Here is a 144,179-nt window from a genome sequence, read left to right on the forward strand (position 1 = left end):
GTGTGCGTGCGAGCCAGGAATGCACTCGCTGCACGTCTGGCAGACCACAGACCTTGTGCTGTCATCCTCTGTTGAGGAGGCGCGACTGAGGTGACATTCACGTCCCCGGTAATTATCAGGACTATGATGTGGGAACATTAATGATGTATGAGGGCCCAGTGAGGGGTGAGAGCCATGGCTTCACAGGGCCTCATTACTAAGAGATACCACCAGCGAGAGAGACTGCGCTGCCACGCCCAGCACAGACTCAACTGAGCATTGAGACTGCAACACTTCACTCTCAGTTTCGCTCTGTTATTTTCAGCTTTGTCACTGTTGTTGTCACACAATAAATCCGCTTCCAAACACTGACACCAACATGATGGTGTGAACACATCCCACTTGTTCCTTTCAAGGGGTAATGATGTAGAGTTCGTCGATGCTGACTTTACAGCTCAGCACAGGGGGAAAATCTTGGATTCGTCAAATTAATGAAATTGGAGTCAGAATGTCAAATTGAGAACTTTGATCCTTGCAGACCTCGATTTTGCCCTCTTGTAACTAGAATGGACAAGATGTCTGATTATCTCTAATTAAAAATGATTAAGCACCTACTTGCTGCAGTCAATGACCATCGATTGAGGGGAATGCTGATGCTGGAGAGTGTGGCCCTGTTTTGGACTTATTCCAACAGGCCTTCAAATTTCTCATTTCAAATCAGAGAAGGTGCTCATTGACAAGATTTAAATCATTTAAGCCATCCACTTCTCTCCTGTAGGGGGATTATGGATCTCTGGGCTCCCCTGTGCTGTCCACTTCATGCATGCTGAGCAGAGGGAATAGGGAATGGAGCTAGTGAATGTGAAAAGCGAATAAAGGATTTAAATAGGGAATAAAGACAGAGGGGGAAAAGTCGATTACATCTCTAGATTGTCAAACATTTGATGGTGAACCAAAGCGGGAGCCCAAAAAAGAGAGAAAGAAAGTCAACATCTCTGTGGATCACTGGGTGGCGGAGAGAATTAAAAGGGATAACAGGCGATTACATGTTACCGACGAGTTGCTTTTCTCCTTGCTGTTGTTGTTGTTGTTGTTGTTGCTTTCCGAGTAGTACAGGTTCTTGCGGAGATGTCATCCGGCTCATCTCGCTGTCACAATCCAGAGGGCACGTGCATGACTTCATGTCTAATCAGGTGGTAGTATCCATGGAAACTGAGGTAGCGGCATGTCATGTGCAGCATCTCGTCTCATAACACTCATGGCAAACAGAGAGGCTGCGGGGCGCGTGGCCCACATAGAGTGTGTTAGCTGTGCTCAGAACAACACATCCCATCATAAATACACCACCTCTGTCTGTCTGTCTGTCTGTCTATCTATCTATCTATCTATCTATCTATCTATCTATCTATCTATCCATCCATCCATCCATCCATCCATCTAATTTAAAGCTGCTGTATCTGTTATATTCAATGTTAAAAAGCTCTATGCTCCGACAGTAATCACTGTTATAGAGTGTTTGGTCAGTAGCCCATGTCTGTCCTCCCCCCCCGCTCATGCAGTAAAAGAGAAAATAAATTGTCTGGTATTCCCAACTACTTCGATCCTGTTTGCTCTTGATCTTGCAGAAAGCAGCATCCTCCTGTGCACCACCAACAACGGTGGAAGAGGCTAACCAACTCCAGTGCTCCTGGTGAAGGCTTATACTACCAAACACGCAAAGCGAAGAAAAATGCTTCAGGAAAAGTGAGAGGCAGAGAGAGCTGCCGCAAAATAAGACAGGAGTCGTGCAAGTGAGCTGACGTAGAGAAGAAGGAGGGGATCGCTAACTGCTTACGGGAAAATCAGACAAAATGACGACTTATAGCAGCTTTAATTTTTGACAAATTTCAAAAGCTATTGATAAAATAAAATATTCAGTAATCGTCCACTTGTTTTTTAAATGTTTTTGTATTCCTGGCAGTGTGAAGAATTAAATTAACCAGATGCACATAGCTGCTTTAAGCTAAATGCTAAAGTTGGCATGCTATCATGCTGATCACGCTGATGCTAATGTTAAGCAGGGATAACATTCAGCATGTTCAACATCTTAGTTTAGTATATTAGCATGCATACATTTGCTAATCAACACAAAAAAACTACAGCTGAAGCTGACGGGAATAACATTAGTTTTGCAGGTATTTGCTAAAGTATTGGGCAACTTGGAATTTTTAATTGATGGTGCCAGAGGAAAAGTCAGGGGATCACCAAAGCCAAATTTGTCCTAAAACAACCCGCATAGCAAAAGTGCTCACACAGCCCGCTCACATTTGGCTCAAATACAGCAATTAATTACGGTGCAGATGTGTTCATGATACCCAGAACACAGGTGCCCTTGACTTAGGCCTGGGTTCTCGGCTAAAATAAGGCCAGAGATAGTCATACAGTTGGCTGAGATATTAGTATGTCAGAGGCAAGCGTGTTCTAACTTCCAGATCTGAACCAGCTGTGGCCCATAATTCATCGCTGTAAGTATAAGTGGGCAGCGTGGTGTGTCTCTGTGCCAGACCAATTTTGCTATGCTGGAACGTTAAATACAATTTACCAGTTTACTGACGAATCAACAATGAAAAATCCAAACTTTTTCTCTTTCGTTTGGTCAAAAACTGGAAGTTGAGGGCAAATCAGGACCTCAGTATTCCTGAAATCCTGTCTTTGCTCACAACCCACTGTAAACAAAGCAGTGGTGTGTATGAAAATGATACGTAAATATGTCATCATCCTGCAAACTGAACCCATGCGATGGAGAATATGGATTAAAATATATTTTAGAGGATTTTTTTCAATCTCCAAATGACTGCTTTGGGTAGCTGGGTGAAGACTGAACTCTTTAAAAGCCTTATTTGTGTTCACAAATTTCACAGCGACAATAATGTAAGTATAGTGTGAGGAACTTGGCCAAGCTTTGTCAGCAAGATTGAAAACGTCGAATTTTCCTTCTTTTATCAAGTAGCCACATGCAAAACAGCTGTTCTTTGCATATGCATATTTGGCGAACACTTAAGAAGACATGGCCATTGTCCAAATACACACACTGTATAAGTGGTACCACTTTGGTGAAATAGCTTGAATCTGAATATGAACAATGGCCAAAACAAATTTATTCCCACAAAGGTCCAATTGTTTTGCCTCACAGCAGAGTACAATTGCTTTCTTGGTCGTATGTGCCCAAATGAGCCAAAATAAGGTGGAAACAACTGCAGGGTTTCTTCTGTATACAAAGTAATTCAGTCTAAACACACAGAACAACACTCCAGTTCCTCCGGATACAGTTTATAAACTACCACTACAACACTCTGTGGTACAAACAAAGAGGATGGTTGAAACTAACTTTTAAAACAAGATTATACATATTTTACTCTCAGACATGACCTAGAAGAACGGTAACTACCTTCACACTGAGGCCTGAGGACACACATTTCAGTGGCAGTTGAAGGATTTTGCAGCAAAGGAAATAATTTCATATCAGCTCGCAAGGTCACATAGGCCGGAAGAGGACACTAATTTGATCATGTTACTCTAATTTTAATTTTCATCAGAAATGGATCAATGATTTACTCAGCAAACACACAGAACACGTCTTCATCCTGTGACTTTGCCAAGAAAGATAAGAGGGAAAAGATTCTGGAGAGTTAATTCAAATGCACTGCATGCTGGGAAGTACGCCAGTGAGCATAATTAAGACGTTCTTTCAAGTTACAAGTTTAAACTCACAGGAGTTTTGAAGGCTGATAACCAGCAAGGTGAAACTGACAAAAGCACGAATAAGAACCGAGTCACTGATTAAAGATGAATCATTCCCGCTGTATTGTTTGAAGTGAACATAGTCAGTGTTGGGCAGTAACGTGTAGAGATGCATTAGCGTTATTATTTTTTTAACAAGTAGGGTCTGCTGTTATGTAAAAGTGGTGCTGATAGATGTACAGCTCAGACGTTACCTGTACTGACATCAACTTCTGGCTTCTATCCTAATGGCAACACTTTGTCGAGTTAAAACGACATGATCGTTCCAGACCTGTAAAATATCAGTAGGGACGATTCAGAAGTGCATTGACGATGGTGGGTGCATGTTTCGTCTTCTTAGGCTCGGTGTTTCTTAAATTGCAATGTCTTGTTCTCTATCTCTACACGTTGAAGGTCGTATGGATAACATTTTTACGGCGCTTGTAGAAAAGGCGCAGAATAAAAGTATCTCTTCTCCTTAAAAACATTACATAACACATGGTTCCAACTTCTAACAAGGTTTGTGAGTGTAACGCCGTTTGTATCACATATGGCATCTGTGTTGGTGGTCTGAAGAATGGCTGAGTTCTGCAAAATGCCCCCAGCATACTGTACTGCCCTGGCGAGCTAGCATTAGCAATGTTAGGTACTGTAGTGCCACAAACTGTGGGGCGGAGAAAGCAGTGGAAGGTGGGGGGATGCAATGCCACATTTAGTGGCTGAATCATTCATAACACCTTTAAATATAGAAGTGACATGTGGAGACTGGAGTTGTTTAAAGGCCCCTGTGATGGAGCTGGAATGAGCAAATAGTCAGTAGGCTAAAAATGTCTTAAGTTGACTGATCTTTTTGGACTCAGACGGCCGACATTTTGACTTGCCATAGGAGGGGTAGCGCAGGTGTTACTAACATTAACGATGACTCTGGTAAACCATGACAGCGTAACAGAGATTAAGCATGCACAATACCAGAACCCCCAAACTGAGGCCGCATAATGGGATTCAGCATTCATAATTTTATTATCCACACCGTGCTTGTCCAACCATGACATCTCAGAAGCTCAAGTTAAAGTATTTTACATGAGCCTGACAAGCTAATAATGAGAGAGCACGAATATAAACAGTAAAACAGGGTTCTGCCGGTGCACTTCTTTGTTAGCTCGTCTCAAGAAACAGAATACAACCTATTTTTTTTTCACATGTGCAGAGGTGTCTTCAGCTTCTGGTGTTAAACTCATGTAAAAAGCTAGTAAAAATCTAGCCTCTGTCCTTTTCACAGCACATATTTTGACTTGTCTACGCAGGAAAAGCACAGGTGGAATTTCTCACATTAATGATGGCTTCATTCCCTGGACACCTGAGGGACTGGAGCCATCATTAACGTTCTTGTTCACACCTTCACATCTTGTTCACACAAGCCAAAACTTTTCTACCTGGAGAGATTGTTTTAGATGTGCACAGACTGAGCAATGATTTCCACTTCAAATTATTATTTCCTTAATATATCATGCGTTTATAATTTGGAATAACGACACTCAAAGTCCATTTTACTTCGCAGGAATCTGTTTTTGTCTCTGCCCTGCTGGTTGAAGTGCTGCTCTCTACCCTGCTCAGGTCCTCCCTGTTGCCAGGCTAACAGCATCTCCTCGTCTCTCTGCAGGTAAAGATTTTGTGGCTAAGTGTCGTGCTCTCGAATATCAGAATATCAAATGTAAATCACCAAGACATAACCGTGGAGAGGAAGGAAGATTGAACTAAATGAGTCTCAGCCCACAGCTTCTCTTAGTTGTATCTGTGTGGACAGTATGTAAAGCCCAGGGCTGTTAATGTTCCCAGTGCTAATATCAATTAGCATGCAATATCAATTAGCTACCAATCTCACAGCACATTAGTAGGGATAATGGGTTGACCCCTAATACGACCCATCCACTTCACTTCAGTGGATCCTTCCAGACTACTCTCTATAAACACTGCATGCTGGGCAAAGAAAAATAAGACTGTTAGCAAAAAACAATGCAATAAGGACATAAATTATAAATCTTCTCCTTCTGAGGTGAGAATTTTAAAATTCAGGTATCACAGAGCAGCTCCTCAATGAGGAATATTGCTACTCTTTTATCCGCTGCTTACTGCAGGAGCAGGCCTCAGCCTTATAGGGACTGAAGTGTCTATAAATGTTCTATGCTCTGCGTCCTGTAAGTTACAATGCTCAGGGCAGGCAATAACTCACACCATTAAACATAACGAGGGCTTAGACAGGGCTTAGGCATCGGCAACAACGAAAAATAATGTCTAATCCTGCGATGATTTGGTATAATATTCCTTTCCTTAGTGTTGTCAACCAGCGACAATCCAGACAAACCTAGAAGATGGTTGCGTCGCACAGCGACTGACAGGTACCCTGCGAGGAAGATCCATCTTGCAAGGTCAATTAATCTGATCTGCATCGAAAACAAATGCAATTATCTTAAGTGGTGTGCATTAGCCGATCACCATATGGTACAAATTGTGTCATGGAGATGCTTAAAGCATGGGAAAATGCATCACCAATAAACAGTAAACAATAGAAAAGAGGGTTTTACATTTAAAAGTTGGATGATTTGGTGGTTAAGGCAGCAGCAACTCTTGGAAACTGGACAGTCTGCAACAGAATCAATTGTCGTGACGGCCGTAGCTGCAGTAAGAAATCAAGGCTGCACTTGAAACTCTTCTTAAAGCTGTAACAAAAATAGTCCTGATACTTTTAGAAGGAAAAACACTCAGTTAAATAGTGGGTAGCCATATAACAGAGGCACGTCTTCAATATTTCTTGGACCTTAAAAGTTCTGAAGGTCACAGTCTGTATGGCAACATACAGTGTGATATTGTCTTTCTTTTATTTTTTTCAAATCTGAGTCATATTTTGGAGTGGGCGCTTTAAATCCCACTAGCTCAGGGATATGGGAGCTGGTTTAAATTTAACATCATCAGACGAGGATGATGCAGTTCATTGACATATACAGTACATGCAGAGTATTTGTTCAGCTGGAGGGAGTTCATCTATTATTTTTACTCATCCATGATATGTAGATTTATGTCATTACATACCTCTGTGATTAAAATTTCTTCACTCTGACACCATTATGCCACAGCAGACTGCTGCGAGCAAGAGATGGCAATCTGTTATCTATCTGTTAACGCCATACTTTCTCCTCCACATTCATCTGTTACGGCGTGACAATCAAAATTCAGCAATTAACCTGCTCTGTCACCCCACACTGAGAGGGACTGCTGGACTGAAGCTGAACTTCAGAGGTGGCAAATGAATTTAAAAGGGACGAGGGGGTGGCGGGGAAGCTTGCAAATGAAAGCTGACATGCTGTGCTCACCAGAGACGGTACATATTTTATCAGTAAGTAAAAGATATTCAGAGATGCTTTCAGATGACAAACACAGCTTTTGTTTCTTATGCAAAACAACTGCAGAATGTGTCAACATTGAACAGAATATTAATCATCATGGTTAAAGAAGACACTTATTGATTACTAAATACTTATAATGGGATTTTAAGTAGTAGTAAAGTTGGTGTCAGTGCTTTTGTTTCTCTGATTCGTACCAACCAGCAGTAAGTTGGACAGCATTTTTTCAGATCTGGCACTTCCTGCTTTGAAAACAAGCCAGGTACTTAAGTGGTCTGAACAGTGTGGTTGTTTCGAGTACCTTCACCTTCATGCACATCTTCATTGACATCACTCTTTCACTATTACTATTCAACAAATCACTCAGGGCTAAGATACTTGTTTAAGTCATTAAAAAAAAAAGCATTTATATTTGTTGCTGCAAGCAGCTAAAAACACAGCACTGATGTTTTACTATAAAGTTGAAATGGCGAACATGTTGGCAAAGAAATGTCCATTTGAACATCCAGCAGGCACAGAGCAACATCAGGATTGATTTGTAGTTGCCTCGAGTCCAATATTCACTCGTCTTTAAGCTCTGATTTGTTCTCCACCAACTTCTGAGGGAATATCTGCCTCTTTAGCTGCCAAAAGCTACTCTGTGATCACCAGCTAGTCACTAACTGTGCCTGTCAGCTGCTGCTGGGTTTGTCAGAGCTGTTTGCCGTAAATGCAGAGGTGCAACGTGAGGACAGGCCAACCAGGCAAATGTTTGGGGCCATCCCAAAGACATTTGGGAAAGGGGGGCCCCGAGTGGCAACTATAAATCCAATCAAATCTTCCATAAAGGGTAAGATACTGTGCTACCTCAAAATCAGTGTTTTATGTGTTAATGTGTCAACGTCGACGTTGTTTAGTTAGTAATTTAGGTTTAAAGTTTTCGGTTTTTGTTACATACATTTTTCTTTGGTGTAAGATTATGTATAACATAGTGATGATGAACACTGGCTTCAATTAGGGATGGGCGGACTGATCCCAAAATATCGATACTAGCAATACTCCTTTTTGAAGATCGATCCAAGCGTCAGTTGGATCGATAGAAAGGGATCAGTTTCACTTTCACTTTTTCTACGTTGTGCTAATGTATTTATATTTCATCAACAAGTAGGGCTGTCCAAAAAGCTCCCCGCCCCGGTGACCACTAGTTTAATTTGCCATCCAGCAGTGATGGCTGAACGCAAGAGGAGCGTCGTTTGGAGCTACTTCACAGCTGTAAATGAAAACGTTGCCAACTGTGATGTGTGTAGGAAAGCTGTTCACTACTGTGGCAACTTATTTAAATACATTAAAACACGAGAAAGAGAACAAGGAGCTGCAGCAGAGAAGGAGGGAGGAGGAATGATGTGTTCAACCCATTGAAACTTGTTATGTAAATGAATTAAGTTAATGAAAATGACAAAAATAATGTACCTGAAACATTAAAATGGTTGAATATATTAACCTTTTAGTGTAACTGTGAAAGGTGTAGGATTCCTATATGGCTACATGTAGTGTCCTACCATAGGCTATAGACCTAATTATTTTGGTAGTTCAACTTGGTATCGAATTGACTCTAAATTTTGTAGCATTGCCCGCCCATAGTTTAAATGCACAATATGTAATTTCTGTTGCTCAGGATTTCTTAGTCAAAACCATGATTTCTATAGTATATATCTATATCTATCTATAGGATAGTATACATATTAAGGCTGTCAAAGTTGATGCGATAGTTACACGTTAACGCTAATTCCTCTTAATGCTGTAAATCTTTTTGACGCGCGATCAACGCACGCATGTTATGACCCTCATAACATTGTGGATGGCAAGCAGAAACAAACCTCCTTGAGCAGAAATAAATAAAGAAAAGGGTCTTTTGAATGGCAAGTTCAGCTTCAAAGCCCTGCCAGATGGTTCTCCCGACAAGAACAAAGTTATTTGCATTTACTGTCGATGTGAACTGAGTTACCACCAGAGTATGTTCAGTCTCAAATACCACTAGTTTGCAACAGAGACACCTGAACAACTCTACATGTGACAAACTTTCAACAGTGATAGCTAAATGTATGGCTACAGCCTGCAGGCTGATTAACATTATGTAGTTTACCTTTACAGGCGTAAAGTTGGACACTACATTGTGTTAGTATACATAAAGAATGTTACATTCAGGTCAGTATGCCCATCTGTTGTTGCTTGTCGGACTTGAGTTTGCCATGTTATGCTTTCGGCATACTTTTTGAGCATGCAGTACCTTTGAGGTTTTCCTGGAGAATATTCTGGACAGTATTTGTCATTATTTTGGATTGTTGCAATAATAATAAACATAAATGAGCATAAAGCACATTTGTCCACTCCCATGTTGATAAGGTACCCTTTAAGGTACATTTAGAACAGATGTATTTAATGTATTAAATATTTTAATTGACTGACAGCCCTAGTACGTACACACCTTAAGGGTGTTACTGATAACATTCAGACACTAAACGTGGCACTATATCTCCCCCCTATTACTGCGTTGACATTAAAACACCGTTGTTGTTTGAATCATCTGCCCTCTGAAGTGGCTGCCAGTTTGTTGCACGTATTCACACGTTGCTAACACTAGCTAGCAAATGTCAACATTGCCAATGTTATTCAGTAAAAGGGATACTTTACGACATTACATAATAGGCTATATGTTTAAATTAGCTGCATGTGGAAACAGCGTTGATGATAGCTGTAAGGCTGTCAAAACAAGGAGAGGTGCTGAGAGGAGCTGCACATTTGTGCTCTAATTCTTTGTTTGTTCATCACTACAAGAACAATTTAACATACATTTAGTTATATGATCTTTTGGTAATATGAAAATACTGATTAGATGCACCTTTAAGAATTTAGTCCATTTTTTAATGTCGTTGATGGTCGTTTTGTCACATTTCTTCATAGAGTACAGCAGATAAGTATTATAAACCGCTCGGCCGTAGCACACAGCTGTGGTGTTTGAGCAGTGTCTGTTTCTGTCACAGTAGGTTTCGGTTGTGGCCTCTTCATAACCCTGCTGGGTGGAGAGGAGTCAAGGAGGAACCTGAGACTCCAGCTTGTTCTCCAAGCAGCGTTTGAATTACATAATGTGGGTGAAATCCAATTGTCTCCAGTCATCTCAGGCTCCCATGTTATCCATCATTTTTATTAGTGCGGCAGTGAGATAAGACTTTGTTATGTTTCTTGGGGAATCCATTTTCACATGACAAAAAATGGCAATTAAATATGTTTTAACTGTGAAGTTACTTGAATCACAAAGCTGCAGGACATCTGTCCAGGTTAGTGCTTCTGAGATAGAGAAATAGATGAAACAGAGAGGAAGAGTGAGTCCACAAAGTTTGTGTTTTCAAGTAACAGATCTCCCTGCAAAAGAGGAATTGGGTTGATATAAAGTGTAGAGCCGGCCTGGCAAAGAGGCTGTTGTACAGCACAGGGATTTATGAAATTGAATTTCAATGGCACATTGAGCAGTTCATTGAGAGCGTGCCAAAAGTGAGAATCCTATGACGGATTGAGACAAATCACTGCCCAAATGAGCTGACAACAAGATGCCTGAGGCATTGCATTACTATTCAATTAGCATTTAAGAGGGCTTTGGGGAGAATTGTTTTGTTCTATTTTGCAGATAAAATATGAGCATCTCCCACAGATTTCTCATTAGGGCCACTTTGAGGGTAACTCTCACCCCATTTATCTTCTCCAATGTGGACCCCTGGTGAATTGAAAGCTTCACATCGAGAGGAGAGGAGACACTATTGAGTTATGCTCATTGAGCTGCAGTGTGATGAGTAGTTAACTACTTTCCTTTCAGTTCCTATCTGAATTTGTTGATGCTGAATGCATAGTGGACGCTTGTAAACATGATTGCAGTGATAACATCCTTCCATATTCAGTTTGTTTAGGTTTTGATGAGTCATCTCACTGGTGTCTTATGTCTCTTCATCTCCGCTGACTAAAACTCTGATTTTGACATCCCGTTCCACCTAACCACCCCCCTCAATTCAAAATACTGTCTATCATTTGTTATTTACCAACATAGTTTCTCCCAGTACTGCGTGGCCTCGTAAACAAGAGCTCAAACAGCAAACACAAACAATTTTACATTATAAATCCTGTCCTATCTTTGTCATCCGCCCATGCTACTTTCATTTTGCTTTTCATAAATCCATTATGAAGACTAATATGCGTGAGAAACCTTTCCTTCAGTCTCACGGTGCATTAATCACTAGGCCTGTAATATGCTTTTGTTCTGATTATGGCAGTGGCTAGCCCAGAGCTGATAAACACCTATGACGTCTGGTTAGTGTCCCTACTGGGCTTCTGTGTGTCCAAGAAGTCAAATTGCAAAAGAAAATCAACAGAGAAAAGGCCACAAACTACGGTACAAAGAGCACACAGCTCTATTCAATCTCTACCTGCATGCACCCTTTTTTTTTTTCCCACAATCAATTTGATTTTCTCTTTTTAATTATGGCAGGATGATGATGTATGCTCCACTAATAAGACATGAATGGGAAATGAAAGGTCGCTGAGACCTAGATAAATGACTCCCATTATTTCACCAATCGGATAGAAGCCCCTCTATATGTTCTAATTTGAATGATAATAAAATTCTGAATTGCTTTGTCCTAGCAGGCCACTTTCTCCATGATAAGCAGCCAGGCAAGGTAACCTTGTCCTGTAACCCAGACTCCCGCTGCCTTCGGAGAATGTAATTGCTTTAAATTAAGGCACAGAAAACACACACAGTTCTGATCCCAGAGATAATGCGACTAAACTCTTCTTTGATCTTGCTTTTTTTGTGCCAAACTGTGGGGAAAAAAGGCGGTTTTTCGCAAGAAATGTGCATTTTACCTCACGCAAGAAAATGAATAGAGTGCTGCAGGATGGGTCCTTTAAACCCAGAGATGAGTTGGCATTTTTACAAGTTTAAGAGATTTTCATGTTTTGTCCTGCACATAATTTGAAGCTTTATGAGTCCTCAAAAAGTGTCTAAATAAGACTACAGAGGTTGTCGGGGACATTAAACCACATCAGACACTCATTAGTCAGTGTTGGCATAAGGGAAATGGTGAACCATCATTCGTTCATCATAGCCTAAACCAGGCATGATTGGCTTCACAGAATTATTGTAGGGGCCTTATTTTGTGATACTGATCATGTCAGGAAATGAATTAAAGCGAGACAGTGTGGATTCAAACCAAATACTAATATAAGCATCATCTCGTGATCGTACAGATTGCCAAATTATCTTACAAATACGCGTACATCCAGCAACACTGTCACTTGTCCAGGCAGACTTTACTCGCAAGCTATTCTTACTCAAACTTTCAACCTGTATATCAATTTACAGTAAAGTGTGTATAGTGTAATGAGTACGAAGCTTAGTGGTGGTGACGTTGAAGTCATGCAACTGAGACTTAGTGTTTGTTGCCTGACGTTAACTTTTTACTTCTGGTGATTTCATTTATGTTCAAACATTACAAAAATGGAGTTCATTTGTGAAGGTCTGGCTGAACAAAACGTGAAAGTATCCTGTATTTATGTAAGCTTTTGTTTGCCAAAGTTTATTTCCTTCAATAATTCAAAATCCAATCAAAGAATCTCAACAGCGTTTTCTGTTGAGGGAACCTTGGTGGTACTAACTTCTAGTTAAGCTTAAAAAAAGTATAACCTCCCTGCAGCACTCAGTAGATCAATGGCTCTCAATCAATATGAATATGTAAGAGTTAGTTTTGTTTGTTACTGTACTTCAGAGCACTCATTATGTCTAGTGCATAATGCACAAAGCATCCATTATCTGTGCTTAGAAGTCCTAAATGAATTGTTTATTTTTAGCCGGACCATTGGCAGAGAAGGATAGGATGGCTTTGGGAGTATAAATAATAAATCACATTGTCCTTGTCTTGGAATCCGTTTTGAAAAGCAATGAAATGTGATAAAGTGTCTCATCCGGATCGTCTGATATTTGTGGCAGTCACTCGTGAGTTGACATGCTGCACTGTATAGGTTACTTATGGCACAAGTCTCAGCGGGTCTATTGCACAGGAAAGGAAAGGAGATGGCAAAACAAGTCGATGTCTGTCTGTAACTGTGCGTGGAGCAGGGCTGCAGGAGCTGCTGCTGTCTGGATTCAACACATCAGGCACCAACACACACTTCATATTACTAATGATAATGATAATATACTATAACTGTATGATGCATCATCACTTAGAATAAAAACACAATAAAACCAAAGCAATCTCTCTCTGACTTGGACTGCTCAACATATTTCTTTTTAATTTAGCTAAGTGCAAGTACAAGTTTGAGGTACACATGTACTTTACTTAATTAGTATCTCCGTTTAATGCTGCAATTATACTTAACTACATTTAAGATGGAAATGTTGGACAACATTTATTTGACAGCTGTAGTTACCAGTAAGAATTTTTGGAGTTACTGAGGTTTTTGTTTTTAAGCACAGTCCTCCAGAGCATTAGTAGTGTTTTCTTTTGACCCTTCACTTGACCTAAAACAAAATGCAAAACCATCTGCAGACAGACTTGAGACAGAGTATAGAGTACTAGAGTTTTTACAGCGTTGGTGTGTAAAAAGTGCATAAAATGTTAGTTTTGTACCCAGGTTTAATCATACTCTTACATTGTTTTAATAAAATATTTACATCAGATCAAAAATAATATGTAATATATATAATATGAGTGATTTCAGATAACGGTTTGTCATAAATAAACTCATCATGTGATGAGTCTTACAACATTTCTTAAACCAAGGCTGACATCGAAAATAGTGAGAGAAAAATAAAAGACTTTCCTCGACTCTTTAATCTCTCAGTCCCTCAAGTCTGAGTCAAGCTCAAACTTCTTTTTTTCTATGACCAGCCCCCTAATAATTTTAGTACAGCCCCTGACTTTGCAGATTAAAATGTGCAAAACCTTCGACACATGATTCGTTGTTAAATAGAGTTATTAACATCAACTCCACTTCGACTGTCCACAACATAATTGTAAACAGCTGCTTGCGCATTAATGCATCTTAATGAGTACTTTTTCTTTTTCCACTACGTCTGTACTTTTACTTCAGTTTTATTTCGATTGCAGGACTTTTTGAAATGTAGATTTTTCTTTTTAAATTGTGTTATTTCTACTTGTAAGTAAACGATCTCAATGGTCTAACAACTTCCGCTGTGAATTTACATTTCCAAAGTAGCAAGGACATCACTTTGTGCTGAAAAGTGGTGGGGACATTAAATCTCACATGAAAAAACTTTTTTTTTTTTTTTTTAATGGTGTTCCACATTTTAGATCAATGTAACAGGGTGAGCATATGAAAAAAGGTAGTCGATGTTCTTTAGCAAGCAGCATTGTGCTTTTATCTCATTATGTACCATACAATCAGGCAAATAAGATCCAGTGATCTATGTTTGCAGACCTTAGGCTACTCTAGCTAGCTCACTAAACAATCCACCTAATGTATTACATTGTGAATTTACAGTATATGCTGAGCACGTCTATTTTCTAATGAGCAAAAGCAGGTCTCCTGCATATGTTGTGGGGTGTTGCTGTGCGTAAATTTACAGTGCACTGTGCATATCAGGTCATGGAGAGAAAAAGATATATTTAACATTTTTTCGTGCATACTACTACAAAACTGTTGACTGTGGAGACATGTCAATACAATTTTTTGAATAAATAAGTATAGTACAGTAAAATGTAATTAAAGTTGGCTTACCATACGTTACCGTAGCAACATTACAGTTAGTTACTATAATCACTGTATGACTATCACATAAGTCACTCATAATGCTAAACGACGTCTGTTAAAATGTTGTGCAGTATATTGCTGGGAATTTTTTCTGTATCATGGCAGCGTTATTCCTTCACTGATTTTCTCCTCCTCTGGTTTTCTTGAGGGCGTTCTTGAAGTTGTGTTATAATTACGATAACTGTAGCATATTTCTGTCTCTTCATGCCTTGTCGCTGTTTCTTCATTAGTCTGTTTTCTCTCCTGGTGTTTTTATGTCTTTTTGAAGTCCTTTTCACATCTGCTTTTGATAAAGACTTAAACAGCTTAATGAACCTGAACATAACTTGTCAGCATGACTCTCCACTGTAAGGCATCTGAGGTAAGGCGTATAGGTGCCGCCAGACAGGCGTCATGCCTGTTTAACTTGCTGTAAGAGGAGCTCTGGGTGCGAGATGTCTGAGCCAAGTGAAGGGCTAAGTTGAGCATAACTGGGTATGTCTTTTAATTAACTGGGAATAACAGGTCAGCCCATGGATATTGGAAAGCATCATACCAAATTGGAGAAATGTGTTTTTGTAATAAATAGCAATGATGTGGTTTTGTGGATTCATTTATTTTGATTAGGCCCATTATTGTTCCACTTTATGAAATTAATTGAATTCCTCATGCGTTTGAGTAAACGGACAAACGAATTAATCAAAAATTGGCAAATGGGTCTCCATTCAGCTGTGCTCGGAGATTTGCCATTATTTGTGTGTATGTGTACATAATGCATCCTGCATGTGTGTGTGTGTGTGTGTTGTGGGTGGCCAGAGCATGTATGGTTTTATAATGATGTGCCCGCCTGTCTGAAAAGTGGAAGAGCTGAAATGAGTTCACTGACGGTAAAATAGGAAAGATTAACACGCAGCAAAATGTCATTGTTTTGTTTCACACGTAGGATCCGCTCAGAAGCTTTCCATCAGATCACAAACAGTGTTTGACACATTTTATATAACCTCCCATCTCTTCCATTTTCACCTCAGTGAGAGTCAGCGGCTGCTGCTATTATTGGATAACATTTGCCATCTTGTTTACAATTACAAATGAATCATATTAAACATGTTGAACATTTTTTTCTTTAGGGTGCAGCACGGTGGCCCTGACAGTCCAGCGCACTTAAATAAAGAAAACAAAGATAATAAACTCATAATAAAAAATAGGCGAACCACGAGCAAATGAAGAAAACATTTTTTAATTGACAAAAGAAACAAAAAGAAGCTCTGCAGCTATAGAAAACATAATAAGGAAACATTGCCTAAATGCAAACAATACAACCAAATACAGAAATTTGCTGCAAACACAGATGACTCAACCAATTACAAAAAACACAATTAGTACAGACTAAACAACCAAATTTAGACATTAAGCAGTTTTTTCTTAGGTAAGATATGCAGAAACCTAGAGCTTATATTTTCATTAACTGTATTTCTGTGTTTCAAGACATTATAATCTCAATTAAATCATTATATTTAAATTAACTCCTGAATCTGATAGAAGCCACAGATTGTGATCTACACCTACTCTACTTTAACATTCACAGCGCATCACACACTGTCATTACGGGGTGAGAAAAGCGCCGTCAGACACATCAGTGGATATTTTAGAACATATCAAAGCGCAGTTGCTCTGAGGACATGATAGGGTGGTATACCTGTTTTTATCTCCAAATGCTGCCCTGATGTTTTCTGAAGCCTGCCTACCACTGACACAGCCTTCAAACTATTATCTCTCGGCTTCCTTCCTCGTCCTCGTCCTCCCCCTCAGCCTCCCCCACTCCCCAGAACATAAAAACACTCTCTGCAAGTTCCTGTCTCAGCAGAAAATATTGTGAGATATAATGATGATGCGACACGGGGAGCAGAAAGTGGTGAGGGAAAAAAAGCAGACTTTGTACTCTACTGTGCGCAATTTGTTTTTTTTCCTCTTTTTAGAAGTCTGTTTATAACTCTTTTCAAAATACAAACGTCCATATGAGACAATATTAGTACACTCTCGGCTAAAGTGAAGAGAGGTATGTTTTTTAATGGAGGGAAATTTAATCTAAGTAAAGTAGCGATTATGTAAATTCCTCCGCACAACAATGGGATCATCAATAAGAGCGGGATGTTCATTAGGCTCAGCAAGCTTTAATATATGGATGTTTCGGCTAATACACAGAGCAGATTGGTAAGCAAGCCCACTCATGCATGATTTCTCTGTTAATCGCTTGACTGTATTCAAATGTGTCAGCCGCAATGGGATGTTACATCTCATGCTCTTCTTACAAATCATATTAGCAGTCAGAGCCACGCGGCACCCGCAAATGCAAAATACATATGGAACTTCTTTTTGCTGCTTTAAGACGAGTTTTAGTTTTTATGGATCGTTGCGTGGAAAAAAAAGGCGATTTATCTGTGGAGGAGACAAAGCACCATGACATTCAAGGAGTAATTGGACTAAAATGATGTCTCAGTTTGTCTTAGTTGATGAGACCGTCTTTATTAAGAGATCAATGAACATTCAAATTGCAGAAGTTTGTTTGAACATTGTGTTTGGTTCAGGTTTTCTGCCCCGAGAGAAATGAGACATTTTTTGTCTGCTTCCTTCCAGCTCAGTTGATTCTTGCACAAACTCACACAAACACGCTGACATTCTGTTTAGATAGATGTGATAATATAACAATAAATCAGGGCAATGGTGAAGGTTATTATGATGGTATTGGATAGTGTGCTTTATATAACAAATACGATACAAAAGATTTGCTGCACTCCTGAAGGACTAACTTTTAACACATTTACTCCACACATGTTTAGTTTTCAACAGAGACGTGACGCTTTATGAGACACATTTCTGTCCTTACTGCACCTTTAACTCCATACGTAGGCGTCATTTACACTGGGGATGCTGAGGACAGTACTTTTTAAACAGACCAATTTTGTCCCCATCACTTTTTATAAACATAATTAGTTATAAATGTGCTAAAAAAAAATAGCTCGCACCAAGAAATACTAAATACCTTTGATTGATTTTCAGTTCTTTAAAGGGTGCACTACACACTTTTTTTTACAGGTCCATAAACAAACAAAGACAAAGCTCTTGATACAGTTTAGATGCACTTTAAAGTGTTTGCATCTGTATTTATTAACATCAGAGCACAACATTCTTGGATTCTGAGTTATGAGACTAAAACAGCACATTGCCCATAGAAGTCCAATAATAGGAGATTATATAGCTGTGAGTGTCACTTTAAAAGCTACAAAGTGCACCTTTAAGGGGAATTTTAATTCTAAATGAAAACATTTGAGATCTTTTTTTAACCAAAACTTACAGAAAAGGCTCAATTCTGTGCTTTTTCTTTGCCCTGAATAATCTTTTCAGTCTTCCTCTCAAGCTCTCAGATGGCTCCAACAACCACTTCCAATAAGTTACAGTTGACTGCATTTAGCCTGAGAGGTGAAATCCAGGGCTTTAGTTCACACTGCTCCTCTCTCCTGTAAAGGGTGATGTCTTTGAGTCAAAATAGGTGAAACTGTAAAAGTGGTGTGGAAATCAGCATGAAAAAAAAAATTGAATTTAACTTCAATGTGATAATATTGTGCATTTAATTCATATAAGAATATTTTACAGCTTGCAGCCAAGTCATTTTCAAGCTTGTATAAAGATACAGTGTCAACACTTAATTTCAACAACAAATCCGTCCTGTAAAACTCAATACTGGTCAAACAAACAAGAACTATTGACAGTGTTTGTTAAATATCTGAGTGTTAAAATAAAAATTATTCTATATATAAAGCACAAACTGCTGCACAAAGCCAAAATCGCAGAGAATCAAAGATCAATAGAAGAGATATTAAAAGCATAGAGAAACACAGTAAACAAGCAGCCGAGTTTGGATCAGTAGGGCTGAAACACAAATACGTCAAAGTAAGTTTTGAGCCGGAGCCTTGAATGAGTCGATAGTTGATAGTTATTTCATTCCTCACCAGCTCATGGTGGAAAACAAATTACCTTATTCTGGATTTAGTGTCAGAGGTCACTGTAGAAGCAGAAGTAAATGAGGAGAGCTCAATAGAAGTGGGTTCGCTACTACAGTAAACTACAACTCTTTAGATATGCAGCACTGAAAGTATCTGAGGTGATTTTTTTCACTCCCAATTATATTGACTTTATACTCACCAAGTCAATAACTATCTATGCTTTTCAGCAGTAGATGAGCTTTGGACACGTACATTAAACTAAGACATGTTGATACAGCATACTTTCACTGTTCCACTGTTGAACTTCTTCAGTTAAAGGTCTCAGCAGTAAACTCTGAATGACCACTGTCACCAGCAGAAGCCATCCATACTCATCCTGCCTTAACGCTTCAGCCCGGTCTCACTAACTACTGGATAATGAGACAGCTGACCCCGCTGGCTGAGGCAGCCCACTCAGCAGCGCAGTAATTCAGAATTGAGACAGTAATCAGTTAATGGGAGAAAAAATCAATGCGGACGATTTAAAAGGCTTTAAGACCCACGAGTATGAAACAAACATATTTTTCCTTCTAGAGCTTGATTGCTGTGGCTTTTGTTTTTTTTCACATGATCAGCAGCGTCATTATAAAAACGACCCCTCTGCATTGTCCCACACCCTGCAGCGCCTGACCCCTCTTTCTATTCTCGACGCTCGCCCCCAAAGGCAGCCCGTCGTCTGTGTATTTAGTGTCACAAACTGCGAGAGATGCCTCTCTCCTGAAGCATTTTAGATGCATCTCTTCAGGGAAAAAAGACACGGAACAGACTTCGACCAAAGGCCTGCAGCGTCGGGCAGCGTCCCTGCTGCTGTCTCACTTCTGACCGGCGTCTGACGGGCCGTGTGTGCAAATAGGCGGTGAGAAAAGAGAAGTACAGCGTGAGGTTGTGAACTTTCACTTTCTGTTTTTGAGTGGCAGAATGTTCCCCCTCCCATGAATACCAAGGGCAACCTGCTTCCATTATTCATAACCCAGCTGTTCTAAGGTGCCCATATTTACACTTATATTGCAGAACCAGCAAGTGGCTTTCCCTTTTTAATATTGTGGCTGCAAGCCCTCTCTGACTGCTGCAGCTGAAGGACCAGTCAGAGTTCCTTTGGGGCAAAAAGTGTGCACTGATGGGTGGCAGGCTGGCGAATTTATAAACAAGTCCTGGTAATATCATATTTGCTTTTTGAATTATTGAGTAGAGTTTTATGATGCTTTTTAAACTCCACGCGAATTTGATTATAATTTGATTATAAGCCAGCTATAGTTCCTGAGGATGTCTACTTGATTAGGTTATTCATATGGTTTAAACTGCGGCTCTAGTGCCTCGCTTAGGGATGTCTGAGGAATAATGAACAGCAGAATTTACCAGGGCAAAAATCTCAATCCAGCATACAACTGCAGTGATCAACATTCATTACATGGCCACCGGCCAGCAGCCCAGGCGAATGAATAACACATGAATCCCTGTTGATGAAACATTGGAGAGTAGTTACCAGTACCCAGCTGTCTCATTGAGAGAGTATTCGTCGCCAAGTGGAGCAGATCTGGTCAGAATACAAGCCAAGCAGGTGGTATGTGAGCCTCACGACACCGTAGGGGCGACCGCTAACAGGTTTGAAAATGACCTGGTCCGGCAACCACAGGCAGATTGTTTCAGTGTCTCCGTTTCCCTAATAATCCCTCACAAGGACAGAGGCAGTTTGCTGGTGTCCCTTACACAGACCGAGCCAGCCGATCACAGATATGAGTCAGATATGTTCTCACTAGCTCTTGTAGACACTGCTGCAGAGGTGTCCCTGATGACCAAAAGAAAATAAAAAATCTATGTCCAGCTACTGCAGTTTGATCTAGTTTATCGTGTGCACCGGTCAGCCTGCCACTGACTTGGGTTATATTTCCAAATCCTGTTCAACCCCCCCTGGGATTCAGGATGAGAACGTGTTGCAGAGCGGTGACAGGATAGAGTTACAGAACGAGACACATATCTTATTTATTGTATGTGGTCTGACTGCGCAGGAGGTTCGGGCTTAGTTGGAAATAGCCATTTGTTGCTATTGTTTTTCATCATTTTCCACCAGGGACTCCTTCAGCTGACACCATCTGAGACACTGTAAACACATTTTGATGTGAATTATACACCTATAACACATGGGAGGGTGAACATCCTGTACTCCTTATTACAGTCGCTCGACATGGAAATGTTATCTGCAGAACATTTCACGCGTTTGATGAATAAATGAGTAGCATGCAGATACTAATTTCTAATAAGACACCTTTAATAAACAGTTTATAAGTTGTAATTAATAGGTGTATTAAAGTTAATGAATCGTTTACTTACAGTATGATTTGTTTGCTGTTAATAAGAGAAACATTTGGCTTGTGAAAGCTTCCTTTGACTAGACAGGAACTACTGATGCAAAATTGATTATTGTCACACTGAAGCATAGAAGGTGGACCCAAATGCACGAGACGGCAGGCAGGGAGTGCAATGGATGAGGTTTTATCCTTGGTCATGGCAACACAAGGAACAGGCAAACATCAGAAGAAACATCAGGGAAACACAAAGACAGGCTCAGGGCTAATCAACAGCAGGGTCACGGAAAACTCGCAACGCAGATGAATCGACAATGACCAAACAAAAGACTGGACTTAAATACACCAGGGGATGAGATGCAGGTGGAGGGAGGCGGAGAAACACAGGTGAGGGTAATGATTGGAACCAAGGAGGCATTTCTTCATCAGAAGTCCTGAGACGTATTTCTCCCTGCATCTCCCATTGACTTCAATACAGCTGCCACCACAACCGGGCCCCAAAGCAAGATTCTGTGATTTAATGACCCTTCCTTTTTTTTTAGGTTCAATGGGAGGAACACAGGTAGCAGGGCTGGGCTAATTAAACTGATCCAAGACAGCTGTGGAGGTAAAATCAGGCTGCTGATGAGCACGAGAAAACAGGAGGGAAAACAGAACACAGGAGAAAAGGGCAAAAGAAACCACAAAAAACTACTACTACCCACTGGAAAAACGCACAGAACACTAATAAAGTGAAACTGAAATGACATGGCCATGACAGATTATTAAAAAACCTGCAGTAATGAAAAGGGCAAATGCCAAATTGGCTTTGGAGTGCTCCCTCGTGAATGCAGGTATCAAAGAACAGGTGTTCCTTGGATCCACTGGCATTGCATAAAACCAGAGACCGGAGGTTAGACTTGTACTTTGCTTTGTGATCAATAAGTCATAAACCAGAATATCCAAGGCACACTAGGTAAACAAAGAATTGTATGTATCTTTAATAAATAGGTTTAGCGCTCAGTCTTCATCAGGCCTTTCATTAATGACTTATTAGCATGTATAACTGCAGACTTGATGTATTATTAGTAAGTGGGAAGTATTTACTACTCTGCAGTGCATTGTGGGGAAATTCCTAGCTATTTATAATGCAGTCATAACGCTTTCTGATCCACTGTATCAACAGTTATAAAACATTGATGAAAATGCATTACTCTTTACTCTAAAAATGCGACTTAGTGATGAAGCATCCATTATGACTGATGCATAAATATACTTAACATGCTGCAACACACAGTGGTGGATAGGGTTACTTGCAATCTGTACTCAAGTGTGAGTACAGTTACATTACTGAAATATTACTCAGTTACAAGTAAAATTACTGGTATTAAAATGATACTGAAGTAAAAGTACAAAGTATTCAGAGTATTAGTTACTTTTTAACCGTCGATGTTTAATACATTATCAGTAGCAGGCGTTCAATCAAAAGGGTTTCTCCAAAACTAATCTGAGTAGTTGTAATTAGTTCCTTCCATCCCTGATGATACACATAGTATATACAATGATAACTAATGATGCTGCATGTACTGTTATAGCACACCATGAGACCTTACTGCAAGATATGTTGAGGAGGTGTATAGGTCAATGTTTCCCAAAGTGGGAACCCCTGGGTGACCCCTGGGGGGCCCTGGAGTCACAACGGGGGGGGCATGGTGGGGCTAAATCAATGACACATGGTCCTGCACTGCTAACAAAGCATGGACAAGTGTGTGACAAGACTCCAGACAATGAATCCACATGACAAGTGACAACTACCAAAAGGCGAGAAAATATGACCAGGAATATCTCGCCCTCAGCTCCACCGGTACAACGTTGTACTGTATTTCTTGCGAAGAAAATGTTACAGCATTTTGTTTGTTTACGGGGAGTAGCCATTTTTCTGCAGGGAGGAGAAAGTCTGTTGAAAGCGATGAGCGACGGTAAAGATTCAGAGAGGACGCTTACTGCACTGTCCATGCTTTCACTGTAAAGATGACACGTTTCTTGTTTTTGTTTTCCTTCAGTAGCATGTTGGTAAAAGTTTGGGAACCACTGCTAGGGCATCCATAAGGCACTTGAAGTTATAAGTCATCTTCAGTCACATCAATATGTATTTATTAATGGGTGAACAATACCTTCACAACAATACTTATTTTGGCCGTGTCTCTCCACTTTTTATTCGTTTTCAAATTGGTTTTAAATCATTTATCAACTAGAATTATTTATTTATGTATTTGTTAACGTATTAGGGGAATGTTCTCAGCCCTTAAAGGAAAACTTAACTCTTGAGTTGATCTGAATAAATTTGAATCGCCAAAATTGCAGATTCAGTTCATAGCTACACCTGCCAATGTGATGTTTTCACTTTTGACGTCAACAGTCCCTTTTTTCAGAGAAGCTGCTGCAGCGCTAATGGAGCTCCTGTGTGAGCCTCTGAGGAGAAGATGGCAGTGCATCAACATGTCTGCACAAGACGAACCAAGATGCTGATACATGAGAGATAAATGGGTCACGGCCGCTCACGGGGACACGAAGAGGCACACGAAGATGCAGAGGTGGGGAACGGCGGGGGGGTGTGGGGGGGTGTGGGGGGGCGTTAGACAGGTGCAGTGCATCATTTGCACTGCTGCGGCTTAAGTTTCGTGGTTGTAATTGTTGTCAGTGTCGTTGAGTCACAGGAGAGAGGCGGAGGTGATGATGTCACGGAGACTGCCTGGCATGTAGGGCAGCAGCTGCCTCATTTCCGAACCGTTCCACATTTTTGCGCATCGTTGTGAAGGAGATGTCATCTGAGCAGAAACCTATCTGACAGCTGAGAGTGAAATGAGGTGAGAAATCAAAGTCATATTCTATTTGGGAACGTCTCCGCGGTGGTGCCTATCCTGCCGGCTGCGGGCTCTCTCTCCGCCTCTTTCCCTGTGGCCCCATGCAGGATGGGACCCGGTCCCGGCTCTCTGAAATAAAATGTTATTATTGAGTGCAAAGGAGCACACATAAACATCCAACACCCACATACATGTAGGCGCTTACACGGACATATGTATGGAAATACATTTTCCAATTCCTGGCGAAATTGTTTTTCTGGTTTCCCCGCTGAGGATGCATGAAAAACAATGACATCTGTATTTAATAAGACTGCAGCGTGCTCGACAGTTAAACAGCATCATTTCCTTCTCCTCAGGCTGTCCAATATGTTCAATAGATAGTAAATCCCACATTTAACACAAGCTGTGATCTATGTCTACAATTAGGTGATGTTAATAGTTAAAGAAGCCTTGTTTTGAGATTGTTTACTTCTAACATGACTTCTCCCCCTGCGAGAGAAACTCGCATGTAAACACTTTAAAGCTTCACCTCTACACCAACGGTAACCCAAAGAGTAACCCGTTATTGGGCGGAGGAAACTAGCAGGATGGATGGCTCCTTTCACACTCTGTCTATTAGTTTTCATTAGGCGGGCCAGGGAAACCTGGAGATTTATAGGGCACATTTGCTTTAAATTCAGCCCTGCAGGGTTTCACCTGATTGCTGCATGGGACAGACAATGATCATCTCCCATCCGTCTCAACACTCTGCTTCCATTTCCATAAATTCTCCCCTGTCTGTGGAAGAACAGGAGCCTGTCATAGTCTACAATGTCACAGCGAAGACATCCAACCCGGCTGGACTTCTAGTTGCTGCAATTCCCATCTTATTCTGCCAGGGCTTAGCGTGGATCAGTGCTGACAGATCCGCACCTCGAGTTGTTCGCGTCTGAAGACGTGTCAATCACGACGGTTCAGGGACACTTCCTCATGAAACAAAAATTACTTTTCTTTTTCTTTTAGTGGAGGCAATATGCTGGAAAAATTTCAGGCATGAGTGTCGCAAGCCGTTGATTTACTGGATGACCCAGGTCGTGCAAAGATGTTTGTCGCCTAGAGAGAAAAAAAAAAGGGTAATTTTCTCAGAATGAAAATAATCAGGCTACTCCCTGCATCCGCTGGAACATATTATTCCAGCCACCATTGACACAGATTTGGCTATTATTCACCAGACAAAAAGTGAGATGAAATAGAGGCGAGAAACTTTAGAGATCATTTGATTAGATTTCTCTACTTCGGAGTGACCGGTTAACACGTTTCCATTTATATGTGTTGCGCTTGTTTCCTGACTTTGAGTAATCCTTCGCTGATTGTTATTCCAAACTTCTCCCTGAGAGGGTGCGATCGCTTCCATTATGCAAAGCAATGTCATACCAGCGCTTCCGATGATTAATCTGAACTGGCAATGTGATATAGGATTTCCTCCCCACAGCGGGATCAATAGCCTCTTCCTCAGCGGGGTAAAGTCTGAGATTTCATTAACCCATTTAGAAAGACTTGACCATCTTTTGTGAGTTATTATGAAAGGGCGTGAAGGCCAAACACATTCTTTTGCCAAGATGACGTCCTCGGGGGTTGGCGTTTTTCCCCTCATTGGCTGTGAGTGTACAGAATAGAAATGATGATGATGATTTATATGCATTTCAGTCAATGGCAGATAAATCCCTGTGTTTAAGCAATCAATACTGCTGTGATCCATCAATTGTATTTCACTATTCCTGTCAGAGCCACTCTCCTCCTTTAAACAATATTTTGTATTCACCGGGCTGATCATGAATAAATGTTTTGCTTAGAAATTCCAAACCTCCCATTTGGTTGGCAGCCATGTTACTTCAGACGTCCCCCATGTTTTATTCATATTTCCTCCGTCCAGGCGGCCGAACTTAAAAGCAGCCGATCTGATGTATTTGATCCCTCTGATGTTCTGATGAGATCACTCACACTCCGGAGCATGTTTTCCACCTCTCTGTCTACTGTTTCATTCAACCTCGATGACTGAGCTCCATCTGTTTCCACAACATTAGGCTACAACACATTAGCATCGGAGGAGTCTATCCATTCGAGCCCAGCAGCCTGGTGCGGTTGTGAAAGAGGCAGGCGGCAGCCATCATCGTGTGCGTCTGAATGGCCCTGTCTGTGAGTCATTCCGCCCAGTGAGCTGCTTCTTACTGCCTGTTCTTCTTCTCTGTCTGATTGTTGCTCCTGTGGAGCTGAACCGCCTGCTGTTACCAGGCCTGAGGGACAGCCTGCCTCGTTCCCCCTGGAAAAAAAAAAAAAAGGGAGGAGAGGAGAGGAGTGAAAATCAATTCCTCATTAAACAAATTTGTAAAGGCTGCATCAAAAGGTGTTCAACATTTGCTTTGGCACAGCTGTCAGCTTGATGCGACCTTGAGGATGCGATGCGGCGCCAGACAAATAGCGTGCATGCCTGTTGAGGAAGAAGGTGTTGCTTTTTGTCTTACTCTTGATTGATAGTTGGGTCATCGCTCCCTTCACTTTCCAACACGGAGAAACAATGCCTCGGCGGCACTCACATCAGAATGCAAATCAATAGGAGCGTGTGTGTGTGTGTGTGTGTGTGTGTGTGTGTGTGCATCCGTCTGACTGTCTAGGGATAAAGTCTGGCTATTTGCTAGTGTGAATTAAAATTGAGGGAGCAAATAAGAACAAGGAAGTGGGAGAAAAGAAGACCAGAAGAAAGTCAGAAGTCCCGTCACAGGCCAGAGGAGGGAATGTCATCTTCTCCGTGTCCTCTCGCAGCAGAGGAGTGGAATTACCCACCCTTATGTGCTCATACATCTTTTCTTTTACAGATGACCAGCTTTCCCCTTTGGAATTGACACCCACAATTTATACTCATTTCACTTCTCTCCACAGGCCGCACAAGGGCTCCTTGCTGAGGTGTACCTGCCACAGCTATCAATAGAGTGAGTCGTCATGGGCTAGCTAATGCAGCCCACTCCCACTGAGGTAATCCTTCAGAGGCGTCCCGTCGGCCTGAGAGAAATGTCAGAGCGCTGCTGCGAGGATCAGTCTATCCTCGCATACAGAGATGGAGATATATCTTATTTAAGCCTGATTTAATTTGGGCTGCTTGGCACCGCTGACGGGAAGTGTTGTGTGTAGAACAGAGGGTGGGAGCTGGGGAGGCAAAAAGTCTGTCTTTATTCCAGAAGCTGGCTTCGGTACAATACGGGCCAGATGCACCGCAAACTGAACTGACAGATGTAGTGGTCACAGATATTCCTCTGCTCAGATTACCACCTGTACGGCCATATGAATATTTACTGGATGCAGCCAGCCAGAGTGTCTGCCGTAGTGCGGCTTCCACAATCGAACGTCTTCTGCCATATTGAATATAGGGAAAGCTGGCAGTGCCTGAGAGTGTAGCATTGATAATTCATTACGCTCAGTGGGGGATTGGCTCCAAACTTATGAATAAAAACTTCATGAAACATCTAGTTTCACCAGGTTCTCACCTGTGTTTCTTGGTTGGTTCCCCGCAGTGAGGCGGTTCCACTGGGATCGATGCTGGTTCACACTGGAGTCTGCTCTTGGTTGCACAAGCTAACAAAAAATATTATATATAAAGGGTACGCCATGTTTTATATTTCTGTTCAGTTCTGTTTACTTAACCTTTTATTAACCAGCAGATACTTGATGCTACTTGTACCCTAACATACTCAACAATCTCTCACTTTAACATTTCTGTCAAAGTTGTGTTTTCTTCACTCGGCACTGAAGTTGTGAGCTGGCACCATTTTTGACAACTCTCCTTGGTGGTGAACTCAAAGAAGAAAAATCAATCGTCACCTGGCTGCCAAACGCTACTGAGTTACTACTGCGTGTTGTCTTTAAATCAAATCATGCAAGCAGACAAGAAAACATTATGACAGAGGATCATGTAAATTATGTTGTTTCCACCGAGGAGGTTTCTGCTCAGCAGCTGACTCACTAATCTCAGATGATGCAGCATCTTTACAGTAAAACAGGGGGATTAGCAACTGAAGTGTCTGCTCACAGTGACATTACACACACTGCCAGGGATTTCATTTTTTTTTTTTTATTTTAGTATGCAAATTATTTAAACACTAAAAAGAACCAAAACCAGTGGGTCTCTTGAAGGTGTTTAATTTAAAAACTTGACTCAGGCTTTTGAAAATCTTGTCACATGAAAATATACTGATTTGAAGTTAACTTTCACACTGTGCTGTCACCCGTTGTTTTGTGGTATACCGTTTTGAGCCTCAAAGTTTGTAATTACAGCAGTCGCCATCTTGGTTTTTGGACGAGAGCGTGACGCTTAGGACAATATCCTAATCACACCTGGAAACTGTTTATTGAAGTAAGAAATCAACTGAGAAGTAGAGTCATTTTCTCATGAGCTTATATTCAATCAGACTTCTTTTTGAAACCAGTGGAGTTGCCCCCTTCTGGCCATTAGAAAGAATGCAGGTTTAAGGTAACGCATTGGTTTCACTTTTCAGACCCGGCGCAGTCAGTGCTGCAATTCTGGCACTTCACTCAAGTATTTCTACCAGCTGTGACAGTGTTGGCTGGTAATGTTTTCACCTTGTGAGTGTCACTCTGGCAAAATGTGCTTCTTGAGACACCTTTTCCAGCAGGAACTAACACAGAAGCAGATTTAAGGTATCTTGCCAGATGTTTATATGTCCGACTGTCCGAGCAAGAGTGCCAGAACTAGCGAGGAAGGAAGTAGTGAAGAGGCCATTGGCCCACATTTGTTTTAAGTAGCACATCACTGTAACCCAGTTCTAATAATTCTTGTTCACTCTAGTGCAGCTTGTGTCGTTTTCACCTTGTCTGTTTGTCTGTTTGACTGTCTGTCTGTTTAACATAATTACAATAGAAAACTTAATGGGAACGTCGATGAATAGTTAAATCAATACAAAGATAAATAAATACAGAGGCAGAAATATCAATTTATGTCACTTTTTATAAATTAATTAACACCTACATTTATTTTCAGTGTTTTGGTGAATTTAATGGCATATTCATTTGTTCATTGAGCCTCTGATTTGTTTAATTCAGGGATGTAGCAGTAGCAGTTTTGAGTACTTTGCCAGGTGTAAATATGTCTGTCTGTGTGTCTGCGATAGCGTCACAACAGTGTAAGACACCGTGACACCAGGTGTGTGGTTGAGATTAAACTGAAGGCCGAGCACAAATATGGGAGTGGTCTCATGTGAGGGTGTAGTAGGCTAATCACTAGTGAGTAGCCATGGGTCAGAACGTGGACATGTTGACAGGCTGACGTGATCCCACTGCCAGATGGTCTCTAGTTACGAGATTATTTTTTCAAAAATATTTCTGAATGCAGTACTTTTTTCTCCACTAATCTGGGACTTTTACTTTTAAAAAGCATGTTATTATGACATAGCTACTTCTACCTTTCATTACTTTCACCAATCTGTAAGATTCATCTCATGAACCTACGCGAAAGGTCAATAAATGCGGCTGAAGTAATGCCTACTCAGTTCACTCATATCATCGCACACCTCGGCTGTCATTAAATATGTATTACTGATATCGAAAATAACTTTCAGGCGATCTGTTATATGCATGGCTGCAGAGTTGGGAGGTGTTGCTCTGTTTTTCTGAAGTTTTCCAGCTCACTACTCTCTAATCCATACTGACAGAGGAAACTCTACAGGAAGGCAGAGTGACAGAGGCTCAGCTTCCTCTAGTCTGTACTCTGCCGGGAGTGCAAGGATCCTCGTTTGTTCCTGGGATGTATTTATTGTGCCTCAATAAAGAATACAGTTATTTCCTGCTGAATGAATAAATCAATAAAATGACTTCTGTTGGCAAAGGAAACGCTTTCCGCAATGATGTGAAAATCCCCGTGCCCCTGTTTGATTATCTCCATCCATACCTTATGTTGTTGTTTTTTTTAATGCTTCAGGAAATGAAGCGTTAATGCTCAGAGGCCACCAAGAGCTTGATCCATCTACGTCTCCTATCCTTTAAATGAACGTGCAAAAGCATTCACCCTCCGTATTGACCTCTCTGTCTGGCAGATGGCTTCATAGCCTCACACACGAGTCTGCCAAGAGGAATGATGATGCCTCAATGCAAACAACGCTCACAATCGGGCCTTTAATAGCTTTTCTTTCCCACTGAGTCAGCCATAGTAACACTCCTTTGTAATAACTACTAATACAGTCGAGAGGGCAGGGGGGAGACGAGGGGAAATTTGCTGCAAAACAAAGAGACCCGGTCGGCTGATGCAGTCATCTGTAGGAGCAGGGATGGGTCAATAACAGACGAGGGGATGAATTGCTGGCCCTGTGAGCCCGGGAGCGGATCTGAGATGTGGACAAGGATTCTCAGCGAGGGTAGCATATTCCAGTCCAACCCTAGCAGGAAATACTATTTGTTTCACACAGAGAGTATTGTTTTGGTGATGAAAAGGATCCAGCTGGCATGCTCTGGCATTCCTCGTGGAAGCGAGCGGAGCCTTGACAAAACAGGGAATCTTATTATCCTATTGCATCTCCGCTGACTGTATGTGTAATATACCGTGCAGTCAATAGATCAATCAACATGTACAGGGAAAAAATGCCATGCACATGACAAGCTCACCCTCTTTCTCTCTCACCTCTTCGCTCGCACACACTCTGAGATATTTGTGGTACTTTCAGAGCTGTTGTCTGGGAGACCATTCCTTGTTTAGATGCGTTGTCAAGGAAACAAAGATGGTCTGTTTGCTGAAATTTTTAGAAAATCCATCTGCTTGGTTGGAACTAGGAAAAGGTAATGCTGGAGCCTAGTTGGATGAGTGCTTCCAATAAAATATATCTTCCAAAGGAAAAGAGCTTCTATTGATTTTGCTATTGTGTTATTAATATAAAAATGGAGCCCGGTTGCTGTAAATAAGCCCGCTGATTTCTTTTTATTGCGGTCCAGCTGAACCCTTTTACCTATTGAGCGGGACAAAAATTCTGCCATATAAGTCAGGTAACCATCTGCAGAGTAATTACCACCCAGCCGGCCACCCCCTCTCTGTAATTCTAAATAACAGGATGTCCAAGTGCTTATAATCACCTATGATTACTGGTGAGAGGTTAAGCTGATTCAATCCCTCAGCCCAATTTGCAGCAAAATCCAGGAAAATACTACAAAGACTGGGGGATTTGTGAGGCTGCTCGTTAGGGAGGCTGAATGATCAGATTGTTGCTTTGGGAGAATAATAGCATGTTCTGCATAAGGAGTCGCAGCATAATTTCATTGTAGTCGCGCTACCCTGGAGAACGGCAGCAGCTGGACATCCAAGGTAGCAGACACGCTGCATATTGTGCAAGCGATTAAAAAAAAAAACCCCAGCGTGGCCTAAATATCTTCTTCGCAGCCTGGTTTCCTCCCTTTTCACACATCCCCTGATTCTGTCACATCTCCCCTGTTCTACTCCGCCGCCTCCCCTCCCTCGCTCCATATCTCCCTGTTTCACATTGTATGTTCAGAAATGTATGATGCAGTCATTCAATAATCATATCCTCCTGTTGGCCGCATGCTGATAAACCTCGCAAACACAATTTCCCATCTTCCTCCGACAATCACAGTTTGTTTTTTTTCCTTACAGAGGATGAATCATTTATGCAGCAGGAGGGTTGCCTTTGAATTTGCCCTGGCTGCAAAGGTTCAGGTGCTTGCATGTTTGGGACTCGGGCTCTGCCACGTTCCCCTGGCGTCACTCGGTGCCGATCTGTGGCAATCAGGACTGACAGCGGCAATCAGGAGCGGGACCACCGACACACTAAGGACTTTCGTCCTCTCCCCAGTGCTGTGACACAAACACATCACGACTCATCAGCACTGCAGCAATAATTGTTCAGGAATTCTTTGAGGAGCCTCCTCGCTCTTCTTTATTTCCTTTCCACTTCAGGCACTCCTGTGGATTCTGCTAAGAGCAGCGGCTGAGGTGCCATCACATGCCGTGATGCTTCTGCGCGGCCAGGGACACATCAGCTTTCCTCTGGTTGCACCGGTGTGAAAAAGCCCTGTCAACGCGCCCTGCGAGAGGGGCTTGTCTTAAGGAGTAGAGGGAGACGGAGGAGAGAGGTGGAGGGTGACAGAGGGAAGAAGGGAGGAGGTGGGTGAGGAGAGGTAGGAAGCAGGAGAAGTAGAGGTCATTGTGGGATCTGACAGCGGAGGCCAATGCCAGGCCTCATTTAGAATTCACTCCCTGAGAAGCAGCTGTTACATCTTTTATTGCGGGAACAAAAGAATGGCGTGCTATTTTCACATGTGAGCAATTTTCTTAAGAGTAGCATCTGAAGAGACAAGAGGGGAAACAGCGCCGTGTGTGGAAAAGACAAATTCCAGGGCTACAAAGACGTCCAACATGCAGCTCCGTGTTGTTTGCAGCGCAGGTTCTCACCTTGTCATCGCCGGGGTCAGAAGCCACCTCAGATGGATAACCAGGAGAGTCGTCTCCAGCACTCCCAGACGAATCAATACCTATTTTATTCCTGCAGTAATCCTCATCCCTTAAAAATGCACTTGTGGCACACTTGCCCAGTTTGAGTTGCATTTAATTAAAACAGGGAATCGTTCAAGCGTAAAGTCTAATTACTGTAAAACAATATCATAGATGAACAGACAAGAAAAGGAGACATTGCATATTAGCATCGAGCAGAGGAGGCATTTCTCTGAGTGTCTGAAAATGAAAATGGAAATTGCAGTTGCAGCCTCCCACTTTTGGTCAGGAAGCCGTGATTCAAAAACTCATTATGATTTCCTTGCTCGGCATTTTAATACACTGTGGGGGTAAATAGCAGGACGGTCCACCACTGTTTGGAAGGCTAGTGGGCAAATCCGTGTCGTTAGAAGTTGGACAGCCGCACAGAGAATTAAGTTTTCGACCAAAAAAGCAGAAGAAAGCAAATAAAGGGGCTGCCTGTTTCTATATCTAGCAACGAGCTGTAATAAATGACTATGTTGATGTCAGTAATAACACCACAGTTACCAATTTTAAAAAGGCACTACATTTAGACTTGAGCTGAATTAACCAACACTGTCCAGGCTGGTGGCCTAGTTCTTTGGCTGGATGAAGGCCAGCCGCTCAAACATGTTGGTTAGATGTTTGAATGAGCCATTTAATAGAGGCTTTTTAATCTCGTCGCTGTGTCTTGGCAAGATGCTTCCCTTGGCTCACGTCTCCCGGTTAACAGTGAATGTTTCATCCCCTCACCAAAGAGCACTTGTGTGATTACACAGTGCAACGCTTGCCACATATGTTTCAATTATTTAAGAACTGTATTTCGCACCTGTTTTCATCATTATCCACACAGGAAGTCACCCAAAATGAGGGGATATATTTCAAACTTTTTGAGTTAATGAAGGGAATGGATGGGAAGCATATTAAGAGTAGGACGAATAACAAGTTTTAGCACACATGCAAGCACTGGTGGACTCCGATGTTTGAGGGGCAGGGGCAAAAAAAAAAAAATCAAAAGGGCACCATCTGTAAGCAGTGGGCACCAGTGCACAGAAAGTTGCTAGTGCTTACATTAAACCACACTGCAACGTGTCCACCGACAGTTATGTTGGCAATTCAGGCTTGTAATGCTATTTTGCGGCTAATGTATCGTTGAGTCACCCAGAGCAGAAATGACAATTGTGCCATAGATGTCCGGTAATCTCACCTTTTTCATTTTCAGACTTGAGAGCTTTGAGCCTCATCTGACAGGGACTCCAAGGACATCACTTCAAGACATTTATCAGACTCCATCTGGAGCAACAAAAGGCTTTATACAACCTTTTTCACAGTGCTACCTGCCCTGTAAACACACTTTGATGTGTAAAATCGACTGAGATCCCTTTAAGGGCAACTTGATTGTTTTAAAGGAGCACTCCACTGACTTTACACAAAAAATTGAATAGATAGCACAGTTTGTGTCAAAAAAATTGCCGAGGATGGCCACGTCTTGTCTTGTAGATGAATGATTGCTGTCACCATGGTGACAAATATGTTATATTTCCATTGACAGCTTCCTAATAAAAAAAACCCTTGTGGTACCACATTAATGCTTTTAATGTGAACTGGCAGCAGTAGGAAATGTTTTAAATTAACATATAAAAGCAGGATCGTGCCATGAAATGATAGTTGTGGTCCTTTTACTGTACTCACAAAAACAAATATAAATACTGACGAATAATAAATCATCAACAGGTGGAGTGTGGAGGATGAATTCAGGATCCTCACAGCCTGAGGAAAGCAGCAGGGTGAACAGGCTGTGGCTTGGGTGGGTGTTGTCTCTTAGTGTCCTTCTTTGCTCCGTGGAGACATCTCACCCCAACCTACTTGGGCTGTCAGGGTATCAGATTTTCACAACATTTTGTTTATTACGTGTCTCGTTTTTATGTTTTTTGGCAACTGAGTTACGCTTAAAATACAAGTGCAAGGAGGCAGAGAGAGAGTCTGTAACCATAACTGTACAAAAGCGTACACAAAGAAAAATTACACTTCAATTTTATGGCGGGGGGCAACCGGCATTCAGGTGCATCACCACCATCTTCAATGACAAAGCAACAGCAAAGGGAAAGAAATGGAAATTATATGAGAGACGATGTATTATTTTCACAATATTATCACATGTATTATGAACATCATATCAATATTTCATTTTTTTTAATCATGGTTATTGTCAATATCAGTATATCCCGTCACCCCGAGTATCAACGATGTACCAGGCGGTTTGAATCACCCGCTGCAGAGCACACCATGCTCTGCTAGAAAAGTGACGAGTGAGGCTGATATCACTGACAGAAAATAAAACAGGATTACATATAACTGCATTACATACATGCATCACTTCTCGTGAATCCCTCGTGGTACTTTAAAGCCTGGAAAAGACGACCCCGCCACTAACAATGATGCTAAATATGAATGCCATAATGAATACCATATAGAGAGTAAGTTAAAATGCAGACCAGAATCAACAATGGGCTTTGATTTTAATGTAAATCATATGGATTATACTTTCCAAGTCAGGATAGTTTGGCCCTTTTTCTGCATTGATTTAAACAATTGTTTTTTCTAAACTGTTTCTTAACAAGTTCCTCAATTTTATGGAAGCGCAAACCAAATCACTCCAAGAGTGCTCCTTCACTGCCAATTTTGTGAGGGTAACAGGAGAGTAGTTACTGCGCTGAGGGAGCAATACATTAAACTGAAACAAGCAATAAGTGTTTCACAACTATTTTTGTGACAAGAACAAGCCTAACAGTAACTATGTCTGGCATGCTCCGTGGCCGAGAACACACACATTTAATGAGATGTTTTCTTGCCGGCTCGCTCTTTCCTGAATGGCAAAGCCTGTGGACGTCCACAGGTTCAAAGACAAAGCTAGTTAGCCTTTCTCGTTTGGTGCTCACAGTAGGATGGGCAAGATCAATCGCAAGTAATCTGAGAAATGTCAACCTTTCATTTTGTTTCGCCCCAACAAAGGCTAAGCAGAGGGGAGAGGAGTCATCACTATTAATTATGAAGCCCATTAAGTTTTGATCTGTGTGGAAGCTCCGTCAATAGAAAGGTGCCATTATCGCCCACCCATCGGCTGTTTTTTTTTTTTTTTTTTTCAAGGAATTAATTCTTTTCTTAATAATTTCTTGGACTCTGTTGTCAAACGGCACATCATAACACCCTGTGAATAACAAGTACAATGATTTTCACATGGCAGGGTTGTCTCCGCACATATGGCAGAAGAATAAACAAATATTAAGGCTCATCCTGCAGACACTTTGGAGGGCTGTGTTGTGGCTGATAATAGAATGGAAATAGCTGCTTGTCAGGCTGTGTGATTACAGTGGACTGCTGTAAGAACATTTCCAAAGGGCATGTCTCAGGCATGTTTCATGTTTCATCTCAACAGTAAATCATAATTTAGTGTAAAGCAGCATCACTGATATGATATAGTTTTTTCCCAGTTGTGCTGAAGGATGAAGTATGCTCCCGAAAATGGAACAGAAAAGAAATTATTCATGGAAAATGGAAATCAAGTGTTAATGTGATAATATTTCTCTGCCTCTCACAACTAAAAGACATAACGATACATCATCCTCATCTGCGCAGCACCTTGGATCTTCTGCTAGGTCAGAAGAATAGAGAGGAGAGTGATGGTTTTCCTTGTTTGTGAGGCACATTAGAAGGATTTACATTTGTCACCTACCACCATAACAAGATTATGTTTTGTGATTAGATTCCACTCAAGTGGTGTCAAATGCTCCCAGGATCATGATGAGGAATAAGTGGATTAGTGCATTTGGACTCTGGAGAAGCGGTGAGTTGGCCAAGAGGTAAAGAGGCCACCCAATTACCAGTGTTGTCAGTTTGATCCCTGCCACTCGGAGCTGGGTGCGCTCCAGCTGCCAGCTTGTTACCGAAGGTTAGCCGGAGTCACATCTGTTGCGACAGTGCGCTCATCCCGTCATGGCGGCTCCAAGGTCCCCGGCTCCAGAGTCGTCAGTGCCCCCTAAAGCAGAGTAAACGTTGCTTGGTAACTATACAGTTAATGTATGTGAGAGAGGTAAACAAAACAGAACCTGACATGACTTATGGGAAATGTGCAGTAAAGTGGCGAAACTCTTTCCTCATAAAGAACCGTACCAAGGCAACATGTCTGAGCTGTTACCTAGCTACCAAGAAAACTTCAGTAAAGTACACCTCTTTCATATCTGTGTAACAATGTGAAAACACGGGAAAAATACTTTCACCCTGAAAGAAAACTCTAGAAGCAGATCTCATGCTAGCTACGTAGCTCAAGGATGTCGTGTCGCTTTTGTTTAGACTGAAATATCTCAGGTATTAGATTTATTACCATGACATTTTGACCACACATATGTCCTCTTTGTGATATTTCCTTCTGAGGACAGTGAAAGCATGACCTGCCCTTCACTGCCTCAATTGAGGCACTGCCTCTAAAGCGTAGTTTATGCTTGTCATAATGTCATCGACCCTAACATGTCGAGCGTGTAGGCCCTGTCACGGCGCTTTGTTAGGCACCTTTGAGTTTTTGTAACGAGGTGAGCGCTGTGCTTTTCATTTCAACGTGGTGAGAACACCGACCCTAATCGAGCTGGGTGTTCCAGTTCATCAAACATGATGGACAACAATTTACAGCTGGCGTGAGTAAGCGAATGCCTTGTTTGTTGGTATTCCCTTTACCTCCACTCTCTCTGTCGTAGTTCATTGTTTTGATGTCTTTATATCACGTCTTCTCTTTTACTTCTTGTTAGAAAGTAAGCAGGCAATAGAAGAGGAACATTTTTAAAAATCACTTTCTCCATCTCTGGACAAAAAAGGGTAGATACAGGGTTTTGTATTTACAGTGCCTGCATGCGTATGACTCATTTCACAAACAAAATAAACATCGCAAGGTCACTTGTCTTTTTAAAATAATATAATACAAAATAATAGTCAAATAATACATCAGATTTCCATCATATTAAGAGATATAGCAACGACAAGCTCCAGAGCAGCAGGTGTAGCCCTGTAAAATAATAAAGTCCGTTAACACTAACTGACTCCGGTTTGTATGCCCTTAGTACCGAATGCCGCTTTGGGCATATACTGTACGTGCAACATTGTACGTGCAACACTACGGAGGCCTCGGACAGGGCATCTTGTGTGACCATAAATAAAGCTTTACCTTGATATTCTTACCCTAATCCAACCAATTATCGATCCTCACGCCTCTATCCTCAGAGTAGGGCAGATCATTCATCAGGGCGTATTGTTTTCACTTCAGTGTTACCTGCAATATCTGAATAACATCAGCATGTTGACATTGTCATCGTGAGTATGTTAGCAGGCTGCCATTTGCATTTAATTCAAAGCAGCACTGTGCCAAAGTGCAGCGTCACTGAGGCCTAGTCGACACAGATGTTTTTGTAAAATCAGCATCTTCTGCTGCGTTTTGGCCTCTCGTCCACATGTTATGAAATTAAAATAAAGTGCCAATTTTTCACTCATTGACAGACACTTTATCGCCACCTGCATGTTCGACTGTTTTTAAATCGTTTTTGTGTTTTCTTTAAACCAGTGGGAAATTTTCTGTTTAGAAAAATATTTGTATACATGTGGACACGGCCTTAGTCTCGTTTATCAGAAGTCACTTTTCCTATCTGAATCTATTTCTTGCTACGTTCTTCTCATGTGTATTGGCCAACCTGTGATTTACAACTATAAACTAAAAGGCCATCCTCCAACTACTTTTTTTATTTAGTTTTATTGATTTCTTTTAGTTAAAAGTCAGTCGGCAAGTTTTTGCTGAGAGAGGACACTGCAATTTCCTGAATGGAAATTACCCTAAATCAGTTTTTTTTTACAGCTCCTGACAACCTCCGTGTGCACTTTAGTGTTTCAAATGATTTTAATGGTAGCCACTGGCCAGCAAACAATATTTAAAACTGTATTCAACATGTCACTATAAGTCACACTTAAGCTCCTGCAGCTTGTCAGGCAGCAGAGGCTGATTGTACAAAGCCTACGCACAACTTTGCTGATAACTCCCTAAAAGGCTGTAAACGCATGAGCATGTAACAACACATGGCGGAGCTTTGCTTTTATTCAAATCCTGTTGTTGTGCGTCTCTCTCACACCTGAACGCTCAGTCTACTCCCAAATGACTGGACGACAACATCTGGAGTCTTACGGAGAGGGAAAGCTCTGAGGACAAAGAGAGAGGCTGAGCAAACCCTCCCTCCTTCGCACATGTGCGCTCACCTCTGCTCATACGTGAGTAAAGCACTTCTGAGGTCATTAAAAGGTAAAGCGCTCTCCGTATGAAATGATGTACTGATCACAACACATCACTGTCACTGTCTGGTAACGGGGCTTTTTTTTCTGCCGCTCCCGTATTAAAGTGATGATCAGTGCTCGGAACAAAAGTGAAATCCTTTAAAAAGAATCACTTTTCAGACAGACGGATATTATGCTGCATGACTACTCAGACAGTATTATGCAAAGGCAGAGGGTCGGAATGACACTTCATTATTCTTTCAGTCTGAGCAAACTGTTGAGACGCACAAATGTTGTTTATGGTTCAAAGCACAGGCAAATAGGAGGGGAGACGGAGCTCTTTGTTTTTTTAAGTGCCGTACAATTGCAATGCAAAGCTGTTCAAATGAAAGGGTCTTTAAAAGGTTATCTATTGTGCTGTATGCAAAGAGGCTATACTGAAAATGTTTATCGTATCATCTATATATTTCTAGACCACGTTCCCTTTATGAGTAAACCGAGTAAAACGTGTTTAATATTCAAGTTGTGGCATGGTGACGTCTCATATCAGAGTATACACATGCAGGAATGTTTAAGATATTTAAACATTTTGGGAGTTGTGACTTAAGAGTCTAAGAAATTGGAAATTTCACCTCCGATTTCATATCTTCCATTTCAAGTCTCAGGCTGCTGGAAAACACGGTAGATACACGACACATGTTAATGAATCGGCACAAATACAAAATAAAACAATGGTAGCTTATTTAAGCTTGTTAATGCTGCGACTGCAAGGCCAGCAGTGGAGCTGACGATCGTGGACCAGTGTGCTAGTCCCTCCTCTCTACGTCACCACACTTGCACGACTCCTTTCTTTTATTCGAGGCAGCTCTCTTTGCCTTTTTCTTTTTTCTTCAAGTGTTTTTCATCGCTTGGCCTGCTTGGATGTACACGCCGTCACTGGGAGCGCTTGACCTGGTAGCGTTCCCTGCTCCAGCATTGCCAGTATACAGGAGGATCCTGCTCTCTGCGGCTTCCCCGAGCAGACAGGACCACCTCTTTATGGCATTCGCTGTCCTGATTGGATAAAGTGGGCAGGGATACCAGAAGATGTACTGACCAAATGCTCTTTAACAGTGATTAATGTCAGAAAACAAAGCTATTTAACACTTTAACACTTAAGTATTTAACATTTATTCTAGAGAAAATAATGCTTACAGCAGCTTTAGATGAATGATTTTCATGAACACTCACAACAAACGACTCTGTTACAGTAACAGGAGAAAATGTAAGTTGTTACATCCAGCGCTGTGTACAAGCACTTCAACCCAACTGCCAGAATAAATGTACGTTCCAGCAATCCACAGATACGTTGAACCTTTTTTTTATGTTACAATCTCACTTATCTAAAAAACACTTGTTTAGGTTTAGGAAAATATTGTGTTTCGTCTTAAAATACCTGCTTTGGTCACCACAAACATGGCTGGAGATGGAGACGTCGCCTTAAAAATATTTAGTGGTGCCCAGCTTACTCACTGGCTTGGCAGCCTTCTCGCGTTATACCACCACCATCCCCTCCACCTCTCAATAGGAACGTCAGCTCTTGGTTGAATATTGAAATAGTCAAAAGACAAGAAAGGACATGTTGAGTGTACTTTATTAACATTTAACCACAACAAACATCTTCTCGAAAGGCGTCTGCTTCCTAGACCTGAGTGCAACTCACATGCATTATAAAAAAAGCCCCTGAACATGATCCCAGCAGCAACAAGACTGCGCTCCCTTCAATTTGAGGAATATTGTGGGGTAAGATGAATTAACAGTGCAAACTATTTCATGTAAACATATCCATCGAGTGACATTACCTTGATAGTTGTTATGTGCATGTCAGGGAGGTGATCCCCAAAGTAAGAGTCCTCCATTGAACGTTGCACAAAGTGTTTATGGGTGCCTGTCACTTAAATGCCATGTTGTCTCGGTTTATTTATATCTTGATCATTCCGTGCATGTGTGTGTGCGTACATATGTGCGCGAGAATGAGAGCTACCATGATGACAGCCAATTAATTCAGCTCTTGGGGACTCGGCGAGGAGAAACAGTGACTCGCGGGCTGCATTAGTCATGCAGTATGGCAGCACTGGCATCAGGGAGCTCTCATACACTTTAAAGGTGACTCTGTATGTGTGTGTGTGTGTGTGCCCACATTTGTTGTTTGCCTCTTCTGCTATCCTGTCATCCTTCCCTCACCCATGGGGGCCCAGCATGAAACAGCCTCATGACTTAAGGATACCGTCGGCAGCGTTGAGTGCAGCCCGAGAAGCTGAGTGTCAAACTTCCAACAAAGCATTTAACAAGCACAACAGTGCACGGTGCTAACAGCTCGTTCAAAGACTATTGCAGAGTTTACCCCCTACAAGCACACAAACAAACAACTTTATTATGGTTGATGTAATGCTGAGTCCAAAGGGATGTGAGGGAAGTTTTTTTTAGTTTTTTTTTTAAAGGTGCTCTGCAGAAAGTGATATAATGATCACCATGAAGTGGGTCACAGGGCTGTGTTCAAGTAATTAAAGCCTCAACTGTATGCTCGCTGTTATTGAATCTGACTGCCGTTGGCCTGAATGGAATAGCAAGGATGCTCAGAGAGGTGCATTAATGTGAAGGACACACACACACACACACACACACACGTTACTCTGCTCATTGAATATATTTCATACTCATTATCCGTCAGTGCTGACCATGAACAGCCTGTGGAACAGCTTGAGATGTTCTATTTTAATGCAACAACCAATCAGAGGTTACGTATTAGCGGTTCTGTTAATTCTGCACACCTCAGTGTGCGATAGTCACCAAACTGCGTGGAGTCGGAGCCGCCGCTTTATCGATCGTCGTGTTTCATGTCATCCAGATAGATGCAGATGAACTGTTGCACAAAATGAGCGAGTCGTATGCGTTTGTCTGCTTTATCTTCAGCGGTCAAGAGTGGCGTCACACATCCTGTCACCCAAATGTTGCACAAAATGAGTGAGTCACATACATTGGTTTGTGTGTCTGCTTATACTCAACATGCAGATATGAATGCAAAAGCACAGGGACAACTTATGTGTAACTGTCAGTTTAATGTCCTCTTCTTCAGTAGGACATCCAAACACAGGTGATACGTCACAATCTTTCATATCACTCCACCGATCTTAACCATCCCTAACGATACAGGCAAGGTGCATGACATTAAGTAGTTCCTGAAAGTTACTTAATCTACAAAATAAAAGTAATCTTCACAGAAATAAATCTAATTTTACAGTAGTGGATTATAGGTTATTTGGATTGCGTAGATTACATTTGAAAACATGTGTAAATACATTATAGTTACCTTGTCAAGGATTCCTTGATTACATTTCTGAGGTTTTTAGAAAGATGTCTTTTGTATTCAATTACTGACCACATTGGAAAGTAATTGGACCTTGAGATAAGGAAATTAAATTGTTTTGTTTTGAATCACTGGCTAAAGGACTTTATAGGACTCATAATGATGGAAAGTGCAGCCTCAGCCCTGCAGGGGCTTTAGAGACACTCATCACAGAATACGTAAACAAGAGGCATTTCATTTAGTTTAAAAAGGACTTTAAATGTTCAAGGTAAGCAAATGAACAGGAGTCTGAACCTTGTCAAGAGATGACAGAAGCCCTCTCCACTCCCTGGTGACACATGATCTCCTAATTAAGTATTTATAACTTTTTATCTGTAATCTCAGGCAAATTGTCCTCGGTTTGTGTACTTGAGTTGTGTTTGGTTTTGTTTTTTGAGGTGGCTTGCATATATCAATGTATTTATTTATGAAATGGGGTGAAGGGAAAAAAAGACTGTTTTGTATTTTATTATTCATCTGTTTTGTTGTTGTTCTTCACTTTTCTTGCTGTATACTGCAATTTAGCTTTAGGGACTTAGTACACATAACTAGATACATTCTTGTGTACTATGTTGTGTACATTGTTGCCACAATGTGCAGTGTTTTGCTTCTCTGGTTTCATGTAATTTTTTGCGATGGTTACTCTCAGTTAGGAAAATGATGTTTGTTATTTATCTGGATTTAATGTGGGGATTTTGCGGCCACTTCCTGTTTAAGATGGCTTCTCGTTTTAACAAAAGTTTTGCCTGATGAAGGTCTAGTATCAAAATGTCTCAATTAAATGTATTTTTGCAAGTCCGACAGTGTGCAGGAGTTTGCTTGCGACTGTAACCTGACACAACCCTGGCTAACACATACAATAATAATGGTCTAAGGTTAGCTTTAGTTGGAGATGGTATTATTATAATTTTTTTTTTTTTAAGAGGAATAATTCCACTATCTTTGTGTTTTGTCTGTTTTGGGGTGTTCCAGAGTTGAGTTTTATCAACATCACTCCATGAATTATTATTTACGCATTGCTTACAATGGTTTTTATATTATTGTTGAAGTTTATAAGTTGTGACTAATTGCTTTATCGTTGGTTATTACCTTTTTTGTTTGTGGTTTTTATGTATTTAATTAGCCACATATAAGAGAAGAAATTATGATTTTCTCATTTTATATTGAGCCATTAGGTCAGAAAATGTTACTGAGTGTAAACCTCTATAAGCCATTAATGAATTATCCATTCTTAAAGCCAACATTTAAACATCTTATAATGTATGCCGCACTAACATGATACAGAGCAGCAGTAAGTGTAAGGTCAGGAAGTGGGTTTTGAGGTGGATAATTTTGGTGGTCTAAAACTGCTGTCTTCGTGCCTGCGGCTTGATTGTCCCTCATTTCTGCGGGTTGAAGGCGGGAAGACTCTGTGAGAAACAAATGATGAGCAGCACCAGTAGGTGGCTAGTGTGCTGCCTCAGCTAGTGCTCTGCTTACAAAGGGCCATTAGCCAAGGTCTGTAGCTGACAGATGAAGGCCCCCTAATGGTGCAGGATCATGCTGTGATTTACAATCTTTATATTTAACCAGAGAGAGATTAATTATCGTTGGCAAATTGACAGGTCCAAGGGGGTGAGGGAGGTTTCTGACTGACATTGCCATTCCTCACAGCACTTCCAGCCAGAGGGCATTGCTCCTGACCTTGCGATGCCAGGCATGTTGGGCACCCCGCCTCCTTTCGGCAACACCTCCCTGGTCTTTTTCTTTAATAACCATCCTTTATTCTTTGCAGGGATGCCCCTCACCCCTGGATGAGCTTAAAGCCCTACAATGGCTGTCAAAGTGAAGCCAAAATTTACTGTCAGGCAGAATTCACTTGTTTTTGATCATAGAGGCTTCATTGTAGATGTGTTGGAGCATGTGTGGGAGATGAGGAGTATGTGAGAATGAGTGAGTGAGTGTGAGGGAAAACAAGCCTTGCCCAAAGCAACAAAAGAGCCATGATGTCAGTCTGTGTTTCTACCCTCCTGGTTTACTGGTGCCCTGAAGATATCCTCAGCCACTTTTTACATCAGCAGTATTGTTTCTTGTTTGAGGTTTTTTGTCATGTTCTGCACTTTGTTGTTTGTGTGTCTGCGTAGCGTGTGATCCTTAATGTGGGCGACAGGCTTGGCCCGGTCCTTTTTTTGTGCTGAACATTAAACGATAGGATGCAAAATCTATTTTCCCACTGTGGGGACAATAAAAAGTCATAATATGATGTGTTTAGGCTGTAAAGTAATAAAAAGCCGTAACAGTCTGCCTCATGGGATCGCAGTCAAACCCAACAACAAACGGAAAAGTGAGACTGTAAAAGCCTTCATGTTTGCATTTGCACTGCTACAGTTGAACTGATTTTTTTATCTAAAATTCTGATTTCATTTCAAAATGTCTGCCGGGAAGTTCGAACTAGAGACTATCTTGAGATGGGAACACCGCCTGCAACATTTTGACGTTCAGACCAATGCTCAGTACTTATGGGTTGGACGATGCCCATCATCATCCAACATCACTAGCCTGATTTCAACGTAGACGGTTATGTAGGTGGAAACAGACAGAGAGGGAGAGTCAAATGGGGAGAACAGGCGTTTAGTAAGAGTCTTATTTACACAAGTATCTATGCTTCTGCTCGAGTAAAGAATGTGTGTATCGCTCACTTTTGCCATTTCTGTGATACACACACACACACAATATCGGTGAAAGCTACATCGGCGCTGGAACAGTCCGACATTTGGGGGAAAGCGCTCTTGTTTGCTTCCCTCAGTGGATCAATACAACTATTGCATCTGTGTGCTAAATATGAAGCTACAGCCAGCAGCCAGTTAGCTTAGCATAAAGACTGGAAACAGGGGGAAACAGCTAGCATGGCTCTATCACAAGGCTAATAAAGCTCAATAATTAACACACATATATCTCCGACTGATTTGTTTATTCCCAATTGTGGTTTTAAGGTTTAACCTTCAGACAAAGTCAAACTGTTTCCTGTGTTTCCAGGTTTTCCCTGCTGCCTCCAGGGTTAAGGGTTTTTCTTCCCTTCGGTCTGTTTGGTAGCATAAGCTGTCACCAGGAGGAATTGGTAGCTTACCCTTTGCTGGTCCACCATTGCTGGTAAACAGGAGGATCCTGATCTCTGCATGTTCATCAGCGGAGAGGAACACATCTTTATGGAGTTCTCTGTCCTGATTGGATAAATTGTGCAGAGATACCAGAAAAAATATTATTTAATGTGATTTTCTGTTTTAGTGCATGAGCAGGAGCAGGAGGAGTATGGGTTGCTGACCAAACACTCTATAACAGTGATTGCTGTTGGAATATAGAGCTATTTAACACCTATTTTAATAGGAAAATAATGCGTACAGCAGCTTTAACTGGACTAGTCAATGCAGTATTTGCACAAAATATAAAGCATGTGCATGCAGCGTGCACTGATTCTGCTAAATTATCAACATCTGATTAGTTTTCGACCATGGAGAGCAGAGAGCATATAAAAAGATCCAGTTTGTTTTCCGTCAGCAGGCTCAGGCATGTTGGTCAGCACTTAACACCAGTGTTGCCCGTCTGTCAGTTTAGCGTCTATCTCCAACTGAATAAATCATACAAACACGATTTGCTGTGTTATCTACCACGGATGTGAACGCAGCGGGACTCTGACATAGAAAGTCTCTTTTGAGGATGAATAAAAAAAATAACTTTGTGGTTAGAGCGGAGTGAAAGCACAGTGTGTACCGCGCAGGAAAATGATTTGATTCACAACTGCTATCGGGCTGCGATTCAAACTATTGGGAGAGCTGTTCGTGTGTGCAAATGATGGAGTTATCACAGGCATAACACATCCTTTACACCTCTCATCCAATACAACAGCCTCCACCTCCCTTTGACTACACAATCCAGCTCCCACCAGTCTCCCCCCTCTTTCTCACCTCTCACCTTTGCCTCGCTGGTCTCATCCATCTCTGTTCACTTCTTCAAACTCACCGACTGCACCCTCGCTTGCACTTTGCAGACTTAAGATCACAATGAAGGACAAATTGTTAATGATTTCCATTCAGTTTAGCCTCCAGGCTCGCGACTATACGTCCCGGATAAATCCTAAGATTTATGACATCAACATTTCATCTTCTTCAAAGTGCGGGATGACCAGGAAGAGGGCAGCGGGGATGGACAGGAAGTGCCATGAAGGGGCCGCGACTACCTTTACTAATCCTTTGGCACCCCTACCAGCCCACATTACAGATGGAAATCACACTGAAGGGATTATAACAGCGAATCAGCTCCGCTCAGTTTAAGATGCCGTTCGCCATCAGCCGTCTCACCCCTCCCTCCATTTCTCTCTCCTTATATCACACCCACCTTCATCTGAAGTTAGTGCTTTAAAAAGGAGAGATCTCACCAATCCAAAACGGCAGCATGGGAATAATTAGCAGGCAGGTGCAGAAAATTGCTCTTTTCACGATGAAGGTTATTTATACATGGCCCCTCGTAGAGCTGGACATGCTGCCTCATTGTCACCTCCGAAAAACGCTCAAGGCTCTTTCTCGATCGCTTTGCTCGAATTCGAATACAAACGCTCGAATCCATCTCAGGCGGCCATGAAACAGAGCCGCGAAATCTGAAGGATAAAGCCTGTTGCTGGGAAAATCTGACATCAGCTCATGTGTCAGATCAGACTGAGACATCAGCCATTCTCAATCCAATTACATTAATCGACCATAGAAAATCCATACTGAAGGTTGATGAACAATCTTTACTGCCAAATTACAGGGATCGCACGATTATAATTGAAGTTGGTTGTGGCTGTCACTATTGGTCTAATGAAATAATCTTGTTGAGCTAACCCTCTGACCGTGATCATGACAGACATGATTATCAATCTTTTCTTTTTTCTTAAATATTACGCTTTCCTCCCTCCGTCATCCCACTGCCTTGTCAGGCTGTTAAATGTGGGAAAAGTTTTCTCTGCGTATAAAAGACAGGGGGCAGAGATCAAGTCAGAGAGGATGACACGACAAAGACGTGATGAGTCCACCATCGTTTCCAAGGCAGTTCACTGACTTCACAGGCACTTAAGACATTGAAGGTCACGCACTTCTCAAAGGATCACTTATTGAAAGCAGCCTGGCGTGATTCGCCGATGTCCACCACATAACTTCATAACAGCTCTGGCTTTGTGCAGCACGTTTAATTCAGTCCGCAAGGTCAAAGAGGTCAGTGGACAAAGTGTTGCTCATCTTAACTGACTAACAGCCACATGCTGCTCTGAACGCAGCTCGGCCACAAACAGAGCACTACTGCTCTCTACTGACAGCTGTGGGACACTGAAGGCTGAAGTAGTGCTTTCTTATCAAGGTTTACTTCATCAGTGAAAATTAAAATGACTGGTGTGACATTTGTGCGTTACACCCAAAAAGGAGTTTTTTGGACTATCTTCTCTTTTTTTTGCAGGAGTATCAGCGGCCGTGCTGAGGATACGATCACATCTTGTCGCGGCCCATATCATGAGGGATGTAATCCCCAGTGAACTGAGCAAGGCCTTATTATGATAAGATACACATCTTTATCCTCACAGTAAATAGCTTTCTGATTGTTGACCATCGCCGAAGCCTCGAGAGAGATCCCCTTCTCAGACAACCGTCTATCTCCTGCAGGATTTATGTCTGGCAGACAGGTGGTAAATAACCCCAACAGCCCTTAAATGATCATTAAGATGGTTGGACTGTGCGCCAGCATTTATATATGTGTCATTTTCTGTTTGATTACAAAATAAAATAAGTCTTAATATTTGATTTTGTTAACACTGTCATGACTGTGGCAAGTGTGTTGTGTTGTCTCCATCTGCTGGTATCTGGTGAAATGACATGATATTTTAATTTAAGTGCCTTAAATTCTTAATATTCATATTATATTTAAAGGTTAATGGTTCAAGGTTGATTTGTTGAGTGACTGAGTTTAAGTCCCTTTATGCTACATGAGAGAAACAAAAACAACTATGTTATATGGTGGAGTATGGAGGATGAGTTCAGGAGTCTCACAGCTTAAGGACAGAAACTCCTCTGTAGCCTGGCTGTACGGCAGCAGATACCCGTGTATCTTTTTTTTATTGCAGCAGGGTGAAGAGATAATAATAGTGATATTCACTAAATTCACTAATATCACTGGTGCTCTGTACCAAAGATGCTCTTTTGTGTCTGATTGAAACTGCTGTTTATGTTGTATTGAACACTCTAAATGTGTTTAAAATATATTGTGTACCTAGTTTGCTTATACAAAGGTGCAAAAACATTAGAAATACCTCAAGATTTCATCCAGTCCGACGCAGCTTTAATAACCAGACACAGTGTGAACAACAAATAGAAAGGCGTTTCACAAAGGTTTATTACAGGACTGTCTTATTTAGTTGCAACAAAGCATATCAAGGTTTCTATTTTCTGGTTCCGAGGTGTATATGATTTTATCTTGATGATTATCTTTTTCACACGTATGAAGCAAATCAGCCCTTCCCATAAGGGCTGCAGCGCTGTGCGTTTTGGTAACTACAGTCCCTCATGATAAAAATGGATCTGCACTGTAGATATTTTTAGTAATGTGCTCATCTGTGCATCAAAACACGTAAAGACGTTATTACAAGCACAAAAGCCTGAGCATCCGTGACACATTGCAAGTGTTTATCCACCGCTGACAGCTCTCAGAGTCCCTGATGCTCACGTGTCTGGAGGCCTTTCTTCTTCTTTTGATGGACGGAGTCTATACAGCCCACTCCACGTTCTCCTATCTGCCATATGGTGTGCTGGTACAAAGAAAAGTGCTCACTTGAAACTGCATTTCTAGCCTGTCATACATGAAGGAAAAGCCACACATGGCCCATTACTACAACCCTCTTTTACGATTGATTAAGCACTTAAACAGGCACAACGTTTGCTGTATGACTACTGCACTGATGAGTAAACTCATTTTATCCTGAGAAGAATAGGAAAAAAAGCATGTGCAAAGGGACTCTACTGTGCCCTGTAACCAGTGCGGGAAGAGTTAGTCATTTTTTTTAAGTTAAAGTAACAATATCACAGTTTACATTCCCTCTGTTACAAGTAAAAGTCCTCAGTAGAAGTGTCATCAGCATAATTAATCCTAAGTATTGTAAGTAAAAGTACTCATTAGGCAGCAGAATGGCCCCATTCAGAGGTAATACTATCGTACATTAGAGCTGCAAGGATTAATCAAATACTTTGTCGACTATTAAAAATGTTGTCTATTATTGTGACACTCCATTAAGTGGTTTTAAGTAATTTTGAGGATAAAAGTCAATATTGTCTGATTCCAGCTTCTTAAATGTGAATATGAACAGTTTCTTCGCTCCTGTACGAAACTGAGCCGGATTTAATTTTCAGTTGTAGACAAAACAAAACATTTGAGGACATCACCTTCAGCTTTGGGACACACTGATCAACATTTGTCACCTCATTTTCATTTTATACCAAACAACTAATCAATTAACAGAGACAACTATCGACAGAATTAAGCGACAATGAAACGGTCAGGGCAGTTTAATCTGCGACACATAATTAGGCTTTATTTTAGAAGCAGATAATATACTTTGATAATAAAAAATGTTGTTCTGCAAATTAACAGGAAGTTGTGGCTGTCAGGGAAATACAGAAATGTAGTGAGTTAGAGGTATAAGTACCTCAAAGTTGTACGTAAGGACAGTACTTAAGTAAATAGTTTCCTAACCACTGCTTAAATCTACCTCAGAAGATCTAGTCGCAGCAGGCCCAGTGTGCTACAGACTGTATAAGTATTGGGAAGTCACACTTCAAGTTCTCCCAGGTGAAAAAAAGATTTGTTCATCAAGAAAAGCTATTGGATAGTGTTGTAAAAAGTACCTTAAAGTCATACTTCAGTAAAAGAAAAGATATCGTGTTAAATTTTACCTTGGTAAAAGTGAAAGTCACTTTTACGAATACTGCTCCAGTAAAAGTCATCAAGTATCTGATACTTAATGTGCTCGAGTATCAAAAGTAATTTTCTGGCAACAAATGCACTTAAAGGTTCATTTAAGGGTCATTTTACAACACCAAGACCGCAAATAAAAAATAGAAAAATAAAACTGAGTATCCTTAAATATTAAGTATTTTATACCAGTAAAAGTAAATTATACATATATTTACATGTATGTATATTGTATACTGTGGGTCGTATTCAGCAGGTTTCTGATTACAAGAATCAGTGTTTTGTTCTGTTTTTTTAAAATCTGATTTCCAACAAATTATATTGAATTAAAATGTGCCACTTTTGCTCTGATGCAGCTTGTAATCAGCAAAGTAACTAGTAACTAAAGTTATCAAATAAATGTAGTGGAGTAAAAAGCAGAATAGTTGCCTAAATAATGTGGCAGGAAATGGAAATACTCCAGTCAAGTACAAGGATCTCAAAAGTGTAACTACTTACGTTCAGTACTTGAGTAAATGTACTTAGTTACATTCCGTCACTGGATAGTTTGTAAAGCAGTAAAAGTTTAATCCAAGGCCGTGTTACCATGTGGGCTATTTTAAAGTCTTAACAGACTAACTATGTGAGTAATCAGATTACATTATCTGGTAGCGTGCTTAACAAAGCAGCTGTTTCTGTCCGACACGTGTCCCGCTGAAGGTACGGGTGCCGCCTGTGATCAGTGGTGCGGCTCTGACTTTGAAGAGCTGCTCTGTGACCCCCGTCATGCTGAGCACACTGCGGACCCCTGCGGGTCCATAGAAACGGCACCCTGCAGAGACGAGATTTCTAAGGCATCGCGAGACTCCCTTGCAGCGTAGAGAGAGGGTGTGTTTGTGAATGACCGTGTCCGACGCTGAAGTCAGCACAGTCCCACCAAGAAGCCATCTCCTCGTACTCTCGCGCTCCTCTCAGAGTTCATCAATTACCCCTCTACCACAGATAACATTGACTTAATGAACCGTTACTTTAACTACAATATTACTTCCCTTTTCCCAAATTAATGAGGCCGCTAATTGTCCTAATTTGCGTCTGAATTTGCGTCTCTCTTCGCTCAGTAGAAGCACCTCCGGTATCTTCGGGTGAGTGACGATAATTACAGAGGAGACCGCTCCCGACATCAAGAGCTTCACTGTTCTCTGTGAATGATTGTGTGGAAGTGAAGACAAAAAATGGAGACGCTCTATTGTTACGAAATTAAGGAGTCTTTAATTAAAAACACAAGAGAGACAGGAGGGGCTCACTGTATCTGCGAGAGGACGGTGAGGCAGGAAACCGTGGAGTTTAGCTCATGTAGCCTACACCTGTTGGTGTACTAATTATACGTGATAAAAGTATTGTAATAACCACATATCACCAATATTATAGGTGATAAAAGCAAATTATAGTAAGTAAAGTTAAACAATTAAATGGAAATGATTGTGTAATATTAATATTCACACTAAAAGCCACATTGTTTTTGTGATTATTACAGTTTTACTCATTCATGTATTTATTTATGGAGCTGTGACTGTATAATAAAAATCTATTACCATTTTAGTAACGCTTTATGGGTCCATAACTTCCAAATGATTCCAGGAAGTGTTCCTGTAAATAATAATAATCCTGATTGATGAATGTTTTAATGATTATGAGCTCGATCAGTCCAATCAATTCATCCTAGTTAACCCCTAGAGTTAATGAATTAGCGTGTTAGCATGTTAGGTGAGCTTTTACAGGTGCAGTATGTAGTTTTGGGGAAGAAAGATGATTTTGTTTATGCCTAAACAAACTAAATAAACAAACTCTTTGTTTTCAAGGACAACACAGCTTCACACTGTTTTACTTTGTTTATATGTGGCGGACCCTGCCACCCTTCTAGCTTCAAACAGTGTTCCTGGGACATTATTTTCCTCTGAGAACAGCTTGTTTATTCAGTTATGGAAGAAATACATGTTTCTGAGTTTGTATTATGACCTCATTAATATTGTAACTATTAAAATTCTGAGTTTCTTCTACAAAACCACACAGTGCCCCTTTAAACAAGTCAGGCTATAACTCACGAAGAATAAATTAATAATAAATGAGAAGTTACTTGGGTTTAATTTGAGCAGTTCTTTTGAGAAACGTCCAATTTCCCCTTTAATTAGTGACAAAATTATCATTTATTCCCCAGAGAGCTAATTAGATAATTATAACAAAATTACATCCTTGCAAAATGACTAACTTCTCAAGCCTGCGTGGGTGTTTTTTTTTTTATGTAACGCAGCTCTTATAAGGTGTTCTCATGTCTTGAACAGGTGGACAATGAAACAGAGACACAATGCTTCAAAGTTAAAAGCCTCAGAAATAGCATTGAATTAATTATAGATTGCTCGGGGCCACAGTTCCTCACTGGTTCCCCAGGGATAATTGAGGAGGTTTTAAAGCGTCCCCAGTGAAATGAGGACTGCTTTAATTTCACTATTAGGTCTGCTTCATTTACTAGAAATTAGAACGATGAGACAATGTATTGTTATCCGAAGGGCTCTCACTCTCTCCATTATCAGTCCAGGAGTAAAGGAAAAACACAACCAATCCCTGATTAAAAATAAGACGCTACCTGGAGTAAATAGCATCCTTGATAGAGCACGTGTTGACACAAGTGGGTGCTGCCGTGGTCGACTGGTTCAGGGTTTGAATAGTTGGGATAAAGTGTTGGGACTGTTGCCAGGTTCCATCACCAGCGTCATCTGGCAGCTGTGGTTGCCAAGTTGCTAACAAATTGTGAAACCATTATAGGCTATAAACTGAGTGGTGATGTTGTTCAGGCATTTTGTGCCATCTACCATCCAGATAGTTTGTTGTTTTTGCATTAAGTGCCGTTGTATTCGACAGTATGGCCTGGCTGTCAGTCTCCATTACTGAAGCATATAAATATCTGTGTGACAACTACAAAAGCTACTGCACCGTGTTTATTCCTGACTTACGTGTACTTTGAACAGCCGTAAATAGGAGTTTACGAGTCGCACTTAAAGGCAAAGAACAAACGGGTCCTCGCTGTGAACAAATTGGGTCAAATTTTTACATTCTGCTACAGTCAGCCGTGTTTACTGTCTACCTGTACCTGAGAGAGAGGCCAGGAGCCCGGGCAGAGAGTGAATAGTACTTAAACAGAGAGCCCAGGACATATCTGGGTAGGTAAAACCCAGAAATCTGTCCATGTTCAATTTTTGCTGGGTTCTGGGTTTGACCACAAATACTCCCAAGCACCTAAAAGACGAGTAGCAACAAGAAATAAAAGCTAATAGAGGAGCTGGTTGTTATTTTGGCCGTGGCGGGTGGTGATGTCACTGCCACACGTTCTGTTGAAATAAGAGGGGGACTACATTTGAAACAAATACATTTGGTTACATGTTAATGAAACAGCTGGTATTTTGCTGATGACTTCATGTTTACAGGTGTCTGTTTCTATGAAAACACAATCTGAACAGGTCACCAGACACACAGTGCATTTTCTGTACGTGATCTACCTGCAGTTGATCATTGCTTTGAATCTTTTCACTTGGAGCGTTTCCATTTTCTGCTACTTTTTACTTCCATCCCACTGCATTTAGCTGATAACTTTAGTTACTAGTTTCTTTGCTGATTGCATGAGCCAAAGAAACACATTTCAATATAACTTTATTGGCAATCAGATTTAAAAATAAATAAATAAATAAACCCATAGTTTACCGTATATACATGCATGTAAATATATGTATAATTTAGTTTTATTTGTACTTTTGAAACTTCAGTAAATTTAATATCAGATACTTTACAATAAGTACTATTCATATGGGGCACTTTCACTTTTACCTAAGTAATATTTTACCATGATTACTTTTACTCAAGCACTTTGCCCCTGTGGTAGATAAACATGATAAAGTGCCCTCTGGTGCCCTTCCAGTGGACAATAGATGGTGTAGTTCCCTCTCTTAACTATAAATGCATCACAACTTTCTGCACGCTGGTGCCCTTTTTATTTTTTTCAAACATCTTGAGTCTGCCTCTGTACTCGAGTATGATTATGGGAACTTTTTACAACACTGGTACAATCACGCATGTAAATGTACGTAATGTGCTTTTACCTTTTGATACTTAAGCAAATTTAATGCCAGAAAAATACTTTTTATACATTTTTACTCAAACTTCATGGGTGACTTTCACTTAAGTAATACTTTAACAGGATCTCTTTACTTTTGCTCAAGTACATTTCTGAGGGAAACACTTGTTATTCTTCTAAATTTATTTGAGAACTAAAAGATACTTTACTTTTAGTGACTTTGCAGATTCAGACTTTTGCATTGTGGTATTCTACTTCCACTGAAGTCAACAATGAAAGCAGCCTGTTACAGCTAACAATTTAACTTGTGGGCAAAGTAGGAGGAGACTTTTACATCTAAGGGCCCCACTGAAGCTCAGACCTGCTCTGAAAGTTGCCATAACTCGCCTCGTTGACAGCCACGTTGTCTCCCCCTCCCTGCCTGCCTGGTGGGACACATCAGTCTCCCTCTTGTCTCTCTGTCTGTCTCTTGCAGAAGGTCACTAAGACTGACCTCAGAAATGTTCCTCACACCTCCTCGGCCTCCGCTGTCACTCCCCCCGCACCCGCCCCGCACCAGATGGGAAGTGTGGCCTGCGTTTTTGAAAGGCTGTGCGCAGGTTTACAGGCTGTTGCTCTGGCGGTGGAGCTAAAGGAATGAAATATTCATGTAGTCCAAAAAAAGTGAATGGACACCCCGGGACGGAGAGCGTGCCGATTTATTCAACTAAAGACCGGGCCTCATTAGACTGCTGGCGGAGAGGCAGGTCACGGTGATTTTCTCTACCAGAGCCCGACCCCGACTGTCTCAGAGCGAGAGAGGGAGGGAGGGAGAGAGGGAGGGGGACGCTGAATGCCAAATCTATCCAAGTCCCCATCATCACAACATCTCTGATCTCCCACCGGACAGGTCTGCCGCCGCTGCTCGAGTGGTTCCTCTGCTGTAATGGATGACCTGATGAGTGATTAGCTCTTGTGTTGTGTCGGAGCAGTGAGTGTCAGAGGGGGTGGGGGAGGGGGAGGAGGGGGAGCTGAGTTGTCGCTGCGCGCAGCATATGGGAGACGTGGGTGACACTGGGTTTGTGACACACAGAGGTGTGTAGCTCGTGTGAGGTGCCAGGGGACAACAGCTGATAGGCACAGGGGCCACGTGACCAATCCAAATGAATTTATCGGGCTTGATTTGGCGTCACCTAGGAGACAAAATCTTATTATGATGCTTATATAATGATGATGAAGAAGAAGAAGAAGATGATGATGATGATGAAGAAGGCAAATTCTGCATAATAAATGATTCATAAATCGCCCTCAGACAACTTATCGGTTATCATGGCCCTGCTATAGACAGGTGTGTCTCCGCCTGGCCTTCCACCTGTTCGTTTTATTATTCTTCTGCAAATACTCCGCGAAAGATTGTCCACATTTTACTGTTTGTTTGGGAACAGATCCCTCAAGGGTCAGAGCCAATTAAGGAGCCAGTTCCTTTGCTCATGAGAAAGGTGTCCAAAATCATTTTCCATGGAACAAAACCACGGGTGGTGATGATGATGATGATGATGATGATGATCTGTGAAAGTCTGTTTTTAACTGCACAACAAACCAAACTGTCACACTATCTGATGAGCTTAACTTTTAGAATACCTATAAAATCATAAATCAGGGGGGAAACAACAGAAAACTCTCTGAAAAGTCCAGACTGCAGTCATATTTGAACAGTTTAAGCATGCACACTTGTTACTTTATTTACTTCTGGACATTTTTAAAGGGGAACTATGTAGTTTTGGAGAAGAAATTCAATCTTGACAATATTAATGAGGTAATAATACAAAAATGTTTTTCCACAAACAAAGCTGTTCTCAGAGGAAAATAAGGTCCCCTATAACGCTGGTTAAAGAGGTGGCAGGGTCCGCCACATATAAACAAAGTAAAACAGTATGAAATTGAGCTGAATAATAAATAAACAAACTGACTTGAAATGATTCAGGTCAGTTTGTTTAAGAAGTCCAGACTGCAATCACACCTTGTCCAACAGTTTTGGCATGCGCACTTGTTACTTTATTTATTTCTGGAAAACTTTAATGGTTTGAACTGAATCGCTAAACAAGTTCATCAGATCAAATCTCCCCAAAGCCACGCTCCTTAATGATTAATACCGTGCGCTCCCCTCTGTGTGGGGATAATAACAGTGTCGTGATTGAGTTACAATGCACAATGGGAGGAAAAAAGTCGAGCTTTGTCTAATTGTTCCTTGACAGGGTCAGAGGGGACGGTGCGATTGGCTGCTGCCTCCTGAGGCTGCAGGGCTGTCAGAGCTGCTGGGAGTGACACCAAGGTGACTGTATAAAGTGCTGGCGCAGCGCAAACCGCTCCAGAGACGAGGGCATCAGCCAGAGTCTTCCCTGTGACCTCTCCCTGCCGTGCACCACCACCACATCGGGACATTACAGTGATGACTGCAAAAGCAGAGCTTTCAAGCTGGCCGGAGTACCCGGAGGACTTCAGCCTTCTGCAGCATCAGCGCAACCTGGCCCACATCAACTCCAAGGCATGGATTTCTTCTAACTCTCTCCACGCCTTCTCCAGGAGGGACGCAGACATCTCTCTGGAGAAACTTGTGCCCATGAGTGAACTTCCTGACTGCGTGTCCGCTTCCACAGAGACGGACTCTGACAAGGCATCGGAGGGAGGCACGGCGAGCCACTTCGGGCCCCAGAGGCACAGGCGCGTCGCAGCCAACGCCAGGGAGAGGAGGAGGATGCACGGCCTGAACAAAGCGTTTGACGAGCTGAGGAGCGTCATCCCCTCCCTGGAAAACGAGAGGAAGCTGTCCAAGTACGACACCCTCCAAATGGCGCAGATTTACATCACTGAGCTGTCGGAGCTGCTGTCAGGTGTGGTGCGCCCGGAGTGCAGGAGTCCAAGCGCGGCTGACAAGAGCGCCCGGAGGAATCTGATTCACTCCCTGCAGCCCCCGAACCAGCTGACCGGGGACCAATGCGCCTCCGTGGGCCACCTCATAATACTCGGCTCTGCATCTGACCTGGGGTCAAATAAGTCGACTTCTTCCAGCAGCAGTGATGGAGAGTCATCGCACTACAGTGACTTAGAGGAAAGTCAGAGTGGGAGACAGTAACAGAGACACTGACCTCTCCTCCCTGTAGATCTGTTAGAGTCCTACATGCTGTCCTGTCATTTAGCTTAGAAGATGCACTGCCAAATGGAAAAAAAGCAGGTAATTCTCACAAGTCTGAGATGTTGAACTTTTTGTCTTCCTCGAGGCCATGATGAACTCCCAGAGGCCTTTTCTTAATGCACTTTACGGCCTGAACCATCACTAAAGACATTTTCAGTGTCATTAGTGACATTTGTCTAAATTAAAAACAATTATTTTGATATTTATGTATAGCTATTTTATGAGGATTGTTTTACAATAAAAAATACTTGAAACATGAGTGTGCGGTAGAAATGTTTTTGTTGCTATATTTCATTTGTTTGGTGATATTTCCATCATGTGAAGCGGACTGAAGCATCCATTTCCAAAATGCAGTACTCAGACCAAAAAACAACACTGGTTCCTGGTGTTTACACGCAGTAAACATTTGATTTACATGTGACAAAACCCTCTTTATTCACTTAATAATTCACACAATAATTTAGAAGCAAAAACATAAACTGGAAGAAGCAACTCCAAATATGTGTGTATCTCACTGAATGTAACAGAGATATTTATAATGAAGCAGCCAGGTGTGCTTTCAGCTTACTGCAGGACATATTCTCCAACAGTGAGGGACATCCAGATACATAGACACACATACAATATACAGATACCACAGACAGTAGTGGAATAAGTACTTTTAAAAACTTTAAAGAAAAAGCGCATTTAGTTAAGTGAAAGTAGTAATAAAAATGTAAAGAAATACTCTGTTACAAGTAAAATTGCTGCATTCAGACTTTTTCTTAAAGATCCAATTTGTAAGAATTCCCAACTCGTCAAATACTGACGCTTTTGGATGGCGGCCGACCTGACCTACAACCCAAAAGTATCAGTATTTGATCATTTTTCTTACAAATTGGACCTTTAAAGGATAAGTTCAGCAAAAAAGGAAAATTCAGCCATTATCTTCTCTTGCTCATGCCAATAGAAAGTCAGTAGAAGTTTCATAGTCCACAAAAAATGTCTGGAGCTTCACAGCAAAACAGCGTAGCAGCATTCTCCTAAACTCCAACTCCTAAAATGCACAAAATCAACTGAAAATAAACATAAAATGGCTCCAAACAGGTCATCAAGCATAAACCAAGTCTCCAGAAGTCCAAATATTACGACTTTGTTTTGAAAAGAAGTTATTTATACAAGTTTGAAATTGAAATCATCACTGTAGCTGCGAAAGCTTCGGAAGTCGGTGCATGAGCTCAACCACATGTCAAGGGTGTAGATATTGTCTTTTCAAATCAATAAGGGATCTCCAGAGACTTCAGCTGTTTAGCAGAAAGCTGCAACTCTCCAGAAATGATTTGTGAACTATGACACTTCACCCAACTTTCCATCAGCATGAGGCTGAGTAGATTATGACAAAACAAATGTTAAGTAAAAGGACAACATTATTAGCATCAAAATATACTGAAAGTACCAAAAGTAAAAGTGAAAAAAGAATGGCCCAGTTCAGAATATATTACATTATTGGATTTCAATCACTGATGCACTCATGTGGAAGCATCACTAAAGTTACAGCTGGTAGACGCGGGCTAATTTTAACTACTCTTGCGACTACTGGGAAGCTTAATCCATTAAAATACATCATCATATATTCGTTGATTGTATTTTGTTTTAATAATCTGACTCTGCAAAGTAGTTAAAACTGTCAAAATAACTGTTGTACACCAAAAAGTATATTATTTGCCTCTGGGATGTGCCGGAGTACATGTATAAAGTGAGACAAAATGGAAATACTGATGTAAAGTACCTCAAAATCGCACTTTAGTAAATTTACTTAGTTACATTCCACCACTGCAGATAAGCATACAAACATCTGCAAGCCAAGATCTGATGCCTAATGTTCCCTGCTGAGGGATTTCAAAGAAATAAAGAAACTAATTAAGCTTTATGACAGTCTATCACGGTTAAAATCGCTCCTTCTAGTCTGTCTGTTAACTAATAGCCTACTGAGAAAATGTGAGGCTGCCCGCTCCGGGGGGAGAAGGTGGCTGGAACTTTGCCAGGTCCTTGGAAATGATTTCTGCCAGCCTGTGTTTAAAACTGCCAGGAGCCTCGGAGGGGGGAGTATGGCATGAGGAGCTGATGGCCTCCTCCATCTCTTTCATGTCATCCACTGCCTGTGCCTGTGCATTGTACCCTGGCTGGATGTAGTTAATCGCAGGGGGCTGACGCTGGTACCGGGCCCTGGGTGGGGTGAGGGGAACAGATTGAGGAAATGGGCAGGGAGGAGGCAGGGGAACAACACAACTATACAGGATGGGCGATGATAAAGAGTGCTGCAAATGGGGATTTAAGGTAGAATCACGTATTTTCACATCAGCATAGATGCACTCTGTGTCTGCGTTAGGTTTGAACTGATCTTTTCTAGTAATAGGAGGTGTGGCTCTCTGTACATTGGAATAAAGGCTCTCCAGGGAGTGATACCTCTCATCCTCTTCTTCCTCTCCCACAGCCTCCTTGCTGTTAGAGAGATATGGTTTTACAAGAGATGGTTGCTTTAGGTTTAGTGGAGAGATGTCATTAATAGTAGAGTAGTCAGACTCGTGGTCTGTGTTCACAGAAACATATGCAGGATTACAGACAGGAGGAACGGTGGGCTGGTTGCTTGTGGTTGGGAGGTTAACAGGCGGCAGGGCAATGACTGATCTCTGGACGCTGAGGGGCTGGACGGATGAACTTTTCTTCACAGAGCACTGATTTAATATTGTCTGGAAGATCTGCGGACCATGCCTGGACAGGAAGACGAACACTCCTTCTCCTGAGTCACAGCGTCGGCCTGCTTCGATGCTGAATCCACCCTGCAATCACATCCACATCTTTGAGGGAAATTAACTTTCTTGCTAAGAAGCAGATGAGAAGATAGATACCACTTTCATGTCTGTGTTTCTTGGCGCAGAATTAAGAATAGTGTAGCATGGCCACACTGCGGTGCCAGCACCTGCTCTAGGGGGAACAGCGCTTTTGTTTGTATTTCTTTAAAGGAGACATATTATGCTCATTTTCAGGTTCAAAATTGTATTTTGGTTTAGGTTTACATGCTTCAGTGCAAAAAAACCTCAAAAAACTCATCAGTTTCTTCATACTGTCCAGTGCTGCAGCTCTGTATTCCCCTTCTGTCAGAAACGCTCTGTTTTAGCTCCCGTATCTTTAAGCCCCCCCCCCTCCTGAATGCCTCCTCTGATTGGTCAGCCCACACATGCCAGAGCCAGCACCACAACAACAACAGAGCAGCTGTGCTAAATCAATCCTCATGTGCCAAACTAGCCGCTGGGCATAAGTTTGGCAAATGTGTGACATGGTGATGTAGTGTAATGGAAGGAAAGGAAATGAAAGTAAAAGTATAACAGGTCTCCTTTCAAACCAATCACAATTGTTTGGCTGTGCCTAAAAGTAACAAAATTCAACGAGCCAGCACTGCTAAAGCTTGCTAATATAGCATGCTATATCTTTTTTTGTTTCATCTGTACAAAAACCAAAGAAACACAGCACTTTTATGTCTGTATTGTATGTAGTTGGAGCCACCTGCCCATTAGCTTAGCTTACCACAAGACTGTAAAACAGGGGACAATAGCTAGCATTGTTCTGTTGGACATAAAACTGTAAAAAAAGAAAAAAAAACATGTCGCTTTTACAGTTTGGTTCTGATGTGCCATAAACAAACAAGATGTAACGTGTTAACTGTAGAGGTGCTGGTGGGCAGATTTAGTTGCCTTTGGACAGAGTCAGGCTAGCTGTTTCCCTGTTTTCTGTCTTTATGCTAGGCTAAGCTAACCAGCTTAGGTATCAAGTGTGGTATCAATATTCTCATGTAAGTCTCAGCAAGAAAGCCAATAAACTTATTTTCCAAAAGCCAAACCTATTCCTTTATCGTTTATCACGACTATGGTGATACACTTTTGCGTCCGATTTGGGGGGAATATAAGAACCTATAAGAACCTGAGCACTTACCTCAACCTGTCCAAATTTGCGTAAGAGTATGTATGGCCATCGATAGATGGTGTAGCCAGTCTTGATGGCCAGCAGTGTCAGAGCCTCTTTTTCCGGCCAGACCAGATACTCTCCATACAGCTGGCACCTCCTGGATGCCTCAGTGCTCTGGATAGTCACTTGGTACTGGTTCGGAGGAGGGGTCGGATCTAAAGATGAGCAGGCATGAAAATATTTGCCTTTAAAAATCACAGCACGCTGCGGTTAGTGCAGCGTCACTACACATGAAAGTATTCATTTTTCCCGGTCTGAGCAGCAATGCATCAGCAAAGGGAATAACTGTACACCAAATACATTCTCACACAGAAAAATGCTGATTTAAAAGTCGCTTGCACTCTACTAATCTCCCCGTGTGACTGGGCTGCCTGGATTTTTCAGGAAAAGTGTAATCCATTAGGAAATAAAAAGAAATAAATTTGTTTAAGCCAGAGCTTGCTGACACTAATACATTCTGGCGTTCATGTTTGAATAAATTAGTGGCTATAGCTACTGCTCACACATATTCTAGCTTTCTGCTGAAGTCTTGAATTTCTGATGACATCCGAACCTCACGGCTTGCTTTTTCTTGGTCTGTTTCCTTTTATTGTAATGCATTCTCCAAATTAGTCTTACAACCTCATTAAATGATAATTCGAGTTTCTTACAACCTGAGTCTAATTCGAGTATTTTCAGTTATGACAACACTCAGCTCAACAGGTTATTTGCTGATATGAGAGCGCTGCAGCGTTACTACAATTTACTTTGATGGGGCAAAACCCAGACAATCTAACAACTTATGAAAAAGCCAACAGGCCAGATTATCCACATCACTTTAAAAGGCAAAAGTAAATGCACATGTAATGTAAGTAAAAATCGCTCATCGCTGTATTAAACCCTGCTCCAGCACAAAACACATCAGATGCTTCCCCTTTTTTCTCAACCCTTCTCATCCACTAATAATTTGTGTACTGTCCTTTAGCAATAGCATCATTTTCTACGGATTTGTTTAAAACGTGTGATTGTCTGACCTCTCATTTTTACTACCCAGTCTTACTTTTCTTTCAAGTACTGTATGAACATTATTGTTTGAGGGGGGAATAAGCATCATTTTTGGCCGGACCACAGTGAGGCAAGAGGCAGCTGTGTAAATATCAATGTCTGACTCACTAAGGGAGTGATGAAGTCACACCATCGGTGGGTCAAGTGCTGTTGCTCTTAAGATGTAACAAACGTTAGTTACGCACCATAACTCCAGATGCTATGAGTATAGGCAAAGCCCTCTGAGGCTATCGCTGGTGAGTTCATCACTCACTCGCGCAGCATTAAAGACTATTAGTCTAGGGAGGCCTCACCTTGGTCTCACTTTGTGAATAAGATGAGCTGAGACTGGTCAAATGCTCCCTTTCCTCAGCTAGTGTACACTGGCGATAGACAACTTTTTTTGCTTTAACTGATCATTCTGAAGTAAATACTGATTGCACAATGTAATGACTGTGAAAGAAATGACACGACACACATCTGCAGACAGGTGTTTTACTTTGCCAGAGAGTCAGTTAACAGTAGCCATGATGTAAAGGTAATCCCACAGGGAAACGCTTCGACAGGGGAATTTGAAAAGTTGCCTGTTTGCGCTTTAAGGAAGAAGCCTGGCCGACTGCTCAGAGTGCTCATATCATCTGGAGTTATACTACATAACTAATGCTCTACTTGGTGCACACTTTGCCCTATAAGACTATCGCTTATGGGCTAAGGGTGAAACAGGATGCAGTCCATGCTGCCCTGGGTCTGTACACAAGCACAGATACACCAGCTTCATGAGAAATCAATAACCAGTCAAAACTCAAATGCCCTTGGTTGCCACAGAGACAAGAACAATATCTGATATTCACTGTGAGGGAATGGAACTGAAAAATCAACATTAAACCTACTGGTGTGAGGAGCAGAGACGATGGTTGTGCTCTGTAACAGCACAGAGAGAAAACGGCTCTATGTGCAGACAGACAGGAGGCAGTGAACGCATCCCAGATAACAATCACTGACAAAACACTCATTAGAGAGTGAGTCAGAAAAGCAAGAGAAATCCTGCAGATAGAAGTGAATGAAGAGCACGGGGAGTTAATTAGAAGAGCTATATTTAGAATTAGTACTTCTAATCAAACATCTTAAGATATCAGTGGAAAATATCGCTTGTGCAACCACATTTATAACTTTTGTTTTAACTCAAATGTAGCCGAACCATGTCATGTCACTTCATATTATTGACGCAACTAACCACTGACCCTACATGGTCCAGACATATACTAGGTTTTGACTCAATATGTAAGAATTGGCCACCTGTCAACACATAAACAAAAGGTGGGAAGAATATCACCAGAGTAACTGCTGCTAACTGTAGCCGCCATTAGCTAGTTAGCTCAGTTAGCCATGCAGCTAGAAGTCCAGACAGTGAGTTTGGAGTACCGGGGGAGTGTTGGTGCTTACACTGCTAGCACACTTTTGACCGGGAAAGGCCAGAGCTAGCTGGTTAGCATGCTAACTTCAGTGGATATCTCTTCAACAAAAAACATAAACAACATAACACCATAACTGTTATTTTTTCACATTCTGTTGATCATTTTAGTTTATTTTTGAATGTTTTTGACCAAAATTCGTACATATTGCACTCTTGACTTGCAAAATAATCCTGCCAAACAAAGTGCACATGCCATTTATGTTACTATAAACTATGTTGCAAAGGAAGTCTGAATATAAATGAGGGGCAAGAATTAAACAATCTGGGCCAAAAATATCAGACCATCCTCCCTCCCACTTACCTTTGTAAGATAGTTAAACGTGAGTCTCATTCCCAACTTATACCGATGCTTTGCGTTGGTAGGTCGGGCTGACCACCAACCTAAAGCGTCGGTATTTGACACGTTGTGAATGAGACTCGATTATCAACTATCTTACAAATTTGACCTTTAAGTTAACCACCGTGTAGGGGCGAAGACTTTTTTTTTTTATTGATCAGCTGTGGTCTGCAGACTGACAAACATTACCTGTTTTCCAAGACGAGTAAAGTTCATTGTCCTCCATTGTCAAGTCATTTCCTCTCTCGAAACCCCCTTTGTCTGATTCTCCAGGATCCTTCTGTAAACACAGTGGCAAGGTAAACATCACAAGGACTGTACACTGAGCTCTTATCGCTGTTTTATAACCTTTAAGAGGTAAGATGCAAGAAAGTACACAGCTTGTGCAAGCACAAGAATTAGAGAAGTAAGGTGACAGAAGTTACAGATACTGTATTAACTTCCTCATTGTGCTATCTATCTCTGATTGTGGGTAAGGTTTACCCACACCTTTCCCAAATGATAACAGTAAAACAGAAAAGGGGACAGTTAACTGGTCAAAAGGAGAGATGTGTGATACCTGGAAGGCTAGAGCACAGAGGGCACTCAGCCAGTCCTGGCTGGCTGTGGAGGCCAGGGTGTAGTTGCACTGGATGCTGTTCAGGTAGAAAGCTGTGCACCCAGGAGGGCAGGACTCCTTAGGAGCAGGAACGGCACTGAGGCAGTCAGTCAGACGCACCACTTTCCTCTCTGGTGTTTTCTGCCGACCCAACTTCTTCTGGTCTGTGACGGAATTGTTGTCAAGTACGGTGCAGAGCTCCAAACGCCCAACTCCTTTGTAGCTGGGTTTAAAAAGCACTGCCCACATTTTCCGCCATGATCTCTGTTGTAGACGACAGCAGGGGCAAATGGAAGAAGTGACCGTTATTAAGTAGGCTCTCTGGCACTGTTCTTGACTGGTTTAGATCTTCCATTACGTTATGACATTAGCAAGCGTGGCATCTGTTTCTATTGTTATACAGATGACTCACCGCTCTACGTTTCTGCTTCACATGAAGAGCTGAGTCTTGCCAACAATGTTGAATTTTAACAATCAGTGATCGGATGGCCTAAACCGTCTATCTGTTTGAATGCCTTCTCTCCTAACACTACATCTCTGGTTAACAACCAAGGGGTCATTTTAGGTCACAACATTTCTCTCACAGGAAATATTCACACTTTTGTTTATGCACATCTTGATGATCACAAAGATTATTCACCCTCCGGCTTGAAAACAGCCTCCCTGTAGATTTAAGTGTGTACCCAACTGTTTTATAAACACACAATGAATAAATATTCTCGTCTAGCTTCCCTTTACCTACAGGATCATTTGCTTTATGCTTCATCGGCTCGTTGTTTCTTCTTTACTATTATTTCAGTTTATAATCACCACCCCTTTTTTTTTTCCTCGTCTGTTGTTTGTAACATTTCAACTTGTTTTCTGTTTATTTCACGTCTGTTCTGAAGCATGTGTTTCATATCTTTGTTTAAAATGTACCAAATACAAAGTTTATTAATCTGATTAAGATTTTAAACTGTTGTTTTGTGTTTTTTTTGAGTAACTATGGTCTCCTGTGCATTACGGTCATACTGCTACTGCTTGAATTTTGCTGATGTCCCATTGAGGGCCAGAATGATGCAGAAACTGTCCCTCTGCCCATTTGCAGCTACTTTTACAGTTTGTGAGGGGGCAGTAAAAACCACACTGGAGGCATTTTCACAAACTAATATTGATCCAAAATATAATTTATCACACCTCAGTCGTCCTCTAAAATCTTCACGGAGCAAAATAGCATCGTGGGTGAAATTTATAACACTTTACTAGTTAACATATTGCTAAACTTAGGCCCAGATAAAATCTAATTAATGACTTGTCACTGTGAAACCAAATTAAAACATATGCAACCAGCCTCAGTTATTACAGATATCAGATTTTCACCATTGCAGTCATGATTCAGTCTGAATTTACAGACATGGTGGGGTTTACATTGAGATTATCAAGTGGAAAAAGCAGCACTGCATTTCTGGAAGCTGAAAGTAAATGTGGTAATGTTAATGAGACCATTTCTGGCTAAATCCACATGTGGTCAAACTGAATCATCTCCACATTAACCCGAACTATAGTGTCACTCTATTTTGCAGAAGTGTCATTTTTCTCTGAAATTTAAAGCAAGCCAGGAAACCTATACATGTCTTCATGCAGTGTATGGCCAATTAAAATCCAAGAAACTTTAGGGTTTGCTTACTTACATTATTTTGCATATTTACCAACTGCTCTTAATATCTTAAGGAACATTTTAAAAAAGGATTGATGGCTCAAACCACAAGAGTTCTTGAATTATGTGGTTTCTTAAATTCTGCAAAAACAGAGAGAGGGCAGCTGTGACAGCTGTCACGAATACTGAGAAAAACACTTTCTGACAACACAAGTATCAGCGGACTAAACATTCGCATTAGCTTTTACTCAAAGGTTTTAGTCGTGTCTTTGCATTAAATTACTTTGGATCTTAAATGCTTCGTATCAAGATTTAGATTCTCTGGAAAACATTTCTATTGCCAAGCATTTGCTCATCCGAGGAGTTGAAGAGCAAAACACTGTAATCTTTCTGACAAACAAGCTGTTCAGTTACCACATTGACTCCAAAAACATAAAACCAGCCACATTATTTCTTTTTTAAAGTATGTACGATTTATTTCTATAAAACTTACTATTCCAAACTTGACCCCCTGAAGGTACAGCATCCCTTCCTTGAAGACGACATCCATGCTTGTGAGCTCGGTCTGTAAATCCTTCACTGTAGCACACCCTGTGTCACTGTGGTCAAGATATACCTACCCAGGAGGCTAAAATAAGGTTTACTATCTCACTAAAGTTTCCTGTCACCAGCAGCTATCATTCTGATGTGAACTTGTGCAAGTCTGACGGGGCTCAAAGTCAGGATATCTCTGATCAACTGTTGCAAAAGACGACTAGGTTGTGAGTTGCTGTTTTTTTGGAGTAAAACTTCCCTTTGCATTCTTCTGCTTGTTTTAGCAACTTCCCCCAACACACGTAACCAGCATCACACCTTTAAACTTTGCAAGGAAGAGAATAGGAGATCACAGCAGGTATAGAGGTTTTATTTACAATTAGAGTATCAAAAATGTATGTTACAAAGGCTACACATACAGAGGTATGACAGAGCTGGGCCAGAAAAGGTAAAAAAAAGCAATCAATTTCCTCTGACAGACCTCAAGACTATTTTAGCTGATGATAAAAATACGCTTCCTTCGGTCAGTGACACGACACATGTACATGTTTAGAAGTCCATTGAACTATGAGCCAGGTAGTCTTTCCGCCCGATGTTGGTGACCTGCTTCGTCTGCATGGCCTCCAACTTGGGACAGTCTGTGATACGATGACCCAGACCACCACAAAATGTACAGCCCCTCTCTCCTGTGAAAACACAAGAATCACGTATGTTAGAAACAATTTACAAACACTCCACACTCGGCTCTGTTAATCTCAGATAAGATGATTATGTTAGAAGAACATTTGTAAAGGAAACACAAAGTTATCACAGAGTAACCTGTAAGTGTGAACTCACCTCCGATGTCCAGCATTGTCTCGTCTCCCGTCTGGAGCACCTGGAGGACCGGAGGAACCTTCTGTTTGGCTTCAACTAGCAGGGCTTTGAGATCCATCAGTACTGACTCATCTACGGGAAAAGACAGACGCTCACCGTTAACTTATATACCTGCAAGTATTCTGAAAACCACTATTATCGAGAAAGTGTATTCGATTTTTGTCTCTGTTAGTATTTTTCCTTACCACAGCCTTTATTGATGAACGTAGTGGCAATACCAGTCTTGCCTGATCGACCAGTTCTTCCAATTCTGTGGACTGAAATACGACAATTTTAAGAACCAAACTTTTGAGCAATTTGAGGAGATTTGATGATAAACTTTAAGAAGGCCAGGCTGTTTTTAACAGTGCTGCTAGAGAGTTTTTAAACCCTTCAGAACTTTCTGTACTTCTGCAGAAATGTGACCGTAAATTAACATTCATTATATAATATTTATTAACATTTAGGAATCAAGTTCCTTCCAGACCTTTATAGAAATGGGAAGACCTGAAACCCACAGATCATGAAAGGGAGCTCACCAACATCAAGTGGAAGCATTTTTATATTCAGGAATGGGCCAAAATTCCTCCAAGGCGATGTGTGGGACTTATCAACAGTAACAGAAAACCTTTGGTTGAAGTTATTGCTCAAGATGGTCACACCAGGTACTGAAACCTAAGCTGCTGAACTAACTAAATTTGAAAACACATTTAGACAAAAAAAAAACGTGTTAAAAGATGTTCTAGCAGTACTGGATACATGTTATACCCTCTTACCATAGTTCTCTATCTCCTCAGGCATGTCATAATTCACTACATGCTGTATAGCTGGGAAATCCAGACCCTTGGAGGCAACGTCTGTGGCTACTAAGACATCTTTCTTTCCTTCTTTGAACGCCTCGATGGCTTTTGTTCTTTCTTCCTGGTCTGAAAAATACACAACAAATGTTGTTACAAAAACAATCTTTTGCAAGACAATGAGGAATGGAAACATGACGAAAGTGTCTGTGGTGTCTTCCATGGAAATGTGGTGCAACTATGAAGCAGAAGTGGTGACATTTGCAGCCAGGGTGACATCTGGTGGCAATGATGAGCAACTACAGGGATGCTGAACAATAAGGCTGTGGACGTAAAGGGGCTTTGAGCACTGGGTTTGACATTCCTCTATACAAACTTAAGCTCTTCATGCACTATAACTAAACGCTGATTGCTGTGTTGTAATGATTACAAGAGAGGTTTTGCAAACCTTTTCCTCCATGGATTGCCACTGCCTCGACTCCTTTAAGCAGCAGATACTCATGAATGGCATCTACGTCAGCCTTCTTTTCAGCAAATATGAGCACCTGTCAATATGAAAATATAATATTTTGTAACATCTGACATGTCTGAGTTATGGGTGTTTGGAATATGTCAATGTCATAACATGTGAAGGTACTGACAGGAGGTGGTGTTTTCTGGAGGCACTCGAGCAGGTACACCATCTTGGCCTCTTCTTTGACGTATTCCACTTCCTGCACACACGCACACACACGCAAGATACTTATTATCATTTTCATTTCACATAATTTTTCGCATCAGTGGCTTTGTAAATTGTATGCTATGAATTTCACTGAGTGAGACAAAAACCTTTCATTCAGTGAAAAAATGAACATACCTGGATGACATCCAAGCTGGCAGCGCCGGCCCTGCCCACGTTGATAGTGATGGGTTTGACCAGAGCACTCTTGGCAAAGTTCTGGATCTTCTTTGGCATAGTGGCACTGAAAAGCAGGGTTTGCCTTTGTCCCTGGACACAGAAACAACAAATTATTGAACTGAAAAAAAAAGTCCACCAGCTGGAAGATGGACTTCGCCCAACTATGTTTGGGAGTACTTAGATGATGGTGATGAAATATGCTGCCTCTTAAAGCATCAGGACTGTATAAAAAACAACTTTTAGTAGTGCTACAGATACACAAGTAAGAGTTTGTCTGCATCTGCATGGCCTAGTTCTGCTCGAAATGTACTGACCAGCAGATTTTAAGGACAAATTTAGTAGAAATGCCACAATAGCTTTCAAGTTTGTAAATTAAAATGAAGTGGTGATTGTGTTCAACCAGCTAAAAATAAGAAATTTATGTCCATCTTTAAGTGTATCATCTAGTGTGCGGCTTATTTGAAATTGTGTTAATGACAAATATTATGCAGAGGACGATCTCACCTTGAAATAGGAGAAGATGGTTCTGATGTCTTCTTCAAAGCCCATGTCAATCATCCTATCAGCCTCATCCAGGGCCAAGTAGCGGCAGATGTCCAGACTCACCATCTTCTTCTGCAGCAAGTCCATCAGTCTGCCGGGGGTTGCGACCATCATGTGGACGCCACTGTAACCAAGAGGAGACACAGATTCAGATGGAAAATGACCCTAAAAAAACATTTACTGCTTATATTTTCAAAATACTATATTAATGTTCGTAATGCATTTTGTCGTAAGCTTTTCATGCTGGTCTATTTCCTTGCCCTCTGAACGATTTATTGTGGCTGAATTGTGCATTTTTGCTCATCACTTGTTCATACTGAAATTCTGGATAATAGACAGAAGCAGATTGTTTTTCACTCAACTCTTCACTCATACTTACTGTTTTACTACCTCCATCTGCTCCTTGACAGACATTCCTCCGATGCAGAGGGCAGAGCGCAGCTGAGGCGCTCCCTCCTCCTCCAGCAGCTTGCAGTAGTACTCGATGATGCCGTGAGTCTGCCTCGCCAACTCTCGCTGGAGCAAAGGAGAGAGTATTAAAAATCAGATATGCTTAGTTGCGAAAAGGCAAGCTTGCTCAGAGTCGACGCCATCTGTTTAGAGTGGAAACAGTATAGTTGTTTGTGCCTTCGGTGGTCATGCACAGTTCTAAAACTTATTCAAAAGTTTGGAGGGAGACTCCTAAAGTCCCCCATTACAATGCAAGCTGTCTCATCGATTAAATAGTTTGTCTTGTATGTCTTACCGAGGGACAGATGATGAGTCCATACGGTCCCTCCCTCTTAAAGAAAGGCAGCCTCTTCTCCTGCTCCAGGGAGAACATGATGATGGGCAAAGTGAAGACCAATGTCTTTCCAGAACCGGTGAAGGCTATTCCAATCATGTCTCGACCTGACAGACTACAAACAAACACTGTCAATTCATAAACGGTTTATATTTACTTAACATACGTGATACATTCTACAATCCATTTTAAAAGTGTATACCCATTTACTGTACTTACACTGTAGGGATTCCTTGAATTTGAATCGGTGTGGGATGCACAATGCCCTTCTTCTTCAAACCTTTTAGAATTGCTGCAAAAACAAACAGATTATTTGCCAGTTGTTAATCACGTTGCACTACCAAATTCTCCGTACAGGCGGACAGTGTATTGTTCATGTGCTGGAGACGGAGTGCGTTGCAACCTGGTGGAAACTTCATCTCCCTGAAGCTTTTGATCGGAGGAGGGATGCCGTCTCCATCAACCAGGATGTGAAACTTTTTCCTGACGCGCTCATGTCGGGTGTCCGGCATGTTCAAGATGTAGCGTGGAGCTTTCCAGCTATAAAAAACATTCAGGTTAAATCAAACGTTTAAAAAAAATGAAGTTGCTTTGGTTTTTCACTGATGCCGGACTTACCTTGTTTTTATGGGATCGTCATATATGATACCTTTGGCCATTTCCTTCACAGACATCAGAGCTGACAGACGAGAGAGAGAATTAGTTATGCAAACGTTTAAACATCTAGATGTTTATCAGAACAAATCTGATTGAGAATTCAACATGGCTTCACAGGAATTTGAATTTTACCTCTGCCCTCGGCAACGCTCTCAAGAATCTTCTCTTCCTCCTTCAGCTGTTTCTCCTTAGCGGACTCCTTACGGGCTGTAAATACAAAAACACAACACACGTGAGACATCAGAGAACCATTATGTTTAGTGAGTAGCGTGATAACTATATGTCAAGTGAGTTGCAGGGTGAAAAGAAAAGGGGCAACAATCATAATCCAGAGTAGGTTGTGTATGAACTCGATACCTTCTGCTTTTTCCTTAAGGTGCTGATGCTGGTCGAGGAGACTGACATTGGATCGTGGACCAAGACCTTCATCTTCATCCCTCTGCTCCTCCCCACTGTCTTTCTGATCCTCGTCGACCGCCTTTCCTCGCAGACGTAACATCTTTTGTAGCTGCGAGGTACACGTTCAAAAAATGCATTAAAATTTAATATGTGGTTATATTTTGGGAAACCAAAATAAAATTTTCAAAACTTCTACAATGTTAGATCACTCTATACCCTACCAGCGCCATTTTGTTCCAAATTTTAAAATCTACATATCTAACCGCGTTGAACTTACTGAGATTATTTGTATGCAAGGTAACATGATGAGGGCAGGCTTTGCTGTGACACTGACGAAGAAAGTATACAATGGAGAAAGGTCCCGTCTGGCCATCATCTCTGATCTGCTTATAACGTCTTGACCCCTATACCAAACCACTGGATCTGAATGGTGCATCCTTTCTAATTTCTGAAGTGTCAAAGATGCCAGCGGACAGTAACTTACCATTTGCTGTTTTCTTATTTTGACTGGAACATACGGAACATAATCATCATCCTCCGATCCCTCTGAGCCAGATCTGTCATCCTCCCCATGGGATCTCTGTACAAGCACATTGCATCTTTATCAGTAGTGTTACCTTTTTCGTTCCCTTCTACAGAGGTTACACCCACATTCAGCCAGAATGGCCTTCAAACACATCCACTGCAAGTCCTCAAGAGAAATGTATGCATATCATACCATGCAGGAAAAAAACATCAGGTACAAAAACAGATTCTGACACATTTTAGCTTATATCAACATCATATGTAGGATATACACTCCTATAAAAGGGCTGTTTCAGTGTAAACTTTGCAGTTTTTTTTGCAGTGACAGTTGTTTAAGCCTCGCTGCTTTACACTAGCGTCAATTAGAAACATCATTCTAGCTGATATTGATGGAGCACAGCAATTGTGCCTTTTTAGCTGTTGTTTTCAACTTAAGAATGTTATTAATGAACTAAAAACTGTCTCAAGTGTTATTCTAAGTCTGACACAACTGCAGGTCAATATTTCTGAGATCACTTGCAACTTTTGTGCTGTGAAAAACGTCACAAATACGTATTGACCGTGGATGTCGTAGCATTTTGGCTAGTCGTTTGTGTAGCTTTCGCAGTTTACATATTCATATAAATGTAATTACAATTCGCATATTATTAAAACGTTTAAGTTTCACGTTATCTATATATCTGTGTCCACGCTTACAATAATGTTAATGAACGACATAAGAGTGATGAAGGACACTTAAAAGCTTAGCTAGCTAGCTAAGTTTAGCTAGTGTTAGCTTGTGCAACCTCCTCATAATGTGAACGACAGAATACGCTTAACTTACCTTTTTGGGTCGATTTTCGGTCTCCATTTTATTTTTTTAATAAAGTGACGTTCTCGACGTACTAAAGCCACAGAATTACCGACCAAATACCCGACAAACAACTCAATAAATATAGCTAATCCACATGTTTACACCACACAACACAGGGAACTGTGATACTGTACGGGCCGCTGGAAGGGTCAAACCTCATCGAGGCGCAGCGTCCAATCATTGCAAAGCGACTCAGTCAGACCGTGCAAAGGATGTTTCATGGGAACCAAACTAAAAAGATAAACGTAGAAAGCAAACACCACACTTTATTTTTGTCAAAACTGTATTGTTTTAATCTTTCTGAACGAAAGATTTTTCACAGTATCAAAAGTGAATTTTAAAAAAAGAAAAGCCAACATACACTTGGCTATTATTGATATAGTATAAATCTACATTCGAAACATTAAGATAATCTTCTCTAATTGTATATAACCTGGAAAGCATCAGAGATGTTATATGAAAACAAAATCTCAGCACAGATTCAAGAAAGAAATTATCCATCTCAATGAAAGCCATCAGCTAAAAACATGGTTACTGGTGTCAATCTCAAGCTCTCGTCCCATAGGTATCAGCTCTTCAGTGATATTTCTCATTGAAAGATTATCAAGACTTGGACTTCAGACAGGCTAGCTGAGGCACAAGGTGCCACCAAGATCACAGTACAGGGAAAAGAGTAGTATGGATGAAAATATATCTCACACACACAAAACCCCCAGAAACGCATGACAAAGGCTCAAAAGGGCCCAAAATAATCACTCAGTATGTACAAGCATTGAAATTAAATGCGTCAAACAATGTGTGATGGTTCCAACATTAAAATGAACAATGCACACTGGTGTGACCGTCACTGCTGGGATATAGGACTTAAAATAACAGTTCAGGAGTGAGAAAACTGTGGTAAAAAGACTTTCTACTACAGATGGCAGAGTGTATATTGGATATCACTATAAAAGAGAGAATTGTTTAAGATTAACACCAAGGGAGGATTGACATTGAAGCAACTGACACATTTAACTTTGCCCGACACAGGACTGGGGAACAGTATTTAGATTTTTCTGTTCTACACGTCATGCATGGGAACGTATCTGCATGGTACTTAATTGGATTTGTATATTTTTTAAAAGCATTCTGTGAGCCAAGTGTTAAACACGGTAAATCGATATTTTCCTACAAGGATCTATTAGCGTCGTCGGTGCACTGAAAACTGTCAAACATTCATGTGTTTTTTAACATAATTTCATGATCTCATACAAAAAGGCAACAGTGTAGCAGGTAGCTCAAGTGTTTTCAGTTTTTTCTCATCGACTGCTAAATAATTTGGTGATCAAAAATAAATAAAAGTATTCCAATGGAGAAGATTCACAATCACCAAATGCACTGCAGTCTGCTCGTGAGTAAAAATCAATGCAATTGTTGCCACCATTGCTCCGTGCACAAGAGGAGGGTACAAGTGTTTTTCTGTAAAATCAGGTCAAAATGTCATCTTGTGGTCCTTGTTGAAGGTTGTACAGCAGAAGACAAACGGTCTCTAGTGTCTACTAGTGAGATTGGTGTCGTGGGTGAGAAACTAGCAATGCAAAATGTCATGTACGATGAGCACCAAATTGAACCGATTGGAATTCAGAAGTTTAACAACGTTAAAATGTCTCAGATTTGTGATAAAAAACATTTATTTCATGTAAGGTAATTGTTTACATACTACATACGTAAGCACATGGATGCAGTGGATTCAACAGACTTTTTTTTTCCATTTTTGCACCTCTCATTTAGTGAACATTGCAATAATAGCAAAGGGTAGAGCTGGCCTTGAGAATGATCCCTGGCCTGTCAGCCACAAGTTATGTTTCAGTCTTTTGAATGGAGAGTATGAATTTGAACCAGGGTCCCTTGGCTTAGTAAGGAAGAGAAGAAAACAGGGAATGAGAGAAGGCCTCAGGCCAAATAGGGCTCTACTGAAAGAGTTTGTGGTGTGGAGTTTTTTCGCTGGCACTCATCCAAGTTATTGAGCTGCATTGGAAGGAACCTTTTTGAGGCTGAAGTTGGACCAATTCACTGCTACCTTCTGGCGCGTTTGTTTTGCAGAATCCAGACAAAACCTGGAGAACAAAGACAAACAAGAGGAGGAGGAGAGAAGGAATGCCAAGTATTAGTGATGCCATTAGTCAATGGGACAGTTTAGTTTATCTTCATACAGGCTTTTTTAAAACTACCTTTTAAAGTATTCCACTTCCCGATCAATCTCATCCATTTCTGTTGGATCCACGTCTTTAGGGAGAAAAACGTCATCTGGGGAAAAACAATAAAGATGAAAACATTAGCTAAAAACATTACAGACTAAGAAAAACAGAATTTGGCATATACATCGCTAATGATAGTTTATTGTACCGATAGCACTGCTGGATTTTTCACCCTTGTTCTTGTTCTTCTTATTTTTCCCCTTGGATTGCTGGTGTTGTTGCCCATTTGCTGAGATGGCGGGGTGAGCTCTGCTTTCCGAATCCTGCTCAGTCCGACCTCCCCGTGTCTCCGTGTCACCTTTCCCCCTTTGTGCATTCGAGAGGCCACCGTTTGCTCCATTTGTTGAATGTTTGGATGCTCTACCCTCCTCCGCTTTCTTAGGCCCATTTCTCTGGTTTTCCGCACAGTGCTGGGGCTGCTTGTTCCCAGCCTTTGAGCCATTAGAAGCCATTTCTTTAGACTCATTGGTTTTCTGTATTTCATTCCCGGAGGCAGCTTTGGTTGATTTGTTGGAGTTTTGCTCCGACACAGATTGCTCCTGTCTTTGCTGCTGCTTTTTATTCTTCTTTGACTTTGCACCACCGTTCCCAACTGTTGTGTTCTTGGGATCGGGGACGTCCTCCTTCGATTTAGCAGTAGCTTGCGCTGGCACCTGTGGCAAACTGTCAGATCCAGTGGAAGTGCATCTTTCTGGGGACCGAACCCTTATGAGCTTCGAGAGACTGGGGGTAGTGTGCAACCGCTGGATGTCCTTGGACCCAGCAGGGACCCCTGATGCTGTGGTGGTATTAGGGGACGACACAGTGGTTGTGTCCTCCCATCCGTTAACCAGGTCAAGGTGGTTTTTAAAGGATCCCAGTGAAAGGGGGGCCAGGTCAAGGTCTATCTGCTGCAGGTCAGAGGAACCATTGAGATGAGACAGTAAGTGGTTGCCCTCCAACGTGGCTGCCTTCTTTGGGAAGTCATTGACATCCAGATTGAGGTCGTACATGCTAAATGAGGCCCGGATTGAGTCTTTGATGGTGTTCTTTATCTCTTCGAGCCGACTGGTGAGGAAACTGTTGACGCGCTCAAGCTCCAGCTGAGGCCAGTCAAGCAACCGACTGGCTTCTGAACCATCAGGGATGGGCTCGTCGACAGGCTCAGATGGATCGGAGTGGGGGTCACTGCCTGCAGCACCCATGTTGCCCTGCTGAGCTTTTTCCTGAAACAGAAATGGTACAGGCTTGACAGTGTGAACAGCTACCGAGAGAGTTATTGAGATAACTTTTCGGATATTGACCAAACTGTATCTGTAGCATTGAATATCAAAATTACTCAAATATCTGGTCAGATTCATAATCTTGTTTATGTATTCTTCAATTAGTTAGCTCCTGATTTCAAGCTATGCTCTTTAAGATTTTCATGATATCAAACCCCTTTTTTGATAATTACAGTCTGTATTTTCAGCAAAGCCATTCAATGGGTTTATATTATGCAATTACCTCTCTATAAAGTAGTTTTCATTAGTGGCAGAAACCACTCATTTGTAACAAAACACAAGTATTGCATTGGTACATGTGTCTACAGATAAGGGCTCGCCAAACCTTTTCAATTCTAGGGCCACGAGCCAAAAGCAAATGCCTATTGTATTGTATTGTTAAGATGCAAAATAGTACTGGGATCCAGAGTTCCCTTAATTGACTGACTTCCAATTTTGGCCAGCAGGCGCAGCCCTGCAGTATTCAATGGAAATGGATGGAGAACAAAAAAGCCCACCTTCTTCTTTTGTTTGTGTCGTGCCCTTTTGGCAGCCTTGGCACTGTTGACAGGTTTTGGCTCAGAACTGTTTATGAAGTCTAGCAGCTCATCTACATCCCGGTTGTCGATTGCACCAGCCACCGTCAGTTCTGAATCCTGACGCTGAGGCAGCTCCTCTTTACGCCGGGTCAGACGTGAGCGGAGCTTCTCTCGGATCTCAGCGTAGTTTCTGCTTGTTGGTGCAGCTGGAGGCTGTAACCACACAATATTTTACAATATCTTTATTATGTCACCTGTTTATAAATGTTAAACAAGTACATCATAGCAAAAGGGAACACCTAATTACTCTTTATAACGATGACAGCAACAAAAAGTTTCAAGTACCGCATTGTGTCCAAAGAACTCGCAGTAGCAGCAGTCGCAGTACTTCCCGTCCTTCTGGTTGGTGGACGAGGAGGCACAGGAGCTCCTCTCAGAGCTGCTGTCTTCGTCCTCCCCCTCCTCCAGCTCAGACGAAGGGTGGCACAACGTTCCATTCGTCATTTTGTGCCCCTTACATGCCTGGTCCCTACAAACAAGAAAGACTTTACTTTAGCCCATCAGATTACTTTGTAGCTAGAAAGCAGTTTCTCCATTCAAAATATTCAACAAAAGCAACGTTGAGATGTTAACACTAACCTGCAGGCCCCCGCTGTCAGATGGCCTACATTTGAAGTAGCCACCGTTCCGGCACTGTGTCCATTACAAGGGTGGTTGCAGCCCATGATAGATGTGCCCAGTTTGCTGTGTTGTGTGTTCACAGCAGGAATGTGGGAGTTTTTGCACGGGCTGGGCTTGTGGACAGATGTTGGGCTGTCTGGACTGGGAGAGTTGAGTTTGGCTGTAGGACCGTGGAGGTTTGGTACCAGCGGGGAGAAGGGAGCGTGGGCTGCCACACCTGTGCCAGACGAGGAGGTTACATGACTGTGCTGCCCAGAGTTCGGCTTTGGGGGCAGGAGTGAGGAATGCTGGGAAGAAAGGCCAGTGGGACTGTTGGGGGGTACTGACAAATCTGTGTGTTGATGGTGGTCACTGGGGTGGAAGGCTTCACCTGGAAAACAAAAAACATGAATGCAAATGACTTGTGGATCACAAACCATGAGTCATCTCTTTACATGGTGCATTGGTTTGTGTTCTGGCTCGCAGTTCACTTCAGAGCTGGAACAGTTAATCGTTAAACATTACCTGGTGGCGTTGGTCGACGGCACATGGTCTTGAAGTGCTTGGGAGTGGTCTTACAAAGGTCTGCTGAGGTAGACAGGGGGTTCCCAGCAGAAGATCCACTGGAGTTCTGGGATGACGGGTGACTGTAGGGACAGACTTTGGTCCCCGACGTTTTAGCAGATTTCCCAGGCGCTTCATGAAGACCTCTTTTCTCATGACAGGCTGACCCTGCTGGTATACCTGGACATGGAAAATAGGTTTGATGAATTTGAAAGGAGCTGATGGATGACAACTGTTACGATGGAGGGAAATACCACATTTGATTAGAGTCATGCTGTCCAACACTAAAGCTTGGTTCTTGAGCAGAACTACACAAAGTAATACCATTTTGTTATGCTATTTGGAGGCGTGTTTAGGCATGTGTAACTGTCCAATGTCTCATTGCTATGAGAAAGAAACCAGCATTGCAAAACATTGTAGCCCTGAAGGATAAAGTCATTCTTTGATCACCAAAATAAAAATGAGAAAGTTGTACCACGACATTTTAAATCTTTTAACGTACTCATTTCTGTTGTTTAAAAAATGTGATCATATCTCTTACTGGCAATCATCCATCCAACTCACTGCGACTTCATGCCAACATTTGCTATGACTGATAATAAAGTACATGAAGCTCAGCTCAGTTCTCACCCAACCTGAAAAATGTACATTTGTTTGATATTTCACCAGCAAACATCCAAATAATTGATAATTGTTCACCAGCAAACATCCAAAAACCTTACAAATGTATTAAAGTACAAAAGGGCACATACAGGCACAGCTGCACTCACTGAGCAGACATGCCACTACTTTCACTTACCCTACTTTAAATGCAATCTGGCAACATCAGCCATTTGCTAAACTAGAAATACTACCACAGCTATGCACCAGGTGAACTCTGCAAAGGGGTTTGATGAGAGCCGAGAAACAGGAAGAAAACAGACAAAAGCAAAGGGCATAGGAGTCTGAAACGCTGTGCTTCCTATTTTATATACAACTGTCCGCCTCAGTTTGAGTGTGTGTTTCCATTTTCTTTATTAATTGTTGGGTATGGGTAATGTTTTTGTATCTTGGTTCAATTATTTGCAAATTTGAGCAAATCTTTGAGCATCCTTTGTGATAAAACTTGCAACGAACACCAATGTTTTTTTCAATACATCAATTAACATTAAATTCTAAAGGACATTGAGCGTCTTTTCTGCATTAAAGTGAAGTTTTACATGAAGCACTTTGTAGCGGCTTCTTGTTTCTTGTTATTGTCAAGTATTATTCACATTTTAAAGTATTAAAACACAATGTACTGTACAATTAAGTGCGTAATATTTTCATTCTCCATGAAATGCTAAGGAGATGTGTATTAATTCTAAATAATTCAAGAAAGAATCCCAATGCATGATAGATTATTACTTTTCACCACCCCTACGACACGCTTATGATGGCCAATGTTTGAATCTTCATTATATTGAAAAGCTGCAAGTCCATGCATGCTACACAGTGCATACTTACAAGTTTCATGAATCAGTCTGTAGTCGCCCATTATTTGATCAGTATGATGCACTTACTGAACCTAGTCCATGTACATTTTGCCAGAATATTTCTCGATGTTTAGGCAGACAACTGCGACCACAGGGCTTGATATTTTATAAATGATGCCCAAGTCATATTCTCTGATTTACTTAAATCCTTTTCATTTGAAATTCTGTTATTTTTACACTTATCTCCACCATCTGAGAGCACCTGGTAGTTTTGACAACAAGCTTATCTTAAAACATGATTCCACCTTTAATAATGCCGAGCTCTGAGGACCTCAAAAAGTAGAGCATTGTAAGCTTTCACAAGATGACTCTTTGTTCTTCTAAACCATCGCAGAATAACGCCTGAACAAAGCAGCTAAAAATGTATCACACTTTTATTGCTAAGTTAGTAAGCTCTCAAGCCAGCCGTCAAGCTCGGATTCAAACCCAATTTGTGCCCATTTCACACAACTTAAACTCACAACACAGCCTGAAATGTAGGTTTGTGATGTTTTAAGTGATTACTGTCAGTGCCATTAAATGTTTTCTGCAGCTCTCTTTTACCCTCTGACGACAGACCTTGTTGCGAGTGTGAAGAAGTGTTGTGGTTGCAGTGTTCCCCTCCGTTGGTGTGGGCAGAGTTCCAGAGACCTGACAGTTTGTGGGCTGACAGGAAGGAACTCGGGTCCCAATCCACAGTACTTTGCTCCGGGTAACCGTTCCCACAGCTCTGGGACTTACAGGAGGAAGAGTGTGACAATGGTACCTGAATTAAAAAACACAAAACAAAAACAACAGGTTACTCACAGGACTGTCTACATAGACCTACGTATCAAGTATCTACCAATATCAGCTTGAGTGTGCGTGACCCGACGAGCAAAAACATCTAAAAATGATCAATCAATCTCAAGTAAACAGAGACCGTAAGCTAAAAATAAATCACTGCTACTCTGTTGCTTTTTTACTATTTTTAACATCTGCAAGCTAAAGCCAAATATCAACACTTTGTACAGACCATGTTCGTCTACAGTCAGGTCTCCAGGCTGATTATACAGAAAGTCTTAGAAATTTGCATTCCATGTAAAGCATTTCAACCAAGAAAGCAAAGGTAACAGCTGCTGTAGCCTTACATTTGCCAGAGTCACAATAACAAACCAAGTTACTTCTAAAGAGAACAGAACTTGCGAAATCCAGGGTGACAGTAAGATTTATTTAGTAGGTACGCCCATGCTAATGCAATGCCTTGTATGATGAATAGTGATGAGATTACCTCAGTCAGCACAAACCAACACAGTTTAACCAAGAAGTAGTAAAAAGATGTGGTGAAAAGGATCCAGACATATGACCCAAATCAGTCCACTTTTATTTACCGGCGTCGGCTGCTCCTGGGTGCTCCGCCTCTCCTCCTCTTCCACACTCTTGCAGCAGCTCTGACAGATCCACAGAGGCACCTCTCCCAGCAGGGACTGAGACAGCGAGGGCACCGCGTCAGCAAGCTTACGCCCCGGCGCCTCCCGCAATAAGGCCTGGGAGAGTGCAGGGACGGCATCAGCCAGCTTGGTCCCGTGGCCCCCAGGGAGTCCGTTTACGGAGCTCGCTCCCCAGTCTTTAAATTCACGGTGGCACAGGAGGCAGCAGGTGTGCATAGGCTAGGTAGAGAAGGAGAGGACACGTATTAGGCTCTGATTAAAACTGTGATCTGTGACAAATCATTATGTTAAAACGCTAGGAGAAAATTGGATTAAATCGCATCAGATGAACTACACACATACTGATAAACATGTGTGTGCTTAATACACCTGGGCGACAGTTTATTAGGTAGACCAAACAAATGCAGACTAATGCAAAAGTGATGCAAAACATCTTCCAGTTAAGTCTGTAACTCTCTACAAAAGAAAGAAAGATAGATAGATAGTATTTTGTGCAGCTGTCAGTATTTTCTGAATACTGCATCAGTCTATGACACAGTGATAGACATTACATTTTAGAGATAACCATGTTTGCACAATTACACAAGCACAACACAATTATTCCCCCCCCCCAAAAACATAAATATTAAATAACTACTATATCTCTAGTTGTGAGACGGGCATTTGCACATGTGGTATAAAATGTAATAACTCAATCCAAGCGGCAGTCAGGTTGGTAGTAAGGCTCAGAGGTCAGATGTAAGGTTAGCTGGCTATAATGCTACAGTGCAGCTGTACAGCGGTTACCCTCGACTTGTAACGACACTAACTCCGAGTTAGCTAACGTTAGGCATCATTGGATGAAAACTACATGCATTCAAACTTTTTTCCTTTGGCTCCTGTCACACTCCGATAGAAGAGTGTGGTACGGCAAAAAAAATATAAGTAGCGTGATAAGTCAAATAAACAACTCGAACCATGTTTGGGAGTCAGCTACCCTAATTATGAACCCGTTCTCTATTTCAGCTAACTAGCTAGCTAATTAGCTAGTAGCTGGTTAGCCGCTGCTGGCTGAGTGGTTCCTGTAGCTGGGTTCAAGTGTAGGCAGTAAGCACGTTTGCAGCACGCTAGCAGGAGATGATAGCCCGGCTAGCCTCGCTGGCTAAGGTTAGCTAGCTGGGCGGATGAAGAGTTGTAAACGCTGGAAATGGGACGACCTGTCCGAGGCACAATGTCACCTGTCCGGCAGGGGAGGTGGGCTGCAATGCTAGTAGCCACACTGTCTAAAAGCCGCCTCTGCTGCTCGCGAAGTTGAGCGCATTATTTATTTATTTACATATCAAACGACGTGAGAGCTCTGCATTTACGAGTACTACATAAAGATAAATATAGCCTCCAATCAGTCGGCGGATGCATACAACTTCACCCTCTGCAGGATCCAGCCACAAAAAAAAATAAAAGCACAATGGAGGATGCTTGGATTAGCAGAGAGGTGCTAGCTCGGAGGCTAGCTAGCCTATTTTAAAAACAGCGATTGGCTCGCTGCTAGCTAACCTACCTGGTTCGCCCTGGTAGTGGCCAGCCTATCCAGCCCAGCATCTCCGCCGCCACCGCCAGCTGCATCGCCGGGAGAGCCTGGGCTCTTCGGTACGGTCTGCTGTCCAGGCACAAGCTCCTTCTGGGCGACTCCTTGCTGCTTGCTTTTCTTCCTTGCCATCACAGCGGTGTTTATAATACGCTTTGGCCAAGTTTGCACCAGTTTCGATTATTTTGAGAGCACACTTTCGTTTCTTGTCGGACCTCAAAATGTTCTCTATCTCCTCCAGTCAAGACAACAGTCAATATGGCGGAGGACTGGCACACTCAGGAGTTCATAGGTTAAAGATACTGCTGGCAGAGCGACTTCACTCCCGCATGGAGAGTACAACTGAAACCAGATACAGACAGTGAAGCAAGGCGGCGCCATATTGAGTAAGGGCAGACATCTCCTCCCACTTTCTTCTCCGTATGAAAAGACAATTAAACAGGCTTCACTCCGGCCATTCAAACGACTGTTTCAGAGAGGATATTTACTGAGTGAGCACTATTATGTTATGCTCGCGAGATTGCGTTTATATCTGTAATGCGGCCATATTATGCTTTCTGTATGCAGTCTACTGAAACTACAGTCTATAATGTATATATATAAAAAAGACATTGCTAGAAGTGGGCTGGAAATTAGGTAAAGATGTGTGTTTTTTTCCGACGGGAGAGTAAAATAAAAGATAAGTGTAATAATAACAAATATGTAACAATACAACTTTCCATAATTAGCTGACACATTACTGTTTTATACAACGTGTGTTGTTTTAGGTTTTCATAAAACAAGGGGAAAATATACATAATGCCAATGTGAATGTTAAGAAATATTCGCAGCTGTTTGAAAAATAAAGGTGCTGTGAGAGGAGAGGGGATGGGGGCTTGACCATGGTTTGACAATGACGTTTTACGTAGGGTGCTGATGCCTTCACTGCTATCGGAAGTATAGGAATCTTAGCGAAGTGCACACTCTTCCCTTGACATAATGTTTACATCAAAAATGTGTATGACGCTATGTTTATTTAAAACGTGTAATTTAACTTCATCATTGTCATAGTTTTACACAAATAGTTAGCTATCCAACAAACCAAGTGCGAGTCGGATCGTACTAATGACATAACCTTCAAATGTCCGAGCTTACGTGGATCCCTTGAAGGCAGCGCCAGTGTTTCGGGTCCTGTGGACTGGGGACGTAGCACAGACAGCCTCATCTACTTTAGGCTAACGTTACTGACGCTTGCACCGCAGTAGGTTTGTTTACCCGTGGTTGTTGTTATTTATTTGTTTAACAAACAAAAAACAATAATGGAAGGACACGTTTGCAACATCCAGGTGCTGCTCCGGGCCGCCGAGTTTCTGGAGAGAAGAGAGCGAGGTGAGTGTTTTGTGACAACTGTCAGTGTTCAGGGGAGGAAGTTGGTTATTGTTAAAACAACAAAATGCACAATGAAGCGACAGTCAGTTTGCGTGCGGGACACCGCACAGGGGCACGATACGCTGCAAACGCTCGAGAAACCTTCGAGATCCTCGCTGGAAGGTTTGTTTCGGGCGAGCTTTCGGATTTGACTCAGTGACCTACATATCGGTCTCATCTTTGTACTCGATGGCGCCAATCTGCTCCAGTTTGAAAATGAAGCCGTGCGACGCAGAGCGCTCAGCGCTGCGACTGAGAGGGAGGCAGAGAAAAGCAACGCTACGAGTTACATTCACCTTTTTTGCACACTGTTTTGTGCGTTTCTGTCCGAGAGGCTGCAGAGTCGTGTTTTATAATGGTGAACAGGGAGTGTGTGATGGCGCCAAAACCCAAACACAGGAGCGTCCAGCTGATGATGCCGGTGACAGCAGCGGGGTTATTTTTGTCCTCCTCCTCTTACAGCTTAGGGGGATATGGCAGCAGATCTGTAGCACAGGTGCTCACTTATGTCAACAATAAGAAAACCTTTATATATACCATTTTATATACCTTTACATTGAATTTCAAACTGTTTTGTAACACAGCTGTGGTGTGTTTCCCCTGCACAGAGGCAGAACATGGATATGCTTCAGTCCAACCCCTCAGCCCAGATCACTCTGACAAGAGGAGCAAACAGAAGAACAAGAAGATATCTGCAGGGGGCAATAGGTGAGTACATTACATAACCGCTAACTGACAGGAGGGTGTGGTTGTGTGGAGACTTTCAGTTCTGATAAAGCACCTCACAGGCTGCCATTGTTAAGAGCATTTATTGTCCTGCATACATCAGAGCTAAACAAGCTGTCTCTTTCTCTTAACTGCAGGTCGGTTCACAACGAGCTGGAGAAAAACAGGTACTTCATATTTCGTTATAGGGGTGTGCATCATAGAAAAATACACTTTCTATGGTGGATCATAGTGATCGAGTTAACGCCCTGTGTCCCCTGCATGTATTAAACGGTGTTGCTTGTGCTTTGCAGACGAGCTCAGCTGAGACACTGCCTGGAGCAGCTCAAGAAGCAAGTCCCCCTGTCATCTGACTCGATGAGGAACACCACCCTCAACCTGCTGAGACGGGCCCAGCTCCACATAAAGGTACACACAACACTCTCATATCATTGGGCTGCTACAAGCTCTGGGTGAGGACACAGTGTTCAGGAGCATCTTCTTCTCCTCAATAAGATGCCGTGTTCCTGTCCTTTTTTAATGGTGCGTTTGCTGGCAGTTGCTCGGCTGCGTCTCAGGCTAAGTTTCTGTGCTTTCACCTTCCAGAAGCTGCAGGAGCAGGACGAGCGTGCAGAGCAGATGAAGGGCCGCCTGCGCTGGGAGCAGAGAGAGCTGAGGGTTCGGCTGGAGCAGCTGCAGAGGGGCTCGGAGAGGATGAGGAACGACAGCCAGGGCTCGACCATGTCCTCCGAGAGGTCCGACTCCGACAGAGGTACGTCTCCGTGCTTCGATGCTAAAAGCGTGTTCACAGCTTTTGTTTCAATATTTTAGATTCAGGCACATTGAAAACATCCTAATTCTGGTCTTAATGGGAACTGGAACCAAAACAAGGTTTTGCAATGTTTGCAGATATTTACTGAGTAGAACGATTCGTAGCTCGCTAATGAGTCGATATTACAGTGAATCAGTCTTTAAAGGAATCTCATTGTGACAATATGATATTTTGTTATTATCTTACAAAACTTTGCCGTCCAAATGAGTGATTTTCAGCACGATCACATCAAAAGTGAAAATGAGCTGTTTCACACTTCTGAAGAGTTACGCAAAATTGTTTGGCCTGTCACAATAACAGCTTTTTGTGGACAGAACGTTCCTAACAATATTATTGTCATTTTGAAATATTTTTATGTACTGAGTAATTAATAATATATGTTTGTGTTTAATTAAGGATCTCCATTAGAAGCACATGCATGCAAGAGAGCATACAAACTATTTAAAATGTGAAAACAATCCAGCAAGCAGAGGAAAGGGGTAAAAAAACAAACAAAAAAGAAAGAAACACTTGACATATGTAACATATTGATAACACTAACGCAAACTAACTAAACAGACAAAAAAACACTTAATTGAGCATATCAAGATAAAGTAACACATGTGGGGGTATGTGCTGATTTAATGACAACAGCTTAACATTGCAAGTACACCCCTTCAAAGAGCAGTGAACTTTTAAAACTTAATAATATTAAGACATCGGAACATGAGGAAAATGTTCAGTATAAAAAACAAAACAAAACAAAAAGCAATGAATGAAATGGACTGATGGTCAAGGGTATACTCATTCAATCCTTAAGTTGAGTAATTAAGTTTGTAAGTTCAGCGTGCCTGTCGTCATATTTCCCTCTGCTAATGGATGGATCTGTGCTGTGTCCCCTTACAGAGGACGTGGAGGTCGACGTGGAGAGCATCGTGTTTGACTGTCTGGACTCTGACGGACTGAGCATTACACACACTGGTGCAGACCACTGTTACTCCAGCATGGACAAAGCGTGGCTATGACGGGAGTCAAACCGACGGTCACTCGTTCAATGTCACCAGGTGCAGGAGGAGGAGGAGGAGGAGGAGGAAGGGGAGCAAACATTCCAAAAGACAAGCGAATGGAGGACGATGTTACTGTACAACTGAACACATTTCTGTATACAGGAGGAGTAACTTCTGACATTCTCTTTTCAAAACACGTCAGACTACAAGCTAAACGATTATATGAATGAGCTGTGTTCATTTGCACTGAATAGCAGTTAAAATCACTGGGCTGGGATGGATGTAACGTTACGCATACATGTTTTTCTTGCATCAATCGTAAATGATGTTTTTTTTTTTGTTTTTTTTTTCAAAGCCATGAGGAGTCTGTAATTTCCACTGATTCAAACTGTGCTAATCGTTCTTTTAAAATCCAAATAAGGGCTTTTTGTTCAAAACTCTTAACTTATTCTTTACTACAGTATGTCTGTACTGAATTCTGCCTTAAATCAGATTTGGTTTAGTTTTCCATACAGCTTTTCTTTAGCACTAAGTTCATACTCCAATTATGTCATGTGTAGCATGCACTTAAACATTAATCCGTGCTATCTTTTTGTATTATTGTTCCATTATTATGTTCAAGTTCAGTCATGTATTGTTATCTTTTCCTTCTGTTGCACAAAACATCCACACGTTGCACTTCTTGTTTTGTCTCAAAAAGATTGTGGGTATATCAGATTGAAAACAGACATTAACTAGTCATTTTTGCACATTTCTATCCGGCAGTTAAGTTCACTGTGCCAAATGTTTGTTTGGTCTGTTGGTGCACAATTCAGTCTGCAATCAGGTGCAACAGTTTTGATACCTGTATTAGCGAGAGCGTATGGAGAGAGGTCTAATGACAGTTACAGTTCAAGTCACTGCTAATGTTTCTTAGAAGTGTTCTTTACCACGACTGTACACTTCATTGCTTCAGCATTCGTCAGTATAAATGTTAAATATGCATGCGGCAAATTCACCAATCAGGCAGGTAATGTCCACTTGTAATGATACTTATGCTGTATTACAAGTATGTATCATATTCATTGCTATATATTTAATAACTGAAGGTGCTTTTTTTTTTTCTCCTTCACTTTTGTATATGCAAGATGCCTTATTATCTTTTAATGTTATGTATGCATTCATCTGTCTCTCTGCCCAGTAATATTATGTAGCATTTTTTTTTTTTTTTTTTACTGGTGTAAGCTTTTTTTTTTAATTAAATAAATATTTTCTATATTTATGTGCCGTCTCCGATTGTTTTACTAATGAATTATAATGATGAAACCAACCTTTTATGACTGTGAGTAACGCCTGCGTCTGACCCATCTTCACCAGTCACCGTCGGTGGTAAGTACTTTTACTCAAATACTGTACTTATGAACAAATATGAGGCACATTTGTGTGAGTATTCTCTTCTCATGCCACTTTATATATTGTGTTATTTACTCAATTACATTATCTTACAGCTTTGATTTCTATTTACTTAAGATTTTTGCTCACATAACACACAAAGCACTTTTGTTATTGACTGAACTACCCTGAAGTACTGCTGAAAACATTAGTTGATTAATACATTGACAAAAAATTAAGTCATTTGTCATGTAAAAATATTTCACGGTTCAAGCATCACAAACTTAAAGATTTGGCACTTTTCTATTTGAGTTTATTTTTAATAACATTTGAAGTATTACTTGGACAAAGACTCTATTTGAGCATTTCTCACTTTTTTCACAATTTTTTACAAAATAAACAATTAAGAAAATAATCAGTAGATTAATCCATAATAAAATAATAATTAGTTACTGTTGTATATAAAATAGTTCAATATTAGCGTCACCTCAACAAACTTCAACAGCAAGTCTTACTTTTATATTAAAGGGGCATTATGTAAGTTTTTTAGTTATATAATCCTTTATATTAAAAAAATCAAGTGCTAATGTCAAGACTTTAGAAGTACTGTGTATCTAAAACTCATGTTAGTTCCTCCAAACTGCTACTCTGTTTATCAGGAGCTCTGTCTGTTTATGGGCCTGTAAAACTGTTACTCAGTGCACCTTCAGTGCAGGAGTAATAATCTGATGATGCAATATTGTGCTGTCTTATTATATATTGTAGTAAAGGGCACCACATTTTCATTTTAAGTGCATTTTCTTGATTATACTTATAAACTTTACTGAAGTACCATGTTCAATACAAGACTTGTACTTTTAACAGTATTCCGATAGTGTGGTGTTACTTTTACTTAAAAATAAAATATGTTTTCTTTTAGTTTTTAGAGGTTGTCGTAATTGACAAGAATAAAAGGAGTCTTAAAATTAAACATAATTTCATGTTGCAGAAATGTCTTTTTAAATCATCAAACAACCCCTCAGATTTGTCCTGTAACTCCTTATGTGGGAGAGAAACCCCTTATTGTTCACATATGATCACAGCATGACGGTTACAAACAAACTGTCCATTTATTGACAAGTTGATTTTTGATTGATACAGTAAGAGCACATAGATGCTGGGGTTGTTTAAGCTGAATGTACAAGACAAGGCATCACTTTTGCCTTTGTACACACATTTTAAATCTAGGTGGAGACACTGATAACAATTGCAACCAGATCTTACCACAATATCAAGAGTGCTACGTTTCTTATCAAGCTATGACTGTCAACAATATGGACCCTTCTTCTTCAGTCAATGAACTTCAACTTGAAGCAATCAGTCTTGGTAGGATGATTAAGGTGTGGTCGGGTGAATTAAACTAAGAGACAACGTGATAGCGACAAAACATACAACTTAAGTAAATCATATACATGGATTTGCATTAATCAGATATTCTGCGCTATGCTTATCTTAGCTCTTGGACAAGAAGCTGTTAATAATACAAAGCAATTACAAAACAACATGACATACTCAAAAGGAACAGAGTAAAAAGCAAACATTGTTGATGGGCACAGAGGTTGAGCAAAGGTCTGAGTAACAGTGTCAGGGTTGACAAAGTGCTATTATCACTTTATGGCACCTGGAGCCATATTCAGCCATATTATTTTATAAGGTCTCTATATGTGGTAAAAAGTGCCGAGATGATCTGGTGTCAAAGGTACAATATATTCAGCATGACACACACAGGGAGGCTGAAACAGGCTCATGAACCCAGCTCAGGCCCTTTATGGTCCACCCACCATTTCAGTTGGATGCTTCCTCACAGAGGTGTCTACCCATTACCGGGATCAGCTCGTCTTACCCCAGCTGAACCATGGGGGGCAGGGGGACAGTTAAATCTGTCCCAGTGTCACTGGCAAAAGAACCAATGATCTATAATATGTGCTTCACACATATTGTTTCTTTTGGGCTTGTGAGGCGAGGTCTTTAGCCTTCTCCTTAGCTGCCAGTGCCGTCTCTCTCGCTCGCTCTGTAGCAGTTTCTGCTAAGGTTCTTGATGGAGTTTCACCTACAAGAAGTCAGAGAAGTAGAAGTGTTTGTATAACAGGGTTCATACAGCTTAAGAGTAAAATTCAAGCACTTTCAAGGTACCTAAACACAAAAATGTCCAGACGTTGAAGCTTTTATGATCACATCTAAATTTACTATAAAGTTTACAGAATCCATTTGTCCAATAATCAATGTCATTGTCACTTTATTTTACCAGCTGTTCAAATTACCATTGACTGTATGTTTTGATCATGATTATTTAGTTACAGCTAATTTTATCTGCAGCAGACAACAAGTATGATGATGGAATAGTTTCATTTTGAATAATCAAAGATTTTAGGTTGATCTATGATCTATTGCTGAGATAAAACACCAGATTATGTTGAAAATCCTGCATTTTTCAACCTTGAATCCTTAACGGTACATATTCAGCCTTTAAATACTTTGTATGACCCTAATATATTCAATTAGTTCCAGCATTTAATGTATTACAAATTACTGATGTTATCATTATGACTGGCCTTCGCCCTGTGAGCTGGATTTGGCCCCAGTAGCCCCGCAACCCCCCGAAAAGCGGCAACACCCCGCGACCCCAATAGGGAAAAAGCGGAAAGAAAATGAGATGAGATGAGATGAGATGAGATCATTATTGACAGTTTACCTTGCATTTTGGCCAGCACATATTCAAAGCCTTTCATGGTCTTTGTAACACTGGTCTTGAACCTTGCAAGACCAAATTCCTGGAAAGAGCAGACATAAAGTCAACCAATATATAATAAAACACTTCGAGAACAATGTGTCAACAACCTATAAAACACATCATCACATCTTTACCGACATTCAAGACACCTCAGGTTCTGTCATAAATCATTCAGCAGCTGAAGTTTTGGCAGACAGCATCTTAACACTGCGTTTTATGTTTCCAATTACAGAATGACAGATAGGTGGGTGAGTCTCCCTCTCAGACGCCACACACCACTTTCCCCGTTATGTACTGTGGTGCTCCACTTTACTCTACTGACCTGAATAGCTCGAGTGAGTCCGTAGACATTGGAAGAAATCCAAGCTTCTCTCTTTATCTCCGTCCAGCTGCTATTCTCGGGGTTAATTTGGTACTCGCACCGCTCTTCCACAGACTGCGGCCGAGAGAAGACAACAAACAAAAGCATAGTGAGGCCCTGTCAATACTTTGAAACACTGAGAGCCTGTGGAAACAAACGCTGCTGTACCATGAGGCGAGCGTGGCTGATGTTCCATGTGAGTGTGGTCATGGTCCTTTTCTGAGGGTCCACTATGGAGTCCTCGATGATGTATGCTGAGCTGGCCATGTGCTTTGGAAGGTACCGCTCCATCCAGCGAGGCGATCGGCTAGTTTTGGTCAACAGACGTCTGGAAATGAGGCAGTTTGTTGGAGTAACCTCCCGGAAAATGATGTCCTCAGTCAAAACGTGGTTACTGTGGGAAAAGAATAAAAAAGCTTTGGAAAAACTGTGTAGGGCTACAACTAATGATTATGTTCAGAAGTACTCCTGTACAGGGTTGCAACTGTTTATCAATTCTAGGGTTTCCAATGTTATCAAAATTGACACCCTGAACATTTGTTTATCTACGGTATTCAATTTTACTATGAAAGTGCGATTCAAAAATTCATATATTTCAAGTTTAATTAAGGTTCATGTCTGCCAGGACATAATATTTTGTGATACTATAATACAGCACTTGTTCTACCAAAATAAACCCATCATTGTATTACTTTAGAGGTCATTGTATGCAACTATAATAATAACAATTGTGTAAACTACCGTACATGAGAAAGAGAAAATCTCATACGTTTGCAACCATACTTCTGTCAATTATTTTCTTCGATCAAATAACACTGATTAGTCAACAAAATGTCAGAACATAGGAAGAAATGCCTGTGACACATTCCCAAAACTCAAAGTGACATTGTCACACTGATTGTTTTAATTTCCAATTGAACAAAACGAATATACAAGAAACTTAATAAGTCACTTCTTGCTTGATAACAAACCACTTAATCAATTATCAAAATTGATGAGAGGTACAACTAATTATTATTTTCACTATTGATTAAACAGACAATTACTTTCTTCATTAATCAATTAACCATTTGGTCTAAAAATTGAAAACTCTCCATCCAAAATGTACTTATTCAAATGTCTTCAAAAGTTTTTTGTCCGGCAAAACTTAAAGATAATAAAATAATTATTATATATCTGCCTGACTATTTCAGTACATCAATAAGAAAACGATCATATATTATCCACTGAGAAGCTCGGACGTGAATATTTTCTGCACTTTTGCTTACAAAATGACAAAAGATTGATAGTTCATTAAAACTTTGCCTGTAGATTTATATTATGTAACACATGACAACACATGTTGTCTGGAGGAACAGTGCACCCGACCTCTGGGTGAAGATGTACCGACATCTTGTACTCGAGTAAAAGCAGCAAAATCATACAACCTTGATTCAAACAAAGTTGGGACGCTGTGTAAAATGTAGATAAAAACAAAATGCAATCATTTGTAAACAAACTACGTTTACCGAGAATGGTTTTGCAAAGTGTTACTTTGCTTGTGAACGACCAAATGTTTGTTAGTTTCAGCTCTGGCTGAATTAATCACATTAACAGAAAGCAAATCTCAACAATTTTGATAATCAATTAATTAGAATAAACATATATTTACAAAAGTCAATGAAGTCAATGACGTAAAACATTAAAGTATACTGTTTCTGTCGTGTTTTCAATTGACTACTTGTGAAGAATTAGCAAATTATCACATTGTGATGTATTTATGTGCTACACAAAGTGCTAACTTGTTCAGCATCAAGGTTGTTTTATGTAAGTGCTCCATCACAGGTGAATATCCTAGAAAAACCATGTATCAGTAACAAAAGTAATTAAGTATCAGCAACAAAATGTACTAGCTGCTAAACAGTAGAAGTAAAACAATTGTGTAATATGCCAATACTGCCACCACTGTTTAACCCTCTCAGTATACAAATGATGAGACTATTTATGCAATCTCATTTGGATAAAGTTCATGCAGGGTCACAGATGAAGCTGTATCCAGACTTCCTCCACTCTGGCCTCACCTGTAGGGGTTGGGATATCGTTGCCAGAAAGCAATACAGACTTGGTCCCAGCTGCTTTTCAGCAAACCTGCGCAGCAGAAATACTTCACCATTGTTCCGAGCGTTTACTCCGACAACAGCCTGCGGAGACAGAACAAACAAAACGTGTTTGATTTGCTGTGGTTATGTAACTAGCCTCAAGTGATACTACACGACCCGAGTGTGACAGTGTGCTATGGTAGGTTTGTGACAATATCGTTCACGGAGACACACATTTCCTGAACTTTCCAGCTAGCATAACGGCTACGTGACAGCTGTCAATCAGATAAAAACATAAAGGCGTATAGTTACCTCAAAGGTACCACGCTGACTGTTCAAGTATGGCTAATAACAGGCTGTTTAGCTAACATTATGACACACACACGCAGTAATATTCAAACACTGAGGGGCTAACATGAGAAATAACGCTCCTGTCACATTTGTCACGTCCGCACTCCCTAGTTAGCTTCCTCGATAGCATGAGCTAGCCTAGCATGAGCCGAACCCTGTGAATGAACGGCAGCGTGTGACCCAGTTATCTTTGACCGACATTCAATACGCGAGATGATGAGCTCATTTCAGGCGCGCGGACACTTACCTGTACAGCGAAAACATTCAACAGATGAGTATTTGCATTGTATAGTCCTGTCGGGATGAACTTCTCCGGGCGGACACCTATGAAACATGTCAAACGTGACTCGGACTGAGAGAAGGTCAAACAGCGACGTCATATCCGGTAGGTAGGTGGCGCAAGTGCGATGTCCACTCTGAACACTAGAGGGCAGCAGGTGACTGCAAAATGCGACATAGTGATTTTTGTTTAACTCATTTTTGTTTAACTACTACTACTACTACTTATTATTATTATTATTATTATTATTATTATAATGATTAGAATTATTATCATTATTAAAACATCATTTATTGTCCTAAACCATCCTTTTTTTGTGCACTCCAGGTGAATACCAATCACACTGGGGTTGTTGTGTTAAGATAGCTCAAATTCTTTTGTCATTTTCCTTAATCGTGTTTATATTATTGTGCACTCAAGCAGACTGCCATTGCTTTATCATTTTAAGAATGCTATCTATCTGTTTTTGCCCTTGAATTCTTAGCTGAGTGAATTTTGATAAGAAATGTATGGGTCAAATGTTGCAACATGTTGTCAAAACACCTAAAAGTGGCATCTGTATGGCTCACAGAGGAGCTAAGCCAAGTAAACGTACAATCCGTCTTCACCTCCATGGTAAAAAAAAAAAAGAAAGAAAGAAAGGAAAACATTTGTATTGTAAAGCTGACCTTGAGGTACCGTATATATCCCCTTTAGCATCACTATAGTGGAGTACAGATGAATAATCGTTTGAGCATACTGAAATCATCCCATGCATACAACTCTAGTCTGCAGCAAAATCTTCACACATTACGTCCAATGGGTCTTATGCCATGGGGCTAAGCTCAGCATTAGCCTGCTGTAGCCCTGATAACAGCTTAGAGCTCCTAAAATAATCTACAGTACATAAAGGAATATAGGCATTTGCCAGGAAATCGGTTATGTGGGTGTCAAGAGGCAGTAACACAAACCTAATACGTATTTCCTCCTGCTGTAAAATAAATGAATCACACTGCGTAGGCCATTTGCTCATTAAATGCTTTATTGGATGGTATTTGGACCCACAGGTTTTGTTTTTTTTGTTCAAAATGAAGTCTGAAAGCCTTCATGTAGGACTTTGATTAACCCCGGTTTAATACAAACAAGTAAATGCATTGCTTTTATTTCCCTTTTTGTCCACCATCTCCCCATATATAGATGGATTTTCCAGCTGTCAGGTTCTGGGAGTCAAAGTTCATCCTTTCCTGCATTATGCATGTGGAGAGTACACAGCGCACGGCATGGACTGCTACTCCCAAATGTTTTGAATAGTCTACATATATTGTCAGTGCTGAATATATTTTGTAACATGCCACTATTTTCAGTTTTTCACCCAGACAGGCTCTGATATATGTTTGCTTCCTCCTACCTCACTTCAACCCACTTACCTGAGCTTTATCCAAGCCAAGGGTCAGTTTGTCTGACACCGAGGGACAAAACATAACTTCTCCCGATGGTCTAATCAACTGGGGGCTCAATATATGTCCCTGTGAGGGCCTGTGGTTGATTAATGATCCTCAAACAAAGGACACTTTAGCAGCTCAGTGAAGAATTGCATGTTTCGCCTTCTTCCAAATCCCCCCTTTTTTTTCTCTCTTTTTTTTTTTACATGTCCTCAAAGTAGCTGCACACATTCTGTAATGAAGACTTGTTGCTCTCTATTCACACAGTTCAGTGATTTCCAATCCAGTTCCATTAGACACAGAGGCCTGCTGGTCCGTCTAATCTGGACCAGCTGGTTGCCAGGTGAACACAATTAACTTCCTGGTTGGACGGAAAATCGGCGATAGCCTCCTCCGGCTTCCTTGGACGAGGATTGAGAGGATACTCCAACGTTTTTAAACAGCCAACAAATTGAAAAACAAGAGCAACAAATTAAGCTTGTTCTCACAGTCACAGTAATCCTCCCTTCGGTGAGTATGAACACATTAACAGCCTCAGATGTATGCAGTGGAGTGCATTATTAATTTGGACATAACTTACCAACAAGGGTTCTGCATTCACAGGAAAACACATTATACATAGTACAGAGTTAATTAACACCTCAGTAAACATCTTTAACACATATTTGAACAGGTCGGACAAATGTATATTCACTAGTACCGTTCACAAAGGAAAGAAGAGCCTTACATAAAGCAATTCGCATGCAAGGCTTTGAGCCCTCTCCAATGACATAGATACTCATACCATTCAAGTCACAAGGCTACTTTTGAACCACAAGCACCACGAACCAGAAGTGCGTCCGTGTGTTCAGTCATATTCTACAGGCTTTTTAAAAAAAAAAAAATCTGTTCATCTCATACAGCAGTCGGAGGGTGCCCGCCATTACGGCCATTCAGAGACAGCCCTCTCGTGGAGCGTGTCCTGAACGAGCCCTCAGCGTTGAAAGAATCCGGCTTGTCCTCGCAGCGAAACACCATGAGGAAGCCGTTCCTGTAGTTTTTATTCATCCACCCGTACAGGAGAGGGTTGGTAAAAGTCGAGCACATGGCCACGATGTGGAACACTGTGTATATCAGCTTGTACTCCTTCAGCCTGAGCGCCAAGTCCAGATCACTCGCCAGCTGGATCACATGGAACGGCAGCCAGCAAATAGCAAACACCACCACCACCAGTGCCAACATCTTGGTGGTCTTTTTGCGGCGGTTGATGCTGTCGTTCCGGCTGGACGGGCTGATGTGATTCTTCAGTTTGACCCAGATGCAGATGTAAGCGTAACTGATGATGGCTAAAGGGATAATGTACTGTAGGAGTAGCATTGACAGGCTGTAGATGACTCCATCCCGGCTCGTCCCGTGGGGCCAGCTCTCAGAGCATACGGCGATACGCAGGTTGATGGAGGGGATCTCCTCGTAGCGGTACTCTCTGAAGATGGCCATGGGAGCTGCCAGGACGGCAGACATAGTCCAGGTGACTGCCATGATGAGGAAGCTGGAATGCCAGGTGAGGCGCCGGCCGAGGTGGAAGACGATGCAGCGGTAACGGTCCAGAGCGATGACAGTCAGGGTGAGGATGGATACATGCACACTCAGGGCCTGAGCAAAGGGCACCATGTGGCACAGCACAGCGCCGAACTTCCACTCATCTAGCAGAGTGTAAACCAGAGTGAAGGGCAGGCAGAGAGTGTTCACCAGCAGGTCTGCCAGGGCCAGGTTAGCTATGAAGAAGTTGGTCACTGTCCGCATGTTTCTGTAGCGAACAATCATGTAGATGACAAGAGAGTTCCCCAGCAGCCCCAGCAGAATGATGAGAGAGTAAGCTGTGATCAGGGTGATCTGGACTCCAAGGTGCTTGGTGATGTCAGTGTGGAAACTAGGCGGGTGTAAACCCATGCTGTCATTAGACAGGTTGGTTTCACTACCCTCCCCTTCGCCAGAGCTGTTGGATGTGTCTGGCGGACTCATTTTAGCGGAGGACGCTAAATCTAGTCTCTTCCGACACCTGGGGAGAGAAAAGACATTAAAAGAAATCATTTCCTGACACAAGCTGGGCAGAAAAGTTTTTCCAACAAGCTATGAAAAGAAACAAAGGTAGGTACGTGGGCTGGAGGATGCTATTATCTCTAGTTTAGATTTCCCAACATTTGCATTTCATGTCACTACATCTGTGCAGGTGTACCAGTATGAGTTTCCGATGCAGTGACAAGCGCATGATCCCTCACCGGCTTCCAGCCACCGAAGATTGCCCCTAGTTTTTGCTTGAACGCCTGGACAAAAGCTAATTGTCCCGCTTCTGGGAATTGACCCCTGGGTCTCTTTGGAGGCGGGCGAGTACTTTGACCTCTTGGACACCTCCTGATCCATTCTCTCCTTCTCTTCGTGCAATAACACAGAAGAGAACGATAGACCTTCCCTTAACAACGTATTTAGATGGCCATTTATCCTCAAGGTCTTTTTTCTTCAGCGTATAGAATGAACTGCAAAAGCCAATCTTCTGAAACTGAGTCAATAATCTCTACACATCACGTGGAAATTGTAGTTCTAGATGTAATGCTGTTATTTAAGACTTTTGGTATTTAACTTGAGGGAATGAAACAATGCAATTTAGAAGATAAGATAATTCTCTAATGAATGCAACCCTTCTCATTAGTACAATTACCCATGATTGCATTGAGTAAGTGGCTGTTCTGAAACGATAAGAAAATGAAAAACACATTTCAGTAACAGATGATAATCAGTAGAAAATCAGCTCTCTTTTGTACACGGCACAGAAAAACCAGTCCTTATCGCCACCTCGGTTACTTATATTGTAATTGCGTCGTGCGAGTTTTCATGGTTCCGGGGTGCAGTTTTTCCGAGTGACACGAACACCTGTGCCATTATAAAGGCTAAAAGAAAATGATGGAGGAAGCCGTGTGATCAGGGGGAGTCAGCCAGTTCAAAGCTACATCATTAGAGCCACACAGTGCTCACATACACAGTCTGCATCTCATAAAAGGGAATATTGCGTGCCATGCATAAATCCTGGCTGAAAGATGGACGCGTTGCACAAAAAAATCCTCTCTCTTCGGTATACGTTGTGTATCTTTTGTCTTGAAAGGCCTGTCAATTTACCTGAAAGCCTGAGAGCTCCTGCTGATAATGAAAAGAACATCTTTATTAAGGCATTTATAAATATATATGTAACTACAGTCAGTGTTTGACTATTAAGTTACTGCTAAGTCTCTGCGTCTTCATTAAACAGATTAATGCACAATAACATTAAGGGATATTACAGTCAGCCAGAGTCAACAAATACTCTTATTTTAAAGGATTTCATTTTTGAGTACACTTCTCGGTGTGCTCGTGGCTAAATGGTGGCTGACACTCGTGTTTTCTGTTTGGAATTACTGAGACGAGCAGGACACCATTTAGTGAGAGGTCATCTCTGTGGTGACAGACACTCTTTGGTTGCTCTGGGGATCCTGCAGCCTCTTTATTTGACAGACCACTGCACAGCCTATCGTCACTGATGCCTTTTTCTTTTTTCATTGTTTTATTTACAATTAAATATTTAACTGTAGAGAATATGGAGTAAATGTTATTTTGCAGCATAGTTGTTTTTCTTTATGAATCCTATTGATTGACAGATTTAAAGCTCCCATAATATGCAAATTTACAGGCTGATATTTTCATTGTGGGTGTCTACTAGAAAACGTTGACGTCTTTTTGAATTTCGAATAAATCATCAGTTTTCTCAGACTGTCTACTGCCACAGCACCTCTATTCACCCTCTGTCTGAATGCTCCATTTTATCTCCCGCCTCTTTCAGGCCAGCCCTCTCCAAAAGAGCTCAGTCTGCTCTGATTGGTCAGCTCTCACAGGCCTGTGCAGGCATCACACACTGTCTTTCTACCTCATTGTGGACGCATGACTTAAACGTCACCACCGGCAAGTATCTTACTACACGATAACTCTACACGTTTTCTATAAACTGATCATTCCACAAGTTGTAAAGATAGAGTTAGAACAGTTTGTAAGTGAAGTCTGCCTGTAAAGAGGGGCAAGTGAGTAGATGTTTAATGTCTGTGACAACTTCTGTAGTCTCATTTACCCACTTGTTAGCAACCGTCGTTTTTAAGACACATAAGCGCAAAATGTGTAAATATCTTAAGCTTGTGGTAACCACAGACTTTATCACAGACATTTTACCAAAAACCCATTCAAAACACACATAGACTTAGGGACGAGGGAGCCAAAAGCCAACTGACTGATGACACTCTATAGTCTCATAATTGAGTGTACTGACACTTTCATAGTATTAATATAACACTAGACATGCTTTATCATAATGAAATATCAGGTGTGAGGCCTATAGGAGAGGAAAGTATTTTGTAGGGCTCTGTGATAAGGCCTTACAAGAACAACACAATATTTTTAGGCTGTATCTCGAGTTATTGAAAGCTCCCCAGAAGCACTTCATAAATTCTAGGGCAAGGGACAAAATCAAATGTCGCAATATTTTTGACCCAATACCTCGATATTGATATTGCGACAGTGCTGCAGGGATGATATTGGTACTTTCACAATTAGATATTTGAAAGATAATCACCAGTAATGTGGATATAGTGACTGAGTGGGTAATGACAAGTATTAGAACAAATAGAGTCACATCACTCCACTGTAATGCAGACAACACTATGAGGAATCACAATATAACAATTTCCAAAATCTAAGACTATTTAGTCTCATGCCTTGAAAACATACTGCCTAGCCCTAAATCAAGACATATAGTGAGTCATGAAATGACTTGCAGGATAACTCTGAATCTACAGGGGCTGCTGAAATTGTGGTCATGACAACTCCAGTGTGGCACTGCCCATAAACCAAAAGGCATGCACAGCCTGGCTGTACCCTCTGACTGTCACCAGAGCAGACAGCCACGCAGGGGGACGCGTTAGGGATTTATCAGGCAGACTGAAGGCGACATGTGCACTTCACAAAGCATCAATAATTTGTCAAAATCAACCTTTTCTGATGAGCGATGGTAATCCTTGACTTGAGGCGAGCTTCAGCGCTTCACTGAGGGATGTGTGAACATACACCTGCTGGAGCAAAAAAAGCCACAATACAGCCGGATTCCCTTAACTGTGCACACTGCTGTCAAATTATGTTAAGACACCCGATTCCCAATTAAACTTGCATTGATGCGTCGCTCGTGCGTAATTTGTCGCCATTCGTTTAACTTACTGAAGAGTGCGCATTCACACATCACCAAGTGAGCTCTCATTCAACGGAGACAGGTGCAAAACACTTACAGTCTCGTGTGCTCCGCAATTTGGACACTTGCGCATCCTCCTTTTCAGATGTTCCTCTCACATCCAAATTACGCACATACAGCTGAGAGTTTCAGCAGCTACAAGTTACGCAGTCCCAACGGAAGAGAGGATTTCACATCCCTCGCCTCAGGGATACATTTGTGTCGCCAGAACAGCCTCGCAGTAACCGTTAAAGTTGACATAAACGCAATCCATATACGAATGCACTCACCTTTTCCCTTATATCTCCTTTTGCAAGTGAGTCTTCACCCGAGAGTGGCGTGAAAGGGGGAAAAAACCCGAAGCTCCTCCCAAGCTGTAGCGCCCGGTGCGCATCTTGTGGCTCGACTGTGCGTTCCCGAGGCAGGTCCACAGGATTCAGTGTGAGCGTCCACACCAGCGCCAGTGACTGTCACTGGAGATCTGAGGAGGGAGTGCGCTCTGTGGATCACATTAGAAGCTGAGGCTGTGTCATTACACATTAAAAGTAATGCAATTAAACACCACAGATTGTCATTTAAAGTGCCAAGGCAGAGCCACAGTGCGTCACTGAGTTTATGACATTTAGTTTTGTCTTTATCTTTATTATTCGCTGCATTTCCAGGCAGGCTTTTCACATTCAAGCCTGTTGTTTTCCCCTCCCTGCTCATGTGCACAACTCCAGCATGAACTTTGGATCAATACAGGATTGTAAAGCGAATCCTCATATATTGCTTTATGTGAGGCTGACATCTCTGTCACATGTGATCCAATTTCAGCAATCAAACCAACAACATTAGAAGGAAACTGCACATTGTTGTGCAACAAGCCAGTGTTAGTCACCTGCATGAAAGCGCTGTCAGATTTGATTCCCTGGGACGACAATAAAGACCCGCACATCTCTCACAGCTCATTTCTGTGAGCTCCCATGACTCCCATAAATAGAATAAAGTTCTTGGTGAATTGGTTGTTATTTTTAGTTTAAGCTGGAGACGAAAACATGCAGGGTGCCAGAACACTGGAAAGAAACACCTCATTGAGTGATGTCGCATTTGAGTAGAGTTTGGTTGGGAATTTCAAACATGTTTTATTATTCTGACTGTGTCATTCACCTGAATGATGTCAGTTCTCGTGCAGCATGAAAGAATACTCTTATATTGTGCCTGGAGCTGTTGTCCTTCATATATTGTAACAAAGCTGAGTCACATTCGTGAGAAGGACATTTCTCAAGGCAGATTTTGAGCAAAGTGAAACTTTTTCAAAATGTTTGTGTCCAAGGTCCACCAAAAAGCAACACCTGCATTACTATCCGTGCAAAAATAGCCTCTATAACGTGTAATCTAATCAGTTTGTTTGCTTTTGGTTCCCTGGAGGATTTTTTAAAGGACATTATACCATTTTCCTCTGTTTTATGAAATAAATGCTTACAACGGAGTGATATAGTTGTACATTTCTTTTTTCCCACAGTTTATTGTGCAGACTGAACATAAATCACATACAAACATGCATGACATACACAGTATGTGTTCTATATAGGAAAGGAAAAAAACAAAACAACACCATGTGTGGTGGGTTGGGGGAAGGTGCAGACATCAATGAAAGCTGTTTCTTTATCTTATTTTCTCCTTCTTTAAATCAAACAATACTTCAACTCATCTCGGAGCAAATTCATAGAATACACAGTCACACTTAATCGGACACCTTAATGTGTCCCACAGTCCCTCTAGTCCTGGATAAAGGTGCCGTAGTGTGGCAGCAGTTCATTCCATCCCTACTGTGACGACCCCTCCCACTCTGTCTGTGTGTTGCCTTGTGTTCTTACCTGTTCCTGTATTAAGGCAGAGCGGCAGGCGTGTCAGGTGAATGAGCCGCACCTTAAGTAACTTCCTCTGATTACTGCACCTGCTATAAGAGGGCTGGAGAGCTCCCTCCTCCTCTCTGTCTCTAGTGCTCCCAGCCAGCAGGGTTTTAGTTTGGTTGTGTTCATTTAGATTTGCTTTAGATTTGGTCTAATTTGGATCAATTTGATGGAATAAAAGGTTAAAGAAAGGTAAGTCCAGCATTAGTGTGTAAATAGTTAAGTGTTATTTGGTACATTGGTAACCCTTGTAGATTATTACTAAACTGAGTTTATGCATCAGTACACAGTAAAGCTGTTGTTTCGCATCATGAATATGATTTGGGGGAGTATCTCGTAAGGTTTCTTTATGTGTTTTAAACTGGTTATTTTGGTTACTTTTGTGTTCTGGTGGATGATGTAAGGGGGCAGCATTTGTCCCCAATTTTGTTTGCAAACCCATTTGTTCATCTATGGTAAATACTGGTGCATGTAACTATGGCCCTTCAGTTGGTACGGGCCAGGCATCCCCTTTGTAGGCTGAAGGGATTGATCCCAACAGGAGACCAACCAGTTCATTGTTTTCACTTAGTGTGGCGGAGAACGCGGCTGAAGACAATGGCTTGGGAGCATTTGGAATCAGTGCATAAGCACCCACCACAAGTATCTGTCTGAAGACAAGGGCTGAGAAAAGTCAGATAGTGATACGACTCGGTTGGCTAGTGAGCCTTTGTTCCGAGGAACCTCTGGGTATGCTCCTTTGGTTTTGTTTAACTGTTCAAACTCTCCTAACCAACTGTTTAAGAGGAAACACGTTGGACTTTGTGTCTTCTAATTCAAAACAATCTTATTTTTAGCAGAAAGACAACCCAATATTACTCATCTCTATTTTGTCTCATAGTAAACACAGACTGGGACACTTAGGAACAACAACCTGAAGGATTTCTGTGATGGTATTTATTACAACTGACCAGAAGGACGGTTGTACAGTTGTATATTTCAATAATAATCTATGGTTGTACAAATCCCCAAGGCACACCCAGCCTTGCCTCATGGCACACCATTTGGGAACCACTCCTCTAAACTTACTACTAAGCATACTCAACAAACCTTATATATGATATAAACAATTTACATGTACTCGCAGCCCCCATGACTCTGTTTGCAATGAGTACATGTCATCTGACAATTTAAAGCAACGTCATGTAAAAAACGGCATTTTGTGCAATTTCGCAGAAACAAGTGATAGGGGAGCGGAGTGGCTGAGACAGACACCATTCACCTATTACAAGACACTGAACCATCAACATGATTTTGAAGCTGTTATTTTAGGGTAAACAAGTTACATAATGTTGCTTTAAGGAAGTACCAGGAACAGGCTGTCACTTAAAATTAGACATAAACAAATGAGCTTAAGCTTTGTCCAAAACCATTTAGAAAATGTTTTGATAACAGAACAAGAGATAATGTCTCCCTCGAGCCTTGTTTTCTGAATTTCCCTGGAGCTATTAGCAGTTGCCTTTCACCATCCCGGCTCAGATTTATCGTTCTGGGAGCAATGTTATATGAGATTCCTGGATCGTCTTGGCTGGACTTTATTTGACAATGCAATAATTGGTGCACTGATTGACTCAGCCACAGAGATTACCCTTATTGATCGGGGCAGGCTGCCTCTCTGCCTCAATTTATTCTTTCAATTATGAGCGCCACCCACCTGCCTCCATGTGCGCCAGGTCACACTGCAGTCAAGGTTGACAGTTCTCCCAGTCTGGCCTGAATGCAATACTGATAAAGGATGTCTGTCCTTGCTACAAACTTGGTTATCTCCAGCAGGTTCTGAAAACTGGTAAGCTTTTACACTGTGGGTTGTGACAAGGATTTTTGTACTCTGTGTTATTTTAAGTTAAACCACTGGTTTTACTGCAGGTCTTTACAGCTTCATACTGTACATGTGCTCATGTCAATCTACATGCTCCCTAATTAGTGAGCTATGTTGGACTCCCCTCCATATGGCCGGGCATGCTGTATTTATGCACCACTGCTCTCCATCTGATTGCTGTTTCTGTCAGGGTCCTCTGAGAGCAGTGGTGCCACTGATCTGATGACATGATCAGAGACTGTCTCTGTCTGTCTGTCTGTGCAGGCTGTGTGAATGAATGAATGTGAGAGTGGAGGTGATACAAAGTTAGAAATCCCTTCCATGCCTCCTCCTTTTCTCCCATAGGTTAAACTTTACAAGTGGACAGCCTTAAATTCTGCAGTGATTCAAAGTATTGATTTAAAAGGATGGACGGTCTGTGAAGTCAACAAATTGGATTCCTGGGCTAAACAACTGTGTGGGATGCTCAGATAACACCCCGTGGTGTACTTTTCTTTCATTCTGAGACCAATGTGTCTGAGACAGCAAAACTGATCTGGGCCTGAGCCTGTATCTCAGATGTGTCACACTGCCGCTCAAAAGTTTGGGCTCACTTAGAAATGTCCTTTTTTCAATTAAAGGTGCAATAAAGAATTGGCATCTTGTTGAATTCAATCTCAACACAAACAGGGGGCAGCATATCACCAGAATAACCACCAACTGCTGCTAGCAGTAGCTACCATTACCTATTTAGTTCAGTTAGCAGTGCAGCTATAAGTCCGGACTGCGAACCTGGTGCACTGGTGGAGTGTTGGTGTTTATGCTGCTGGCATAGGAGCTTAAGACTAAGACAGGCCGGGGCTAGCTTGTTAACATGCTAACTTCAGTAGATTAGAACTGTTATTTCTTCACATTCTCTTGATAACTTTAGTTAACTTTTGAACGTTTTCAACTAAAATTCTCACATATTGCACCTTTAAAATAACAGCAAATTGCTCAAAAATACATTCTAGACTTATAAACGTGATAAATGACTATTTTAGCTGGAAATAGCTGATTATTAATTTAATATCTACACAGGTGTACGAAGGACCATTTTCAGCAATTGTCACTCCTGTGGTCCAGTGATACATTGTGTTGGTTAATCCAAGTTTGTCTTGTTAAACAGTTAATTGATCATTAGAAATCCCTTGTTCTAATGTGTTAGCACAGCTAAAAAGTGTTTTGCTGATTGAAGAAGCAATAAAGTTGGCCTTCCTACAGCTAGTATCTGGAGCATCAGCAATTGTGTGTCGGATTTTAGTCTCAAAATGTCCAGAAAAAGAAGAAACTGAAGATCTCATACAACGGTGTCTACTACTCCCTTCAAAGAACAGCACAAACTGGCTCTAACCAAAACAGGAAGACAAGTGGAAGGCCCCGGAGCACAACTGAGGACAAGTAAATCAGAGGCTCAAGTTTGAGAAACAGTCGCCTCACATGTCCTCAACCGGCAGCTTCATGAAATGTTATCCTACCCGCAAAACATCAGTTTCAATGTCAACAGGGAAGAGGTGACTCCAGGATACCGGCCCTCTAGGCAGAGTAGCAAAGAACAAGCCATATCTGAGACTGGCCAATAACAGACATTTGACAGAGGTCGAATAGGAAAAAGTGTGATGGACAGATAATTCTAACTTTGAACATTTGTGAGACACCAAACAAACAAAAAGATGATGGAAGAGTGCTTGACGCCGCCTGACAGCACGGTGGAGGAAACGTTCCATTTTACAACACCATGCCATACCCTCTGAACAGCACTTGATTGGAGCCAACTTCATCCTGCAACATATGTGGGATGTGAACTATTTAAAGACGCGACCCAGGGCCTTGCCGACATGTTGCAGACGCCCGCTGGGTATCTAGCAGGCTAAATATCTGGTTGAGTTGCCGAGGAGTCGGGGAGCGAGGAACGAGCTACAGCCAAGAAGAGCAGACACTCCTCTCCTTTCTCCCTCTCTCCTCTGCTGTCATCCGCAGGTGCTCTCTTAACCCAGAGTTATTATGCATCCATTTGTATCCACTTGAGCTGCACAATAACAGCCTACAGTTTCTATTAGAATACACACAAAAGCTTGTTTTCAGTGCAAAAACAATCCTCACTGCTGCGCATTCTTACCAATCCTCCCACACATTTCTTTTTCATGCAAAAATAACTTATTGTGTAACCTTGTGATGTGTGACCCTGACGCTGATGAGTTTTGTCGTGTGAATACTGCAAGATTACCAATTACAAGATGTAAAGTTGTGTAGTGTAAGTGAGGCATTATGTAATTCTAGTTGCACTTGACTGATTGTTCACATGTTAATGTAGAATAATGTGAGTATTATTCAGCCTGCGAAAACAGCTCTATGGGGGACCTTTTTTTCAAAGTATGAAATAAAATTACCCTGAAGGTCTTGAGACTACAAATCTTTTGGAAAAAATGACCTCCGACACAGAAAAATGCAATGTAATGGTCATCCCAGTCAGAATTCCAAGTCGAAAACGCCATCAAAATCCACCTTCACTGACATAAACACACATGACATCACAGCAGTATAGCAGACAGTTATGTAAAAGATGTCGCATGTACAGAGCAAAATAACAAAATCACATTTTACAAATTGCATTGACAGAATATCTGATACAATTAAATTAGATGAATTATATGTGAAGAATGTGGATCCAGGAGGATGACTGAGCAGGCCAGGGCATCGCCAAGTGGTGGAAGAGGACAGGCCACACAAGATAATTAGCAAAAAAAAACCCATCAAAATGTAAAAAAAAATTTATTTTAAAGAAGTACAGATGTAAGGAGATAGCGAACAGAAGAGAGCAATGATCCATGGGAGCCCGCAGTAAGATGTCACATTGAAGTAGCAACAAGTGTACGTCTTGTTCCCAAACAGCAGCAACGGAGGGAGCAGAGGGCAGTTGGAAGGACTCTGAAGCAGTTGGAAAAGTTTATCATAATCGCTGTGTTAAAGTCTAATATTTGTTTTGCTTTATGTCGCGTAAACTGGCTGTTTCGTGGCTGCTGTAGGCTAGCTAAACGGTCTAAGGCTTTAGTGGGAGAGTACAATCAAACAAAAACATCTGACCACAAGTTTCAATGACAGTACAAATCATAAGCTAGCTTATAGAGGTGAAATTTGAAAGTGTCAGGGCCAAAATTTTTCCTCCATAAAGTGTTTAGGAGCAGGTTTCGGGCCATTTGGAGTCGGTTGGTACCTATTTGTCTTGACATTTTTTGGATCTAGGGTTAGGGTTAGGTTAGAGGCAGAAAACTGACTTCGCTCCTCTGGATCTGCAGGGAGAGCAGCTAAATAAGCTGTCTCTCTATGCGGATGACCTATTACTTTTTATTTCAGAGCCACATACTTCTATTCCCAGCGCTCTAGATGTTATCTCAAACTTCAGCAACGTCTCAGTATATAAAATTAACCTGACAAAGAGCTGACTTTTTCCAATTAATCAGGCAGCTCTCTATTTACATTATGATCCCTACCCTTTTAAGGCTGTTTGTGACTCTTTCACATATCTGGGGGTCTGTGTGACCCGTGAGTACAAGGACCTACTAAAATCTAACTTCACAAAAGCCTTAGAGAAAGCCAAGCAAGATCTGGGGCACTGGTCAAATTTACACTTTAAACACAAACAAGCTATAGCTTGCATGCCTATTACATCCAATCCTTTGTTTCCTCCTTCACTCACTCAGCTTTTCGTGTCTGGTCTCGGGTGGGTTTGAAATCTATAGGAAATCTATTTCATAATGATGTTTTTGCCCCCTTTGAGCATTTAGTAAGAACGCACAACATCCCTCGGTCAAACTTTTTCAGATACCTCCAAATTCGAGATTTCACCCGTCAAAATTTCCCCTCTTTCCCATCCCTCCTGCCATCGGGTCGTATTGAAGAATGCCTGGACATGGATCCAAATGTAAAGGGACAAATATCTAGACTATATGACATCATTCAAGACATGGGAAAACCCTCATTCGACCACTTAAAAGCTTCATGGAAGGAGGAATTTGGGGGAGAGATCTCTGATAGGGCCTGGTGCTCTGCTATTACATCGGTACGCTCATCCTCTATCTGTATACGCCACAGCCTGCTGCAGTTTAAAGTCTTTCACCGTTTACACCTCTGTAGAAGTAGACTAGCCAAGCTGTACCCAGACGTCGACCTGACATGTGTGAGATGCCATCAAACCCCTGCCACACATTTCCATGTGTTTTGGTCATGCCCAGTACTGGGGTCATTCTGGTCTTCCATCTTTAGGACATTCTTGTACATGTGTGGAAAGGAAATCACTCCTGACCCCTTTATTGGCATTTTCGGGACGGCTCGGGAAGGCATGTCCTTTCCTAACTCCCAAACAGAGGCAGTGGCCTTCTCGTCTCTCCTAGACTGACACCTTGTCCTCCTTAAATGGAAATCGACAGCACCCCCAACCCACACACATTGGGTTAGGGACGTCATATCTCACCTTAAACTGGAAAGGCTCAAATACATAACACATGGCTCCATTCAGAAGTTTGACAAGATATGGCAACCATTTCTGAGATTTTTTGAGAAAGAGTTTGCCTCCAGCAACCAGGGGCCTGTCTCTTTCTACCTCCAGGCTTTTGCTTTCCCTTCCTCAGTGTGGACGGACTTTGGAGAGGTTAGTACCCCCATCATGGCCGCTGCTGCTGCTGTTGCTTCATCCTCCAAAGGCAGCGTGAGGGAGGACCTGACATGTGCCATATGCTGTGATCTGTTCAGGGAGCCTGTCATGTTGGTCTGTATGCACCATTTCTGTAAACCCTGCATCATAAGGTACTGGAAGGGGACTAAGGGCCCTGTAACCTGCCCTCAGTGTCACACGGAGTTCAGCTCAGAGCAGTTCCAAACAGACTACTTCGTGACGGCCATCGTGGAGAAGGTCAGGGCCACAACCTCAGACATTTACATCAAGAACCTAGAGGTGAGTTTACGCCTCCGCTTCATGTCAACCGTGATCCTGCTGGCTGCCTTCCATGCCTTTACAGTTGTCATCTGGAAAGCGTTATAAAGTGTTTGGCAATCTTATACAAATAATCTGATGTTCCAAAGTAAACCAATCGATTAAAAATGAGCCTTCTGTAAAATTGAGCTATATAAGTTGAACACAATTATGTTCTATGTTTCAGTACACATCTGTGTTTATTTCACTGTAGTTCCACCCTGAACGTGTCTCGCATGAATTGCTCAGGACAAAGTTCACTCTCCACTCCCTTTTATATAACCGTGTATGACTGGATATATAACTTAACCACAGCAGGGGAACCAGAATAAGAAAATGGTCCGTACATTTTAATATAATCCAATCCAACATTCCTTTAATAAATCCTACATACTATGATCCTACACATACTGCGTCAGGAAGGTGTTTATTCGACTTCATGGTTGATGGTTAATAGTTGAACCTTTTAGAAATTAGGTTTATTGACTATCCAGAAAGTTGGATCGATATCACTCTCTACAGTAGATATAAGCCAAAAGCCAGCAGGTGTTTAGCTTAGCTTAGCATAAAGACTGGGAACAGGGGGAACCAGCTGGCCTGGCTGTGTCCACAGGTAATAAAACCCACCAGCCGAGCTCACTGATAATACGTGATATCGTGATTGTTTAATTTCTACAAAAACTTGAGTGTAAGCGCAACAAGTGGCAGGAATTATGAATGGGTTGTATGTGTACGACTCTTTCTTGAGTAGGTGCCGCCACTTCCTGTGGTCTCAACTGCATGACTGCCAACCTTATGACCATCACAAGACTTCAGGAAAGTGACAGTGTTCCCACCAAAATGTTTACCTATTTCTTAAATGCTGTTTTTATTGTGCTGTTGTTGTACTAGATAAAAAATATCAGAAACGTCTTTCAATAAAACACAGCAGTTGACTTCATTAACAGAAAGTACTTCCTTACCACGCCGTCAACACTATCCACAAAAGCATCAGGATCAGCAAAAAGAGATTAGAGACTATTTTCCTGCACACTCTGTAACAGTTGCTTTTGAATTTCTTGATCCTCTGCACAGTCTCTCATTGTGTCGCTTGTTTCCGTTCCCAATCTGATTTGATTTGCATATTGCTGAACAGAAACTAACTGAGAGAGACATCGGAGAGCCATCGCCTGAGGAAGGAGGACTTCATCAACAGCATTGGCAGAGACAAAGACAAGATGGAGACCATAAAGGTACACTGCTGTGGGGAAACTCGAGGAATGGCAGCACTTAGCAGATAAAAATGCACATGTCCCTCCCTAATGGCTGTTTGCAGTATGTCACTGTGCATGTTGAGTGGTGTTTGCAGATGTGGTAAGTGACAGTTTGTGCTATGTGATATGTAAAACATAATGATCTTGTGCTTGGATGCATAAATGCTTTTCTAACCTCTGACTTAATTGTGTGTCAACTATGCTCAGCAAATCCTTCCTCCTACGAACGGTCTCATTTTACGTGACGATGATATTTTGCCCGACTGATGCATTAAACCAAACAATTTTGCTTGAAGTTGCTTACACGCTAATTGACAAGACCTCATTATAGCACACGACAAACTGCGCAGGCAGAGGAAACGGAAACAAAAACACATCTAATGTGTGTGTGACAGATGGAAGATAATTGTTTGAGTTTAGTTGTGCATGCTGTGCTGAGATGATCAACAGGAAATCCTTTGCTGCTTAAACGGTCTGTAGTTGTTCGGCACAAAACTCTTTGATGTGTATGAATTGTAGCTTTAATTGTACACGTTGCTTAGTTTGCTTTGCTAACTCTTTACTTTTTCCATCTGGTTAATTAAAAATGTGCTGTTAAAAAGAAAGCAAGATGTTGCATTATGTCCTCTACCTGTTCCATCATAGCATCATTTCTCCCTGTGGCAGAAAATCGGAGCAGATCTGCAGACTCGTGTCGAAGGGGAACTCCGAGCTCAACATCAGATCTTGCAGGAGGAGGAGACCTGCGTGCTGGAGCAGCTGAGGAGAGAGCAGGAGGAGGAGCTGGAGAAAGTTCAGCACCACCTGGAGGCTGGCTGTGAGGGAGCTCGAGGACAACATCAGAATGCTACGGCAGGCTAGTGCCAACACTGAGAGCACCGTACCGACTGAGGTGAGATCTCCGCTCAAAGTTAGCGAGGACTGAAACTGCCAAAATCAGAAATCTATAAGAAAAATTAATAATTGTCTCAATAAATATATTGACATGCCATTACATGTACTTATTTATTTATTTCTGTTCTTTGCATTTGACCACAAACGTATTTATTCCTACATTTCTTTATCAATTTCTGCTTTCTTATGAAAATGCGGAGGCTCTTAATCAAAGTGTATAATGTGTCATTTATTTCCCCCATAAAATATGCCCTGTGATCCCTCTCATGGTTTTGTTTTCGCCCAGTCCCACCCTACAGTGCTTTGATTGGCTCTGATTGACAAAACGTGACGAAAAATTAAGAAATAGAGAAACGTTAAAAGAAATACAGAAGTAAATATGTCTGTGGAAATGGATAGGGCGGAATTACAAATGGAAAATACTACAGAAGTAAACAGAAATAAAAATGCAAAAAAAAATCAAAGACTTTTAAAAATGAATGCATTTAATAGATAAAATGTTAATTAAAATCCTTTATGTCACATTATATAGATTAATTAATGTCTACAATAGTATTTTTGGTGCATTTAATGGCATATTTATTTATTGAGCCATTTACTTTCTTTATTTCTTTATCTCTGAGTTTGGCAGGTTCAGTCCTCCATACAAAGTGGCTCTCAAGCTTTGTATTTGTGGATCACATCTGAATTTTAAATAAAACCAAGAGCTTCATCTTATTTGACTTGTGAAGTTTGAAACGAACAGTTGTTAATGTGATTTTTTTCTTTCATTTCCTTCTCTAGCTCCCACAGCTGAGGTAAATTCAGTTCATTTCAGTGTTATGAATGATTGATTGCTTTTGGCATTTTGACACCTCATATGTCAGGTGGTAATTTAGTTTCTCCATTTACATTTACATTTAGTGTTATTTGTGCCGAGATTAAATGATCCTAAAGTCTATGTTTGCTTTGTTTTGACCGACCGTGCGTGCTGGTGGATACTGCCCCAGGTGTTTGATATAAACCCTTTCAGCAACAAATACTTGGCCCCGTTACAGTACATCACATGGAGAAAGATGTTCAAGTCCTTGAAGCCAGGTAATTGTTCCTCTAATGCGCTTCATTGGACACAATAAGACTTGAGCTGGAAACTGGTTCTGCCACAGCAACGAGAGCAATTACAGCAAAATTACCTAATTATTTTAATAAGCTATTGAAGTGGTGAGAGAGTGACAGTAATGACACCATTGTCCCACTGATAGGATATATTTTCTATTCAAAATGTGACGCTCAGCTGAATCTTATTCCAAAAAAATATTATCACTGATATGATTCATTAAATTGTTTCACCCCAAAGGTCCTTCCCCATTAACGTTCGATACTGACACAGCTCACCCGAGCATCCACGTCTCCGGGGACAAAACTGTGGCAGTCGAATGTGACGCTGTGGTCCCATATACGGACCACAACAAGCGTTTCCTCCAGTGCGTCAACATCCTGGCTGCCCAGGGCTTCCAGTCGGGCCGACACTACTGGGAGGTAGAAATGGGCTCCAAACCCAAGTGGGACCTGGGAGTATTGCTACTCCGTGGGCTAATGCTTAAAAGACTTGGGTATTGCTACTCTCCCTAGCTCTTTGGCTAGCACTGAGTATTGCTATTCCAACCGCTAGCTTGAGGCAGTCAGCTTTTCTGTCTTTCTACTTCAAAACGGAAATCGAATGGCCACAAAGTACACGGACCCCTCAGCCCATCAAACTCCTCCACTACCCTGCTGTGGGCTCGTCGGGCTAATGCGGAATCAATCTATAAAAGCTTTTCAGTATGTAACAGCTGTCCATTAACTTATTGACCAATGACTGTTATCAGTCGATCACGAGTTGAACATTTCAGACTCGTCTCATTTCCCATGCTCTAATGATCGGGTATTGCCAGATGCTTCTATTTTCTATCTGAAATGAACATCAAAAGCCTTGAAATGTTGAAATGCCTTGAAAATTGCTGTGCGCCATTTGAAAATCCCATTGTGCTGTAATTGTCCCGAAGAGACTGAATCATTTTGCTGGAGAAATCCCATTAAAAACAAATGTTCAACCATTTTGGGTTGAATAAAGTGAAGCTAAGATGCAATGAATTACATTTAAAGATGCTGGTTCTTCTTAAATACTGTAGATGAGATAATTAATATTCCACATGATAATCTGAATTATTATCTCTAATCAAGTCAGACTATCCTTAGGCTCACTTGTTAAAGGTTTTTTTTTTTTTAATCACCATTGAGTTCAATATGTAGGAATATTTAAATACATTTGAACATCGATCATTTCCTGATGAAGAGCAGTTATTGTAAAACCTGCTGCTGCCAATAAAACACCAAATCACTTTTTCTCTTACACAAAACTTCTTTGATCCTTTTCTGCAGCTGTGACCGTGCGCTCTCCCCTGACCTCACTTGAAATAATCAAGGATGTTATTAAGCATCATCAAAGCACAACGCACAGCTATGAACAGTTATGAATGCACGAGCCATCTCTGACACTTAAAGAGAGCGGGAACGGGCGGGCTCTCGGGTTATCTTTACAAACACACAAGAGCACTGACGTCCTGTTTCCTCCCGCCAGGTGAAAGGTCAGATAAACACAGTGACAGTGGGGATGCCTCTGGGCTGCTTGGCGGGCCTCGGGGGCATGCTGAAGCAGGATGCTGCTGCCTCCTCTGCACATTGGAAAGGTGGCACAATGAACTGCACCGGGGGGGGACATGTTTTTCCTGCACAGTGACTACATGGAACGAGTGTGTTTACGATACAGTTACGACACACTAGTCACTGATTTTGGCCTTTAAATGCAAATTAGATTCAACTAAATTTCCTGAATTGAAGAGCGTCTACTGTATTCTGCGAGAGCCTTTTCTGTGGCTTTATAGACTCTTGTCGTCTCTGTAAAGCAATTCTGCCCCTTGGTTGGAAAGTGATACACAATTACATATACTGTAATTACCAGCTACGACAGCATCGGCTGATAATGTTTTCAGTTTGTGAGTCTGTGTGTGTGTCATCATGGCAAAATGTGTTCCCAACAACACCTTTTTTTGTGTGTATATGAGAAAAAATGACAGCTGTGTTCAAAGATGGGTGAGATTAACTACTGATGCTATGTACGTGGTAAGTAACAAGGTTTGTCTCATAAAGTGAATTGTTTTACTGTCATACACCAGAGACAATAACAATAAAAACATGAATTCCAAAAAATACAATCAAAACCAAGATGCAGTCGTAAAACTTTACAGGTGTGTTGTTGAGATCATAATGAAGGTCAAGTTTGGTCTGACCCATTATAATGAATGACTCAATGGACCTGCAGAGAATTATCTCCTGACTATCCCCTGAGCTTCATAGTGCATTTCAGTGTCTTTTAGCATATTGTTTTTGTTTATTGTTGTGCAACTTTAATGCTTTGGTTCACCTTTACCGCTCTGATGAAGTGTTTCCAGCAAATAGAGCTCTAATAAACCGCCTGCCCAGCCACAAAGAGCGGACAAAGTTGCCAGTTAGCTGGTTAACATAGTGGATCTTTTAGCAGCTAAAGAGACAGATATTTCTCTCAGGAGTTGGTGGAGAACAAAACAGAGCTAATAGCAGAGAGAGAGAGAGACCTACAGTATCATCTGGTGGAAACATGACTCCAAATAAATGCTAATGTTTCTCTACATCTGTTTTTTTTTCCATGGTCATAATACGTTAATTTTGCATTTACTGCTCGTTTTGCTGCCTCCAAGTGACCAAAAATAATAGATCAAAATAGATCAAAATAGGTTTGAATTAATTTGAAAGTGTGAAAAGTTTCATTTAAATGAAATGACTTGAAGAACTTGAGGAAGCTGATTTTACACGTAAGCACAAAGCAGCACTGCTCCTTCTTCTTGTCAGGAAGCTTGCCATAACCGATGACTGATAGTGAACTTGACCTAGAACCAAAAAGAGATTTTGGCAACCTCAATCAAAACAAACCAACAAAAACACACAACCCCCCCCCACCACCAAAAAAAAACCAAAAAACAGTGACAGCTACTTCAAAGTAGCTTGGCAGAGCGCAGCGTTGTGCACAGGCCCATGGGCACGAGCTTCAGTGAGGGAGTGAGCGGGGTCGCATGCGTGCCCCACATCCTTCCTATGATAGTAGCTGCGGATCAGTAATGTGTTTCCTGACCTGAGGATGGGCCGGACGGAGTGCTGGCACTTCAAGGACGGGTCCTTGAATCCTCAGCTGTCTCTCAGGAGCCAGCAGGATTATGAACCAAAACCTTTTCATCTGACGCAGCAGGGGCGATCATGCTATCCTGCATGAGGGCTCGTTGTTTGTTATCGCTGTTGTCTGAATGGTTCATCTTAACACTTATGTGTACAAGTTTATTATTTTATTGGCCACTCAAGTGTTTTCATGCGTTTACGACATTATCTGTTTTGTATTCGTAATGAGATTTGGTAACTCCCTGGACGTGGCTTTGTTAGCCCATCGACACGATTTAGTGTGTTTATTTTCCTCTGAAGCCCGTGGCGCTGTGGGGCTGAAACCAGGAGAACATTTTAATTACAACCATTCAATCACAACATTGTGTTTTAAGGTCAGAGAGGTGGCTCGCCGTAAGGGATCTGGGGTGGAACACATGCCCACAATAACACTCAGTGCTCCTTTGACTCCCTGTTATTCCACACACTCCTGATGTCGGGCTCTCTCTGGCTCAGGAATAATTGAAAATAACATAATCAGATTGAGAATTTTCCCTCATATATATTTAATCTACAGCTGCTGTTGGCTGATTGTTGGACTGCTGCTCAACTGCTAGGTAGTCTTGAGTCAGCTAGTGTTATTATTGTAATAATGGGTTTCCAAGTACATATACAGCATGCTATTGATTTTACAGCACATTGCTGTAAAGCAGACCTGCCTGGGATTGATTATTCTGGCTTTGAGTGGCCAGGCTGCTTCTTCTAGTCCTCTGAATCAGACAATTAACGAATGAACCACACAACTGCACCTGAAACTCTCAGTCTATGCGTGTGTTTGTGTGCTCAATCATCCAAGTGCACATCTCTTGTACCCTCTGACTTTTTATATCAGAGTGTATATGGTACATGGGTTTTCAATTTTCAAAATCCCTCCCTGTAAAATAAAACCGGGCAGATAACGGCTCACTACGGGCATGTTGTGCTCTTAGTACATGATTTTCATTCCCACCTCGGTGGACTCCTGGTGGATGGATTGCGTGGGCGGACGGGGTTAACAGGACTTGGACCAGGCTGGAAGAAATCTGCGCACTTTAGTTTCACTGGAGGCATCGCTACATCTGACCCCATGGAAGAGTTATTGCAGACTCTTAATAGTGAGCTTCTCCCAGGGCACCTCTGCTCAGCTTTGGTTTGTTGAACATCTGCAAGGATTTGTGTTCATAAGCACAGAAGATAACTCTTTCTACCTCAAATGAATGGAAGACTTTTGACCTGAGCAGATAAAATTGCAATGAGAGACCAGATATATTGTTTGGTGGATTAAACACAGCTGACCAAAGAGGGAAATATCAAGTAGTTCTCTTCTAATATTCCTCCTGAGTGTCTACCTCACTGTGGTATGTGTTCACTTGACTTGTTTTGTAACTCTGCTGTATTCCCGTGGTGGCTTTCTGATGGCTTTCTGATGGTATGAGGATTACCTGCTGTGCTTTTTGGATGTCACGAGGGGATTTAAATGCCTTGAAAACAATCCATGAAATTCAAATCAATATCAAACAGTTTGGTTCTCAAGAAACAAATGGAAATCCGCAGCAGCTACACCACAGCATGAAATCTCTCCTCACAGAGTTTGAAGCAGGGGTGCCTCAACTTTTTCCCTCGGAGGACAAAACTAAAACTTAATGGTGGGACACGGTCCAAAAGCACCTATTGTATTGCATTAATGATTCACAGTTCCCTTAATTGACTGACTTCCTTTGCAAAGTGTCACTCTGCCCGCTGTGCTCAGATTATGTAAAGATAATAAATAATCAGTCCTCCTACATGATTAAAGGGCAATTTACCTCACACAAGAAAACAGCATAAACATTATTGTATTTATTTTAAATCTATTTTAAATTTTTGTTAAGCTGGAAACAACTGGGAAAATTGTACCTTATGTCGGGCCAACTGTGGCCCAAGGGCACCTCTTTGGGCAGCCCTGGTTTAAAGGGTAAGCCCTGGTTTAAAGGGTAAGTTCACCCAAAAAATATAAATTCAGTCATTGTCTATTCACCTCCATGCCAATGGAAAGTCGAGTTAAAATTTGTAGTCCACAAAACATTTCTGGAGCTTCACAGCAAAACAGCTTTGCAGCATTCTCAAAAACAACTGAAGTACGTGGGGACTTGTTTTTTAGGTGTAAAAAACACTGGGAAAAAAACATAAAACGTCTCCATACAGGTCATCCGGCATCACCTGAAGCCTGAGATCCCAAATTGAATCGAACAGACTTTATTTACACCCTCAACGTGTGGCTGAGTTCATGCATTCACCTCGGAGGGTGTGCATGCTAATGCTTTTAGCTTAGCAGCCACAGTGAAGATTTCAGCTTTAAAAAGGGTGAGACAGATCGTCCCGCATTATACAATCCAAAGATCCCAGATTGACTTGAAAAGATGTTATTTATACTTTATTTTAAGGCAGAAATCTTCACTGCAGCTGCTAACCTAAAAACGTTAGCATGCAACCCGTCTGAAAACTCAACCACACATTGAAGGTGTAAATGACCTCTCTTCAAATCAATCCGGGACCTCTGGGCAGCTGGAGACTCTTCTTATGCCGAATGAGCTGAAAGGAACAATTCTATGTTTGTTTTTGGTTGTTTTTTTAGTCCTCATCTACTTCAGTTGTTTGGGAGAATGCGGCAACATTGTTTTGCCGTGAAGCTCCAGAAATGTTTTATTGACTAAACAAACTTTGCCTGGCTTTCCATCAGCATGAGGGTGAGCAGAGAATGACTAAAATGTTCACTTTTTGGGTGAATTTATCCTTTAAAGTTTTCTTATTGTACTTCATGGTGCCTTATAATGATACAGAATGAGGTGGCACTACTTTATTATCCTCTATAATGTCATTACTGGGTGTTTAGCGCCGAGGATGAAACGCATGGGGTCTTGCAGGAAGGAAATTTGTCATGGATGTTAGCAGACCCCCCTCACTCACTCACTCTCTCTCTCACATTCACCCCACACCCACCGACACACACCCCACCAATTCAGCTTGTTTCATGAACTGGATGGATGGATGGGTGTGCATGCGCTCCAGTCACGAGCAAAGGAAAAAGGAAATCATTGTAAATCCCATTCAGTGCCTTGTGCGTCCTTTAGACAAAAAAGACGTGTTTTGCCTCTCTGCTCTCCCCTCAGCCTTCCGTCTCTGTGTCCTCTGTGTGCTGGGTGCAGATCACGCATCGATTGGTCGAGGTTCACCTGAGTTTTTTTTTTTTTTTTTTTCTTCCCCCATCGGACATTCATCCAAAGCGCCTCTCCACTGTCTCCGCGCGCGTCAAAACTCACTTTTTTTATTTTTGAAAAAGGGAACACCGATCAGGCTTCTGCACTTTCTGGACCGGAGATCTGGAGATGAAGACAGATTTCACGTTTTTCTGTCGGACTTGGATTGGAATAGCGTATGCCTCAGGTGAGTGAGGAGACTTCTGCAGTGAGCGTGAAAGTTTGGAGCGCACAACTTTTTTGGCTGAAGGGAAAGGTCGAGCCGAGTGTTTGCACTGACGGCCAGTAAATAATTGATCCGATGTTGATCTGGGTTATGTGTCTAGACAGTTTTATTCACGTTGAACTGAAGCCAGGTCGATCCGGAGTGTCTCCTGTAGTTTTCTGTATACTTTCTGTTCTTTTAATTGAACATGGAGCTGGATTTTACTTTATTCCAAGGCTGACGCATCATATCCAGTCAAAAACACGAAATACTCACACGTTAACCTGCTTTGCGTCACTTTGAATCACCTCAGTATTCATGAGTAGAGCTATAAGCGCACCATTCATCTATAAACATGATTGAAAGTTTCTCTTTTTGCCTCAAAATGTGGGACTGGATTAATAAGGAACCCAGTGGGAGTCTCCAAGTCTACATGCAGATAGGCACTAGGGGGAGGCATGCTGTTGTTGTGTCTGATGAAGATGCAGCTGTTAATTGGTGATGCTACAGTAAAAAAAGAGTCGTTTTCTGTTAAGTTTGAGTGGCACATCACCTTGCATGTATGTATGTATGTAGGTCACATAGTGGGAGGAGAGCTGACTGATGTGGACTGGACTGACATGTGGAGGGAGGGAGGAGGGGGAGGAGGGGATGGGGGGGCGAGATCCCTTCAAATCATCTAATTTATGTAATCTTATTTTTGTAAGGCGAGCAAAAGGTGACAGAATGTCGCTCGCGTCCAGTCTAACTCGACTTGTTTCAAGAGTTTCTGGGTTATTTTCGACATCCAACATGTGCTTTTTATTCCTAAGAAAGAAGTGAGACTAATAAATCTAAAGCATGTTGTTTTCACTGCACAGTTTCACACCAGACACTTGAACAGGGCCTTCTGATTGTCCGTGTTATCTGTTTTGCAGTTTTTCTCACTGAATGTGTACATTTGGCTCGTTCATCGCTGATTGCTGTTGAACAGCTGTTCATAAAGCACAGGGAATACTTTTGTGAGGGGCAGCCGCCATATGGTTTATCCGAATCCTGACTCCGCGGTGGTGGGATGACTCTCGCTCGATTCGTAAATATCCCTGAGCTGTGCTGGGTGGGTCACATACATCCGCAGGAACAGATTAACAGTGATTTTTCAGAGAGGAATGAGGACCAGTGGCACCACAGAATCCATTTTCAGGGAAATCACTGCACTGATTTTATAATGTGCGACAAATGCGTGCTCTTGTCACCTGGCTGTGTGTTCTCTAAAGGCTCTGTGCAAACTTTTACAGTGCTCGAAACAAAGAGAAAAACTCAAAAAACACTTCCCAATTAAATTCACAGTGTGTATCTTGGAATTGTGACGCTCAGCCTAACATTTCTGTCATCGCACAAACCCGGTGTGCCTATTAGAAAAACATGTCTGGTGTTATCTGTTGAAAGACTTATTTGCGGCCCTGTTAGTTCGGCAAAACAGGGAGCCCATCTTTCTCAGTAGAGGCACACTATCTCAGTATCTCCTGAAGGCAGAAGGAACCAGAGATGCACATTTTTCAATTACAGCCTCGCAGTATGTTCCCGGGAGATTGAGTGCCACATTAAGGTGGACATGCGAGGGAACGAGGCCCATGTTCTAGCTCAGTTTTGCAGCCAGTTCAGATTGTAATGAGCTTTAAAACTGTATTATCATTAAATGTTTTTCTTTCAGTAATAATAAGGAGGGTTGAACATAGTTTTGACACATATTTTCCGTCTACTGTTTGCAGAGCACGTCACACCTCTGGTATAGAAATGATGGACCTTGAACGCAGCAATTTGCCCTTTGTCCGTGTTCTAACTTTAAAAATCTCTCATTGAATAAATTAGGCACTTTTAAAAAGTCTCGTTCTGACAGCTCACAGCTCACATTTTAAATTCTTTATCCTGAATAGCTCAGATCTGTCTGAAGGGGTTTCTCAAGGGTCAAACAAATGTGTGACATTAAAGAGACACTTCTGAGTGGGAGTCTGACGCAAGCATGACGAGACCGAAGGCTTCTTCGCATTATTATGATCGCGGGGGAAGATTGAGGGAGAGTGGATTGTAGACCTGCCAGCCCAGAAGTCAGTGTCATTTAGGGGGAGAGGGTACAATTTACACAGCAGCTGCATTTACGGAGCTCCAAGTTTTCCACCCTGAGCCATTTCCTACCATCTTCCTGTCGCGCTCCGTCTCTGGCTTGAATTATGTCAGATCTAAAACATTTTCTGTTGCATTTATAAATAATCGTGGTGCAACTTTCCTGGAATAGGATGCACATGAAATGAATTAAGAATCAGTGATTGATACATTTCCTTTTCTTTTTTTTTTGTTAAAGCATAATTGGCTATTGAAAACCTCCCCAGTAGAAGCCACATTTGAAGGCAGTGAATCATTTTCCTTCTCCAAAACTGAGCTGAGCCGAATGATCTTTGGCTTGCTCTGTGTCTTGGGTGCATAGTGTTGATATTGCTTTTAGCTGAGTGTTTTCTGTACGCATACCTCCGCATGATCAGATCATCCCAGAAATCTGACTCTCAACTCTGGGTATTATTCTAGTCGTCCACTTATAGAGGTCGAGTTGTTTTAGCCAACAATATCCCCTTATGCTCAGCGCTGATCTCAGGATTCAACCTCAGGACCCCGAGGAGCGGACCCTCGGTGTCTGTCCTTGAATATCTTGTTCTATCAGCTGGAAGGCAGCTCGGATGAGAGAGGAATGCTGCTGCTGCTGCTGCTCCATGTGGGAAGATCTCTGCAGTAAAGTCCAAATAAATAGGGAGTCCGGTGCTTCACTCATCACTGGCATGGCGTAGCAGGGCCCCTCGGGCATTTGTACGTCTCGTCACTCACTTTCTCATCATGCTGAGGCACCAACACCCCAAATATGACTAGGGCTGAGAGATAAGCTCTTTCAACACCAGGAATCTGCAGCAAGAGCCAAATATGTGTCTAAGTTGGTGCAAGATAGTTGATGAAAACCATCTGTGGCAATTTTGTTTTCATCCGTGTTTTCTGTGCCCAGTCTTTAGCAATGCTGACTGCATGAAGCTCGGGATGGCAATGTTGTTGGCTGCTACTTTAGTCAACACTGAAATATCTCAATAACTGTTGGACAGCTTGTCATTAAATTTAATAGAGACATTCATGTTCCTCTCAGCATCAATTGTAATAATTTTGGTGATACCTTAACTTTTCATCTAGCACCAAAACCAGGTCAAAATCTGTCCAATAATTTGGTTTGAGACCTGCAAAACTTTAAAGGTGCAATGAGCTGTTCTGGAGAACGATAGTTGATTGTTTAGTCTCATTCCCAGTGACTCGAATGTGACTCGACGATCAACTATCATGACCAGAATGGCACTCAGCCCAGCAGTCCCCTTTAATTCAGTCAAGCCTTAAACTCAATAGCTGTATCACACTTAACTGCCTCACCATAATTTAAGCTCATCAGATCTAGGATGTCAAATTGTACAAACTCATAGATAGCAGCCACCTTAAGGGTAGGGAAGGCAATTCTGGAGAAAAACATGATTGCTGAGTCTCATTCCTAGGTCATCAAATACTGATGTTTGAAGTTGGTATTCGGTAATCTAACCCAATGTGTTGGTATTTAACAACCTCGAACTATGACTCAACAACCAACTATCTTTGTCCACAATCGCCTTCACAACCTTCAACACATTTAGTTTTTTCATAAAGATTCATGCAATATTCCCTGAGACATCGACAAAAATACCCTATTTCATAATGTTGAAGAAAGTGAAAAAAATCCCCGTATTTATCTGGATCCACACCAAAAGTTAACGGGGTCTATTCTGAGCTGAGACCCATCATCCATCCAAATGTTGTGAAAATCTGTCAGGTAGTTTTTGTGTAGTCTAAACAAACCAAACAACCAACTAACAAACACACGGACACAAGTTAAAATATTAACTTTGTGGCAAAGACGAAGGAAGATGAATGATAGAAGAACTTGTGAGATGAATGAAAAGCGAGAGCCAAAGACAGAAGTTCAAACCCTTCACGCTTGATTATTTCCTCACAGCGTAACATGGGTGTGAATATAAACTTAGCGGTTAGCTTCAGTCCTGTTGTTGGTCTCTAAAAGGTCTTCTTACTGCTTGACCTCCCACAGAAAAAGAACAATTAGGTGTTTGTACAATTACTGCCCACTCATTAGGTTCTTAATAACTTTCCGAATCAATAGTGGCATTGTTGGAGTCTGACCTGCCTTACCGTCATTCTCTGGGTCCCCACTGTGCAAATGAAATGTCAGCCACAGCAGGCTCCCGTTTTGCTCCAGCAATTCAAATTTTTCTTAGCGCACTTAAAAACGCTCTCCCACACTTGGAATAATCTCCATGCAGAGGAAGGCCGGCCTATTGATTTCTCCGTCCTTTCCATCATGCTCACACAGGCCTGAGTTTCATAATGCCGACGGTACAGCACAAAGACAGTCAGGGATCCATTTTAGTGATGTAACGCTCAACGAGCTCTTGAGCTATAGCCCGATGAGTGAATTAACTCACCCATGAAGAGGTGAGAGTGTGTACAATCATGTGACGAGTGCTTTAACCAGGAAGATGAAATAAATTGCGACACGGCTGTTATTTATTGAGTGCTGCTGCACGTTTGTCTGTTACGTTAAATAATTAGGGCTTTTGAATTCACAGCTGCAAATACCTACCGCGGTGTTGACTTCACAAATCCTCTTGACATGCTAGAGGAGGCTGATTACATGAAATCCAGTACCTGTAACGACCAATGAAAAAACATTTGCTGTAAGTCGTATTGGCACACGTTTCTTTGTGGCCTCTATTGCCTTTATTGGCCGGTCACTTCACACGTGTTCTGAAGGCAGAAACTGGATCCTGGTGTTCAGTGGCTGTAAGACGGATATCATAACCCTCCAAAGTGCTAGCGTCGCTTAGAAACAAGCATCATTTAGACCTCTTATCAGTTATACAAGAGCCACCTACGCTATTACGTTCAAATTGCTACTCAGTCACCGGCAGCTGTTGTGACTTGGAAGTCCGTGCAGCGATTCATTGGTCACTCGTACCTCTTGCTTTGTCATTAGAGGTCGCTTGAGGTTCATGGGAAAGAGTCCATTGGCAAAGCCTGAGGAAATTGCCGGCTTCCCTCCCTTTAGGCATTCAGCACCATAATTGTTGACCCGGTACTCCCTACTTTGCCCTTGTTTTCTACGGCATGTTAAGCTGCCCCAGTGATTTAGCTCACTGGGACATCTGACACGGCAGCAGAGACTTGTTTATGGCCCGAATCTCCTGGAATTAGGTAACAAGCGCAGTAATGGGGCTCCTCAAAGTTTGCCGTCTGAACAGTCGCAGCACGAGTTTTAGGAGCGTGCGCGCCGTCACAGCAGGCGAGGACTGTGCTAGAGAGATACTTAAGATGTTTCCCAACAGTAATGTCAGCGCCAGGAGCCGGGACAAAGCATTTACCAGAATGTGCATGGTTCCCTTCTCAGCAGGGGAAGCCATTTCTCAGTGATAAAAACGATGACATGCAAAAAGTGGATCACCACAGAGGAAGCGCTTGAGTTGTCCGGTGTGCCTGTGAGGCAGGTACAGGAAGATTTAGTCAGGGACAGAGGTTTGAAACATAGGAAGCTGGCCCAGATGGCTTGTCGCCGCATCCTTAATTTCACACCCCTCCTCTGGCAGGATGTTGGAAAGGCCTAACTCCCCCCGACTAGTGGAGAGGACAGGGACGTAGTGGATGTCATCCTCCTCCGTAGTAACAATGAAATCAAAGCGGGGCTGCCAGTCAGACTGTCGCCTGGCTTTGGCCCGGCCTTGTGTCCAGATGACAGAGGAAGTGGACTTTATTTCTTTCAGGGAGAAGAGAGAGAGAGAGAGAGAGGGAGTATGTTGTAGCCTGAGGCTGGCTGACTCCACATCCAGAGAGCAGGTCTGCTCCATGGCCTGCATGGCCTCCCGTTCCTCGCCGGACATACAACGCTATTTCAGAGTGCCATAGCCTTGGCCCTCTGCCAGATACTGTGTCACTGAAATAACTGTGGCTGTGCTGTCACCTACATGTTGGTCTTTACCCCCCAAAGACCTGTAGAAAAACATGGCAATTCCGTTCCAGTTAATACATTTGCTGTCTCATTCGAGTCTCTTTAAAACCCTTTCTAGTGAATTGAGGGAAATATAGAAAAAAATCTTCCCTAGCATTTTGCCCTTTCATACAGTCTATAACCACAAAGCAACAGCAAATGCACCTAATTAGAGTGACTGTATCTGTGAAAAGCGGTCTGTCCTCATGAAGGACTCCCACGTCGCATCCTTTGCGCCAAACCGACACTCTGAGAAAAGCTTTATTTGTTTACACAAGGTTCCTTTTTTTCCTGTTCCTGTCATGTGACTGATCAGAGACAAAACTACAGAGGAGCGAGGAAAGACTAAAGGCAACATCTCTTCCACCGTCCATGAAAAAGGGAAATGGGAGAAGCGTGAACATGATAAAGAAAACAGGAAATTTGCTCGCAATGAAGAACACTGTGCCGCCTTTCACACGAGCTTTAATGTGCCCTGTGTCGTACCCTTGGAGAGAGAGGCTCTCGTCTCCATGTGTACCTTTGATGCGCTTGACTCCTGCCTGCCTTGTATCTGTCTGCTTGTCAAAGAAGCTTTACATTTTTAACTGGCTTAGTGTCTTATGGCAGCTAGGCTTCTTTCTCTGTGTGTGTGCGTCTGTGTGTATGATTTATCTTTAGTCAGCAGGTGTCCTCTGTAGGCCGGGCAGTCCAGTTTCAGTATTCCCTGACTGTGACAAAACCACCAGTCTGAGCCATGAAGGAAGCTCAGCAGAGGATAAGATAGAGGCACCACATGCAGAGGCATTTCAATCCGCCAAAGATCTACTTTGTACACTGCAGTACTCCCTCTTGAGCAGTTCTACAGTTAATTTTGCCATAACTCTTCACAAAACAAGCACATCGTATGTTTGAATAGAGACAGTCGTTGGGTCTATAACTCTGCACAGCTACTTTAAGTAGAAAATGTAGTAGCATCATTTTAAAAATTCATACACTGAAAGTCATCAGTGGGGGCAGAAAGCAAGTCATCTGAGAAGTGGCTTTGTTTATTTGCTTATTCCGCCTTGCCATTCTGTATTTAGGCATTGTTGCTTCACCTCTGAACAGCCAGCAAAGGTAGTAACGGCAATGAGTTGACGTCCGTGTAGAGAGAGCGAGCCTTCAGGATGGGACAGTGTGACATTTTGACGGCGTATTATATGGGCAATCCGCAAGCAGCAGTTCGCAAAAGCAAACAGCAACCAAAGATGTCTGCGAAATGAGGTGACAAGGAGGTCCGGGAACTCCTCACCCTCCAAACAGAGGATGATATCAACCGTGATGTAACAGGTACAAATCGAGAAGCGACGAGGAGCAGGGGAAAGGCACAGGGCACACAGGAGACACAGGACCGATGCGAGGACGAGAACAGACGAACAGACAGAGTGAGGGAACAACACAGGCTTAGATGCAAACTAAACTAACGAGGGGCTGAGGTGCAGAGACAGTGGGAACAGGGCTGATGTGAGGGTGAAAATCAGGCTGGGGAGGAACACAGGAGGGAAACACAACACTGGTGAGCACGAAGCACAAAGTGACAACAAGACCCGAGAGGATGTAACTGCAAATGGCACTGTTGATAATATGTATCGTGGGTGTCTCCTTGAGGACAGGTGTATTTCCCACGTGCCGATCTGAATCACTCACCAGGCACTGCTCTCTGCCAGACACATTGTCGGAGGGCCCGCCCCCTCGCCCCCAAGGGCCCCAGTGTAACTGCACTGCCTGCACTGTCTGTATTTACACCCCTGGAACGCTGACATGCTATCTAACATCACACACTGTGGCTGCATTACGCCACCATTGTTTGGCTCGGTCAGGGTCGATCTCTGCGTAAAAAGGGTTTGATTTGTGTGAATCTACTGCATTTTTGAAAGAGGAGGCTGCGGTTCCTTGAAGAAATTGTTAATTTCATTGGGAAATACACTAACCAGTTTTCTCTCCAAGAGTTATATAAGAAGACTGATATCACTTTTATGTCTGTATGGTAAAAATAAGCACATCAAAATTCAAAATTGTTCCTTTAACTGCGGTGCCTGTCCCCTGGCTGGGACAAAAGGGAGACATTGTGGTATGCGTGTTCAAACACTTGGCCTGCTTCACATGGTTGGCAAAATCTTAGATGCAGCAGCCCTCTGCACCGTCAGACCTACATAAAGAGCTACTTTTAATCTTCCTCTGGTGTGCTCTTTGAACATTTCAATTGACAAGTAGCCAGTGGCACATCTTTCCTGCCTGTCAACCAGGTATGTGAGGCTGACGCATCAAAGTGAAGCCTAATGCACATCGTGAGCGAACAGGCACAATTGTCCTTGAAATATTCTGACTTCTGGCACTCAGCTCACATATAAGGACATCTGGCACTTCCATCATGACAGAGGCATGCAGCAGAGGAGACAGAAACACCAGCTGTGTGAATCCATGTGCAGCAAAGCCATCTCTATATGATCGCTGTCACACGGTTGGCATGTCTGAGCGCAAGACGGCCCAAACGGTTTTCATCCCTTTATGCATTACATTTGCACTTGTCATTTCTCCTCTTTCGTTGCTAATTTAAACAAACGTCACTCAGACCTTCATGTTTGCCCGGCAGACTCAGCTGGAGCTGGTGCAGGGTGTACACGTTACTCCCACAGTGAGAATGGACTTTCAGAGAAATCACATTTCGCAAGAGCTGTGTCAAGTTTTTACAAGGACTTGTTAAATGAGCTGTTTGTCTAACACAAGACGACTGCCAATGAAAAGCTCCTTTTTTTTTTTTTTTTTAAATGGTCAGTAATTGTTGAATAATTTTGAAAATCCCCAGTGATCAGAAATATTGAGACCCCAATTAGCCGAATCACACAATTTATAAAGTCATTGGAGTCCTTAAAGTGTTGGAAACCTGGAGAGCTGGCAACAATTGTTGCTTTTCTGTCAAGGACTGTTAATGGGGTGTTTTATCTGTCTGGAGGATTTTATACATCTAAACTTGTGTGTTTATGTCCTGTGTAATCCTATGATAAGAGAAGGAGTAAATCAACTTTGGAAACACTGAGTTTTATCTTTGTAGCTTAAAATGTGATGCTTGCTTTTTGTTAGTTGAAGCTAATCAGCCAGAGCTGCTGCTTATCTTTGCACCACCAGCTGGAATGCATGGGAAAAGAGGGGAACCGAGCTCAAATATTTTTTTGGCTCACTACCCCTTGTTTTGTAAGGTGGTTGACAGCCAGCCAATCACCATCCATTTGTGTTTTCAGGCCAAGCAATCATTCTGAATAGATGACTGTTGATTTGTTAGACGTTGTTTGCTTCGGAAAATTGAGCAAAATTGATTTAATCACCGGGCCATGAGAGTGATTTATCTGATTTTTCTAATAATAGCATTTAATTTACATTACTGCTAATTTTGCATATCATACTTTTGTGTTTTTCTGCAACATCGCATGGCAGTCGGGGACGGTGCCTCTGGAATGGCAGACCGGGGTGGTGGTCCCTCTATTCAAAAAGGGGGACCGGAGGGTGTGTTCCAACTATCGGGGGATCACACTCCTCAGCCTCCCTGGTAAAGTCTATTCTAGGGTACTGGAGAGGAGAATTCAGCCGATAGTCGAACCTCGGATTCAGGAGGAACAATGCGGTTTTCGTCCTGGCCGCGGAACGCTGGACCAGCTCTATACCCTCCGCAGGGTGCTCGAGGGTTCATGGGAGTTTGCCCAACCAGTCCACATGTGTTTTGTGGACTTGGAGAAGGCATTCGACCGTGTCCCCCGTGGCATTCTGTGGGAGGTGCTCCGGGAGTACGGGGTCGGCGGCCCTCTGCTAAGGGCTGTGCGGTCCCTGTACGACCGGAGCAGGAGTCTGGTTCGCATTGCCGGCAGTAAGTCAGACCTGTTTCCGGTGCATGTTGGACTCCGGCAGGGCTGCCCTTTGTCACCGGTTCTGTTCATTATATTTATTGACAGAATTTCTAGGCGCAGTCATGGGCCGGAGGGGATCTGGTTCGGGAGCCACAGGATTTCATCCCTGCTTTTTGCGGACGATGTTGTCTTGTTGGCTCCTTCGGGCCAGGACCTCCAGCATGTTCTGGGGCGGTTTGCAGCCGAGTGTGAAGCGGCTGGGATGAGAATCAGCACCTCCAATTCTGAGGCCATGGTTCTCGACCGGAAAAAGGTGGCTTGCTCCCTCCGGGTTGGGGGAGAGATCCTGCCTCAAGTGGAGGAGTTCAAGTATCTTGGGGTCTTGTTCACGAGTGAGGGAAGGATGGAGCGTGAGTTTGATAGGCGGATCGGTGCGGCGGCCGCAGTAATGCGGTCGTTGTATCGGTCCGTCGTGGTGAAGAGAGAGCTGAGCCGTAAGGCGAGGCTCTCGATTTACCGATCAATCTATGTTCCTACCCTCACCTATGGTCACGAACTTTGGGTCGTGACCGAAAGAATAAGATCCCGGATACAAGCGGCCAAAATGAGTTTCCTTCGCAGGGTGGCGGGGCGCTCCCTTAGAGATAGGGTGAGGAGCTCCGCCACACGGGAGGAGCTCGGAGTAGAGCCGCTGCTCCTCCACATCGAGAGGAGTCAGCTGAGGTGGCTTGGGCATCTGTATCGGATGCCCCCTGGACGCCTCCCTCGGGAGGTGTTCCAGGCATGCCCCACCGGGGGGAGGAGACCCCGAGGAAGACCCAGGACACGCTGGAGTGACTATGTCACCCGGCTGGCCTGGGAACGCCTTGGGATCCTCCCGGAAGAGCTGGAGGAAGTGTCCGGGGAGAGGGAAGTCTGGGTGTCCCTGCTCAGGCAGCTGCCCCCGCGACCCGGCCCCGGATAAGCGGAAGAAAATGGATGGATGGATGGATGGATACTTTTGTGTTTTAATTTTCAAAACAAAAAATTGTTCATTTAAAAAAAGAATGATTATCTCACTCTTTAAATGTACAATTTTAATATTTTTAAAATACAGTTTTTGTGTACAGTTGTTGACATGTCAAAGACTATTTTTGTCTGCTGAAGTTAGCATGCTAACCAGCTAGCTCTGGCCTGTCCAGTAATACCTCTTCGGACAGTCTGATTCCCGCTGTAGTTTCAGCTGGGAGATGTATGCGAGCTAGCGTTAGCAACATTTCGCAAACTCTTATAAATAAACAAACTAAAGTCACAAAATGTCAGGAAAGGCAATATTCTTACACTAGGGTGACCATATTTTGATTACCAAAAACCAGGACACTCGGCCCAGCAACGAGATATGATACTCAAAATCCACTCAAAGATGCCTTAAAATGAACATACTGTACATTTAGTATGCCTCCTCTGTATGGATAGAAAATGTATATATTACAAACAAAATACTATCTATAACCAAAGACACACATTCAGACATGCTTCTCAGAGGTTACTTAACATGTTTTATTATATTATTTATTACTTATATTTATTGTTTCAAAAACAACAAATGAAATAATGATAGAAATAATGTCTCTTCTGTATTAGAAAAATAAATAATAATAAATAACTGAAAAATACCTCTGCATCAATCCAACTACTACACTCACCTCGCACACTTTTTTTTTATGTTTTTCGGTGTCCATGTGGGCTTTGAGGTCCCTGGCACCCCCATTGGACACCGAAACATATGTACTGGGTTTGCACACAGTGCACGAAGCCTCCCACTTGCCCCAACCGGGACGGTAAGTGGGGAATTTCTTTTGTAGCTCATCGTTAAATGTGCATTTACGCTTCGGCATGATGATGCAGGCAGGAGTGCTATGGCTGTCTGCTCGCTCGTTGTGAGCGTCAATTTAATGGCCCAATGAAAAACAGGACATTTCACCATTTTATAAAAATCTCCCGGGACGGCCAGGACAGGACGTGAAAACAGGACATGTCCTGGGAAAACAGGACGTTTGGTCACCCTATCTTACACACTACCAAACAGAACAATACAACCATACACCGTCTAAATTCATGTTTACCAAACAAAAACAAGCTAAACTGCCTCATTTACTCATCGTAACACACTCAATTCAAATAGAAACAAAATAAAATTAACTAAAAACGTCTTGCCAAACGTGCGTTGGCTGTCTGGATCCAGTCCAGCTGTTTCTCTTGAGCCAGTCAGCTAGTAGGGCCGCTTAGCTGAACGGCTAACTGAGCTAACTAGCTAACAGCAGCTACAGCCAAAGACCTCTGACGGGTGTATAATTGTCACGCATTGCACATTTAACTCGCAGGCGATATGAAGTCTACGACAATAGATCGACTCTGCATTGATATTCACATTACGTTGTTATGAATTACTGCAGTGCGTTTTTCAAATAAACCTTCACTGATAGCTGCATTACAATTCAAGCACGATTCAACAGTTTACTTGCTGATTTATTTTCATATCTCGCAGAAATTAATGGAAACTCTGTGGAAGGTTGAAAAAATAAATACATAAAAGCATTCACTCAAAAAGGTTCAGCATCATGTCAAGTTAATAGAAACTGTCGAAACGTTTTGTTTAATTTGCCTCAGACACTGTTGAGTCTGTCGCTTTCTTATTGAAGCTGCAGCCTCGTGTACTGAAGGATAACACAGTCTCCTTAAACCAGAGTTCACAGCTGCAGCTCCACTTACTCACTGTCCACCTACACAACTGTTGACTGCTGACTGTCCTCCAGCTGAAAATGCTGTTGAGGAACAAGGCTTGTACAATATTATTTTAACTTTCGCTGTTTAATGCATGGTAAGATAAATGAGCCGACGGAGTGATAAGAGTCATAACATCTGTCACGAAACGCGGCAGGAAAGGTCGCGCCAGGGAAATGCATTTATTATCACGACAAGATACGCCATCAGCCGTGAACTTGTATGAATTGATGTGTTTGGTTTTCTTTGGCGTTCGCCCCACATAGCTGTACATCGGAGCAATGTGTGTTTTTAATTATATTTGACAGAATGCAAACAAATACTAATGGGATTTATGTTTTTTCAATCCCTAAACGTAGCTGATAGGCACACAGGCTTTCTGCATCTGCTGCCTCAAAGTTTGGAAACGTCGTGTGTACATTTTCATCAGAGGCGGACAGAGCTAGCAGGTCCTGCAGCAGTTACCTACAGCGAGGTGCAGAAATGCCTCCTGCCTGCCTCTCATCAATCTGAAGTGTCAAAGCAGCAGAGAAGTCGGTGGCTGTTTTGGCCCGCAGCCACGTGTTACCGAGCACACGTTAAGTTATGACTTTGCACCACCTCCTTCAGCAGTTACGAGAGAGCCACTTAGGATGAAAGTGATATATAAGAGATCCAAAGACTTGTGGCTCGAACTCTCCCTAGAAATAGGTTGTGTCAGAAGTGCTGAGCTCACAGCACAACAGCTTGTTTGTCGCGAATCGTATCAGCTTGAATGATCTGTTAAATGTTTTGCTTTACTTTAAAAAGCTTTGAGCTCCACTCCTTGTGGGTGTGATGACTTCTTTGCCCTCCGGTGTGAGACGCTCCTGCCGTACTGAAATCCTTCCCCTCTAGTAAACACATCCTCTTCAGGTTTCTTTCCCAAATACACCTCCAGCATCTTGATGTCTCGTCTCCCAGGGCATGCGAGTCAGTCATGACATTTCCAAAAGATTTACAATTTGCATCCTGTCTGTCAGTGTGTGATCTCTCAGCTGATTGTGAGGGAAGCATCCATCATTCAGACTCAGCTGGGATTTGGCTCATCAGTCACTCAGGAAGGAAAATCATTTCACCCACGTCACCACACATTAAACTGGATACTGTTCTCCTCGTTAATATTTACAACCCACGTTGTGTTCTAACTTAAACGGATCATCCACAGGCTTGTATAGGCAACCGAGTGGGACGGGGACGGTCTCATTTTTGACGTCACGTTACAATCTGCTCACATGTTGCCATTAAAAAAGTGATTAATGCATGTAAACAGATACAAATTGTTAAATTGTTTACTTAAAGTTCAGGCAATTCGACTCACGTAGTGAAGGTTCGGTAGCGATTGCACGGTTGTGGTTAAGGGGAACCACGATGACTTGTCTCAGAATTTGTATGCCCACCCTTCTACCTTGACCCGTCAGAGCAACACTCATTATTCACACATAGCCTCGAGAGGTTGAGGTCAGAAGAAATGATAGTTATTGCAAGAGTTTGAACAAATGACTAGTGCTATTGCTTTTCTGCTGAGCCTGAGGCATTCATTTATCTGTCCTCCTTTCATCTTGTTTCTGTTCTCACTCGGGGGAACAACAAGCTGTAAACACGACATTGACCTACCGTCACCTTCTAAAGTTGTAAGCGAACCATCGCCTTTATACATCCAGAAGATACCGTGCACCATTAGCATTTATTTACAGATGCATGTCCGTTAACGCAACAAAAATACATCTAGCATTCTTAAGTATTTCCCTTGGAATATATTCTCTGTCAGTTCAAATCAACTTTATGATGCTTTAACAAGGATTCAAGACAGGATTCAGGAAATAAAACTGAACTCTTTAACATTAACTACCATACATACGCACACAGGAACATAAGTAATGAAGAGTCCTGCTTACATTAAATTCCTGGAGTTTACGTCCAGCACGCTCAACAGGTTTGGGGCGAACGTTAACTTAAGCAGCTAGCTGACAAGGGTTAGGGTTAAGTACATTCCACTGACTAAAATAATCCCTCGCAGCTTAGCTAACATGTATTTTATAAAGTAAAATAACACTTTTACCTGCCTCAAAGGTCACAATGAAGTCCAAATGAAGACTGCTGGGCTCTATGACAAAGCTGTACCGTTAGCTAAAGATGAAGCAACACCGGGAGCGATGTTGAATCTAGCTCCTCAACACCAAAGACTCAAAGAGTATCCCTAAACACAAGCAGAGTAAGCTTAATGAGAAAATATCTCCAAAAACTCAAAAATTCTAACCCTTTGACACGTTTTTGTCTAAATCCAGATTTTTCAACTCTTTTTGGCTTCATTTTGAGGCAAAATGCTCCACTGTGTTCACCAGCTAGTCGCTAACTGTCGTTTACCAGAACCTCTATCACTGAAAACTGATGAGAGCTGTGAGATTGAACCAAAACAGTGAAGTTGTGCAAGAAAAAACAAAACAATGCACTGAAAAAAGCTTTAAAAGCTCTGTGTCGCTGTGAAGAACTTAAGAGCTTTAATCCAATGCAGCTTTTAATGTTGTCGACATAAAATAATGAATATCTCACACTTTTCTTTTAAGTCTTTCAAATACTGCCTGAGACAAGCTGACAGGCTTTGATTTGTTTACTTCATCTATAGCTGGATGGAAAAATCGAGGTCTGCTGTCCATAGTGCACACAGCAGGGACCGAAATCTGGAAAGGTGTGGGAGGTCCAGCACTCTTCTTTCTACTATCCTTCAAGGTTCATCTCTCTTGTTTCCCTCCCGGAGTGTGTGTGAAGGAAATTTGCTGTTCTGAAAATAGTGAAGATGTGACCTGTCCTGACAGGAATTTCCTTTCACACTTTCCCCTTGTCCGCAGGCCTTGAGGTGGGCCCCTGTTGGCCCCTGTGTATGTTTCACAGACACCGCCCGCTGTTTGGATTTACAGCAGTTCAGGTGTGAGGAAGAATGGACAAAGCTGTGTTGTGCTGCAGAGGGGTGGTGATGGGACTGAAGCTGGTGGCGGGGTCACATCTGAGCTGAGACAATATGTTAGGAAAACTTTGCGTGTCCTCGGGGGCAAAGTTAAACATCTCTGAAAGAGTGGGGAAGGAATACCCTGCTGGGAGCCAAGCTGGGAGTGATTCATGAACTGCCACCACTTCTCACGTCACCCCCCAAACATGTTTGTTTTCTGTCAGCATGGTGATGTCAGCTGTCCTTGTTCACATTCATGCAAGTGTTATATTGTGGTTTTAAATAAGCATGATATCACTTTTAATATCGGAGCAAAGACAAAAACAGATGTTGCTCGGTGGCTGCGTTGTCTCAGCTGTGATCCCCAGCAGAGATGAACACGGATATTTGAATTGTGAATCGATATATTATTAGTATAAAAGAAAGTGAGAGGGTCAACACCAGCAATAATAAAGCACAGGGGAATAATTCGATATTTTGGGAAAGAGGCTGATTCGCTTTCTTTCCAAGGAATAGATGAAAAGATAAATACGGCTGTATAATCGACTGCCAGCAGCTGGTGAAAAGAGCACTCCACCAGTTCAGCATTGCTGTCCTGTAACACTGTCGGACTCAAGGGACGAAAAAAGTGTCACAATCGATGCAGCAGAGGAAGAAATGTCATTTTTATTCCAGGCATTCTTCTTCCTTCTCCAAAACTGGTGCATTACCCACAATGCAACGTGTCTGCTGGAAGTTAAGTCAGGGATAAATGTAGCCTCAAGCAAAGGTGAGGAGTGGGCTGACTCGCCACCACCTGATTTTTCACCTCATTAAATGCAAAGTTGTATATTTGAATATTTGTACTAAATATGTATACATACAGTCAGCTGGTTGCTGGTGATATTGGTCCTCTGACTCTTGGCAAGAAAGTAAATAAGTTTATTTCCCAAAATGTCTTAGAAAACTGGATAAAACTAAAGAAGATTGACTTAACATAGTAAAATATACATTTAATTGTACGAACTTCACAAATGTCTGAAAGTTTCTGGGAAAATATCGTGCATTTTTTCATATATGCAGGAGAAAAGTGTCCCTGAGTATTGTCATGCCACAGTGTAAAAAAAAGGTTGGCATCTCATTTTTATTGTACGGAAGACAAGAACCGCCGTGTGTGCAATTATTGTTATCCTGGGAAAACATGTTTCAGCCACAGGCACACTATACAGTATGAATGATCATCATGAATCATGACGGTCAGCGTTTCCATGTTTCAATATTCGAAAAGCTAAATGAAAACATGAAAATATGACGAGATGAGAAACAATGATCTTGACAGGCTGTTTGATGGGTTAGTGCCTCGGGAGACATGTGGTCATTATATGTGCATCTGTTTGTTTAATCTATCTGAGCAATTTATCTGCCTGTGTTACTTTAATGAAAGTAGAGTCCGATGTGTCGATCAATAATGACAAGTTGGGAAACCTAAAACAAAATCCAAATGAGTTGGGAATGAGACTCAACTATCTTACAAACTGTACCTTTAAAGTCTTTCTGGTAAACATCAAATAAAATCAGAGTGTATTAAACAAGTCGGGGCAACTCCACTGGTTGCAAAAAGACGTCCAATTTATGTAAGCTTATGAGAAAATGACCCTGCTTCTCACTTGATCTATTACCTCAGTAAACATTTTCCAAATGAGGTCATGGTCTCAATCGCTAGTTTCAAGTCTTCTTCAATACAGCATGATGTTCATTTCGTAAATGATGTTACCATTTAGAGTAAAATAACCGATGAAGCAGAATACGCTTCAGGCCGTTGCTACGTTGTGGTCGACAAGTCGCTCCCGTCTTGTGTCGTCGAGTTGTCAGCCAATTCAAATCAGGATATCTGCCACAGCTCCACCCACTCGTCCACATATGGTCACTTCTGGCTCCATAAAACCAAGATGGTGACAGCCAAAATGCCAAACTGTAAAATAAGATATAAGTCTTTCTATCTTGCAGTGTAGAAGTTTCTCATAACTGCATATTTTCTCTTCAAGGTTGAGGGTATTTTTGAGTTTCTGGCTGTTTTCAGAGTCAGAAGGAAGCCAGGCTGATCAGTCTCCTTCCATCGGGATCAGCCTTTACTGTAAACACGATTAACAAAATATTTACATAAGAACAACCTCGCTCTATTGTGCTCCCTGGGCAGCAGGATGTGTTGGAGGAATGAGGTTTGTGTACACGAATCGCAGCTGTCCACAGCTCTGGGTTTTGATTGGCAGCAGGTCATGACTGACTGTTGTGAAATCGCTCTTGTGGCTTTAATGCTGCCGGTGCTTAGGTCTGTATTAGTCAGTGATGTAAAGATGTGTATCTGCTCTCTGACGCTCACACTGTCTGACCCCGAATACTTTCCTTTGTCTGCTGAGGAGAGAATATTGATTACAGGGTATGCTTTTAGGTGTTTAAGTTGCTGCTCTGTTTGTCCTTGAATAATTTTCTCTGCTTAGCTCGCTCAACTGGGAAAGTGCCAAAATGCAGTGCACGAAATACCGCACGCGCATCACAATCACAGTCAAACAAACACCGAGTCTGTTGTGAAAAATGGACATCATTTGCTTTCATAAATGCAAAGAAAGCCTCGCCACCTTCACACACACCCTCTCTGCCTGCGTTATCGCTCTGTGTGTTTTCATCTCTAATGATATCCAGGTGGGGCATAAGTCACGGTGACACTTTTATACATGATAGACTGTAGGTGTGGAGTCTGACTAAGCGCTAATAGCACCCGGAGGGGACTCTGAGACGGTAATGACATTCTAGACCGGCCATATTAACCAAGCCCCAGCCAGTGAAGTGAATGCATTAGTAATGAATCAAAGGCTAAATGGTCTTTGTGGCTATTCAGGGGAGGAAACTGTGAGCTCCGAGACTCATGATGAGAAGGCCGTGATTTCTCTGTCTGGCTGTTTCTCAGTGCCGCACACCGCCTTACAGCTTGTAAAAGAAATGAACAACGTGCTGTCTGAGCCGCTGTCGTGTCTGATTTCATATTCCCAACGTGTTGCGGAGATTCGACAGCATACTCGCGGCTCTGTCAAAACCACTTGGTCCTGACCGACCTGTGTAACATGAATCTAATGCAGTTGCCGTGTTCGCTCCCTCAGGTCTGGTGATTGGCTTTTCTATGACTCCACCCATCCTCGACAGCTCCAAAGACGACCTAGTGATTCCAGCCCACGAAACACTCACTATTACATGCAGGTATGTGTGTGTGTGTGTGTTTGCGTGTGTGTGTGTGTGCACTTATGCATGACTTGCTGTTTTTAATTTCAGTGAGTAAAATCTTGAAACCGGCTGAAAGCAAAAACAGAAATCAATTATTTTGGAATAATGGCCCAAGGCTCCCATCAGGGAATCCCACGATGCAATACAATACATTGCAGAGTGTATATGTACTCTGGTAAAGTGTACAAAGAACACGTTTACTTGCATACTTGACAAATTTCATTTAACTTCATGCTTCACTGCAGTTCTGAGAGGAATAAAACTTTTTCCTCCATCGTGTGTGTATTCATAACTACTATGAGGAGCTTATAAAATATGATGTATTGTTAAAGATACAACCACCCACGAGGGCTGGACAATATACAGTCTATCAATACTATCATCGTTAGCATGATATGAGACTATACATTTACTTTAAATTGTCTTTTCCTGCTTTAAAAGGCACAAAAAACAAGACACAACTTGCTCTTATACATGACAAAAAACAAAAAAACACTGACTTACTACAGACCAAACATTAAATCATTGAATAGAGAAAATAAGCATCAGATCAATCGATAATGCAAATAATCATTAGTTTCAGCCCAATTACAGTCAGCTCCACCTCAAGCACCTAAAACATTAATATGCTGCTTAATGTCTCAGGAATAAAAAGGCCTTCAGTATTTTCACAGGGGTGGTATTACTATTTTATTTAAAGGGTCATTCTGGTTGTTTTTAAACTGGGCCCTATTTTTACATATTATTACTGATAAGTATTAAAAAGGATTGCTATTGGTCCAGTAGATCACCTCAGCTGGCAGCCACAAAAATGGCTATTTGTGTTAAAGTTTGACTGTGGTGTTTTAATACGTTCATTTGGATCCAAGTTAAAAAATAACTGGAATTATTCTTTAACCAATTAAGACTGGATGCAATGTGTGTGTGTTCCTCCCTTTAGAGCCTGTCGCGACGTGAACGTGTTTTGGGTGATGTTTTCACTTTCAAGCCATGTGACTGAAGAACTGAAGATTAAAGGCAATAATTTCCAATTAAAGCCTTAGTCTGAAGCTCTTAAATGGTTTTTAATTCTGCTCCAAAGGGTTTTATTGAACATCCACAATTCTGTCAGGTTTTTCAGAAACCCCTCAGGTTGTATGAGGTGTTTTCAAACAACGCCTTCGATTTAAAATGCATTTTTAAAACTCCCCCTAGGTCATAATGGGTTATCTAAAGGAGCTGAATACCTCCTTCACCACTGATACGTTACTATTAAACAACCGTGGCAACACCCTCTATCCTTAGATATTATTCCACCTCTCTAATGTAAAATGTAAATACATAAAAAGGTCATGTCCTGTAAGACACACAGAGATTTATTTGTTCTAAAACGCAGCCAACACCTGTTTTAACTGAGTCAAAGTGAGATATGAATTCCCTCATAATTGCCGTCCTTTATCCTCGTGAAATCTCCGCTGTGCTGCCAGCTGCCAATGTCGCTCCATCAACCAATTTGTTTGTGAGGAGAAAAAAAAATGCTGTCTTTGGAAAGCTGGTGATACCTTTGGACTTTTTCCAACGGCGGTTTCAGTTGTTTGCACGTAAACCTCACGTGGCCCGCACCGCTGAGAGTCCCCTGGCAGAGGAAGTCGGTTTCATTCCACTCAATTCAGTCGTCACAATGTGCAATTTTCTCGATTCTAGATGGGTAGACGCTATTCAGAGGGGCTGGAAAATAACTAGCGGAGTGCTTTCATTGCCCTTTATGATTTCTGCAGTTATTTTCCCATCATCACTTTTTGGCACTGTCTGCAAATGTGCGCATTTGTTGTTGTGGCGAGGCAGGTGGTGAAAGCGTAGCTATCAGTTTACAGACGGCCATTATGATTCCACTCAATCTCGCTCATAATGCCTGCGGGTTAACATGTCCACCCATAACTGAATTTATGTGACAAAGCACGAAGCCGACAGAGATGTGTGGATGCACAGAGGAAATCGTGGCATCACACACACACACACGGCGATATATATACACACAAATGCACACAAACACTTCTCAGCTCACAGTTAATGATCACCGTGCATAGCTAAATGCTTTAAATTCATTTTTTTTTAAATAATGTAATGTAAAGAAAGTCCGTCTTAAAATACAAACATTACCTAAATCATCCTACCTGCTGAAGTTAGCCTGCTAACCAGCTAGCCCAGGCCCACCCACTCTCATTAAACTCTCCGAGCTCCCAGTCTGGACTGCTAACTGCACGGCTAACCTAGCTAACCAGAGGGCATCTACAGTTGGCAACAGTTAGCAGTTTCTGTGGTGATATGTTGCTCCCAATTTCTTTAGAGTATGAAAGTGGCCAATTCTTACATATCGCACCTTTAAAACAACCAGGTGCATACAGTATATGTACGCTGAAACAGTTTTTGTTTGCTGTCATAAACACCTGACAGACTTGAAAAATGTGAACAATATCTACATTTTTGTGCCACATCCTCTGACCTGACATCTTCTCAGGGGACAGCACACTCTGGCCTGGGCCTGGCCTGATCAGACTCGGCAGGGACAGGAGCTAACTGACCGTCAGGCCCAGCTGCCAGCCACCGGGGCCCCCGGGCAGAGGGTCGCCCTGGTCAGCGAGTGTCCTGGTGAGCCTGGCAGGCCGTACTGCAAGAGGCTGGTCCTGAAAGCGGCGCAGGGTGACAAGGATACCGGCTACTATCGCTGCTATTACAAGGATGTAAAGGCCATCATTGTCGGGACCACTGCCGTCAGCGTTTATGTCTTCGTCAGAGGTGAGTCACAAACCAACAAACCTTCCCACACACACACACACACACACACACTCTGCTGACGTAAACTCACTTGAAAATGAAAATACTCAATGACTCGCTCACCTCGCTGACTCAGCACAAAATATTCAAAGTGTTTCACTTATTTCATTTAATGTCAGCGTGTGGCGCATATAAGAAAATTGAGCTGTCATGCAGTATTTATGACGCTTTAGTTTTCTTTCCTGTTTAGAAATCTATTTTCATGTATAGGTGGGTTTGCAGTTTTTTGTTTTTCTTGCTGTCTGAACTTGTTAAAGAGAGAGCATGTTTCATCTCCTGCCTGCCTGACCTGCTCTCTTTAACTTGGCTGCATGAAGCCTTCAGTCTTCAGTTTCTTTTCCTTGGGAGGTGCATAAGAAAACCTACGAGACATCCTACTGAAACAGATCCGTTGTTTGAATACGCCTTTAGTACCAAAGCAGCCCCTGCAATTTCAGAACTGGGAGTTGTTGACTTTGCCTCAGTAACACCCTGGTAGCTGGCAGGATTAATGTTTCGGAAATTAGAGATGCAAAGTGTTTGATAAAGGCAGGAATGAGCAGCCCGTTCACTTATCTATTTAGAGAAAGGGAATGCTTTTCATTTGTAATTTCAAATATCGCAGCAACTCTCTTTTAATTCACCTTCTAATGAGACTGTCCAAATCTTGATAAGACCTGCACAACAAAATGGGTTTTTCATACCAGTTGTTTTCCCTCCCACATTAAGATTCAGAGCCATCCCTCCTACTTCCTTTGGAGCAAGGCCTTAAGGGTTGCCTCTTCACTCTTCCTCCTCTCGCTCCACGTGCGAGGTAGAAAGAGGAGTGGATAGGGAGAGCGGAGGAGACAGATGATTGTCATGTAGGGGAATCCTGCTGACCAGTCCACTCATGTGAAACGCCTGTTTATCGCCTCTGACAAGGTGCCAAAACAGTTTCCACAGATCTAACCAGGAGGCTGATCAGAAGCAGATGAATATCGAAGCCATGAATTAGAGCCAGCGTGCGGCGGGGATGAGACAGGACGCATGTGGATTGAGTTAGATAGACAGACGTCTCTGCTGCACAGCATCATTTCAGTCAAACGTACTCTGTAAAGTATGACCCGAATGCATGAATGTATAGGTGACGGCTTGCACGCTAGGGGCTCATGTAAAATACATAAACACTCATACCCAGGAACATATCCGCGATGCTTTGTCTTCTCGCCCCGGGCGGGACATATCCTCTTCCAAAAGCGATTGCAGTGTGATACCTGCAGCGATTTATTGTGAAGAAAGTTAAACTGTGAGGCATTGTATATTATTTCTGTCACCTGTGTGAATTCAGACAGCCACGAGGCAGACAGATAAGCCTCCTGACAGGAGCTGTTGTTTGGCCTTGCAGCAGCTCGAAGTCGCAGCTTTGGAGTGCCGTGGAAATAAAAGTATGATAATGACAGAAGGCTTATTGTTGAAAAAAAAAGGAGAAATATGAAAAGAAGCCGGTTGTAGTCACACAACGTCTTCGGTGGACTTACAAAAGTCACGGGTATTGACAAGAAAGCCTGAGAGATAAGCGTTTTTATAATAGTGTGCGCTCATGCTGCGGGAATATGAGGTTTTGTAGTGATAACAGCTGTAATGTAAATTGGTGGCCGACTGCTGTGATGTCTCCCAAAGTCGCCCTGCAACAGGAGCTGTGAGCGACACACAATAAAAAGAGAAACATCAAGGTGTTGAGGAAGAAACACTGGAGAGATATTTTCCACTAAGCTCGGGGTGAAATTGTAGCAGCTGTTCAGAAGAGGATTAAACCCTTTTTCTGTCTCTCAGCTGACATGTAATAGCAGTTATTAATGCTATTTACTGTGGGGGGCAGACTAAGCTGTTGCATTACATGTAATCATGATAAACTCCACATATGGGGTGTCTTTGGGGGTCATTATGGGCCTGTGAGGTATCTATCTGTCCGTTCGCGCAGTTACCGCAGTAATGGCTGCTATTACCCCGGCTGATATCAGGGTTATCCTTTAACAGCATCCGGTCTCTCTCTCTCTCTTCCCCCAGACCCCGAGCAGCCCTTCCTCACCAACAGAAACGACCTGAAGACCATTTTAATCACACGCTTCTCCACGAGCGTCATAGTGCCATGTCTGGTCACAGTGCCAGATCTGAACGTCACCCTCCACACGGTTTGTACTCACCACACATTTCTCAGCCCTCCATCAAGTCATGCTTTAATTGATGAGTTGAGCTCAAGTAATTATTTTTTGTAATGTCTGTCGTCTCAGTATCCCTCGGCTCTGGAGAAGAGCGGGATGACGTGGGACAACAAGCGAGGCTGGTCCATTCCCAGACAAATCATAGACAGCGTGCCAATGATCATCGGGGTGATGTGCGTCGCCACGCTGGGGGGAAAAGAGTATCAGTCTGCCAACTACTTGATCCACACTACAGGTAATAAACACATTGTATTTGTGTTAAAGGGACAGTTTTTATTGTTTTAATGTATGGTTTATTTCACAGGGACAGCACACAATTAAAAGCAATAGACCATATTCACATGGCGGCCATTTTACTCTGACATCACACTCAAATTTCACTGCTTCATGGTTGATTAGCAACTTTAAGACGACGGGCAGTTTAATCCAGAGGGACGTCGGACCACATTTCAAGGTCAGACAACAGGTTTGATAACAGATTAGCTTCCATTAGACAACAGCTAGCGTTAGCACTCAACCACATTCAAGCTAACAATACTGTTTTGATGCGATACGATTAGGAAAGGCGTTAATTAACCCAGAAATGTCAACACACATCTTGGAGACATTTGTCTAAACCAGGAAGTGAAACACACTGGATGTTATCAACCAGTAACGTTAGCTAGGA

At 41.9% G+C, this 144,179-nt stretch overlaps 9 protein-coding genes across 10 annotated transcripts in view; 4 read left to right on the top strand and 5 right to left on the bottom strand.

Moving 5' to 3' along the window:
• Window positions 1-56,744: 56,744 nt before the first annotated feature.
• atoh1b (atonal bHLH transcription factor 1b) lies at window positions 56,745-57,787 on the top strand. Its single transcript, XM_084353815.1, has one exon. The coding sequence runs from the start codon at window positions 56,785-56,787 to the stop codon at window positions 57,466-57,468; it is 684 nt and encodes a 227-aa protein (XP_084209941.1). The 5' UTR covers window positions 56,745-56,784; the 3' UTR covers window positions 57,469-57,787.
• Window positions 57,788-59,492: 1,705 nt separating this feature from the next.
• Window positions 59,493-67,245, bottom strand: dok3 (docking protein 3; the record flags this gene model as incomplete). Its single annotated transcript, XM_084352334.1, has 5 exons — window positions 67,092-67,245; window positions 64,924-65,226; window positions 64,554-64,644; window positions 61,498-61,685; window positions 59,493-60,347 (listed from the first exon to the last, which is right to left on the bottom strand). The coding sequence occupies exons 1-5, from the start codon at window positions 67,146-67,148 to the stop codon at window positions 59,493-59,495; spliced, it is 1,494 nt and encodes a 497-aa protein (XP_084208460.1). The 5' UTR covers window positions 67,149-67,245.
• Window positions 67,246-67,486: 241 nt separating this feature from the next.
• ddx41 (DEAD (Asp-Glu-Ala-Asp) box polypeptide 41) lies at window positions 67,487-73,594 on the bottom strand. Its single transcript, XM_084352626.1, has 17 exons — window positions 73,414-73,594; window positions 72,550-72,645; window positions 72,024-72,174; window positions 71,799-71,873; window positions 71,628-71,688; window positions 71,413-71,549; window positions 71,229-71,301; window positions 70,971-71,124; window positions 70,605-70,741; window positions 70,187-70,349; window positions 69,641-69,772; window positions 69,426-69,497; window positions 69,233-69,329; window positions 68,764-68,913; window positions 68,194-68,265; window positions 67,970-68,080; window positions 67,487-67,818 (listed from the first exon to the last, which is right to left on the bottom strand). The coding sequence occupies exons 1-17, from the start codon at window positions 73,438-73,440 to the stop codon at window positions 67,682-67,684; spliced, it is 1,845 nt and encodes a 614-aa protein (XP_084208752.1). The 5' UTR covers window positions 73,441-73,594; the 3' UTR covers window positions 67,487-67,681.
• A 95-nt stretch (window positions 73,595-73,689) lies between these two features.
• Window positions 73,690-83,447, bottom strand: fam193b (family with sequence similarity 193 member B). Its single transcript, XM_084352273.1, has 10 exons — window positions 83,145-83,447; window positions 81,548-81,826; window positions 80,757-80,943; window positions 78,646-78,864; window positions 78,100-78,511; window positions 77,806-77,989; window positions 77,440-77,673; window positions 75,829-76,885; window positions 75,654-75,729; window positions 73,690-75,539 (listed from the first exon to the last, which is right to left on the bottom strand). Exons 1-10 carry the CDS (start codon window positions 83,301-83,303, stop codon window positions 75,443-75,445), a joined length of 2,904 nt encoding a protein of 967 aa, XP_084208399.1. The 5' UTR covers window positions 83,304-83,447; the 3' UTR covers window positions 73,690-75,442.
• A 917-nt stretch (window positions 83,448-84,364) lies between these two features.
• On the top strand, window positions 84,365-88,362 carry mxd3 (MAX dimerization protein 3). Its single transcript, XM_084353957.1, has 6 exons — window positions 84,365-84,539; window positions 85,187-85,286; window positions 85,442-85,471; window positions 85,598-85,712; window positions 85,890-86,055; window positions 87,001-88,362. Exons 1-6 carry the CDS (start codon window positions 84,470-84,472, stop codon window positions 87,117-87,119), a joined length of 600 nt encoding a protein of 199 aa, XP_084210083.1. The 5' UTR covers window positions 84,365-84,469; the 3' UTR covers window positions 87,120-88,362.
• Window positions 88,363-89,556: 1,194 nt separating this feature from the next.
• Window positions 89,557-94,388, bottom strand: prelid1a (PRELI domain containing 1a). The gene is made up of 6 exons (XM_084353956.1): window positions 94,280-94,388; window positions 93,664-93,783; window positions 91,772-91,997; window positions 91,565-91,678; window positions 91,204-91,282; window positions 89,557-90,561 (listed from the first exon to the last, which is right to left on the bottom strand). The coding sequence occupies exons 2-6, from the start codon at window positions 93,753-93,755 to the stop codon at window positions 90,440-90,442; spliced, it is 633 nt and encodes a 210-aa protein (XP_084210082.1). The 5' UTR covers window positions 93,756-93,783; window positions 94,280-94,388; the 3' UTR covers window positions 89,557-90,439.
• A 923-nt stretch (window positions 94,389-95,311) lies between these two features.
• On the bottom strand, window positions 95,312-101,407 carry npy7r (neuropeptide Y receptor Y7). 2 transcript variants are annotated; one of them, XM_084352811.1, is made up of 2 exons: window positions 101,299-101,407; window positions 95,312-97,771 (listed from the first exon to the last, which is right to left on the bottom strand). In XM_084352811.1, exon 2 carries the CDS (start codon window positions 97,732-97,734, stop codon window positions 96,628-96,630), a length of 1,107 nt encoding a protein of 368 aa, XP_084208937.1. In that variant the 5' UTR covers window positions 97,735-97,771; window positions 101,299-101,407; the 3' UTR covers window positions 95,312-96,627. The 2 variants fall into 2 exon arrangements, with proteins under 2 accessions (XP_084208937.1, XP_084208938.1); XM_084352812.1 differs by lacking the exon at window positions 101,299-101,407 and adding an exon at window positions 101,067-101,121.
• An 8,035-nt stretch (window positions 101,408-109,442) lies between these two features.
• Window positions 109,443-114,653, top strand: trim105 (tripartite motif containing 105; the record flags this gene model as incomplete). The annotated part of the gene is given in 9 exon segments (XM_084352335.1): window positions 109,443-109,730; window positions 110,884-110,889; window positions 110,891-110,980; window positions 111,668-111,813; window positions 111,815-111,893; window positions 112,842-112,883; window positions 112,885-112,972; window positions 113,232-113,449; window positions 114,495-114,653. Coding segments are annotated over 9 exon segments (1,116 nt in total).
• A 4,535-nt stretch (window positions 114,654-119,188) lies between these two features.
• flt4 (fms related receptor tyrosine kinase 4) overlaps window positions 119,189-144,179 on the top strand; it is a 47,182-nt gene continuing 22,191 nt past the window's right edge. The window contains 5 exon segments of the mRNA XM_084352336.1: window positions 119,189-119,563; window positions 138,395-138,491; window positions 141,013-141,290; window positions 143,358-143,482; window positions 143,582-143,747. Of these exon segments, the coding sequence (XP_084208462.1) occupies window positions 119,506-119,563; window positions 138,395-138,491; window positions 141,013-141,290; window positions 143,358-143,482; window positions 143,582-143,747 (724 nt within the window). The 5' untranslated portion in view covers window positions 119,189-119,505.

The sequence above is a fragment of the Pagrus pagrus genome, assembly GCF_965226575.1.
Source record: "Pagrus pagrus genome assembly, chromosome: 5".
NCBI lineage: Eukaryota > Metazoa > Chordata > Actinopteri > Spariformes > Sparidae > Pagrus > Pagrus pagrus.

Excerpts from the sequence above, each read along its gene's own strand:
- atoh1b (XM_084353815.1), top strand. The coding sequence starts at position 56,785 with ATGACTGCAAAAGCAGAGCTTTCAAGCTGGCCGGAGTACCCGGAGGAC.
- ddx41 (XM_084352626.1), bottom strand. The coding sequence starts at position 73,440 with ATGGAGACCGAAAATCGACCCAAAAAG. Across the intron at positions 71,125-71,228 it reads ATTCAAGGAATCCCTACAGT|TCTGTCAGGTCGAGACATGA; the intron begins GTAAGTACAGTA and ends GTTTGTTTGTAG. Across the intron at positions 67,819-67,969 it reads GACAATGCTGGACATCGGAG|GAGAGAGGGGCTGTACATTT; the intron begins GTGAGTTCACAC and ends GTGTTTTCACAG.
- fam193b (XM_084352273.1), bottom strand. The coding sequence starts at position 83,303 with ATGGCAAGGAAGAAAAGCAAGCAGCAAGGAGTCGCCCAGAAGGAGCTT. Across the intron at positions 78,865-80,756 it reads TTCTTCACACTCGCAACAAG|GTATACCAGCAGGGTCAGCC; the intron begins GTCTGTCGTCAG and ends TTCCATGTCCAG. Across the intron at positions 77,990-78,099 it reads CTGACAGCGGGGGCCTGCAG|GGACCAGGCATGTAAGGGGC; the intron begins GTTAGTGTTAAC and ends TCTTGTTTGTAG.
- mxd3 (XM_084353957.1), top strand. The coding sequence starts at position 84,470 with ATGGAAGGACACGTTTGCAACATCCAGGTGCTGCTCCGGGCCGCCGAG. Across the intron at positions 84,540-85,186 it reads TCTGGAGAGAAGAGAGCGAG|AGGCAGAACATGGATATGCT; the intron begins GTGAGTGTTTTG and ends TCCCCTGCACAG. Across the intron at positions 85,713-85,889 it reads GGGCCCAGCTCCACATAAAG|AAGCTGCAGGAGCAGGACGA; the intron begins GTACACACAACA and ends TTCACCTTCCAG.
- prelid1a (XM_084353956.1), bottom strand. The coding sequence starts at position 93,755 with ATGGTGAAGTATTTCTGCTGCGCAGGTTTGCTGAAAAGCAGCTGGGAC. Across the intron at positions 91,679-91,771 it reads TCAGCCACGCTCGCCTCATG|TCTGTGGAAGAGCGGTGCGA; the intron begins GTACAGCAGCGT and ends TCTCGGCCGCAG. Across the intron at positions 91,283-91,564 it reads GACTCACTCGAGCTATTCAG|GAATTTGGTCTTGCAAGGTT; the intron begins GTCAGTAGAGTA and ends TGCTCTTTCCAG.
- npy7r (XM_084352811.1), bottom strand. The coding sequence starts at position 97,734 with ATGAGTCCGCCAGACACATCCAACAGCTCTGGCGAAGGGGAGGGTAGT.